Source organism: Pan paniscus, chromosome 15 (assembly GCF_029289425.2).
Source record: "Pan paniscus chromosome 15, NHGRI_mPanPan1-v2.0_pri, whole genome shotgun sequence".
NCBI lineage: Eukaryota > Metazoa > Chordata > Mammalia > Primates > Hominidae > Pan > Pan paniscus.
The window spans coordinates 107,414,622-107,558,800 of record NC_073264.2 but is presented as its reverse complement, the minus strand read 5'-3'; the positions used below and the strand labels follow the sequence as shown (position 1 = coordinate 107,558,800).

Below are 144,179 nucleotides of genomic sequence, written 5' to 3'. Positions count from 1 at the left end.
CCCTCACTTTGCTTCTGAAAGTGGTGTGATTATAGGGAAGATCCGCTGCATCTGTCCTGAATTGATTCTTTAGTTGTAAAACAAGAAGCCAATAATTAACTGCCTGACTGTTTTGTGCAGTGAGTTAGTTAAAAGTTTCTGATAAGATTCCTTCCAATATAATTCAAGAGCAGTATTTTCTGCTGATGTTCCTTTCAGTTTCCCTATTGAAGATCAGAAGACACTGTGGAAAAGATGTAGTAAAAAGGCAGTTTTAACTCTTCATGATTGGAGTGGATATCACACAGGAATCACTTTCAGTATTTTGTAACACATGCATGCAATAGGACAAAGATGATCTCTGGGGGTAAACTCTATAAACGTATGGGCCTTTTAGCTACCAAGTCATAGGGTAATAACTGATGGACCCTGAGGAGTGAACCATGATTCCATAGTGCTAAGTGGGAGAACCCTTGGCCAAGGGAGTTTACATTTTATTAAAATTGATAATTTTTATGTAGCGATGCCATTTTTTAAACATTCCCAGAAGATTGTGAGTGGGATTGACTCTGTCTTCTATGAACAATGACAGTGCCCTCCATGGTTAGATAATATTTTAAACTAGATTGAGCTAGAGTGGTTGCTGTATTGAATCACTATATTTTTTTAGTTTCATGTTAGCTTTTTGTGTGTTAGCATTTGCTTTAAAATGATATTAATCAGCCCTCTAGTAGGTAGAAATTCATCTGAGGGTTTCTTCCCTTGTTGTCCATCTCAACAGGATTTCCAGAAGACGTAAGAACCCTCTCTGTTTCTAAAAATATTCCCAGGCTGGGCACTGTGGCTCATGCCTGTAAACTCAGCACTTTGGGAGGCCGAGGTGGGCAGATCACTTGAGGTTAGGAGTTTGAGACCAGCCTGGTCGGTATGGTGAAACCTCATCTCTACTAAAAATACAAAAATTCGCCGGGCATGGTGGTGTACACTCGTAATCCCAGCTACTTGAGAGGCTGAGGGGGGAGGATTGCTTGAACCCGGGAGGCGGGGGTTGCAGTGAGCCGAGATTGTGCCACTGCACTTCAGCCTGGGTGACACAGCGAGACTCCGTCTCAAACAAAACGACACAAAAAATTCCAAAGTTGTGCACCCTCTAAAAGCATATGTACTTAATTCTCATTTTTAATTTATTAAACAGCTCTAATAAGTTCAACGATTCCTGCCTTCTCAGTTGATTTCATAACACATAGAAGGATATATCCTAAATGAAAGTTTGTGTTCTTAATACAAATTACTGGTTAATAACCTTTACTTTTATTATTGAGGTATTATCCATCAATGTTAATCAATGCTCTCAGTGGGACTCATCTAAAGAATATACAAAATGTTTTCCTGATCATGACATAAAATAGATGTGAACACATTCTTAGCATTCAGCCATGTCTCCTGTCTATCATGTTATAAACCACATGCTAACTTTGATTTTATTGGGACTTGTTCTTATTTCAAACTAGTTATTTTTTATCTTCATGCAGCTAGATTATTATGTGTGGCTATTTATTCCGAGAGTGATAAAGACAACATTAACAATTTTCACTGCAGGCATGTCTAGGCAATTCCCTGTGCACAATGACCCTGGGGCGTTGGAGATTCTATGGGGACTCTTCCCTACCTGCCTAGGAGAGTTCTCTGCCTTCTCCCTCTAGCATTTTCCTCTTTGAAGAAGTACATCTAACTGTCATTAGAATAGAGACAAAGACAAGTCTTACCTGCTTCCAGCTGACGGGGGATGCTGTTTGGGAAGATCTCTCTTGGAGGCCTGTCTAAGGGACCCCAGGAAAAGGGAGCCATTATCCCAGGCTTCAGTTGCATGAGCATTTGGAGTTTGATGGTCTGAAAATGAGAAAAGACAAATCGGTTTATTAGAAGACATGTATGAAAACCTAACAAGGTGGTCAAGGTGATAAGGACAGTTTGAAAAAAATTCCAAGGCTGCTGACATGCCCAGATAACTGCGGCTGTAGTTATGCCTGCTAAGATTTGGGTGCATAGGGCTTGGCTTTTGATAGCTCCCTGGGATTTATTTTCGCAAACAAAGAAACCTCCAGGTTAGGAGCACCCTCTTCATTCCCATCACCTGGCATGATTTAAAGGATAACTGCTTAGAATTAAAATATTGATACAGATCTTTTATATTCTCCATCGCTTTTTGTTTCTTCTGGGCTGTAGCCAGAGATCATTGATTGGCGTTCAGGAATAAGCAGAGTTAGTCTAAAATGCAGGCAAATACTTAAACAACTGATGAGATTAGAATTTAAAGATAAGTGTATGATATGTTTTGAAATATAATGTTTCTCTTTCCAGTTTTGGTTTTTGTCAGCAGCAAATAATGATGAGACTGAGTTGTTTGCAAAATAAACTTTAGTCTTAAACTTGGCCTGATTATTTGCATAAAGTACAGCAAGAATATTCATAATAATTCTGTAGGAAAAGCCTGCAAACACCAGGAGTTTCACAGTCTAACACTATGAGCACGTGCATCCTCAACCAACTCACTGAATATTTCCAAGCCAGCCTGTTCCGATCTTAAATGCCATCCAGTGGTATCTGCCCAGGTACACTAATACATGGGTCCTGCTTCTCTCTGCAGCCTCCTCTCTCCTCAGATTTCAGGTTTTGTTTATTGTTTGTTTTCTCTCTGATATCAACATAGATATGTTGAAGGTTTTCTTTTTTTATTTGTAGTTGTTCAGGTTTGTTGTTACGGAGGTCAGAATAAGATCATAGTTTACACATTTTTACATTCCCATACCGAGTAGCTGCTTTTCTCTATCAGATCCATTAACTGAGAGAACAATCAGATTTTGTTACAGGTGAATGGTTAAATACTTTGGCATATATTTATGTACTGGAATCTAATGCAGCCTGAAATCAAGTCATGCCTCACTCATTAAAAAAACATGGCTAAATTCTCAAAGAATTGTGCTGAGTGAAAGAAACTAAGGAATGAAGAGTATATTTTACATGATACATTTGTAGAAATTTTAGAAGATGCCACTATTATAAATTAACATGGAGAAGATTTAAATGTTTCTGAGAATATGCTATTGGGAGTAATGGGGTTGTGAGTTAAATTTCAGAGGAGTAAGAGAAAGATTTAGGGATTAATTTATTCAAAAGCTGACTGAAGTGCGAGTGAATGGTTGCAAACATAGGTCTACATTTTTCAAATCATTCACCATAAATTTGAATTATTTATTAATTACACTCGAATAAAGCAATAACAAAGAAACTGATGAGATAATATTTGACTGAATTGCAGCAACAAATAGATCTATATTAACACAAGGAATATAACTGACTTCCAAAAACATACACATGAACCATGGTTGACTCTGCGTATTTAGGTAAATCACAGAAAGTTGTCATAACAAATGGGGAATCCTGCAGACTTCACTAGGCATGGTCCACGCTGCCCTGGAGTTATCTCAGGGGAGCTGCCTCCTCCAGTGGTTAGAGCACAGGCCCAGGTAATGGGACTAATTGTTTTTAGATGTGTTATCTTAGACACTGCACAACTGCTGTGTTCTCTATGTAAATTATCTCCTGTAAAATATAACATTGAAGCCTGCATTAAATATATTGTGTATATATGTAAGAATAAAATAAAGTTATGAGAGCTAAGTGTTAATCAAGGCACAATCATATAATATATAACTATATTTTCCTGAATGATGCAATTATTACCAATCTCCCCCAGGACACTTCATCTGCCCTGAGCCCAGCCTCTCCTCAGATGTCCCACCCCAGAGCTTGCTATATAGTGGGGGACATGCAAATAGGGCCCTCCCTCTACTGATGAAAACCAGCCCAGCCCTGACCCTGCAGCTCTGGGAGAGGAGCCCAGCACTGGAAGTCGGAGGTGTTTCCATTCGGTGATCAGCACTGAACACAGAGGACTCACCATGGAGTTTGGGCTGAGCTGGGTTTTCCTTGTTGCTCTTTTAAGAGGTGATTCATGGAGAAATAGAGAGATTGAGTGTGAGTGAACATGAGTGAGAAAAACTGGATTTGTATGGCAGTTTCTGATAACGGTGTCCTTCTGTTTGCAGGTGTCCAGTGTCAGGTGCAGCTGCTGGAGTCTGGGGGAGGCGTGGTCCAGCCTGGGAGGTCCCTGAGACTCTCCTGTGCAGCCTCTGGATTCACCTTCAGTAACTATGGCATGAACTGGGTCCGCCAGGCTCCAGGCAAGGGGCTGGAGTGGGTGGCAGTTATATCGTATGATGGAAGTAATAAACACTATGCAGACTCCGTGAGGGGCCGATTCACCATCTCCAGAGACAATTCCAAGAACACGCTGTATCTTCAAATGAACAGGCTGAGAGCTGAGGACACGGCTGTGTATTACTGTGCGAGAGACACAGTGAGGGGAAGTCAGTGACAGCCCAGACACAAACCTCCCTGCAGGAACGCTGGGGGGGAATCAGCTGCAGGGGGCGCTCAGGAGCCACTGGTCAGAGTCAGCCCCGGAGGCAGGTGCAGATGGAGGCTGTTTCCTGTCAGGATGTGGGACTTTGTCTTCTTCTGACGGTTCCCCAGGGAACCTCTTAAATTTAGAAAACTATTCCTAACAATGTCTTTTCTATGCATATAAGGACCTTTTCTCCCTGGCACAAAATGCAGATTGACGCTGACACGGATGAAAATTCCTCAACCATGGTCACAACCATCAGAGTCCAGAGTAACCTCAGGGCTTCCCGGTGAGTCTTCTCCAATCAGAACCAGGACAGGGACCTCAGTGAGATTCCCTGACTGGAACAGTCTTTACGGGTCCTGGTCACAGACAATAGAGAGGCTGAACCAGGGTCAGCGTCATGTAGAACCTCACAGATTTCACGTCTGATCCTCCTCCGGACACGAAAGTATGCAAATCAGTATCAGGAACGATCTGGTGCTTCTTTTGTTCCTAATCCATTAACTTTCTTTTTTCGTCGTTTTTCTCCTTTTTCCATTTGTTTTTCCTGCTTTTTGCAAAAGGAAGATGTTTTCCCTGTGAGATGTAGGGGATGACAATTTTGGGGGATGGCTGGAACATCCAATATCCTCAGGGCCGACCATCAGTAAGTGCAGGTTGGAAGTCTCAGAAAGAGCTGAAGCTGCTTAATCACCGTGGAGTTTTACCTTCTCCAGTTCTGCTCTGATGGAAACAGGGCAAGCAGGTTATCAATGATAATCTACCTAACATAGAGTCAACCGATTCCAGTTTCAATAACGTCTGTTAAAAATTCACACCACCACATGGATTAGTGTTTTGTCAAATCAATACACAGTATTGTCCAGCTAAGTAGACACAAAGACGGACCGTTGCCCATGGAGACAAACATTAACCTGAGTTGTAGGTTCTTACAGTGTTAAAGGTGTAAAACTGATTATTAAAAATGAGGCTATTTTTCTTTTTGCTGTTGAGTTGTAGAAGTTTCTTTTACATTTGGACATTAAAACTTTTTTAGATATATGGCATATTATCCAATTCTGTAAGTTGTAGTTACTTTGTTGCTTTGCAGAATCTTTTTCATAGTCTATTCCCACTTGTTCAATTCTGCTTTTTTTGTAGGTGATTTGAATGTAATATCCTGAAAAAGATGCTAATTTTTTGAGGGTTGGGAGTTTTACAATTACAGGTATTTCAGTTAGATATTTGAGGCATTTGGAGTGAATTTTTGTGTTTATTCTAACCTAAAATTCTTAATTCTTTTCATGGGAAAATCCGGTTTTCATACCACCCTCTTTGGAAGACACTACAATGTAGCCATGTCATATTGATGGTTCTCATGCTAAAAATCAGCTCGTCATCAATATGTGGGTTTATGTCTAAGCTCTGTGTAGGTATTTATGCCAGAACTTTCTATGTTTTTAACAAATGTTGAGGCCTGGAAGTGAAATGCCTAAAGCTTTCTTCTTGCCTTGTTACAGATATTGGACCAAAATATTCTAACCTTTTACTATTGAGTGTAATAATAGCTGTGGCCTTTCTTAACAGCTTTTATTATGTTCAAGTTGTTCTCTTGTCTTCCTACTTTGTTCATAGTTTTTATAATGAAACTGTTTTTTTCAAATTCTTTTTCTGTGTCTGATGAAATGTTACTGAGATATTTTTTCTTTAGTTTTTTAATGTGGTGTACCAAACTGATTGATTTGAGAATGTTGAATCAAGTATGCATCTCAGGAAGAAATTTGATTTGGTCATGGTGTACGGTCTTCTAAAAAGCTTTGGAGCTTAGTTTACTATTGTTGGGGATTAATTCATGTCTACTAATGATATTGGTCTGTAGTTTTCTTTTATTGTGGTGCCTTTGTCTATTACTGGTAATACTATCATGGTAGCCTCATAGAAAGAGTTTAGAAGGTATATGGCAGACTACCTTTAAAATAGATGTTATCAGTGGAGAAATGGTGATAGTTTTTCTTCACTTTTCTGTTGGGAAGAATTTTATGTTGTTTAAAAGATATTCAGAATGACTTAACCTGGTTTATGAGCTTTCCTTCTATTCCTTTCTTCCATTCTTTTTGAAGAACTGCTTACCTTTCCTATTTATTTTTAAGTTTGTTTTTAGACTTATGCAATCCATTTTTCGGTGAAACTTGGTGGAATTTTTTCTAATAAATTAGAAAAAATAAGTCATTTAATTGACTATTTTATTCAGGTTGATTTGTTTAATATTTGCTAAAGGCCAGTTCTTTAAGCTATGACACGTAATAAATCCCAAATGGCAGTACCTCATTGTTTACTTAGGTTTTGTACTTATATTTTTCAGAGGAAGAACCACTACTGTAAATTGTAAATAGCCAAGACATAATTGTATTGTATGCAAATCTGTGACTGTTTACAGTGTCATCTCTGAGAAACATAAAGTTTATTTACTATATATATATAAAGAGTTTGGAAGGTTGACTCCTCACCAATTTTTGAAAGAGTTACAGAAGGGCTGGCATTTCTTCTTTAAATGTTAAGGTTCATTTTATGATGTAACATATAACCTATCATGGAGAATGTTCAATGTGTGCTTGAGAAGGATGTATATTACGTGACTCTTCATTGGAAGGTTCTGTAAATATCATTCAGATAAATTTGTTCAATAGTGTTGTTCAAGTTCAGAGGCACATTAAGAATTTTCTTTCTGGATTAGCTAAACATTATGGTCATGAGGTATTAAGGTCTTCTGTTATTTTTGTGTTGTTTTCTATTTCTTTATATCTCTTACAGTTTGCTTAATGCAGTTATATTTGTATTTGTACACATGTGTAAAACCAAAAATCATAATTGCTAAATGAGTTTTATGGCACAGTCACATTATAAGTAATATTTTTCCAAATGCTACCATTGCCACTAAAGTCCTCCTGGAGTCTGACATCTGCTCTGGGCACTGCCTTCTTCTCAGGCGTCCCACATTGCAGCTTGCTATAGAGGAGGAGGGAGGGCCCCTCTCCTGGTGAAAACAAGCCCAGAGCTGACCCTGCAGCTCTGGGAGAAGAGCCACAGCCCTGGGATTCCCAGGGGTTTCCATTTGGTAATCAGGACTGAACACAGAGAACTCACTATGGGGTGTGAATTAAGCTGAATTTTTCTTGTTGGTATTTTAAAAGGTGACTCATAGGGAACTAGAGTGAGTGAGAGTGAGTGGATATGAGTGAGAGAAACAGTGGATATGTTTGGCAGTTTCTGACCAGGATTTGTGTGTATTTTCAGGTGTTCAGTGTGAGGTGGAGCTGATAGAGCCCGTAGAGGACCTGAGACAACCTGGGAAGTTCTTGAGACTCTCCTGTGTAGCCTCTAGATTCGCCTTCAGTAGCTTCTGAATGAGCCGAGTTCACCAGTCTCCAGGCAAGGGGCTGGAGTGAGTAATAGATAGAAAAGATGATGGAAGTCAGATACACCATGCAGACTCTGTGAAGGGCAGATTCTCCATCTCCAAAGACAATGCTAAGAACTCTCTGTATCTGCAAATGAACAGTCAGAGAACTGAGGACATGGCTGTGTATGGCTGTACATAAGGTCCCAAGTGAGGAAACATCGGTGTGAGTCCAGACACAAAATTTCCTGCAAAAAGAAGAAAGGAGTCTGGGCCAAAGGAGACACTCAGCACTCACAAAACAGGTGCAGCCCCAAGGCAGGTGCAGATGGAGGGAGGGTAAGGGCTGCTTTCCTTCAGGATCTGTGGTTTCCTCTGCTTCTAATATTTCCCCTCTGAGCCTCTGTACATTTATGTTTTGTGCCCACCATGAGGTCCCTAGATTAGAAAACTAATTTAAAAGAGGAAATATTCTCATATGTCCCAAAAACAGATGTAAGTTTTGGAGGCATAAAAATGCATAGGAGCCGGGTGAGTCTGTAGACACTGCCACCCCACAATGCCAGACCCACAACTAGTGCTGGAGAAGGGTGGGAGTTTGATGGAGCTTCCCTGATGACCCCGTGGTCCAAGCTAAGTCCAGCAAGGCCATTGGTGCCTCGCTGAGCACAGTTGTCCATCAGGGATCTCCCATGTGTCCCAGCAGCAGCCATGCCTCAATCTCTCCACTGTGCACAGCCATTGTCTGGGAGGAGCTCCCAGGATGGGTGTCTTTGGCACACACAGGTGATGGGTGTTAGAGTGCAGTGCAGCAGCTGGCTGCCTGGTCTATTGGGCTCCTGGATATTGGAGGGATTGGAGGTGCATTCTCAGGGCCAGCACGCTTTGTCAATTTTTATATAAAAACCATGTGATTTAATTCATTTTCTCAGATGACATAGATAATTAATAACACAATCTGCAAACAATTGTAATTTTCAACTTTACCCCAAATTTGTTGTTTCTTAATTCTGTGCAGGATCCAGACATGGTACTGCCCTTCTCATGAGAAATTGTTCGATCGAAACTGAAACCAGTTGTTTCTCCTATTCTTTGGTTTCTTCCACGTGCAGAGATCTTGATTAGAGCAAGTTTGGTACTTTCCACACACTCACCCTCACCTCCCCAGATAAAGAGCAGAAGTTCTCCTTAGACTGAGTCTGAGGGAGGAGCTGTTCCTGTACCACTCAGGGCCTGCGGAGACCCCCCAGGTGCAGCTTCACTGAGTCAGGTGTTTCACTCCCTGTGATTGCTGCTCAGGTCTAATTGTGGCTCGGAATTAGGACAGTCTTCAGGTTATCACAGGTCAATCCTATTGTAAAAATCATCGTTATCGCACACCGTGGTAATAATTCAATGTTCATTTTTCTAAACAGCAGTTTCTCGTTTTTATTTGGTTGCAAGTTTGAGGAAAGGAGCATGTGATAATACTTTTTATTCTAACCTCAAAATCTACTGAATTGTTCTAGGAGACTCACAAATTGGACAGGAGTGAGCTCTTTATGCTCATAAAAAATGCATGTATTTGGGATTTTCACCGTGTTGTCCAGAACCTGTTAACATCGACAACTGTGTTTCGCAGTGCACTTCTGGCTTGAGATCCTCACAGACCCTCTCCCTCACCTGCACTGTCTCTGGATTCCCCATCATAACCAGTGTTTCCTGCTAGAATTGTATCTGCTTGCCCCTGGAAGGTGGACAGGAGTGGATCAGGTGCATGGGTTGTGAAGGGAGCACAAATTACAACGCACTTCTCAAGAGTCCATATCCACATCCAAGAAACAGTTCTTACAGCTGAGCTCTGTGCCCAGTGAACACACAACTACGCATTTTGAAGCAAAAACACAATGAGGGGCCTTCATTGTGAGCCTAGACACAACCCTCCCTGCAGGGGTGAATAGGAACAGCAGGGGGCATTCGGGGCAGTATGGGGGCTTAGGATGATTGTTGGGGGTCAAGATGAGCAGGATCAAGACTTAGCATCAGGGCAAGTACAACAGGGCAGAAAAGGGGCTGTAGATGTGGGTTGTTCTCACCATCATATTTCACCACCAGACACCCTCCACTGCATCTCTTCTAATGTGTCTGAGTGTTGATAAGATTAGAAAATGGCATTTATGTAAATAGTAATGTATACCCACATGGAGGTGCATCCAGTTGTCTTCCCCATCTTATGTGGACCTTGTCCATCAAGCGCTAAGTCCCTGTATTTACTTGAGTACCTCACACATTATGGTCAAAACAGGTAGGGTCTCTTTTTATCATGGTCTCTCCTCCTCCCTTCTCTCTCTGTCACACAAAAACACATGAACTGACACACACACAGAGCTTCCCAACTTTAATTATCTGATGTATTGAAGCAAATTGATTAGTGTGCAGCTTTTCTGCTTTGCCTGCTATTCATGTTATGTAAAAATAAGAACCATGTGTTTCTCAGCTTGTTACTTCTCTAAGCTAAGTAGCATCTTTGTTTATTATACCCAGAGACCAAAAGCGATCCAACTGTTATTCAGCAGCTTAACTGGTGAACAAATTGTGGAAAATTCATTTACTGGAATAATACCCACTGTTACAATTAAGTACTGCTGGATGCACTCCACACCGTGCTTAAAATAACAAGTACCTGAATAAGTAAAATAAGTCAAACAAACAAAAGTGCATACATGCGATTCCACTTCTATAATTTCTATAAAGTAAAAATGAACTTAAAGTTACATAAAAAGATCTGTAGTTGACTGGGGACATGGTACAAGAAGAGATGGTATAGAAAGGAGAACCGACAGGAGAGCAAAAGGAAATTTCTAGGATAATTGATTTTTTCTCTGTTAGTAAAAGTGAGGATTATGTCACTATTTGTAAAATTGTACACTTTATGTAAAGATTCTTATTTGCTAATTTCACCTCATTAAAATATTGCAAATTTTAAAATGTCTAATTTGGTAGAAAAGGTAGTAGAGAGAGATGAATAAAATACATAAAAATCAGAGAGTCCTGAATACACACATGAATGGACCATGGGTCTCACTGTACTTTGAGGGAGACACTAGAATACAAAAACATAATGACAGGATTTCAGTACATGAAAGGAGCTTCCCAGACCCCAGGAGGCATGTCCAACTGCATCCTGGAGTTAACTCAGGGAGCAGGCCTGCCCTTTGGAAGGAGCCGTGACACCAAGCTCCCAGCATCCATTGTAGCCGACACCATGCCAATGCCAAGAGATCTCCACTAAAATTTTCTGTGGATGTTGAGTCTGATTATGCCACACACTCACACCAAGTGAGTATGGTAAGGATAGTTACCTGCATCCTTAAGGTGTCTGCTGAGAGCAGGGCAGGTCTCTCATTAAGGTCCAAAGTGGTTTGATAGGGCAGGGAAGGAGACTGGCTCAGGGTTGTTATCATGGTTTGGTGGGGAGCGGGGGAGAGCATCCTACTTGCAGGAAGGGTTTTGTGGGGTTTCAAGGTCAAATTGGCATCAAATGAGGGAGCTCCTGTGATTTCTAACTAGATTTACCTTGTATGCTTAAAAAAAGAGATGATGGAGGAAAGAGCCTGAAGTTCTCAGCAGTCAGGCCTAAACACAGAGTCTGATGACTTACTCTAAATAGCAAGTATACAAATGATGAGTAAGAAAAGAGACAAGACTCCAATATGGGTGGACAACAGCCAGGTCTGCAGAAAATGAGAAGACTGTTTATAAGCAAAGAATAATGAGTAGGAGGAGGACATGGAGGAGGATTCTGGTCCAATGTCTTGTGTGGAAGCTTTTCATGATTTGAGATCATCAGCTTATTCTGAAGGTCTTAGGTCACCTGTCTTCTTCAAAATATCAGAAGTGCCTGATGATATGTGAAGATGCGCAGTTTAACTTCCTCTATTTGAGTAGCTTTACAATTGTGTAAAATTCTTAATTAATTAATTTTTTTTTGAGACGGAGTCTCACTCTCTTGTGCAGGTTGGACTGCAGTGGTGTGATCATAACAGAGCTCACGGTGATTTTAAATTCCTGTCTCATAGAATCCTCCCACCTCAACCTCCTGACTAGCAAGTAGCTAGGTTTCCAGGGCCCTTCATCTACACTTGGCCGGTTCTTTTCATTCTTTTTTTTTTTTTTTTCTTTTTTTTAGGTGGAGTTTCCCTCTTCTTGCCCAAACCAGAGTGCAATGGCGCCATCTCAGCTCACTGCAATCTCCCCCTCCCAGGTTCAGGTGATTCTCCTACCTCAGCCTCCAGAGTAGCTGGGATCACAGGCATGTGACACCATGCCCCGCTAATTTTGTATTTTTGGTAGAGATGACGTTTCTCCATGTTGGTCAGGCTGGTCTCAAACTCCCTACCTCAGGTGATCCTTCCACCTCAGCCTCCCAAAGTGCTGGAATTACAGGCGTGAGGCACCACACCTGGCCTCTTCATTTTTATTCATATATTCCTTCAGCAGCCACTATGTCTTCCCACTGATTTCTTCAGTTTCTGCCTTTTCCTTTTGAATAAGGCTGTTACTCCTGAGGGAAGATGGGAGGTGGGCCTGGACAGGGACTTGGTGCATTCCTCTCTCCCCTCCCAGTTCTTATTGGTTTCTCCAGTGTCTGTAGAACAGTGGTTTTGGTGGCTTTACCTCTGCAGATAATTTCTCCTGCAATGTAGTGCTGATGGGGAGGTGTGTCTGGATGCACTTCAGCTGTAGTTGCTGTTTTGCTTTCCCTGACAGAACCATCCCAAGGGGTAGAGGCTGGAGCATTTTGTGATGTATCCCCAGTACTGAAGAAAAAGGCTTCAATAGCAGGAGGAATCTCTCAACTGTATACACTTTGAGAATTTAAACAATAACTTCTCTATCACACTCAAATTGAAACCACCCAATGAATACGTCTACTTTAATCGTGTGCTAACTTAAATGGCATTTGGCAGCCTCTGTCCCAGAAAAGATTATCATCTGCTCCTGTTTATTTCCCTGCAAGTCTTTATGTCTGTTCAGATTTCAGATATATTGTTTGTCCTATAACATCAAAAATTTGATGTATATATGCTAATTTGCAGATCAGTAAGTTTAGTATTTGTTATAAGAATAGTAACATATTTTTATGGGGTGCTTACATCTCTAAGCTGAGAAGCACCTCTATGTGTAATACTAAGCAACTAGAAATGGTACAAATATCAAGAAGATACATAGATAAACAGTAATGGCATGCTAATTTATGGTAATAACATCCATCATTAGAATCAATACATTGTTGATGCTCAACATGTTTGCATCATAAGTAGTTATGTGCGACAAGCCACACAAATAAAACACATACTATGTAATTCCTGTATAATAAATTCTTGAAACTCAAAACTAAGGTATTAAATGTGAAGGACTGACTCAGAATATGGTGGGGAAGAAAATATTTGGGAAGGAGGAATTGTAGAGGAACACAAGGAAACTTTTAAGTGTAATTTGTTTATTCATTATTTGGATGGCTTTTGGGGATGCACAGGTGAGCACGAGTGGAATAACATTTTGTTTTGTTTGTTTGTTTGTTTGTTTTTTCTGAAGAGATGTGGTCCTACTCTGCAACCCAGGCTGGAGTGTAGTGGTGGGATCATAGTTCAATGTAGCCTCGAACTTCTGGTCTCCAACAATACTCCTGCATCTGCCATGTAAGTAGCTGGAACTACCGTTGTGTGCCAGCAGGCTTGGCTTGAGTACTTATTAAACCACACACTTTTTGCAATATTTAATGTATAGTAATAATGTCTCAATAAGACTATTACAAATCAATGAATGAATAATTTGTTCAGTACAGATTTATGGAAAAATAGACACTAACATGATGAATGTCTGACATTTATGAAAATACAACTGCATGAAATGTGCTTCTCTTTACATTCATTAGGTAAACACAATAGTGCATACACATCACACCGTGCTTTCATTACAGGAAGAAAGATCTGAAAATGTCACTGGGGTGAACCACATTGTGCTGGGCTTGGTTCAGGGAGCAGTGAGGCCCAGTGTTGTGACCTTCAACCACAGAATCCTAAAAAATAATAAAAGAGGCTGCCCCAAAGTCCCCATCAGCTCCTGGACTCGCCATGTGTCTGGGCCGTATCAGTGCATCCGGAGCCCCCTGGTGGCTGTAGTGATTCCTCGCTTGCTGTGCTGAGGTCTCCCTGTAGATTATGTTGGGTTTTCTGAGGCCGTTTTGCTATTTAAGACCCACTCCCTGGGACAGAGCGATTCCCTCTCAACCTGATGGAGGTTCTGAACTACAAATAACGTTAAGTGAATCCTGGTGTGTCTGAACTCACGTGATTGTTACATTAAGCTGCTGTTGCAATCTGTTTCCTCACCTGGGAAAAGAGGAGCCAGGACATAGTGAGTTGAGGCCCCAGGAAGAGAACTGAATTCTCAGAGGGCACAGCCAGCATCCTCCTCCCAGGGAGAGCCTAAAAGACTGGGGCCTCCCTCATCCCTTTTCACCTGTCCATACAGAGGCACCACCCACATGCAAATCTCTTAGGCACCCACAGGAAACCATCACACATTTCCTTAAATTCAGGGTCCAGCTCACATGGGAAATGCTTTCTGAGAGTCCTGGACCTCCTGTGCAAGAACATGAAACACCTGTGGTTCTTCCTCCTGCTGGTGGCAGCTCCCAGATGTGAGTGTCTCAAGGCTGCAGACATGGAGATATGGGAGGTGCCTCTGATCCCAGGGCTCACTGTGGGTCTCTCTGTTCACAGGGGTCCTGTCCCAGGTGCAGCTGCAGGAGTCGGGCCCAGGACTGGTGAAGCCTTCACAGACCCTGTCCCTCACCTGCGCTGTCTCTGGTGGCTCCATCAGCAGTAGTGGTTACTACTGGAGCTGGATCCGGCAGCCCCCAGGGAAGGGACTGGAGTGGATTGGGTATATCTATTACAGTGGGAGCACCAACTACAACCCATCCCTCAAGAGTCGAGTCACCATCTCAGTAGACACGTCCAAGAACCAGTTCTCCCTGAAGCTGAGCTCTGTGACCGCCGCGGACACGGCCGTGTATTACTGTGCGAGAGGCACGGTGAGGGGAGGTGAGTGTGAGCCCAGACAAAAACCTCCCTGCAGGGAGGCGGAGGAGCGGGCGCAGGTGCTGCTCAAGACCAGCAGGGGGCGCGCGGGGCCCACAGAGCCCGAGGCCGGGTCAGGAGCAGGTGCCGGGAGGGCGGGGCTTCCTCATCAGCTCAGTGGTCTCCCTCCTCGCCAGGACCTCAGCTGTCCCCAGGGCTCCTCTTTCTTTATTATCTGTGGTTCTGCTTCCTCACATCCTTGCTGCAGGATTTAACAGTCACTGGCACCCTTTTTTCAACAAATTCCCACAAGGCCCATTTTACCTTCTTGACAAGCAAAATATTCTAAGGCTTCTCACTATCCCTTGATTGGCGTCATTGGCTGCATCGTGTCTTTCTCTTAAATTCATGTGATGAAACCCCAATCCCAGTGGCTCTGTATTGGACAGAGGAATTTTAAGAGGACAAATAAGTTAACTGTGGCCATAAATATGGGACCCTAATCCAGTAGGACTCTTGTCCTTATGAGAAGTGGAAGACATCAGAGGCCTCTCTCTCCACATGCACACAGAGGAGAGGCCATGTGGGGACGCGCTGCATGAGAAGGTGGCCCTTTGCAAGCCTGGAAGAGGCCTCTCAAAAAACTTACCCTTTCTGCACCCAGATCTTGGACGTCAAGACTCCAGAACAATAAGAAAATTAATATTTGTTATGTGAAATAGCCTAGTCTGTGGTATCTTCTCATGGAAAGCCAAGTAGATTCAGAGATTCAATTGTGTTAGCTCCGTCTCCTGCATGGAGAAGCAGCCCACCGAGGCTGGACACATCTCTCAAATTATTTTCATAAAGAAAAATAGATCCAAGATGAAAACCCCACCACATTTCTGCTGAGCCATTCACTTAGCAGCAGTCTCTGAGATCAGCCCTGGGGGTATGTTCTAGGTCGTGTATCTCACTTTCCACTATGAGAATGCATGTAGATAATGAGAACCAGCCAGATGGAGTCCTGATCCCTGCCTGCCTTCTGCTTCCCCCCAAGTGACCCACGGTCACAGAAAACCACTCCAGCATCACCCCTGTGTCTTCTACTCTCTAAAATCCCACTAAAGCTGACCCTAAACTAGGAGCTATTTGGGGCTGGACTCATTCTGTTCTTAGTCTTCCATAAGGTCCAGGTGCCGAGTAGAGCCTCAGTAAAGAGTGAGCTTCAATTCCCCTAACCCACATCATTCCCTTACATCCTTGTCATGCACCTGTCCTCTGCAGGCACCCAGGGCAGGTTACAGAGGAATTGCCTGAAGCTGGTCTCAGGTGCCCTGCTGAGACCACGGGTCATGCACACGTATGATTTCAGGCCATGCAGGCTCTACTGCAGGACAGACCTGTGTCCTGTGGAGCACAGACACCTGGTGACCCAGGGCCTCCTCTAATAACTCACACATCTCATGTCAGTGTATATCCAGGTGGCCCCTCAGTGCAGCACACTAGGGTGATTACCCTCGCAGGTGGCTTTTTCAGGCAGTGGACAGAAAATGGGATGGGCACGCTCGTCATTCCCATCATCAGTGATATCCAAGTGAATTTTAAATAAATGAAACAAAACTAACAACAAAGGAGAAGGATATGTACCTGTATCTGGGAGGTACACTGGGTCCCAGAACTGTACTAGGAGTGGGTGTGAAAGGCCCTTTTGGGTGGGAAGCCCTCCAGCATGAGTGAAAGCTGAAGGAATGATCACTGTAGGTGGAGGCTGATGGGGAAGCTGGCAGGGTACATTTCCTGAAGCTGTTCCCGGGTGCGTGATGGTTCGATGGCCCAGGTACATGAAGAGGAGGGCTGGACTCATGTAGGATCAAGGAAACTATCCCATGGGAATGGAAGAAAAGAAAATGGAGATGGACACCCCTGGAGACAGCTTATTAGCTTTGGTGGAGGAACGATGGGAATTTATTCCAATGACCCCAGCATTTTCAGCTAAATATGAGTTGCATTAACAGACAGAATTATGAAGGGAAGGGAGAAGGAGTTTATAGAGGGAAAAAGCAGAACAGAAAAAAAGAACTATGCAAGTCTATCAAACGGCAGATGACAGAGTGAAGCTGATGCAGCTACTTCATTATTCCCGGAACCTACCAGAGACACTTGGCATTCCTGTAAGGCACGTCTAGTGGTGATGCACTTGTCCATTTTTTGCTTTTTGGAGAAACGTTTGAAACATCTTACATTACTGAAGAAAAGCTTTAATTAGTGTAATATTTTTACTTGACAGTTTTATTGGTTTTGTTTTATTTTCAGCAACTTGAATAGAATCGTGCACATCATGATATTTGGGTGAACAACAGGCCACATACATGATAATGATCTCATTAAATTATAATACTGCATTTTCACTGCATTTCTTCCATACTTAGATATGTTCATATATATACATACCTACCATGGTGATTCAACTGGCCACAGTATTCATTACACTTACATGATGTACAGATTTGTTACCTAGGAGCACTATGCTATCCCACACAGCCTGGGTGTAGCAGGGTATTTCATGTAGGTTCACGTAAACACACTCTGTGATCCTCGCACGATGACAAATTGCCTAAGGACACATTGCTCAGATGTATCCCTACTGTTAAGCTACACATCATTGTATCTCATCCCTCTCCATTTTTGGTCTTTGTTAAAATTCTCGTGTTGTTTTTGCATTCTTCTCTGAGCTCACTGAACACATTTATAAGGTTTCCTTTGAATTTTCTGCCAGGTAATCAATATACCTTCTTTTAATTTGTGTCAGTTTCTAGTGCTTTGTTTTGTTACAGAATTTGGACTGCTTTTTTTCTCTTTCATTATTATTATCACTTTGTACATTCTCTGTTGTTTTCTGCTCATTAGAAGGAAAAGCCATGGTAACCACTCTTCACAGAATATGCTCAGGGCAAATGCCATCACCTGTTAGCCCAGTCCATGATAGTGGTGTCTCTTAAAATTTCATACTGGTCCACACTTTTTGTTGTTGTTGTTAGTGTCACTCAGACCTATAGAGGATTTTAAGTTTTCCCCTACTCTAAATGAGGTGGCATCAAAATTCATCCTGCAGGCAGTCTCTGATAAAGTGGAGAAATTGGACAAACTTTTAGCATGTATATGGTTCATAAAAATAATATGAGTTTAAGGTTTTCTCAGCCAGTTGCTACATATTGATATTTTATAATCATTTCTTTGAATGTCTCTGGAGTTTATCTTTTGAAAATTTAGATCAGAATATATACCAGGTTTGAGGCTTCTTGTCTGGCTTAACGATCTCCTATAGGTCAGTGTGTGAAAAGGCACAGAGTCTATCTGAAGAGGAGAACTCAGGGAAGCCCCAAAACAACAGAGGAGACAAAACTGAGGACTTTGAGGAATCTAAAGCTTCTGGGACCTGCAGCCTCCAGACATGCTCAGCACCCTCTTGTTATCCACGGACTAATTTCTTTCTCTGAGTGGTATTTTCTAGGGTTCCCGTCCTCCACTTTGACACTTTGGTATGTCCCTGTGTGTCCATTGTGTTTCAGCCAGGGACACAGAAACAGGAAAACATCATGGCTTTTCTAGAGGGAGCTGACCTGGGTAATCAACAGTTGGAGTAGAAAGTGCCTTTGTCCATGTGTCACAGGCCTAAGGGCCATGGGCAGGAGGTCAGGAAGAGAGGATGACCAGACGGCTGGGGAAACCAGGATGAACAAAGCCACTCTCCTTCCTGGTGAGGAGGGGCATGTGGAAGCCTGGTGTCCCTGTAGGGCTGAACCACACTCACCTGCCCACTGCTACCTGCCAACGAGGTGACCCACAGAGCAGCAGCAGCTCCTGAGTCACTCACAGAGGCTGCCTCCTCCTCCAAACCCTCCAGTGTATGTGCTTCCATGAGTGTGAGCCCCAGCAGATCCCAAAGTTTTCAATGGGTTCATCTAGCTAGTGTCTGTCCTCAGCCCCATCCCCAGGCTCCTGCCCTTGTTGGTGTCCACAGTGTCCCAGCAGCGGTGACAGTGACAGCCAGGGCCTGCACTTTCCAGAGCAGCAAGTTTGGAAGAATCAAGTCCCAGAACCAGCCTGGATTTGGGGCAAACACACAAATTTCACTCTGAGGGGAAGTGCTGGAAAGTAGCCTTGAGTCTTCCTCAGCTCACCTGTGGCTGATCCTCTGCATCCCATCAGCGACACATGAGCCCTCCCCAACCCCAGCGTGGAGCTGTTTCAGTCGCAGCAGGATGGGAATGTGTCTTCTTTCTGGGGACTTTTTAAGCACAGCTCTTATGTTCCTGAGATTTGAGGTTTATAAAGGTGTGCCAGTCACCCACAGAGTGGACCTGCACAAGTAAGACAAGAACAGGATCCCCAGGAGAGGCACCTCATATGAGAAGGGACAGGCAGGTCCCATCACAGACACTGGTCCTCAGAAACCCTGACCAGCTACTCACCTTCCCAGGTCCCCTGTGTCTGATCAGTTCCTGTGTTTGCTCCTGAAAAGATCCCCATCAAGGGTCCCCAGGTCCTGCCCCCTTCCTTGATGTGCCTCTGGGAGTGGGGCTGGCTGGGCTGTGGGTCTGCTGTGACTTTCCCCACAGGTCAGCGGCTCAGTGCAGGCTGCGCCAACTCGGTGGAGCTGGGCTGTGGCTGACCCTCCCAGGGGGAGCCTGGATGCTTCTCGGGGGCATCTGCAGGATCCCAGGTTCTGGGAGAACAGGGAAGCCACAGTGTGTGCAGGGCCCCATCTCCAGGTGTAAAGTGTTTGTTGTCACTCTGTTGACAAGGGCATATCCCCAGGCCTAGGGGCACTGTGGGTGCACAACCAATGTGGTAGACACAGGGAGTAAGGCACAGTTCCCTCCCATTACTGTGGGGAATCTAGGCACTGTGTGTGTGTGTGTGTGTGTGTGTGTGTGTGTGTGTGTGTATTAGGAGTTTTGCAGTGGCCTCTGAGACCCATGATTTTGTAGGTTTAGAAATTATCTGATGAGATGTTCATCCACAGGAACCGACAAGAGATTAGGTGTTCTCCCAAAGCCCCTGGGAGCTCCTGCACTCACTGTGAGTGTGGACTGATCCAGTGCTTCCGGAGCTCGACGGAAGGGGCTCCCTGGTGGTTTCATAGAATCCTTGCTTGGGGTGTTTCTGCAGAGTTCACTGGCTTTCCTATGGCCAATTTACTATTGTAAGAGATGGTGTCAGCAGTACATGGTGTCACGTGTCACTAAAGGAGCATTCTGAGCCAGGACACAGCATCTTCATACTGGGGGGAGGGAAATGCTTTGGGAGCCCGGACAGGAGCCTCTCTGCAGTGCAAGGGCTGGGCTGCAGGGGGCGCTCAAGGCCCACCCATCACAGGCTCCACCCCCAGAGCAGGTGCACAGGAGGCTGGGGAGGGATTCCTCTCAAGATCTGTGTCATTCTTCTAAAAAAAATCTAAAATGAGTATTTGACAAAGAGTGCTGAACATTCTATAAATATCCTATTCAATTGTGAGCATTTATCAAATTTGATGTTGTAATGAGAACCACTTTTATACTAGATATTTCTAACCCTGCTAGATATCTTAATAGTATGCAGCTGGAGGTTAAGCAAGCTTTTCTTTTATATAAATAAGTGCAACTTTGGAGAAACACACTCATCCCCCGAATAAGACATTCATGTATTAAAGCCTAGAAGTACTTTAAATTACCTCTGAGCCATTCAAGTGTGTGTTCACAGTGAAGTCCTGTTCTAGGGAAAATTGTTCTCCAGGGGGAGAAGCTTTGTCAACATAGAGCTTAGGGATGTATCAGGAGGCATATGACCTCTAAGGTGATTATAGCTTGAACCCTTAGCATCCTCCTGTTGGTAATCCATGTGTCACTCTCCAATCTTTCTCATGCAGTATCAGGTATGAAATAGGATCGCTCATGAATATGCAAATAACTGAGGTAAATATAGATATCTTTGTGCCTTGAGAGCATCATCCAACAACCACGACTCTCCTCAGAAGAAGCCCCTAGACCACAGCACCTCAACATGTACTGGACCTGGAGGATCCTCTTCTTGGTGGCAGCAGCAACAGGTAAGGGACCTCCCAGTCACCGGGCTGAGAGAGAAACCAGGCCAGTCAAGTGAGACTTCACGCACTCCTGTCTCCTCTCCACAGGTGTCCACTCACAGGTGCAGCTGGTGCAGTCTGGGCCTGAGGTGAAGAAGCCTGGAGCCTCATTGAAGGTTTCCTGCAAGGCTTCTGGATACACCTTCACAAGCTATGCTATCAGCTGGGTATGACAGGCCCATGGACAAGGGCTTGAGGAAATGGGATGGATCAACACCAACACTAGGAACCTAACGTATGCCCAGGGCTTCACAGGACGGTTTGTCTTCTCCATGGACACCTCCGTCAGCATGGCATATCTTCATATCAGCAGCCTAAAGGCTGAGGACACGTGCAAGAGGCACAGTGTGGAAACCCACATCCTGAGAGAACCAGAAATCCTGAGGGAGGAGGCAGCTGTGCTGAGCTGAGGCAGTGACAGGGACAACGTGGCTGCACCCTTTGTTGACATAGGGTTATACACATACATACATATGCACCCAACACTGGAGCACCCAGGTATACCAAGCAAATACAATTAGAGATAAACAGAGAGATAGACCCAATACCATAATAGCTGGAGACTTTAACACCCCACTCTCAGCATTGGACAGATCTTCCAGACAGAAAATTAACAATGAAATCTTAGACTAAATCTGCATGACAGACCAAGTGGACATAATGGATATTGATGGAACACTTCATCCAATGGCTGCAGAGTACACAATCTTTTCCTAAGCATATGGATCATTCTCAGGGATAGACCACATAGTAGACCAGAAAATTTGTCATTTTTAATTAAAAAGATATCATGTACCTTCTCTGATAGTAATGAAAGAAAACTAAAATAATAAGAGGAATTTTGAAAACACATGGAAATTAAACAGTATCCTCCTTAATTAAACAATGTGCTTCCAAACTGAACTATATGCTCTAAAATGGGTTAATAAAGAAACAAGAAAATTTTAAAATTTATTGAAAGAAATGATAATGAAAACACAGCGTATGAACACCTATGAAATACAGTGAACATAGTACTAAGAGGAAAGTTCACAGCTATAAGCATTTATGTTAAAAAAGCAGACAATCATAACATAAACATCTTAGGAATATCTCTCAAAAAAAACTAGAAAAGCAAGAGCAAATCAAATCCAAACATAGTAAAATAAAAAAGTTAAGATCAGAACGTTAATAAATAAAATTGAAATAAATAAAACAATACCAAAGATCGATCAAATGAAAAGTTGTTTTTTAAAAAGATAAAAGACATCTATAAACCTTTAACCAGACCAAGAAAAAAAACAAAGAAGACCAAAGTAAATAAAATCAGAAAGAAAACTGGAAATATTACAACCAATAGTGCAGAAAATCAAAGGATCATTAGAGGCTACCAGGAGCAACTAAATGCCAATAAATCGAAATATCTGGAAGAAAAGGATAAATTTAGAGACACATACAACCTACCAAGATTGAGCCAGGAAGAAATTGAACAGATCAGTAACAAGTAGTGAGAGTGAAGCCATAATAAAAGGTCTCCCAGCAAAGAAAAAACCCGGGACTTGATGACTTCATCACTCAATTATGACAAATATTTAAAGAAGAGATAATACCTAATCTCACTCAAAATATTCCAAAAATAGATAAAAAGTAGATAAGGAAGGGAAGAATTCTTCCAAACTTACTGTACAAGGCCAATGTTACCCTTATATGAAAACCAGATAAAGACATACCAAAAAAAAAAGAAAACTACAGTTCAATATCACTAATGAATATGGATGCAAAACTCCTCAAGGAATTCTTAGCAAACCAAATTCAATAACATATCAAAAGAGCGTTCATCAAGACCAAGTGTGGCTTATCCCAGAGATGCAAGGATGGTTCAACCTATGCAAATCAATCAATGTGACACATCGTATCAACAGAATGAAGGGCAGAAGACGTAAGATCAGGCCTTACCTTGTTCTCCTCACTCAAAGTCTACCATTAGTTCTTTGGTCCTCTTGGCCAGTCCTGCTGTACTTGGTCTCCCGTGATTCTGTTCCCAGGTCCTGAAACACTGGGCTTCTGCACATCTGGAGTCTCTCTCTTTGAACATGGAGACCCTGTATCCTCAGAGAGGGATGATGCCTCATTGTGGCTCCCATGCCCCATGCAAACAATTCTTCCAACACAGTCATGATTTTTCCTGTTGGAAATTGAAAGGGGATGTGGGAATTGATGTGTGTGTGTGTGTGTGTGTCCTCAGGCCTGTTGGGCCTGTTGAGAACACAGCAGGGCTCTATGTATAACAGGAAAGCAATGTTTTCTCTATACCATCTATTTTCTTATAAAGTGTTCATAGGTAATCAAAAGGAAATGAATCACAGTTTATAAGATTTTGTGGACTGGACTGATGTTGTCACTCAAGGCTACTATGGGGGCTCCAGGAAAAGAAATCTAGAAAAGGGTAAGACTGTGAGCAAAGAAGCAAAACCTGGGAAGCAACAGGGAGAGGGTGAGCAGGGGTGACTCAACTGGGGAGGGATAACACCACTTACCACAGAGGGTGAAAACTCTGTGCTCAGCAAAGAGGAGAACTTACTCAGCATTTCTCCTAATCCTCCCTCCAGAAGCACGACTGCCAGGAAAGTTCACAATGTATCATCTCCAGCTGGGAACCCAAAAGAAACAGGAGATTTTAGGGCGTAGATCCTGGGCACAAGGTGTTTCCCTGGTTCCTACCCCTTCCCTCTCTGTCCAGCAAAACTGCTTGTTTCTATCATTTGCCTTCCTGTCCTTGGGGTAAGAATGGATGCTTTGACACTCAGCAGAGGGATGCTCTTTCAGAGGAGGAATGAGTTTGTGTTATCTGATGTCTGAGCAGGACACTCACCTCTGGGAAGAGGCTCCAAGACAGAAGGTCGCCATGGTTCCTGCCCCTTATATGTGAGGGGCTCTTGACACATGCACACTTTTCCTCAAACTCTGTTTATACCCCAGCAACAATGCTGGGTGTTGTCAGCCTCTCTCCTCCCCAGATACTGCTCTATCATCAGCTTGAGCACAGTTTCCCCATGAAAGGCATTATTCTCTCTCTCAAGAAGATCAACTTTTTACATGTCTTTGATGGATGACAGTTTTTCTGTGTGAGAATCTAGAAATAAGAAATGAGGTAATGGGGACAAGTGAGCTCTCTGTGTGTGACTCACCAGGAAGTCCACTGTTATTCCAGGTGTCCTGTCCCAGGTGCAGCTGCAGGAGTCAGGTCCAGGACCCATGAGGCCCTCAGACACTGCCCTCTGCCTGTGCTGTGTCTGGATTCTTTTTTTACCATGGATATTATTTGAGATGAATCCACCATCCCGTGGGCAACAGGCTGGAATGGCTGGGGCACAGTTACTAGAGTGGATCATCAAGGAATACACATCATGCACCCTCCACCCAGGTCCATGTCCCCATCAACAGTGACTCAACCAAGAGCCAGTTCTCTGTGAAGCTCAGCTCCATGACCACCTAGGACACGGCTGAGTATTACTGTGAAAGACTCAGTGAGGAGGTGTCCTTATGAGCCCTCACGCAAACCTGTCAGGGCACTTAGGACCTCCAGGAAGACTCAAGACCACCAAGGGGACTCACGACCACCAGGGAAGGGCAGGTTGCAGTAAGCACAGGGCCAGCCCCAGAGCAGGTGCAGGTGGAGATGAGAGGCTGGTTTACCGCCAGGGTCTGGGGCTGCTTCTCCATTTAGATGTTTCCTTCAGAGACCCTCCCTTATTTCATGATGCTCTGCTTAGCTGTAAGTCTCTGAAATACCACAGTTTTATTGTACCAGGAGGAAACCTTCTCTCAGGTGCTAAATGTAGAACAATCTCTCTGCCAGTGGTTGCCAGGGTCACAGCCCTGTGGAAGCTGAAGGGTACCTGGTAAGTCTTCTCCAGTCACATTCAGGACAGGAACCTTAGTGGGGTTCCCTGAGGAGAACAGTCTTTAGGAATTCTAACCTCAGCCAAGAGAGAGGCTGGGCCAGGGTCAGTGTCAGGTAGAACCTCACAGGATTTACGTCTGACCCTTCTCCTGACACTAAAGCATGCAAATCAGTATCAGCACTGATCTGGGGCCCCTTTTGCTCCTAGCCCATTCTATTTCTTGTTAGTTGTATTTGTTGTTAATTTTCCTTTTGCTGTTCCTGATCCCTGTAAAGTGGAGATGTGGTTCCTGCTGTAAAAATTCCAGGGCTCAAGCCCTTTCCCTGCAGCTCAGGTGGGGCTCAGGTTGTGGCTCCTGCAACCACGTGGGAGAGGCTGATGGGACTATCTTCTCTCCCGTTGCTCAGAACCCTCCAGTGTGTTGTGTGGAGACTCACCTGGGAATGCAAGTGGCCAATAGTTGTGAAAGGTATGAGCTTGTTTGGTCAAAATGGAATGTGGATGTGGAATTTATCCTGTGTTGTGCAAACTAACACAGGTTCACCTTCCTCACCTGTAGTGTTAGAAAGAGTGTGAAATTTGTAAGAATCAAAACAGAGCCACTTGTGTTAACACCCTGACAAATGGACCTAGGAATGACCATGAAGGAGGGTTCTTAGGCCCATATTCCTGATAACAAAAACTATCATAAATAGACTCTGCTTAGCCACCATCTTGGATAGAAGCCCACCACAACCTTATTAAAAATTACATTTGCAAGAACATCAGCTCAGAAACTGGCTGTTCAACCTTACACTGATGCCACCATTGATATTGATTCTACAACTATATGATAATTATCTCAAAACAACTTTTGTAACCCACCTCATTTTCACTTCATAAACCTATGGATTGACATGTTGGAGTTACTGCTGCATTTGTAGATAACGATAAATAATAAGGCCTTTTAACAATGTTTGAAGCTGCTATTCTCTGATGTCTCTTCTAAAATAAAGAATTTCCAAGTGGATGACAATGAAAAAATTGTTAGAAATATTTGGTGGTAAGGCATCTTTAACATCCTGTTGAATGTTTCTGCACAGCACATCAATCCCTTAAAATACTTTGCTATATCTGCATTTAATGAATCAGAGTCTAATATTGAGGTGCAATTGAAAATACCTGGGCCTTTGATGAATCAGCTCATAGGGTGATAATGTCTGGGTCCTTGAGAAAGCAGACCCTGTGTTGTAAGTTTTAGTAGAAGTACCTTTTGCAAAGAAAGTTCATGTGTTTCTGAACATTATGCTACTTTTAACTTAAGAATGCAATATATGATTTATTTTTACTTCAAACTGGGTATATACCCAGTAATGGGATGGCTGGGTCAAATGGTATTTCTAGTTGTAGATCCTTGAGGAATCAGCACACTGTCTTCCACAATGGTTGAACTAATTTTCACTCCCACCAACAGTATAAAAACGTTCCTATTTCTCCACATCCTCTCTAGCAGCTGTTGTTTCCTGACTTGTTAATGATCGCCATTCTAACTGGCATGAGATGGTATCTCATCGTGGTTTTGATTTGCATTTCTCTAATGACCAGTGATGCTGAGCATTTTTTCATTTGTCTGTTGGCTGCATAAATATCTTGTTTTGAGAAGTGTCTGTTCATATCCTTTGCCCACTTTCTGATGGGGCTGTTTGTTTTTTCCTTGTAAATTTGTTTAAGTTCTTTGTAGATTCTGGATATTAGCCCTTTGTCAGATGGATAGAATGCAAAAATTTTCTCTGATTCTGTAGGTTGCCTGTTCACTCTGCTGATAGTTTCTTTTGCTGTGCAGAAGCTCCTTAGTTTACTTAGATCCCATTTGTCTATTTTAGATTTTGTTGTGATTCATACTTGGTTAATTTTTAATTGCATTGTTTTCTTCTGATTAGTTGTAAGTATACCTGCATATTGATCAAAAAAGCCATTTAACAAATCAAAAGGAAACATTTAACAAATACATGACTTGGAAGTATTTTCTCCAAGTCTGTTGCTGTCTTTTACTCCCTTGTCAGTGTGTATTGCAGAAAAATATATGTGTGTGTGTGTGTGTGTGTTTACAAATTAAAGAAACAGGTATAATTTCATTTATCCATAGATCATGTCTTTGGCATTACATCTGAAATCTCATCATAAAATATACTAATAGTGATTTTTTTTTCCATGTCTCTAATCTCAGGCCACAATCTACTCATGAGTGTTTAAACATAACCTACTTGATTAGAGGACTATCACCCTAAGATATTTGGAATATTTCTGGAAGGAGATGTGTTCTTTTTCCCATTATTTCTTTATTTAGTCATTTATTAATATCCGTATTGGTTTATGAATGTCTATTTCATACTCTGAAGTAAATCCATGCTATACATTTTATTGTTCAAATCACCACAGCTTTATTATGTGCTGGGAACTCATTTAGTTTGGATGCTGCATCCTTACAGCACACCTCATCCTTTTGTTTTTGAACACTTTCCTGTTTCCGGGTATTACAATACATTCTAAGCCCATTTTCTATATTAACTTTTTCATACATAGAATCAGACATTTTTCTAAAGATTGCTTCTTTCTGATGTTAAAATATAGTATTAAAATAAAATTTGTGATACTGGGTATATGTGTTGTTAATGTGGTATAAGTACTTTTAGGACCTCTCAACCAACTGGCCTAGTAAATGTGCATGTTTATATGAACTCATGTTTAAGGACACATTGAAACTATTTATGTATCTTATCTTCTGTAACTTTATTACATTAAAAATGAGAATACACTGGTCTCCTCACCCAACTGTGTTACCACCATATGGACCTTTCTAGGCTTCCTTGACTGTCCATAATCACCCACTGCAAAGTGAGGAACCCCATCCCACCATATGCCATTGTATTACTTAGCTGCACAATTTCAGGACACATGCATTGCAGCATCAGAAATGTAAAGCTGTACCCTTCTTGGAACCATTTTTATCTACTAGAATAGAGTGCTTATGTGCAGTTTCTTTACACTTTAAACTTATAGAATTTCCTCATTTTCAAAGTTCCTTAGATCAGCAACTTTGTTTTCCACTTTCTTCATGAAGTCATTTCAATTACACTGTATAATTTCTTTATTTGAATTCTGTAAAAGCCAAAACTACAGTCAAGTAAACATAGAGAGGATATTCCAGGAATTTACAGAGTGGGTATCAAATAAGTTAAAAAGGCAATGTTTAAGAAGAGTAAAACTATTTTTAGTGATATGCAATGGTTGAGACATGACACAATTAATTTGTCTAAGCTCATAATTTTGTGATGAAAAATATAAACCTAAATATATACAATTTAAAATGATGTTTAGCAGTACATTATCCCTAGGATCAAATGCAGACTGTATAAAATTATCTAATAACTTATTTGGTGAGGATGCCATGAGACACATGCAACAAAGAATGAACTAATTTTCCTTATTTGCATATAAGATGTTGACATTCACTAAAGATCTTTAATTTTTAAAAAAATCAATTTTCTATGTGACCCAGGTTTTTTCATCCAGACAAGCAAATAACCCACAGGATTATTTTCTTTCCTTGATTGAGAAAGATTTTCCCCAAACTTCAGCTCAGTTCAGGCATATACTGTCCCTAAATGGGCATGTACCCTCAGATGAGTCCACACACCTGTCAACACGTGGAGTCTTCTGTCAGACAAACACACCTTTACTGATGTGGATTCTTCCCTCAGACAAAAACACATGTCCCCACATGGACACTTTCCTCAGACTACCATGTATGTCCTTACATTTACGCTTTCCTCAGAAAACAGACTTTTCCTCATGTGGACTCTTGTCTCAGACAAGCAAACATGTCTCCATGTGAACTCTTCACTCAGATAAGTACACATATGTCCACATTTACTGTTTCCTTACACAGGCACATATATTCAATGTTGAATTGTTTTGTGGCAAAATGATCTCAAGATAATGGTAATTATAAACCCCCTCCCTAATAAAGTGTAGATCTGTATTTTTTTCGTTGTAACCTAACTTTGCCTTATTGTCAAAAACAGTAGTTTGCAGCTCTAAATGCACCAATTAGAGACAGGTGTCCATTTTCTCTGGAAATGTATTTTTATTTTCTTACTGGACGTATTTGTTGATAATGTTGCTACTATGAAGATACCTGAACAGTATCCACATTAGAGAATAAAAAAGAGTAATGGGCAGAATAACCCTGTGCATCCAGACCCAGAAATGCTTTGACCCTGCCCTCCCGAAATGTAGACACAGAGGATGGATGAGCAGTGCTGAGCAGTGCACCCATGACCACAAACATGAAGACATGGAAATGTGTCCCCACTCCTCCTCATGAAAGGCAGCTCATGCCCTCTTCCTTCAGGCCCTGGTATGGAGCCACCCCATGTCTCTGCCCTTCCTTAGTGTCCACACCATGGGGTCTGCACTGATCTGGATTCCCTTCTCATCCCCCTCAATATTAGTGTCCCTTGTGAATCAGGTCCAGCTGTGGTTGTTCTCAGTCTGTTTCCTCTGTATTCACAGAAGTCCTGTGTGATGTTTACTGATGGAGTCAGAAGGAGAAAAATTTAACAGCCCAGCGGTTCACTGAGACTGTCCTGCAAAGCCTCTGGTTTCGGGTTTACTGGATGCAGCATGAGCTTGGTCCAGCACGCTTCACAACAGGAATTGGTGTGGGTAGCAACAGTGAGAGATCATATGGAAGTTCTAAGGGTTACTCTCCATGAGTACAGATAAATCAACATTCCCAAGTGACACCCTTTCAAGTGCAGTCTACCTTACAAGGACCAACCTGAAAGCCAAGGGCAAGGCCGTATATTACAGTGAGGGACACAGGAGAGGGAAGATCTGTGTGAGCCCAGACACAAAAATCTCTGCAGAGAGACAGGAGGGAACTGCGTGGTAGATGCTGCTCAGAACCACCACGGGGTGGTCAGGAAACAAAGGGGTGCTTAGGACCTCTAGGGAGCACTCAGGACGCCAGGGGGTGATCAGAACCACTAGGGGACGCTCAGGACCACCGGTGGGTACTCAGAACCACAAGGGGTGCGCTCAGGACACTAGGTGGCGCTCAAGACAACACTACTGCACTCATGTCACCACGGGGTACTCAGAACCACCAGGGGGCGCTCAGGACAAGAGGGGGTACTCAGAACCAACAGGGGGCGCTCAGGACCACCAATGGGTGCTCAGAACCACAAGGGGGCGCTCAGGACATAGGTGGCGCTAAAGACAACAATTCTGGGCTCAGGTCACCAGAGGTACTCAGAACCACCAGGGGGCGCGCAGAACCACCAGGGGGCGCTCAGAACCACCAGGGGGCGCTCAGGACATGCAGGTTCTCTTAGGAGGCAGCTGCACATCAGTTGCTTCAGAGGCTGTGATTTCCTTTCAGACCCTGGAAATTCCTGACCTGGTCAAGCAAAAGTCTTCCCCAGGATGTCTGATTTTTCCTTTTAATTCCATGATTTCTTTTACCTACAAAACACTAACTTAGAACAGGGATGTAATGCAACTTTTATTGCTGCGTATTTTCTGAGTAATACTAGCAATGATCTCTCGGGACAATTATTAAAATAGGTTATTTATATATTTTAATTATTAAAAAAATACTATTATTAAAATAGTAAAATTTTTAAAATCACACTTGTAATCCCAGCACTTGGGGAGACTGAGGCAGACAGATTACTTGAGCTCAGGAGTTTTAGAACAGCCTGGCAACATGGTGAGATGCTTTCTATACATAAAAGAAAAAATAGCTGAGATTGGTGCAACCAGCTACTTGAAAGGCTGAGGAGGGAGGATTCCTTAAGCCTGGGAGGTTGAGGCTGCAGTGAGCTGTGATTGTGCCTCCGCACACCAGCCTTGGTGACAGAGTGAGACCCTGTCTTAGAAAAAAAATGCATATCCTCAATACAGACTATTTCCATGAATAGAGTTTTGTGTTTTTGTGCTGTAATAGTCAAACAATTATATATGTTTTCTAACTTTAACTCAGCATATGCATGGTGTTTTGTTTCTTTTTCTTTCATCTGCTGTTTGTGGAAAATAAACAGCACTTTAAAGGCTCTGTTTCTCCACTTTGGTTGGCTTCCAGTGTCCTGTTTTTCAGACTGTTTCTCCACCTTCCCTTCTTCTTTGAAAGCCTTTTATCTTCCTCCGTCTCCATGCAGAAAAAGCAAGTCCCTTTACTTTCTGTCTTCCAAGTCTGGTGAATCAGTTCCCTTCTCTTCATAATCACTGAAGCCAACCAAGATTAGAAGTATAACAGTTCTCCTTAGAATATGCTCATCTACCTGCACTCTCTGCCCTCCTCACCCTTTTCTAGGTCCCTCCAGACATCACCCTCATCCCATACCCTCCCTTCCTTAAGTACCACAGAGTGGGCTCTTCACCTCCTGCTGCCCTCTATGTGCTCAGCCCTGGGGCTCACTAGTCCTTTGATTATGAAGTCCAAATCCCCATGTGCTTGCACACTCTCACACCACCCTCTAGGAAGCTGCCATTGTGAATGAGTCTTGAAAAGCATAGGCTGGGTTTAGTTTCATAATGCCGGATGGTCTCTATTATAAAGGCATATTGGCAAATAAAGACTAGAGTTTGTATTGAATATTCATGCCCAAAATTTTTTTTGCAAAACTTTTCAAATAAGGAATTTTTATCCTGCCTAGTTTGAAAACTACAATCTAAAACCAACAAATAATGTAATACAATTTAAAAAGTGATGCTTGCCTTATTAGTTATTCAATTTATTAATAACAGGCCAATATTTAAAATAAATATCATTGCACATTTAAGTGACATATTTGACAAGAATGCCATTTACATACAGTTTTACCAAAACATGTATTGAAGTGTATTTGTTTTTTAAATATTGGAATAGGCAGACATACACATAGGAATACATTATTTTGTACTACAATCTCAAACTGCAAACACAATTTAAATGCCATTAAATAATTAGAATAATATGAAACAAATGGGAATGGTGTTTTGGTGTTTAAATATACATTCACTTTTGCCTGAGCATACTTATGTGTCTTTGCTGGGCTGCTGTGCATGTATGTGTATTTGTATGACCATGAAGCTTTCAGATACATCATTAAATTACAAAAAGTGTTACCATGCACTTCCCTCTTTTAGGGGACAAAATAAATCTTTCAGGGAAATTGCAGGGAAAATGTGTGGTTGGATCTTCCACACAGAGTCCCTACCATGACGTTGCCAAGTGGAGCTACGGAAGGGGGCTACCAACCTCCAGACCCCAGAATGGTAGATCCACAGGCAGCTTGCACCTCGAGTCTGGAAAAGCCACAGGCACCCAACTCCAACCCATGAGAGCAGCCTTATGGGCTGCATTAGGGAAGTCACAAAGGTAGGGCTGCCCAAGGCCTTGGGCACCCACCCTCGTACCAGGTCACAAGACATGGAGTCAATGATTATTTTAGAGCCTTAAGATTGAAGGACTGTCCGACTAGGTTTTGGCCTTCCATGAAAATCTTTACCCAATTTTTGGGCCAATTTCTCTTTTTAGCACAGGACTCCTCACCTAATTTCTGACCCATCATTGTACTTTGGATGTAAATAACTTATTTTTGATTTTCCAGTCTCATAGGTGAAAGGAACTTTTCCTTGAGTCTGAACTTTGGATTTTGAATTAATGCCAAAACAAGTTCAGATTTTCAGGGACTACTGGGGAGGGATTATTGTACATTGCAATGTAAGAAAGACTAAGGGGCAGAATGATGTGGTCTGGATGTGTGTTTTCTCCAAATCTTATGTTGAACTGTGATCCCCAATGTTGGAGGTGAAGTCTGCTGGGAGGCATGGCATTAGGGGTATATCCCTCATGAGTTACTTAGTGTCATCCCCTTGGTGATGAATGAGTTATCAGTTCACATGACAGCTGATTGAAAGAGCCTGGTACCACTCCCTTCTCTTATCTTCCCCCCTATTGTCATGTGACACTCTTGCTCCCCTTCAGCTTCTGCCTTGACTGTAAGCTTTCCACTCAGGAGAAACAGATGTCAGCACCACACTTGCTGTACAGCCTGCACAACTGTGAGACATATAAAACCTATGTCCTTTCTAAATTACCCAGCCTCAGGTATTTCTTTACAATTCAATAATGGACAAACAGAAGAAGTATTTAATTGTGCAGCAAATTAGGGGTGTGGAATCATTAAAATGGAATTAATGCCTGTAGAGGTAAAGACACCAGAGTCTCTCTCTCTCTCTCCTCGAACCCTTCTCTCTCTTTACATACACACACACACACATACACACACACACACACTCCACGTGAAGATGTCATGTGACCAAATAGCAATATGGTGGCTGCTATGAACCAACAGTAGAAGCCTCAAAATAAAACCTATCTTGCCATCATGTTTATCTTTGAATTTCCAGAATTGAGGAACTGAGATAAAATTAATGTTGTGTAAGTTACCAAGTATGATTGTTTTTAATGTTTGAACTGACTAAAGAGAATTTGGGATGAAGAAGTGGGGTTCTGATGTTACAATTATTTCAACACTGTGGAAAGTACCTTGGAATTGGGTTTTGTGTAAAAGTCTGGATAGTTTTGACACGCATAAAGAAATTTATATATTAAGCGTCATTCTGATAGATTAAAATGAGTAGAGTGCTATTGGAAACTGGATAAATGGTGATCTTTGTTATAAAGTGACAAAAAAACTTGTCCAGACTATGTTGTGATATTTAGTAAAAGAGAACTTTGAGCAGCAAAATTGAATATTTAGCTGAGAACACTTCTAAGTAAAATGCTGAAAGTGTAGTTTGGTTTCTCCTGGGCATTTATAATAAGAAATAGATGAATTGATAATGAAATTATAAGGGAGAAAATATCCAAAACTTAAAGGCTTGGAAAATTCTCAATCTATCTGTGTTGCAAAAATCAGAAAGTGTGTTCTGATGAGAACAGTGAGTATGAGGCTGTAATATCCCTTGATAAAGAATTTATGGTATTAAAAGAGAATAAATGCAGGTTTTAAAGAACAAGGATGGAGATGAGACAAAATGGATGAATACTGTCAGATTCTTCAGATTTAAGAGGATGGAGCTACTTGGTTGCAAATGTGCACCATTCTTCCAGAAGAAAGAAAATAAACCTTGAATTTATTTAGAAGTAATCATGACCACTACCTTGGTTTCAACAGACCAGACCATCCGTGCTTAAAACCTTGAGGAAAAGACCTCCTACCACTGCCTGGAACTTAGGAACTCCCAGTGAGCCTTGTGTGTAGGGCTGCATGGGGTCTTTGGGATGGGACCTTAACCCAGCAGTTACCCGTTGGTGCCTCTACCTAAAGCATTGGAATTAATTCTGCTGCTGCAATGAGCCAGGAAAGAAGCAGCTTGGCCCAGAGAAGATTCCACTTGAGCCTTAAGGCCTGTGGTAATTTGTGTTGTTATGCGTTGTACTTGCTGGGGATACATCACCCCTCTTTTCTTTACTATTTTTCTCTTTAGGGGAGAAAATGTCTATTTTATGCCTAACTCACCACTGTATTTTGAAATCAAATAACTTGTCCAGTTCTATGGACTGAATGTGTATGCAACTCCAAAATTAATATTGTGGAACCCTAATCCCCAGTGTGGTGTAATTGGGGTGTGGGCCATTTAAGGGGTGATTAGGTGAAAAGGGTGAAGCCATCATAAATGAGATTAGTGCTCTAATAAAAAGTCATGGGAGAGCTTTTCTCTCTCGCTTCCCTGTCATGAGATGATACGATAAAATTACGGCCATCTGCAAATCAGGAAGGAAACCTTTACATACACATGATTGGCTGTCTTGGGCTCCCCAGCATTCGGCACTGCACAGAATAAATATGTCTTGTTAAAGTCATGCACTTTATGACACTTTGTTAAAGCAGCCCCAATAAAATAAGATATCTGGTTTTACTGGCTCAGAGTTGGAGAGAAATTTGTTTCAGAAATAATTGTACCTCAAATTTTACCCATGTATGGTTTAGTTAATATTTAAATTATGTTTTAAACTTTAGAGTTTAGAGTTGATGATGAAATGAGTTATGAGTTTGGGGACTGTTATAATCAAATGAATGAACTGTGAATGTGTAAATGCCATGCATTTGGGGGATGGTCTTTTCTATTCTGGGTCTTTCATGCCTACGTGTGAATTGTAGGATTGCTTTTCTTATTTCTGTGAAGAAGGCCGTTATTATTTTGATAGATAATTTATCTAATCTGTAAATAACTTTGGGTAGTATGAAAATTTCAATACTATTAATTCTTCCAATCCACAAATGTGGAGTATCTGGGATATATGTCCTATTTATGTGTGTCCATTTCATTTTCTATTACCAATAATTTATAGTTATCCTCTAGAAATCTTTCTCTTATTTGGTAACATTTATTCCTAGGTATATTTTGCAGCTATTGTAATCCATGAAGGAAAGGCTTCATGGATTTCATTCTCAGATGTTTTGCTGTCAACATATAGAAATGCCACCAATTATTGTATGTAGATGGTGAATCTTACAACTTTACTTAATTTGCTTATGAATTCTAATAGTTTTTGAGAAGGCTTTAGTTTTCTTTTTTTAATATAAGATCTTTTTGTCTGCACACAGGAAATCTGACTTCCACAATTCCAAATTTGAGGTCATTTCCTTTTACTGTTAACTAAATACTCTGGCTAGCATTTCAGTACTATTCTGAATAAAAGTGATAAAAATGGGTATTTTTGTCTTCTTCCACTTCTTAGAGGAAAATTTCCCAGTTTTTCCATTCTTCGTGTGATGAAAGCTGTGTTTTTCTCATATATGCACTTTATTTTTTGAGATATCCTTCTTGTATACCTAGTTTTTGATAATTTCTATCAGGAATGAATGTTGAATTTTATTCTGTGATTTTCTAAAATATCTTGACTACACAATAACGCAGTAATATGCAGGTCAATACATCTCAACTGAATTTCACTTAATATCATCCCAACTTCTAATATTTATTTTTTAGTATTAGAGCATGCCTATTTCCATATTATGTTTGCTCACAGGTATTGGTACATATTTTAGCTAATTTGTCATTATTTTACTCTAAGAAATAACTCAAAAAATCATTTTTATTATGAATTGAAAGGTAACATTGGCAAAATTTAGCCCAATCTTAATCTTTCCCAGACTTTGAAACATTATTGAAGACAATGAGAGGGGAAAGTCAGCTTTAGTTGAGCTTCTAAGGGGTAAGTGAGGTAAAGACCCAGGGCTTATTGGCTACGACTTTGAATGTTACTGTCTTCTTTTCCATGAGCCACATCCAGGCCATTTTCTAAATCTAAGAAAACTAATTTTATCTCACTGCTTCTTAGTCTTGTTTCCTGCAGCTGACAACCAAAACTGTCAGCGATAGAGCCCAGTGTAAATCACCAGCCTTTAATTATTGCAGAACTATGATTTTACAACAACATTGTGAGTTACATAATGATCCTACTTTATGGCCGTGGTGCAAATGCTTAACTTCCACTAAATCACAGAGCTCAGAATGGCTAGCATGGAGGTGTATATGTATATGTGCATTGTTCTAGAAATTTCCAATTACTGTACATTATTGTTTGCAGTAATTAGGTCAATCTGATCTGACAAAAGTCTCCATGGCCTTATAAGCACAGAGACCACCTCCACGGCAGGTAGAAATCAAGGCTGGGAACAGTCTGCCAGCTGCTCCCCTGGGATTCCTCCAATTACCCTGTTTAAAGCCTCTGCTCACTCATGCGCTGCAAGAGGGATGTCAGAGATGCAGTCTACTCTTCCTAAAGGGCTGACAGGGCATAAAGACAAGATTGATTATCCATGGAATATTCCTACAGGAATGCACCTATGTGCAGACACACTAATAAGCTGTGTGTCTTGCAGTGTGTAAATGGCTGAGATGCCATTTACACTTCTGTACACAATACATTTTTAAATGTTTTGTTGATGTATTCTCTATCATTTAAAAAAATCATCACTTTCCCCCTAAACAAAGAGGATTTTTATCAGAACACTTATGAGAAGCCCCTTGCTCTCCCAGATTCCCACCCTCATTTCTCCTGAAGGAAGAAAGAAAACCATCTCTATTGATTTCCACTCTCATCCTCTAGGACTAAAACCAGAAAGCTGCATGCTCCCTGGGTGAGCCTTAGAGAAGACCCTGTCTGTAGGAGCAGGAATCTCAGAGCCTTGGCTGAGAGGCATGGTCCTGAAATGAGATGGAGTCCCCCATGGAGATCCCACGTGGACGCCCACACCTGAGGGCTCACTGCCCCTCACCACAGATGCACTCCCCTACTGAGTCCTGAGACCTGAGTGCACCCCATAGAGTAGGACTCAGATGAGGGGATGCAAATCTCCACCAGCTCCACCCTCCTCTGGGTTCAAAAGCCGAGCATGGGGCCTCGCTCAGTGACTCCTGTGCCCCACCATGGACACGCTTTGCTACACACTCCTGCTGCTGACCACCCCTTCCTGTGAGTGCTGTGGTCAGGGACTTCCTCAGAAGTGAAACATCAGTTCTCTCCTTTGTGGGCTTCATCTTCTTATGTCTTCTCCACAGGGGTCTTGTCCCAGGTCACCTTGAAGGAGTCTGGTCCTGTGCTGGTAAAACCCACAGAGACCCTCACGCTGACCTGCACCATCTCTGGGTTCTCACTCAGCAATGCTGGAATGGGTGTGAGCTGGATCCGTCAGCCCCCAGGGAAGGCCCTGGAGTGGCTTGCACACATTTTTTGGAATGACGAAAAATCCTACAGCACATCTCTGAAGAGCAGGCTCACCATCTCCAAGGACACCTCCAAAAGCCAGGTGGTCCTTACCATGACCAACATGGACCCTGTGGACACAGCCACATATTACTGCACAAGGAGAGCACAGAGACACAGCCCAGGATGTCTCCTGTACAAGAACCTAGCTGCATCTCAGTGGTGCTCCCTCCCTACCTCTGCAGAACAGGAAAATGTGACTGAGATGCCATTTCCTACCAGGGCTTGTGTTTCCTATACCAACCAGACTCAGAGCCCTGTCTGTTTTCCTATTCTGTACTATTAAATGGCATGTTCCCTGTTAGTGATTCATGCAAGCAGAGGCTGTATCCTGTTTGACAAAGATTGAGCATGAAAGATTCCCGTTACCTGGGCCACATGCATCACTGATATGTGGCCACTTATTTCTTGAGCTCATATCCTTCCAAGGGGCTGAATACAAATATCTATAACATAGGGCATCTTAAACTGCAGGAAATAATGTTGGAGAAGAATGTGGAGATAAAAAAGCAGGATGATTAATTAAAATCCAGATCCCATCTTTTTTTGCAGAGAAAAATTTACACTAATAAAGTAATTTTATGAAACAACAAGAAAGATGGAATGTGTCCTCATCATGGAGTGTCTCACTTGCAGTGCACAAATAAATTTCTAAAAATTTTATAGGGAAGGTGTGATAGATGAGGCTGATTTCCACACAGGGAGTGATTAAATACCCAGGTAAGTATAAAATCCAACACTTGGAAAGGAGAATGCCTCAGCTTGACACCAGAAACCCAGCTCAGTAAGTCTGAGGAGCAATGTGGAAAAGAAATGAAAAATTTGACAACACTTTTCTTATGAAATCCCTAGCTCATGTTTGAACATGAAAACAGAATTGTCCACAATTTTAGGAAAGCCATCGCATGACAACAAACCACTACAATGATAGGAGCATCACTGAGTCAACGGAGTTCAAACGGTGAGCAGATCAGTACTGAGGCCCCAGGAGAATCAAGGCTCTTGGGTACGTTTTACAGAACCCAGAACCGAGCCACATAATCTATGGCCAAGTGATCTTTGACAAAGTTAACAAAAATTAACCAAAGTATACACCAGGGAAAGGACACCCCATTCAATAAAGGGTGCTGGGGAAATTGGATAGCTATATGCACACGAATGAAACTGGACCCCCACTCTCAACATGTAAATAATTAACACAAAATAGATTAAAGGTTTAAATGTAAGACCTCAAATTGTAAACATATTCAAATAAAACACCAGGACAACTCTTCTGGAGATTGGACTAGGTAAATAATTTACAACTAAGAACTCAAAAACACAAGCCAAAAACAAATAGACGAAAAGCAAACAATAGACAAATGGGACTTAATGAATCTAACAAGTTTCTTCACAGCAACAGAGTGAACAGACAAAGTGCAGAATGATAGAAAATATTTGCCCACTGTGCATCTGACAGAGTACTAATATGCAGAATTAACAAGAAACTCAAACAACAACAACAAAAGAAAACAAGAACCAAATAACCCCATTAAAATGAGCAAAGAACATGAGTAGACATTTTTGCAAATAACACACAAAAATGGACAGTAGATATACAAAAAATGCTCAGCATTACTAATAATCAGGGAAATGCAAATCAAAACTGTAGTGAGATATACCATTCACAATGGCTATTATTAAAAAGTCAAAAATAACAGATGTTGGAGAGGATGAAATGTAAAGGGAACTCTTAGACACTGTTGATGAGAATGTGGACGAGTACGACCTCTATAGAAAACAGTATGGATTCAGTATGCTATTGACTATGCATTTGTCATAAACAGCTCTTATTATTTTGAGATACATTCCATCAATACATAGTTTAATGAGAGTTTTTAGTATTAAGGGGTGTTGAATTTTATTGAAGGCCTTTGCTGCATCTATTGAGATAATCATGTGGTTTTTTTTCCATTGGTTCTGTTTATGTGATGGATTATGTTTATTGATTTGCATATGTTGAACCAGCCTTGCATCCCAGGTATAAAGCCAACTTGATCATGGTGGATTTGAAAACCAGCACAAGACAAGGATGTCCTGTCTCACCACTCCCATTCAACATAGTATTGGAAGTTCTGGCCAGGGAAATCAGGCAAGAGAAATAAATAAAGGGTATTCAAATAGAAAAAGAGGAAGTCAAACTGTCTCTGTTTGCAGATGGCATGATTATATATTTAGAAAACCCCATCATCTCAGCCCCAAATCTCCTTAAGCTGATAAGCAACTTCAGCAAAGTCTAAGGATACAAAATCAATGTGGAAAAATCACAAACATTCCTATACACCAATAATAGAAAAACAGAGAGCCAAATCATGAGTGAACTCTCATTCACAATTGCTACAAAGAGAATAAAATACCTAGGAATACAACTTACAAAGGATGTGAAGGACCTCTTCAGGAGAACTGCAAACCACTGCCCAAGGAAATAAGAGAGGGCACAAACAAATGGAAAAACATTCCATGTTCATGGATAGGAAGAATCAATATCATGAAAATGGCCATACTGCGCAAAGTAAATTATAGATTCAATGCTATCCCCATCAAGCTACCCTTGACTTTCTTCACAGAATTAGAAAAAAACTACTTTAAATTTCATATGGAACAAAAAAAGAGCCCGTATAGCCTAGACAATCCTAAGGAAAAAGAACAAAGCTGGAGGCATCACGCTACCTGACTTCAAACTATACTACAAGGCTACAGTAACCAAAACAGCATGGTACTGGTACCAAAACAGAGATACAGACCAATGGAACACAACAGAGGTCCCAGAAATAATGCCACACATCTACACCCATCTGATCTTTGAAAAACTTGACAGAAACAAGCAATGGGGAAAATGATCCCCTATTTAATAAACGGTGTTGGGAAAACTAGCTAGCCATATTCAGAAAACCGAAACTGGATCCCTTCCTTACACCTTATACAAAAATTAACTCATGATGGATTAAAGACTTAAACGTGAGACCTAAAACCATAAAAACCCAAGAAGAAAACCCAGGTAATACCATTCAGTACATAGGCATGGGCAAGGACTTCATGACTAAAACACCAAAAGCAATGGCAACAAAAGTCAAAATTGACAAATGGGATCTAAGTAAACTAAAGAGCTTCTGCACAGCAAAAGAAACTATCATCAGAGTGAATGGGCAGCCTACAGAATGGGAGAAATTGTTTGCAATCTGTCCATCTGACAAAGGGCCAATATCTAGAATCTGCAAGGAACTTAAACAAACTTACAATAAAAAAAAAAAACCCCATCAAAAATTGGGGGAAGGTTATGAACAGACACTTCTCAAAAGAAGACATTTATTCAGCCAACAAACATAAAATAAAGTTCATCATCATTGGTCATTCGAGAAATGCAAATCAAAACCACAAAGAGATATCATCTCACACCAGTTAGAATGGCAATGATTAAAAAGTCAGGAAACAAAAGCTGCTGGAGAGGATGTAGAGAAATAGCAATGTTTTTACACTGTGGTTGGTAGTGTAAATTACTTCAACCATTGTGGAAGACAGTGTGGTGATTCTTCAAGGATCTAGAACTAGAAATACCATTTGTCCCAGCCATCCCATTACTGGGTATATACCCAAAGGATTATAAATCATTCTGCTATAAAGACACATGCACACATATTTTTATGGCAGCACTGTTGACAATAGCAAAGACTTGGAACCAACCCAAATGCCCATCAATGATAGACTGGATAAAGAAAATGTGGCACATATACACCATGGAATACTATGCAGCCATAAAAAGGATGAGTTCATGTGCTTTGCATGGACATGGGTGAAGCTGGAAACCATCATTCTCAGCAAACTATCACAAGAACATAAAACCAAACACTGCATGTTCTCACTCATAAGTGGGAGTTGAACAATGAGAACACAAGGACACAGGGAGGGGAACAAACATCACACAACAGAGTCTGTCGGGGAGTGGGGGGCTGGAGGGGATAGCATTAGGAGAAATACCTATTGTAGATGACGGGTTGGTGGGTGCAGCAAACCACTATGGCCTGTGTATACCTATGTGACAAACCTGCACATTCTGCACATGTATCCCAGAACTTAAAGTATAGTTAAAAAAAAAAGAGAGAGAGAGAGAGAGGAAACAGTATGGAGACTTTCCAAAAAGTGAGAAACAGTACTGGTCTTTATTCTACCAATCCCACTACTGGGTAACTACCCAAAGAGAAAGAAATCATATTTCAAGAAGATACCCACACTTCTATGTTTACCATAAATCTATTCTCAATAGCACATATGACAACCTGAGTGTCCACCAACAGATGATTTTATAAAAGAATATAGCATATATGCACAATTTAATACTAGTCAGCCACAATAAGGAATGAAACTGTGTCTTTTGCAGCAAGATGCCTAGAACTGGGGGACATTATAATTAGTGAACTAACTCACAAACAGAAAGCCACATATCACACATTATTACTTATAAGTGGGAGGAAAACTGTGTACACAAGGATATGGAGAGAGGGATTATGGACATTGGAGACTTAGCAGAATGGGAGGGTAGGAGTTGGGAGCATGATGAAAAATCACCTAATGGGTACAATGTACGTTACTTGGGTGTTGGGTACACTAAAGCCAATACCACTGTGTAATATTTCCATGTAACACTGTTGCACCCATAGCCCTTAAATTTATACAAATAAAGATAAAAACAATTACAATTTAAAATATAAAATTATTAATAGTTGACCAAATATCTTGAAAATTAAAGTTTAAATCATGATCAATAAATGAAATTAATATCAGTTGAACTTCATTTAACTTAAAATCCTTTTGTACTCAAGTGATTTTAAGAAAATGAATGTCAAGTTTTAGATGAGGAGATTTGCAAATCATATCACCACCTATGTAATTATAGTAAGAACCCTCAAAACTCAACAGTGAATAAAAGAAGAGGCAACCCATGGATAAAATAGGCAAAGGTTTGTGCAGGCATTTCATTAAAGAAGATGTACAGATTACACATAGGCATATAAACAGGATCTCAACAGGATTTTTCATCACAGAAATTCAAATCAAGACCACAATAAGATACCCAAACACCCTTTTTAGAATGGCTGAAATTAAGAAGAAAGATGGATCATACCAATGCTGGTGAGCATACCAGGTTTCTAGAGTCTAAAACATTGCTAATGGGAATGCAAAATGAAACAGCTACACAGGAAAATATTTCTTAGTTTCTTGTAAAATTATATATGCCCTTAACACATTACCTAAAAATCCCCCTCCTGTAATACAGTAATACATGGCCGTGTATTACTGTGAAAGAGGCATAGTGAGAAAACCCACATCTTGAAACCCTGAGGGAGAAGGCAGCTATGCTGTGGCTGAGGAGATTACAGGGATTATTTGATTAAAGACTTTTTTAGAAAGTGAGGTTAAGTCAGCCGGGCGTGGTGGTTCACACCTGTAATCCCATCACTTTGGGAGGCCGAGGTGGGTGGATCACGAAGTCAGGAATTTGAGACCAGTCTGGCCAACATGGTTAAACTCCATCTCTACTAAAAGTGCAAAAAATTAGCCGGGTGTGGCGGTGTACACCTGTAATCCCAGGTACTCTGGGCGCTGAGACAGGAGAATCTCATGAATCGGGGAGGCTGAGGTTGCAGTGAGCCGAAATCGACCCACTGCACCCCAGTTTGGGTGACAGTGCAAGACTCCGTCTCAAAAAAACAACAACAACAACAAAAAGAAAGTGAGGTTAAGTCATTGAAAAATAGGAAAATATAAATGTGTATGCACTCTAATTATTTGGGAAATTTTCCATACAACTTGTATTCTGTAAACAAAATTCAGGGAGTGGAAAACAAATCAAATTAATAAAACTGATATAAGAATTCCTCTGAAGATATTAGTGTGAGCACTAACACACACTTTTGAATGGGTGTTGTAAATATTTTGGAACACAGCTGTTAGATCACATTTTAATTCTACATTTATGTAAATTACATAAAATATCAAAATTTTTTAATGTCTGCATTTTGTGCAGTTATAATTTTGGTTTCATGCCAGCAATGCATGATAGATTCCGTTCTTCCACATCCTCGTTGCCATTTGGCACTATAAGCATTGTGTATTTTAACCATTCTAATCTATTGGTAGTGATAGCTCATTGTTGTTTAAATGCACATGTCTCTAAAATTTTATATTTAATTATTTTATATAATTGTGATGAAGTGTTTGTTATGGTATTTGGCTCATTTTTGATAGCATTGTTTATTTTTGATCAGTTGTAAGTTTCTTTACATACCCATTATATAAGTCACTTAAAAAAGTACTTAGCTGGTCATGAACCCCAGGATGAGATGCAGACTGTATAGAAATCTCTAGCAATGTTACTCAGTGTGGGCAGGGATGGCATGAGATACGGGGAATAAAGAATAAAGTAACTTTCTCCATTTGGATATAAGATGTGTCCATTCACTAGAGAGTTTTCTTTCAGCAGGTTCCCATGTGAGCCAGTTTCCTTCCTGACAAGGAAATCACCCAGAGGATTCTCATAATCTCTTAAGTGAGAAAAGTTTTCCTCAAACTCCAGCTCAGTCTAGCTCACGCTGTCTCTAAATGGGCAATTACTTTCAGACATGTACACACATCTGTCCCAACGTGGACTCCTCCCTCAGACAAGCACACACATTGCAATGTGGACTCTCCCCTCAGAAAACCACACATGCCCCAGAATGACTCCTTCTTCACATAAGCATATATGCCTGATGCTGAACTGCTGTGTAGCAAAATTAGCTCAGAATACAAGCACTTATGGACTCTAGCCATAACAATGTGTAGATCTGCATTTTATTTTAAATTCTAAATGAACATTTTGCCTTCTTGTTAAGAACAGTGGTTTACAGCTCTACATGTAGAGACTACACAGGCAGATATATGTTTCCTCTGGGAAAAGTTTATTTTCATGTATTTACTGGGTTATTTTGTTGATAAACATTCATCTATAAAGACACCTGAAAAGTGCCCTCATTAGAGAAAAAGAAAGTGTAGTTTGCAGATTAACTCTGAGCATCCAATCCCAGGAACCCTTTGATCTGCCCTCCCTGAAATCCACAGGCGGAGGGGGGATGATCGCTGCTGAGTAGCAAACACCTGTCCACAGGGAGGGAGACATGGAAATGTGGTCACTCCCACACTCAAGAGGAGCAGCTCATCCCATCCCTAGTGGTCCTGGTGAGGAGCCACCCCACACCTGTGCCTTCCTCAGTATCCACACCATGGGGTCTGTGCTGATCTGGGCTTCCCTTCTCATCACTCTCAATATTAGTGTCCTTGCGGATCAGGCTCAGCTGTGGCTGCTCCAGATGAAGCTGTTCTCAGTCTGTTCCCTCTGTGTTTGCAGAAGTCCTGTGTAAAGTTCACTGGGGGAGACAGGAAATAATGGTACAGCTGGGGGCTATCTGAGTCTCTCCTGCAAAGACTCTGGATTCACCTTCACTGATTGCAGCATAAGCTTGGTCCAGCAGGCTCCAGGACCAGGGTTGATGTGGGCAGCAACGGGGAGAAATTGAAAAGGAAGCTCTCAGTGGTGCCCTCCATGAATACAAAGAATCTTCACAGTCCCCAGGACACCCTTATGTGCATGGTCTCACTGATATCTTTACTTCCTTTATCATTTTTGTTATGTAAATCACAATGAATAGTGCATTCCTCATCTATTATACATTTGTTAAGTCTTTTTTGGTGTCTTTAAAAAAACTGATAACTTTATAGTATGTAATATCCTTGTTAAGTCCTGAAAGTGTTTTTTGATGTCTACCTTGTCTTAAATTTATACAGCTACTATAGCTTTTCTTGGTTCATGTTTTTATCGTCCATGTTTTCTCATATTTATCTTTTCTATTTGTGAATATGTAGAGAAACTTTCTTGTACATAGCTAATAGTTGTGTATTGCTTTTTTATGTTGGCGGTCCTTAAATATTCTCATTTTTTATGATACTTTAAGTTTTAGGGTACATGTGCACAACATGCAGGCTTAAACAAACAACCCCATCAAAAAGTGGGCGAAGGATATGAACAGACACTTCTCAAAAGAAGACATTTATGCAGCCAAAAAACACATGAAAAAATGCTCATCATCACTGGCCATCAGAGAAATGCAAATCAAAACCACAATGAGATATCATCTCACAACAGTTAGAATGACGATCATTAAAAAGTCAGGAAACAACAGGTGCTGGAGAGGATGTGGAGAAATAGGAACACTTTTACACTGTTGGTGGGACTGTAAACTAGTTCAACCATTGTGGAAGTCAGTGTGGCGATTCCTCAGGTATCTAGAACTAGAAATACCATTTGACCCAGCCATCCCATTACTGGGTATATACCCAAAGGATTATAAATCATGCTGCTATAAAGACACATGCACACGTATGTTTATAGCAGCACTATTCACAATAGCAAAGACTTGGAACCAACCTAAATGTCCAGCAACGATAGACTGGATTAAGAAAATTTGGCACATATACACCATGGAATACTATGCAGCTATAAAAAATGATGAGTTCCTGTCCTTTGTAGGGACATGGATGAAACTACCTATTGCTTTTTAAAATAAACTATAATAAATTCTATTTTTTTTTTTGAGAAGGAGTCTCGCTCTGTCGCCCAGGCTGGAGTGCAGTGGTGCAATCAGGGCTCACTGCAAGATCTGCCTCCTGGGTTTATGCCATTCTGCTGCCTCAGCCTCCCGAGTAGCTGGGACTGCAGGCACCCACCACCACGCCTGGCTAATTTTTTGTATTTTTAGTAGAGATGGGGTTTCACCGTGTTAGCAAGGATGCTCTCAATCTCCTGACCTTGTGATCCACCTGCCTCAGCCTCCCAAAGTGCTGGGATTACAGGCATGAGCAATAAATTCTATTTTTAAACCAACACTATTTTTTTCCGTTAATTTTTGTTTAAATTAACATTTTATAATGATGCTTATTTCTCTATTAACACGGTATTTAATTACCTTTTTATAAATATTGTATAGTTACCATAAGATTTACAATAAAAATTGTATGTAATTAGATTCTAATGTAAATCCTGTGATGGCCTTGATATGAAGAACAGAGATAGCGTAACTGTGTGCTTTGAATTCCTCCTTCTCACCACTCTTTCTTGTTTATTCTGTTTGCACTTACATATGCTGTAAAATAGAATATGTTATTTTTTATTACTTTATACAGTTATATCTTATAGCAATTACAAATGTTAAAAACTACAATTCATCTAGATTTTTCCATTTTTACAATCTTTATTTCTTTGTAGAGATTTCTATTTTGAGTGCATATCACATGGCTACTCGCAGAGAATCTTTGTAAAATGTGCCCTGAAACATGAATGTGCTGACAACACATATTCGCCAGATCTTTTTTTCTGACAGAATTTTATTTGCCATTCACCTTTAATGAAATTTTAATGCATGTAGAATTTCAGTTTGCATTTCACCTGTAATTTATTTTCTTGTAATTATTATTAGTTTTTCCTGGAGATGATCACACATTACATTCTGCTGGGCCTTTATTAACCATGTTTCTGCGAACCTAGTCAGGCTTGGGTTTCAAGTGTATGGTTGCCATGGCTATCAGAGTTGAAATCAGCTTCTCCTGTTCACAAAAACTTCAGGTTCCTCTGGTGATACCTGCGTTTGTGTCCCTGTTTGGCTTTGGATCTTCACATTTCATTCTCCCCAGAGAAAGGCTGTCTCTTTCAGCTGTGGCAGGTGCATCCTGCTGACACATTTACTTAGTGACTGTTTGTGGGATGAAGGGGCTTGGACACAGGGGCATGTTTTCCAACCTTCTGGCTGAGCCTCCTTCTTAGCTATGGGTGGTGAGACTGGCTCTGATGCATGATCCAAGCATTCCTGTTCCTTCCCTTCCCCAGTGTCACGGTGTCTCTTCCCAGTCATGCTGTTTTTTCGTCAGTGTCCTCAGCTTCTGACCCACTGTCCTTACCCCACAGATTCTGGATTTCATTCCTCAGGAAACAGACGGGAGGTGATTCTGGGTAGAGTTTCCCTGATGTCCTCTGTTTCCTTGTGTTCTAGTTGATTCTACCAGTGCCCACAGGACACAAGATTTAATAAATGTCTCCTGCATATAGTGAAGGGGGATTCAGCATTGAACAGAGCTACTGTTCTTCCTCCCCAGTCAACACCACAGGACAGCAGGTGGGTGAGTTGTCTGGGGATTTCCCCAGTTCTGTAGGAAAAGCCTGCAAGTGCCAGGAGTTTCACACTCTCACACCATTAGCACACACATCTTCAAGCAACTCATGAAACATTTCCAGGTTAGCTTTTTCCTATCTTCAATACCATGCTATGAGTGGCACCTGCCCCAGGTACTCTAATAAACGCACCCTAGTTCTCTCTGCAGGCCTCTATTTTCTCAGATTTCAGGGATTTTTTTTCTCTGTGACATCAACTCAGATATGGTGAGGGGTTTATTTTTTGTAGTTCTTCATGTTCTTTGTGAACGAGGTCAGAATATCATTTTCTCAATTTTTACATTCTAATGCTTAGTATCTGATTTCTAAATAAAATTCAGAAACTGAGACAACAAATGAAGTATGCATTATTTGGTGCATTGTTAAACAATTTGAGAAATATTCATGTACTGAGATACAATGAACCATTGAAATCAAGGCATGCCTCATTCCCATAAGAACATGAGGACATTATCAAATAATTTTGCGGAGTGAAGGAAACTAAAGAATTCACCGTCAATTTCATGTGATTTCATTTGTACAAATTGTAGAAGATGCAGTATTCTAAGTTAACATAGAGAAGATCTGAATTTTTCTGAAAATAGGGTGGGGAGAGTAACAATGTGGTGAAATAAAATTACAGACAAGTGAGATAAAATATTAGAGGTTAACTTAATTGCTAAAACATGATTGAAGTGCTGATTCAATGACTGCACACATATATCAACATTTTCCAAATGCTGCACTATCAATTTGATTTCATTATTGATTGACTTTTTTAAATAAAGCAGTAACAAAAATGAATATATTGGCTGAGAAAGAGCAAGAAATGGATAAATACCAACACTTGAATAATCAAGGACTCCTGAAAATACACACATGTGAACACTGATTGTAGATTTCAGGTAAACACTAGAAAAGGCAAAATTACACAAAGTTGTTATGACAGGAGGGACATCCTGAAAACCTCTCTAGACATGTCCCACACCGCCCCGGAGCTGTCTCAGGGGAGCAGTCTCCTCCAGTGTTTAGAGGCACAGGCACGGATAATAGGGCTAACTCTGGCCAGATGTGTGATATTGGACACATCGCACAACTGCTTTGTTCTGTATGTAATTTATCTTCTCTAAAAATGTAGCATTGACACTTGCAATAAATGTATTAAGCAAATATGTAAAAGTTAAAAAAGCTGATGTCTGCTAAATGATTACCAAGGCACAATCACATAATCTGAAGTTATATTTTCCAGAGAGATAGGATTACCTCCAGTGTTTTCCAGGACACTCTCATCCGCTCTCAGCACTGCCTTCTCCTCAGCCATCCCACCCCTGAGCTTGCTGTATAGCAGGAGACATGCAGATAGGGCCCACTCTCTGCTGATAAAAACCAGGCCAGCCCAAACCCTGCAGCTCTGGGAGAGGAGCCCAGCCCCCGAATTCCCAGGTGTTTTCATCTGGTGATCAGCACCGAACACAGAGGACTCACCATGGAGTTTGTGCTGAGCTGGGTTTTCCTTGCTGCTATTTTAAAAGGTGATCTATAGAGAACTAGAGATATTGAGTATGAATGGATATGAGTGAGAAACAGTGGATATGTGTGGCAGTTTCTGACCGGGGTGTCTCTGTGTTTGCAGGTATCCAGTGTGAGATGCAGCTGGTGGAGTCTGGGGGAGGCTTGGCAAAGCCTGGGCAGTCCCCGAGACTCTCCTGTGCAGCCTCTCGATTCACCTTCAGTAGCTACTACATGAACTGTGTCCGCCAGGCTCCAGGGAATAGGCTGGAGTTGGTTGGACAAGTTAATCTTAATGGGGGTAGCACATAACTCATAGACTCCGGGAAGGGCCGATTCACTACCTCCAGAGATAACGCCAAGAACACTCTTCATCTGCAAATGAACAGCCTGAAAACCGAGGACATGGCCCTGTATTAGTGTACCAGAGACACAGTGAGGGGAGGTCAGTGTGAGCCCAGACACAAACCTCCCCGAAGAGCCATGCGGGTGGTTTCCTTTCTCAGCTGCAGGAGGCGGGCTCATTTTTGCAGGACTCTGGAGTCTTATTAGGTTGTGATATTTTACTATGGTTATTTATTATGAACTTTTTAATTGGGAATTGTGTTTTATTAATTTTTAATTTATATGTAAGGTTATTTTTTAAAAATACATACCGTCAAGAAATAATTCTTCCTAATAATTTGCACTTGTTCTTTTAGAGTTTTGTTAACATCCGTTTATATCAGCTACTACATAGCTATAGGGACATTAATTTACATCTATAGACATGTGTAAATACACAAACTTATACGTGTAGTCTTTAATATTTAATATAATAAAATTATAATATATAACAATTATAAAATATGTCCTAAAGAATGGAACATACAAATTATAGTAATCCATAATTCCTTTCAATCATTGCCTATAGTTTACATAAATTGATGTCTATTTGTAACCTTAAACATAGTGTATTGGTCATTTTTCAAACAGCCAAGAATAAATTTCAAATGTCCTTGTAACACACACAAAAATAAAAATTTGAGGATTTGAGGTGAGATATATGTCAATCAGCTCGATTCAATTATTCCGTATTGCATTCATAAATCATAACATAGCTTTATTCACTATAAATACATACAACCAAAATTTCTCAATTTTCAATGAAATTTTAATTATACATATTTTATGTGTCCTAGGTCATGAATGTTTTTCTCCCTGTCCGGATGTGATTAGATTGTCCTGACAGAAAAATTCAGCCTCCTGCCTCCTGAAGGCTTCAGGAAGCAGCCCCTAGATGGGGAGAAGCAGGCAACCCGTGTGTGTCCACAGGACCCGGAGCCTCTCTCTCCTTGGATTAGGCCCCCTCCTCAGGATTACAGGGCTCTTCAGTTTTCTCAACATGCTGTTATACCAGAGAAGCACAAAACACTTCATTTCATTATACTTTGCTTCAATTTTTCAAAACAACACAAAGGTAATAATTTTAACAATAAACATATTACAACCTACTATACATGAGACCCTTCCTGTGCTTCGAGGTTTCTTCTCAGGACTTTGTATGTATTACATATTTTCAATTTTTTTCTGAGATGGAATGTTGACGTCTCCTTATTACAGATTATTCTTTTAATTTGTCTCTTAGAATGATTTTTTCCAGAGCTCCTGCCCGCCCGCGCCTGGCGGAATGGAGCGGCGCCAGGGCTGAGCCAGGTGCGCAGGGGCCGCCGCACGTGCCGCGCGGGGAGCGGATGCCCAGCGGGCGGAGAGCCAGCGCCAGAGGCCGGGTCGGAGCGGCCGCCGGAGCAGCGTCAGAGATGGGAGAACAGCCCATCTTCACCCCCCACGAGCGCGGGTCTTCCAGATTGACCCCAACACCAAGAAGAACTGGATGCCTGCGAGCAACAGGCGGTCACCGTTTCCTACTTCTATGATGTCACAAGGAACATCTATGGGATCGTCAGTGTGGACGGAGCCAAGGTGACCATAAACAGCACAATCACACCGAATATGACCTTCACCAACACGTCACAGACGTCTGGGCAGTGGGCCGACAGCAGAGCCAACACGGTGTTTGGTTTGGGGTTTTCCTCTGAGCAGCAGCTGACCAAGTTTGCAGAGAAATTCCAGGAGGTGGAAGAAGCGGCCAAGACAGCCAAAGACAAGATCCAGGAGAACATGGAGCCCTCGAGTAATAATCCCGAGAATCCGGGCATGGAGCCCCATCTTCTACTCCGGCATCCAGTGTCAACAGGATGGACGATGGAAAGGCCTCTCAGACCGCTGCAGCCGACACGCACCTGCAGTCTGGGAACCACAAGCTGAAGGCGGCCTCGACGCGGAGCTGCCCACGGGAAGAGGTGGGAGATGGAGCTGCAGACCTGGCGGGAGAGCGACTTCCGGCTGCCCACGGCGCTGCAGGAGTCGGTGGCCAGTGCGGAGCAGAGGAAGAGGCCGTGAGTCAGAGTGCGACTGTGTCTCTGAGAAGATGGAGGCGGCAGAGAGAGGATCAAAACCTGGAAGATAAAGTGCGTTCCCTAAAGATAGGCCCTGAGGAGAGCAAATCCCGACAGCGCCACCTGGAGGCGCTTCCTGGAGGCGCTGGACCGGAAGATCCCCAACCTGCATAACTTCCGCCCAGGCCTCCCAGGCTGGGCGCCAACGACTAGGGCTGGCCGAGGCCCGGGATCCCCACCGTGAGTCCCAGGCATGCGTGCGAGACCAGATGGCGCTAGGACGTTCCCTGTGTGCGTTGCTTCTGTAAATGCAGGCGCCGTGTGTCGTGTTTCCAAACCAGTTGTGCCGTCCACTCGCTCCTTTCCAGAATAGAAATTTCCTCTCGCTTCTCTGGCCTTGTGAGGGTGGGACAACTGGAAGATTCTGACTGAGGAATCCAGAACTAGGTCTACCTTCAACATTTAAGCAGTCGGGCCAGGGATGTTTATATCTTTCATAAGGGTTGTTGGAACCATATGAACTGAAAAAAAGCATTTTCTCATCCAAATATTGATATTCTTTACACCAGGCCATCGGGCTCCTTTTATCCAATAGCATTCAGAGTATTTGAAGGTCCTCCAGGTGCCAGCCTTGGGGGCACAGGGAGAACAACATTCCTCTCCGAAAACATCGGGAAGCTTTAAAATAACTGTTTAGTGGAGACTTACCCAGAGATGGAAAACAGGTTTCTGGTGAGTACATTTTCTGGCTTGGGAATCACCTGCATCCCCGATCCTGCCCCGTGCCCCCCAGTTTGTATGGTTGTGACAATGTTCCATTTCTTGGTTTTAATTTCTGAGCAGTTGACTGTGGTGTGGGAACAGCACACAGTGAGGGTGCCTAGCACAATGCCTGGCGCAAAGTAGGTGCTTAATAAATATTTGTTCAATTAAAAAAAAGAGGGAGGCTGAGGCAGGAGAATCGCTTGAACCTGGGAGGCGGAGGTTGTGGTGAGCCGAGATGGCGCCACTTCACTCCAGCCTGGCAACAGAGCAAGACTCCGTTTCAAAAAAATAAAATAAATAAATAAAATACAAAATATTTTTTCCAAGCCCCACTCAAAACCATGGTATTTTTAGAGGTATAATAGTTGGACCAACATTGAAAATACATTCCATTTAGTTCATGGGCGTGCAAATATCCTTTTTTCTTTAAAAATTGTTCTCAGTTGTAATATTACAAAAAATATTGGTAATTTATACCAATGACACAGGTTAAAATGTTGTATAACTAATTTAATGACATTTGATTGGAAAAAATACATGTTCCACATGTCTTGACAATTTTTTCCTTCTCTATGAAGTATATACTCATTAATAAGTTTCAGATGTTACAGTTATCTTTTTGATTTCTGGGATTTAATTTTAGTAGGTATACTTGAATGCATTTTATTAATTCCTATAATGATGTTGATATTTCATGTAGGATTTTAATACTAATTTTACTGTTTACTGGATTTTAAACTATTCTACATGTTTTATTTATATAAGAAAAAAATTACACATGAGAAAAAATGCATAGATCTGAAATGTATCACTAGAGAGTTTCTGTCAAATGTGAATACCTTTGTTCCCAACACCTAAGGTAGCCTGAAGAGCAAGTCCTTTCCCCCGCAACATGCGTCTTTCTCTGTGCTTGCGGTCAACTCCTGCATGGGGAAATGTTTTGATTTCTGACACTATAGATCCATTTTTTTTTTCTGTTTTGAACTTTATATAAATGCAATCAAACATTGTAGACCTTAATTTGGTAATGGGCTACCTTGCTATTTTTTGAGGTTATTTCCTGCTATTTACGGTATTAAATTAGATCAACATATTATCATTTATTCAAGCAATGGACTGACTCTGATATGAAACCTCAAAGTTTTCACATATATATGGAGAGAGAGAGAGAGAGAGAGAGAGATGAGGGAGAGAGGTTTTATATCTGAGTCAGTCTGTTAAATAAGTAAATGGCAATATTTTAATTTATTTTCCTGTAAATTGACTTTAAATTTGTTTCCAGTTTATAAATATTATAAACAAAGCTGTTACAAATGTCTTAGTGTAAGTTTTCCTATGTTGTTTTCTTTTTATTAAGAAAATACGAAGTATGCATTTCTTTATTATAAGTTTAAATTTTTTCAGTTTTATTGAGGTATAATTGAAATGTTTTAATAATGTATAGGTTTAAGGTGCCCCACTTGATGTTTTGATGTTGTATTAGTCCATTCTCACAGTGCTATAAAAAATGCCTGAGACTGAGGGATTTGAGAAAAAAAATATGTTTAATTGGCTCACGGTTCTGCAGGCTGTACAGGAAGTGTAGTGGCTTCTCCTTCTGAGGAGACTCAGGAAAGTTAGGATCATGGCAGAAGACAAAGGGGAGCAGGTGCGTCACATGGCCAGAGCAGGAGCCACAGGAAGCAGGAAGCAGGGAAGGTCTACACAGTTAGGCAACTAGGTCTTATGAGAACTCACACACTGTCATGAGAACAGCACCAGGAGTTTGTTCTAAACCATTCATGAAAGACCCACCCCATGTCCCAGTCATCTCCCACCAGGTCCCACCTTCACAATTGAGGATTATAATACAACATGAGATTTGGGCCAGGACACAGATCCAAACCACATCAGATACACATTGTGAAATGCTCATCATGGCCAAGGTAATTTGTGTATCCATTTTCTCATGGAGCTACCATTTTATTTTTTTTAATGTACTACATGTGTGTGTATATGTGTGTGTCTGATGAGAAACCTACGATCTACCCGTTTAGCAAAAATCACATTTACAATACAGTATTAAATACAAGAACATTGCAGTACATTAGATCTGCAGAACTCATTCACCCTGCACAACTGAAACTCTGTACCCTTTGACAAACATCATCTGATTTCCCTCTCCTCACAGGCCTGGGACCCACTATTCTACTCTCTGCTTTCAAGAGCTTGAATATTTTAGATCCCACATGTAAATGAGATCATTAAGTCTTTCTGCATCTGGCTTATTCCACTAAGCATCATGTCCTCTAGCCCCATCCCTGTTGTTGCAAATGTCAGAATTTCCTTCTTTTCAAAGCCTAATAAAATTCAGTTTTATGTATACACATTTTCTTTATACACTCATCAATCTGTGGTCATTAAATTATTTTACAAATCTACACTATTATAAATAATCTTGCAGTGAACATGTGTTTGACATAATAATTTTATTTCTTTTGAATATATGACAAGAAGTGGGATCACCAGAGCATATGATAGCTTTATTTTTCAATATAATGAATAACCAAACCTACCACACCATGCTTTTGAAGTCTTAGTCATATTTTATTTGCCTAGGCCAATGTCCCGAAAAATTTCTCCTACATTTTCTTCAGTTTGTACATTTAAATATTGAATCCATGTTCAATTAATTTTTGTCTATGGTGAAAAACTAGAAGTCTAGTTTTATTCTTCTATGTGTGGCTGTCCAAGTTTTTCAGCACCACTTACTGAATAGAGGGTTGTTTCTCCATTGCATATTTTTGTCAGTTTTGTCAAAGAACAGGTGGTTGTAGAAACTTGTCTTTATTTCTTGGCTGTCTATTCTTTTACATTATTATTATTGTTATTGTTTTTAGTAGCAGTACCGTGCTATCTTTCTTACTGTATCTGTGTAGTATAATTTGAAAGCAGGGAATGTGGTGCTTTCAGCTTTGGTCTTTTTCCTTAGGATTGCTTTTGCTATTCAGGCTGTTTTTTGATTCCATATATATTTAAGGATTTTTTTTAAAAACATGTAATCAATTATATTGGTTACTTGATAAAAATTGCATTGAATATGTATCTTGCTTTGGACAGTGTATTAGTCTACTTTGCATTGCTATAAATTAATGCCTGAGGCCAAGTGATTTACAAAGAAAAGAGGCTTATTTGGCTTACAGTTTTGCACGCTGTGTGAGAAGCATGGCACCAGCATCTGCTTCTTGTGAGGGCCTCAGGAAGCTTACGGTCATGGTGGAAGGCAAAGGGGAAGCAGGCGGTGTCCTGTGGTGAGAGGGGGCACAGGAGAGGGGAGGAGGGTCGTTAGACTGTTTTTAACAATCAGATTTCAAATTAGCTAATAAAGAAATAATTCACTAATTACCATGGGGTTGATACCAAGCTGTACCTGAAGGATCTTTCCCCATGCCAAAAACTCCTAGTAGGACCCACCTCAAATATTTTGGATCACATTTCACCATGAGATTTGGAAGGGACAATCATCTAAAGTATATCATTTCACTCTTGTGTCCCCTGGTCTCAAATCCTTCTAAGACTGCAAAATCATCTTTTTTTTTTAATAGTTCCCAAAAGTGTTAACTTGATCAACCTCCAACTGAAAATTACAAAGTCTCGTTGGGGTCTTAAGGCAATTTCCCTCCAGCTGCGTGCTGGCAAAATGTTTTAAAGAGTTATGTACTTCCAAGGTGCAATATTGCCACAGGCATTGGGTAAATATTGTCAATACAAAAGGAATAAATTGGCCAAAGGCCCCACACACACCTAAAGCCTAGCAGGACAGATATTAAATCTTAAAGCTACAAAATAATCTATCTTGACTTTATGTTCTTAGTCAGGGTACACCGGGACAAAGTGGGTCCCAAAATCCTCAGGCATCTCATCCTTATGGCTGGGCACATTCCATGGGGCTAATATCACAGGCCAGAGTCAAGTGCCAGAAGAATTTCCAGGTTGGGAGTACAAGCTGCCTTTGGATCTACCATTCTGGGATCTTGAGGGTTGTGGCTGCATTTCCGTAGCTCCACTATGAAGTGCCCTAGTGGGGACTCTGAACGGGGCTCCAACCCCATATTTCCCCATCTTTGGCACTGCCTTAGTAGAGGTTGTTTGTGGTGGATCCAGTCCTGTAGCAGGCTTCCTCCTGGGCACATAGGGTTTTCTACACATCTTCTGAAATCTAGGTAGAAACTGCCCAGCCTTCTTCACTCTTGCATTCTGCATATCTGCCAGAATCCAGTTATCCCGGCACCATTTACTGAATGCAGTTTTTTTCCACATTGTTTGTTTTTGTCAGCCTTATCAAGTATCAGATGGTTTAGTTGTGCAGCTTTATTTCTGTTTCTATTTTGTTCCATTTGTTCTGCGTATATGCTCTTGTACCAGTACCAAGCTGTTTTGTTACCATGTCATTATGGTGTAGCTTAAAGTTGGGTGTCATGATGCCTCTGGCATCGTTCTTTTGCTTAGCATTGCTTTGGCTATTCAGGGTCTTTTTTGGTTCCATATAAATTTTAGAATAGATTATTTTTTCTAATTCTGTGACGAATGATGCTGATAGTTTTATATAAATAGTATTGACTATGTAAATTGCTTTAGACAGTATGATAACTTTTACAATATTGGTTCTTCTAATCCATGAACATGAAATGTTTTCCCATTTATTTGTGTCATGTATGATTTATTTCTGCTGTGTTTTATATTATCCTTGTAGAGATCTTTCACCTTGTTTGTTACCTGTATTTCCAGGCATTTCATTTGTGTGTGTGTGAATATTGTAAGTGGGTTAGGATTGTGTTCTTGCTTTCACTCTCAGCTTGGACATAGTTGGGTATAGAAATATTAGTGATTCTTGTACATTAAGTTTGTATCCTGAGACTTTACCAAAGTTGTTTATCTATTTTAGAATTATTTTGGCAGAGTCTTTAGAATTTTCTAGGTATAGAATTATATCATCAGTTTGGACAGATACATCCCCTTCTTTTCCCATTTGGATGTTGTATTAGTCCATTTGCAAACTATAAAGAAACACCTGAGACTGCATAATTTATAAAGATTTTTAATTGTCTCATGGTTCTGCAGGCTGTAGAGGAAGCATGGCTGGGGAGGCCTCAGGAACCCAACAATCATGACAGAAAGGGAAGCATCATGTCTTATGTGGCTGGAGCAGGAAGAGAGAGGAGGGAGTTGACACATACTTTGAAACCAGATCTCCTGAGGACTCTATCATGGGAACAGCACAAAAGAGGGTGAAGCATTCCCCAAGATCTAACCATCTCTCACCAGTCCCCACCTCCAACACTGGGAATAACAATTTGACATGAAATTTGGGTGGGGACACAAATACAAACCATATCAGCTCCGTTTTATTTTTTCTGTTGCCTGGTTGCTTTGACTAGGATTTCCAGTAGTATGCTCAATAAGAGTGGTGAGAGAGGGGATCCTTGTCTTATTTCAGTTCTCAAGGGGTTTGAGCTTTTGCTGACTCAGTATAATGTTGACTGTGGTTTTGTCATAGATGGCTGTTATTATTTTGAGGTATTTTTTGATGCCTAGTCTTTTGAGGGTTTTTATTATGAGTGAGTGTTGGATCCTATCAAAAGCTTTCTCAGCGTCTATTGAGATAATCATATGGTTTTTGTTTTATTCTGCTTACATGGAGAATCACAGTTACTGAATTGTGGATGTTGAATGAACCTTGCCTTCCAGGGGTAAAGCCTACTTGATCATGAGGTATCACATTTTAAAGTGCTTCTGGATTCTATTTGCTAGTATTTTGTTGAGAGCTTTTCGGTCTATATTCACCAGGAATATTCATCTGATGTTTTCTTTTTAAATTATGCATCTTCCTGATTTTGTATCCCAAGAACACACAGTGAAGGATGGACAGTCTCCTCAACAAATGATGTAAAAATTGGACATCCATATGCAAAATAAATAAAATTAGACCTTCTCTAACACCATATAAAAAATCAACAAAAAATAAACATAACACGAAACCATAAACTCATAGGGAACATGGAAAAATAATTCATGTCATTTATTCAGAAATGATTTATTTGAAGTTAATCCCAAAAGCAAGCCCAGCAAAAAACTATGTGCAATTATATATCTGACAAGAAGTCCTATCAAAATGTATAAATAATCCATACAACTCAATAGCAAATGTCAAATGACCTCATAAAAAGAGCAAAAACCTGAATAGATTTTTTTCAGAAGACACGTGCATGAAAAACAGAGCATAAAAATGTCCTCAAGATTACTAATTGTTAGAGGAATTCAAATCAAAAGCACAATGACATATCACCTCACACCACTTAAAATGGCTATTATCAGCAAGACAAAAGATAACAAATGTTGGCAAGAATGACCCACAGCCATAAAGAGAGCTTTGATTGGCCAAGAGACTGATTTCAGTAACTTTCTCCTGTGAAGAGACCACTGACCATGGACTTGTCCTGGCCAATTTCTAGAGGCTGTGCACTGTGTGTCTTTCTGCCCCTGCACAAAGCCCTTTTGATATGCAGGACCCAACTGTAATTCATTTACTTCTTAAGTCCTCACCCCAAAGCAAACCTGAAATGCATGTATCATGTGTGTTTGCTTATTAGACATGACAGCCTCCACTCCATGTGAATATCCATAGCTCCTTTTATAGCCTGCTGAGTGTGTACACTTGACCAATCCATTTGCACAAATTCATTTCTCGTCTTTCCCTCTCTTAAAGTGCTTGCTCACAGTCCCTGTGGGAGGCTTTCTTCCCAGCCTGTTAAGATGGCCGTCCTGCAGCTTCAACCCTTTCTGAGAAATAAAGTCTCCTTTCTAAATTTATAAACTGGGTGATTCTTCCGTTGAAAGCACAAGCTGTTGGGAAGAGTTATATGGCAATTCCATAAATGCCTGGAAGACAAGTGTGGATAGGGTAGGGTAAGAACTCCTGGGGGCCACACACCCTACTCTGATGGAATTTCCCTCCAGAAACTTCTGGGTTCTCAAGATGAGAATCCAAACAGATTCCCTCATGGCTCTGTCATCAGGAGAACTATGCTCTGATAAATATGCCCAGAACTTCCTCCAGACAGACCCTACACGGAAAAAATACTTTTCAAGATCTCTATTCCATGTGAGGGGAAGGGACTCTTTTCCATCCCAGACAGCTTCATCTTAGCCTTCCTGAGTCATGAAAAGGGGTATAATTAATAAAACATCTGTTGTCAGATTCAAGAAAATAATCTGTGGATGCTGCAGCCTGAGGGGAGTAGAGGACAGAGGAAAATCAGCTGTACCGCTGGAGACTCCTTGTAAATGGTGCAGCCTAGAGAAAGAATGGCAAGAAATCATTGGAATTCAATTTCCAGAACATATACTGCTCCCCTACCCACCACATCACCTCACCACCAATATGATTGATCTGGATTAAAGAGAAAAGTGTGGAAAGGCACAGACTCCATCTAAGGACTAGAATTTAGGGAAACCAAAGGCAGTGGGAGAGAAAAAGTCAAGGACAGTGAAGGGACTTAAAACCTCTGAGACCAACAGCTTCAAGAACAAGGTCACATCCCCTCCCTCAATGACATTAGATTTACCTCTCATGGGGCATCTGCAGGGTGCGCAGGTGAGAACTGGCAAGGAGAACATGAAGGCACTTTCCAAATCTCCATTAGTACCGAGCTTGCTTTAGCTCTGTTTGGAAAAAGCAAAACAACAACAAACACAACCAGGACTTCCATCAGTGTTGGAAGCGCCTTTCATTGGCAAGACACTAGGAAGGAGGGCAAATTCGAGGCCAGTTACTATGCAAATATGCCACTGTGAGTGTGTGTGGTGGTGAGCTTTGAGACATAGGGTCTGTGCGTAAAGTTATAATCGATATAATCTTCAACCACAGAATCCTAAAACACAGAGCCTTCCCCAAAGTCCCATCAGTTCCTGGACTCGCCATGTGTCTGGACCGTATCAGTGGATCCGGAGCTCCAGGGAAGGGGCTCCCTGATGGCTTTTGTGATTCCTTGCTTGCCGTGCTGAGGTCTCCCTGTAGATTATGTTGGGTTTTCTAAGGCCTATTTTCTATTGTAAGAGGTGGTGGGAGAAGCAATTTCTGTCACTGAAAGAGCCATCTGAGCCAGGGCACAGCCCCTTCCTACTGGGCTTGAGATTCTGGGAGGAAAAGTTCTCTGACAGGAGGAAAAAGTTCCCAGACAGGAACTTCCCTGCAGGGCGGGAGCTGAGCGGCAGGGGGCGCTCAGGGAGCACCCAGCACAGGACCCAGCCCTGGGGCAGGTGCACAGGAGGCTGGGGCAGGGTTTTCTCTCAGGAATTGAATGTTCCTTATTTCAAAGCAATAATGACCTAACATTTAAATAAGAATTTAGCAAGTACTGATGTGCCTGTAAGTATTTTATTGTATACGCAGCCTATACCTAACCCAATAATTTAATGCAAAACGGATTTAAAAGGAGAAATGTCTAGGTCTTTCAAATGTATTTCTAGTTAGGAATTGAGGGGTGGTTTTATTAATTCAATGGGTGTTACTCTCCGGAGACACACTCATCCCAGAAGTTAGACGTGCAGAGGGCAAGGCTCAGGAAAAGTTCAGATTGTCAGTGAGCCATATGAACAGGGAATCACGTTGAGGACCATGTCCTGTGAGATTCTGGGTTTCTGTGAGAGGAGTTCTGTCTTCATGGACTTCTGGGCATGTCAGAGGACAAATATTAAACAAAGTTCAGGGCAGGGAGCTCAGCATCCCACTGTGGTGTGGTCCACATGTCACCTGTCTTCTTCCTCAGGGTGGCGTGGCCTGATCTATGAAAAACCTGCCTCATGAATATGCAAATGCACTGGTGTCTACTGAGGTAAATACAGATCTGTCCTTGCCCAGAGAGCATCACACAGCAGCCACATCCCTCCCCTACGGAAGCCCCCAGAGCACAGCACCTCACCATGGACTGCACCTGGAGTCTCCTCCTCTTGGTGGCAGCAGCTACAGGCAAGAGAATCCTCAGTCCCAGGGCTGATGAGGTGACTGGGTCCAGTTAAGTGGGGTCTCATCCACTCTGTCCTCTCCACAGGCACCCACGCCCAGGTCCAGCTGGTACAGTCCGGGGCTGAGGTGAAGAAGCCTGGGGCCACCGTGAAAATCTCCTGCAAGGCTTCCGGATACACCCTCACCGAATTATCCATGCACTGGGTGCGACAGGCTCCTGGAAAAGGGCTTGAGTGGATGGGAGGTTTTGATCCTGAAGATGGTGAAACAATATACGCACAGAAGTTCCAGGGCAGAGTCACCATGACCGAGGACACGTCTACAGACACAGCCTACATGGAGCTGAGCAGCCTGAGATCTGAGGACACGGCCGTGTATTACTGTGCAACAGACACAGTGTGAAAACCCACATCCTGAGAGTATCAGAAACCCTGAGGAAGGAGGCAGCTGTGCTGGGGCTGAGGAGATGACAGGATTTATGAAGTTTAAATCTGTTTAGAAAATGGGTTAAGTAATTGAGTAAAACAGCAATGGAAAGATGTGTATACTATCATTATGTAGGAAATAGTATTTTCAACTGTCACCCTGTAAGTAACACTCACAGAGTGGGAAAGGCAGCCATCAATCAAGCTGATGCAAACATTCCCATGGAGGCTTTGTGGGAACATACATTTTAAAATTGGATGTATAAATCATTAGAAACAGGATTGCTTGATCTCATGGTAAGACTAAATATAATTTCCAAGAAGTGGCCGAAATTTCTTCCAGAATGTCTTTGCCCTTCCTTTTACATTGAATTTATTTTAAAGGAGTTTTAGGATCGCAGCAAGTTTGAGTAGAAGAAACAGAGTTCCCATGCACTCCTGCCCCCCCACGCTCAGCCTTCTCTGCTATCAACACCCTGCACCAGTGTCATAAATCGGTTACAGAGGATGAATCTCCACAGCCACATTGGTTGTTTCCTTTTCTGGTGGTCCCTAGTATAACAAGCCTCAACTATCTTGAAGCACCCCAGGTTCAAGTGGATTCTTCAAGTGGGTTACTGGGAATGATGCCAGGTAGAGGGAAAGTGGGTGGGGCCATTCCTCTTTGCACTCTTTCCTCAAGGATCCATAAAATGTACATTTACATGGAGCTCCTCTTTCTCCTGGTTTTATATGCCCCTTCCCCAAGGGTAAGGTTTCCCAGTGTTTACAGCAGGGGTCCCCAGTCTCCATGCTGTGGATCCGTTAAGGTGTGCAGTGTGTTAGGAACCGGGCCACACAGCTGGAGATGAGTGAGGGCGAGCCAGCATCCGTTAAGGTGTGCAGTGCGTTAGGAACCGGGCCACACAGCTGAAGATGAGTGGGACGAGCCAGCATCTGTTAGGGTGTGCAGTGCGTTAGGAACCGGGCCACACAGCTGGAGATGAGTGGGGGTGAGCCAGCATCCGTTAGGGTGTGCAGTGCGTTAGGAACCGGACCACACAGCTGAAGATGAGTGGGACGAGCCAGCATCCGTTAGGGTGTGCAGTGCGTTAGGAACCGGGCCACACAGCTGGAGGTGAGTGGGGGCGAGCCAGCATCCGTTAAGGTGTGCAGTGTGTTAGGAACCGGGCCACACAGCTGGAGATGAGTGGGGGTGAGCCAGCATCCGTTAAGGTGTGCAGTGCGTTAGGAACCGGGCCACACAGCTGGAGATGAGTGGGGGCGAGCCAGCATCCGTTAAGGTGTGCAGTGTGTTAGGAACCGGGCCACACAGCTGGAGATGAGTGGGGGTGAGCCAGCATCCGTTAAGGTGTGCAGTGCGTTAGGAACCGGGCCACACAGCTGGAGATGAGTGGGGGTGAGCCAGCATCCGTTAGGGTGTGCAGTGCGTTAGGAACCGGACCACACAGCTGAAGATGAGTGGGACGAGCCAGCATCCGTTAGGGTGTGCAGTGCGTTAGGGACCGGGCCACACAGCTGGAGGTGAGTGGGGGTGAGCCAGCATCCGTTAAGGTGTGCAGTGTGTTAGGAACCAGGCCCCACAGCTGGAGGTGAGTGGGGCGAGCCAGCATCCGTTAAGGTGTGCAGTGTGTTAGGAACCAGGCCACACAGCTGAAAATGAGTGGGGGCGAGCCAGCATCCGTTAAGGTGTGCAGTGCATTAGGAACAGGGCCACACAGCTGGAGGTGATTGGGGGCGAGCCAGCATCCGTTAAGGTGTGCAGTGTGTTAGGAACCGGGCCACACAGCTGGAGGTGAGTGGGGGCGAGCCAGCATCCGTTAGGGTGTGCAGTGTGTTAGGAACCGGGCCACACAGCTGAAGATGAGTGGGGGCGAGCCAGCATCTGTTAAGGTGTGCAGTGCGTTAGGAACAGGGCCACACAGCTGAAGATGAGTGGGGACGAGCCAGCATCCGTTAGGGTGTGCAGTGTGTTAGGAACCGGGCCACACAGCTGGAGATGAGTGGGGGTGAGCCAGCATCCGTTAGGGTGTGCAGTGTGTTAGGAACCGGGCCACACAGCTGAAGATGAGTGGGGGCGAGCCAGCATCCGTTAGGGTGTGCAGTGTGTTAGGAACAGGGCCACACAGCTGGAGATGAGTGGGGGCGAGCCAGCATCCGTTAAGGTGTGCAGTGCGTTAGGAACCGGGCCACACAGCTGGAGGTGAGTGGGGGTGAGCCAGCATCCGTTAGGGTGTGCAGTGTGTTAGGAACCGGGCCACACAGCTGGAGGTGAGTGTGGGCGAGCCAGCATCGCTGCCTGAGCTCTGTCTCCTGTCGGATCAGCTGTGCATTGGATTCTCCTATGAGCCGCATTCTTTTTTTTATATATATACTTTAATTCTAGGGTACATGTGCATAACATACAGGTTTGTTACATAGGTATACATGTACCATGCTGGTTTGCTGCACTCATCGAATTCTATTGTGAACTGTGCATGCAAGGAACCTAGGTTGAGCACTCCCTATGAGAGTCTAATGCCTAATGATTGCAGGGGGAACAGGTTCATCCCAAAACCACCTGCTGCCATCATCCATGGAAAAATTCTCTTCCACCAAACTGTTCCCTGGTGCCAAAAAGGTTGGGGACACTGGTGTAGAGGCAGGTCTGTTCCTCGGAAAGCCAGCAGCTTCTAGTGAATCCCCTAATTAATGTCCTTTAATGACAAGTGGAGACTTTGGTCATGAGGGCCTTCGTGAATAATGCCCTACAGTTGGATTCAGAACATTATAAGCTCTTGGGGGGTGTTTCTGGATAAAGCCCTTTGTGCAGAAAATGCAGACACATCCATGGGATCCATGCAGGAAAAAAGCTTCCTTTACGAAGTGGTTTGGCACGTGGAAGGAGCTCTCAGGGTTGGGCACTGTACCCTTTGCTGGCTGCACTTTAGCCAGAGGGCTGAGCCTGATTGGTCTTGCAGTGGGAGAGCTTTCCTGAGGTCAAAGGTTACAAAAATGCCTGTCATCTTCCAGCTGAGCAAGCCCGTCTGTGTGCTTGTCAGTGTCAAACCCCATGAGGGGTGCACTCTGGAAGATGACAAGATGCACACAAACCTCCTCCCACTGATTATCCACTACCACACACTCAACTGCAACCCGTGCTCCAGAAAGGGACAGGGGCCTGCAGGGATAAACAGAATGGATGTATTTTCTTAACTGGGAAAGACACTGCCAAATGCCACATGTTTCAGGAAGGTTAACTCATAAGTGTTCAGGAAGTGACTGAAGGGCAGTGGCGGGTGAGGTGACGGGACAGCCTCAGGGCTGCACATGAGGAGGGCTCCCTCCCCACAAGCCTTTCCCTCCAGGAGCTGCACCAGGAACTCGTAGAGGATCAGGAAGGATTCTGAGAACATTCTTCTGTGGTGCTGCCTAGAGGGGGAAAATAAATTATAAAAAATAAATCAATTCTAAATAAACTATGACATTTGTTATTAGAAACTATTTCTGGAACCTGTGGGAACCCTGACATAAGCCACCATTCTCTATGAACAAACATATAAACCTCCTTCCATGGGGAAGTCAACGAAGTTGGATCGGTTCTTTCATGGATAATATCCCCCAAACTCCTCTCCATTCCCTGCGTATCCCCGGGTCTCTCAGTGACAAGTTCTCCTCAGTGGAGTGTGGTTGATGTAGTGAGATCTTCAATTTTCCCGTTTTCTGTGTTCTCATGTTCTCCCCTCATCTGAGATTAGGAAACTTGCCTGCATGTAGTACATTACAGTCTAATATCTCTCATGGACAAAACAATGGCCACGCCAACCAACCCTGTGGCTGACAGCAACCACCGGCTGCCACCATCCCCTCCACAGCCTGTGTTGGAACATCACCTGAGAGATTGTATTAGCAACTTTCCTTCGGAATCATATTAAAAACTTTGTGTCCCATTTCACATGATGTCATTTTTCCGTTTCATCTTCACAGAGAAATAGAAGGAGAAGAATACCAAATACACTTCCTATCTCCAGATTATTCAAATATAATTGTCCCTTTATCAACTTCTGATTTCTGGTCTTCACAGAATACTCTACGAATTTTTCTCACTGGTGTTATACCAAAAGTTGTGAAGCGCCAGATACTGGGATTAATTTAACCAACATTATTATTCTAATAGTTCTTAGAATTTAGAATTACAATTATCCTCTTTTCGTATATGGATAAACTAACCTATGCCTTTGAAAATAAGCCCTTACATGAGAGTGAAAAGCCATAGATTTGGAGAATTTCCTTGCAAATCCAATATTTGGAAAAGGGATTTTATCACAAATATACAAATTAACTTACAATTCAACAACAAAACCACAGAATTTAATTTTAAAATGGGCAGAGACCTGAATAGAAACCATATCCAAAAAACAAACATAAAAAGTGATCAACTTGATTTTCATTAGGTGTACTTATGTTTAATATTTAAAAAGTTCTACTAAACTATGAGAATGGGTAAAAATTACAAGGTAGACAATATCAGATGGTGATGAGGAAGTTGAAAAACAGGAACTTTCACCCCTTGCTGGTGGGAATGCCGAAATGGCACATAGAAAACTACAGTTAATAATTTATTGTATATTTCAGAATAGCTACAAGATAAGATTTGGAATGTTCATAACACTAAGAAATAATCAGTGATAGAGATGAAGGATATCCTAGTTATCCAGATTTGATCACTGCACATAAAATGCTTTTATCAAAATATCACTTGTACCACCTAAATATTTTGAAATATTGTGTATCTGTATAAATCAAACATTAAAAAACACCAATGCAGTGGTATCCAGCTAATTGCAGATTCTCATTAGATGGGTTGTTCTACATAATCTGTAAACTAATCAGAATCTGTGGGTTTGTAAAGGACTTTAGAAATCAACTAGGCTGCTTGTTTCTAAAGATAAGTCTCCCTAGTTTAAATATTTTCCTAATGGGTGGCAATTTTGAACATAGAAGAAATAGTAATATTTGTGTCTGGTAAGTTTTCTTCTTCTCGTGTCACGAGAAAAGTTTGCAGGGAGGAATCTGGGACCATCTTTCAAGTCTCAACTTCACTGTGATTACCTCAGTAAGTATTTTCTGATACCCCTGACTAAGATAAGTCTCGTATCTGTCCTAGAAACTAAAAGTAGAATTCTAAGCATCTACCTGATCAGATGGACGCTTCCTCTTCACCAAGGAGTTCCAGAGACACTTTTAAACCTAGCTCAGGCTGTGTTAGAAATAGAGGATCAGAAATGCCTCATTATACCCTCCTCCCTTTGGAATTCAAGCACAGCTAACCAGCATTTTTATGAAAACAGAGCTTAAGGCGCAGAAAACAGATTATTTGTAGCAGTAAGATACCAAATTCTAACCTTACTCGAGAATATCATCACATGACAGAGAGCAGGCATTGAAAGGAATCAAAGGCTTTTACCCTAAAATATATTCCTTTGACATATTTTAAAATAGCCAGGCACAGTTATCTTTTGTGAGAGAGATTTACATTCTGTAGAGAATCTCCTTCCCTTTCCAGGTCTTTTTCTTATACCGAGGAGATTAGCTGAGGGTCTAGCTTCTTTTAAAGGTCTTAGGAGAAAACATTTCCCAGCTATTGCCTCTAAAGGTGGTCACATAAGAGACTTCATCTACATAGTAAGAATCTTGGTCTCCAAAACCTGTTATCTTAACCTAGAAACATTTTTCTACCGGTTTCAGGTCTTTAGAAAAAAGCTTAAATCTTTCAATCAATTGTCAATCAGAAAATATTCGAACTCACTGTAAGTTGTAATCCCCGCCCCACACGGCCTCACTTCTAGCTGTTTTGTCTTTATGGACCAAATCAACATATATCTCACATGTATTGGTTGGTGACTGTCTCTCTAGTACATTAAATTTAAGCTGCCATCAAGCCACTTTGGGCACATGTTCTCAAGATCTTCTGGGGCTGTTCACAGTTCATGGTCCTCACATTCGCCTCAGAATAAATCTCTCTAAATATTTTGCAAGGTTGCTTTTTCATCAGTAGTTCTAACAGAACCTACTCTGTGGTTTTTGTTAAAAGCATTATATTAATATAGTATTAGTAATATTAGTATTAGTTATAACACATGTTGGAAAATTCTTATGAAGTTAGGCATAGACTAACAATGGGATCAAGTGTAAATGTTTCAAAGTATTTAAGCAAGTTATTTCAAAATTTATCTTCTGCAGATACTTCTATCAGATTCATTATATCAGCTAATTACTTGCTTTATGATTTTTGCATTTTATTGTAGATGATCACACCCTATATTTTCTCGGCCTTGATTGTAGAAAACTGTGTGAAACTAGTCAGGGCTACATTTGCAAGTAATCGTCGCAGTGGCTGCCAGAATCAAAGTATGTTTCCTCTGCAGCCACCAGTCACTCAGATTACTCCAATGACACCTTAATTTTGTTTCCTGCTTGGTTTTGGGCCTTAGTCTTGTGCTCTCCAGACAGACTCTGTCTTTCATCTCCCCCAGGTCAGGCCAGAGCCACATGGACCTGATGATTGTCAATGTGGTGGGAAGGGTCGCACTGAACGGGCACTCTCTGTCCTTCTGAGGGAGCCAAACTGCAGGCAGACATGGCAGTCCTGGCTCAGGGTGCGTCCTTCCAAGTATCCCTGCCCCTCCTGCAGGTGTGATGCTGATCCATGCATCTTCCTCCCATTCCTGGGTAGAGGGTCTCCTTGTTCTTTCCCCAATCTTCTCCCAGAAGCCACTACGTCTTCCCACTGATGTCTTCAGCTTCCTCTTTTCTGCCCTTCCCAGCAGATGAGTCTGTTATTCCTGAGGGAAGAGAGAGGAGGTGGGAGATGAGGCTATTATTCCTGAAAGAATGGACAGAGCTTTGGAGCTTTTCTTTCTTCTACCCCAGTTTCTATGAGTTCCTCCAGTGCCTGTAACACAGAGCTGTCAGTGGCTTTGCCCCTGCATGTTAATTCTTTGGTCATGTAGTGGTGGTGAGGGATCTGGGTCTGGATGCATTTCAGCCACAGCTGCTGTTCCACTTCCCCACACAGAACCGTCTCGGGAGGAAGAGGTTGGAGATTTTTGTGATGTGTCCTCAATCCTGGGAGAAAAGTTTTCAATAGCAATAGGAATCTCTCAGTTGTATGTCCGCTGAGGATTTAAACAATAACTTCTTTATTATACTAAATTTTAAACAATCCAATGAATATGTCTAATTTAATTTTGCATTAGCTTATGTGACATTTGCTGGCCTCTCCCCCAGATAAGGTCATATTCTCTTCCTGTTTGTTCCTGCAAGTCACTGAATTTCACAAGATGTAAGGTCTCTTGATTATACTATAACATCAATAATCTGGTGTACTAAAGAAAATGTGCTAATTTGCAGCTTACTAAAATTAGTTGTTTTAGTAAAAATAATATATTTGTTATAGCATGCCTACATCTCCAGGCTGAGTAGAAGTTTTATTTGTAATACTCAGAAACTGCAAATAACACACATATTAAGGAGCTTTCTACATAAATACTATGGGTGAATTCTTTAACTGGAATGCTGTTCCTCATTAGAATCAACACATTCTTTATACACAACCAAATTACTGACTCACAAGTAATTATACTGAGCAAGAAGCCACACAAATGAAATTGAAAATATAAGATTTCACTTTAACAAAATCTTGAAAAATAGATCTGAATTAACAAAGATGAGAGGTTGACTCAGTAGGGTGAGAGGGAAATAATGGGGAGGCAGGAATGAGAGGAACACAGGGAGGCTTTTAACTGTAATCATCGTTATCTCGATTGTTATTTTGGATGCACAGGTGAGCCCACGTGAAATTACGTTTTTTTTCCTTTGGAGACATGGTTTTGCTTTGTCGTCCAGGCTGGAGCTCCGTGGTGAGATCACAGCTCTCTGCAGCCTCAGACACTGGGTCTCCAGCAATCCTCCTCCCTCTGCCCTATGTAGCTGGGACTACAGGTGTGCACCACCATTGCATGGCGTCAGTGCGTATTAAACTGCACACTTTAATTATGCAGTATTTATTATATAGCAATAATGCCTCAATAAGGGTATTACAAATAAGTGGATAGATAATTTGTTAAAGATTGATGGAAAGATAGATACCAACATGAGAAATGTATGACACTCAAGAAAATAAAACTGTAGGAAACTTGCTTTTCTTTATATTTGTTAGGTAATCACAACAGTGTGTACACATCACACCGTGTTCCCATTACAGAGAAAAGGTTCTGCAAACCTCACTAGCTGCGACCCCTGTGTGCTGGGCTTGGTTCAGGGAGAAGTCAGGTGCAGTGGTGAGAAGCACAGGCCCAGATGCCCAGGCTCACTCTGACCAAATGTGTGCACTGGGGACATTGTAAAACCCACCTGTGCTTTTGCTGATAATTTTTCATCTTTAACATGGAAATAATATTGATACTACATACCATGGTTTCTCTGCATATGTAAAAATAAAAGATGATTGATGCTAACTTTAAAAATATGCAGTTTATGTAGATCTATGGTACCTCAATAAAACTGTTTTAAAGCAAAAATTACAAAATTATAAGATTTTTAGGCTTTAAGGTTTAAGTTTATCACAAAACAAACTGACAATAGGAAACCACAATTTCCCAATGCTTTCAATATCACAAATCTCCCCGAGGACATTCTGACATGCTCTGAGCCCCACTATCTCCAAAGGCCTCTCACCCCAGAGCTTACTATATAGTAGGAGATATGCAAATAGAGCCCTCCATCTGCTGATGAAAACCAGCCCAGCCTTGAACCTGCAGCTCTGAGAGAGGAGCCCCAGCCCTGGGATTTTCAGGTGTTTTCATTTGGTGATCAGGACTGAACACAGAGGACTCACCATGGAGTTTGGGCTGAGCTGGCTTTTTCTTGTGGCTATTTTAAAAGGTAATTCATGGAGAAATAGAAAAATTGAATGTGAGTGGGTAAGAGTGAGAGAAACAGTGGATACATGTGGCAGTTTCTGACCAGTGTTTCTTTTTGTTTGCAGGTGTCCAGTGTGAGGTGCAGCTGGTGGAGTCTGGGGGAGGCTTGGTAAAGCCTGGGGGTTCCCTGAGACTCTCGTGTGCAGCCTCTGGATTCACCTTCAGTAACTACTACATGCACTGGTTCCGCCAGGCTCCAGAGAAGGGGCTGGAGTGGGTCTCAACTATTAGTGGTAGTGGTGGTAGCACGTGGTACCCAGACTCTGTCAAGGGCCGATTCACCATCTCCAGAGACAATTCCAAGAACACGCTATATCTGCAAATGAACAGCCTGAGAGCCGAGGACACGGCCGTGTATTACTGTGCGAGAGACACAGTGACGGGAAGTCATTGTGCGCCCAGGTGCAAACCTCCCTGCAGGAACGCTGGGGGGAAAGTCAGCTGCAGGGGGCGCTCAGGAGCCACTGACTAGAGTCATCCCCAGAGGCAGGTGCAGATGGAGGCTATTTCCTGTCAGGATGTGGAACGTCATCTTCCTCTGACAGTTTCTCTAGTGAACCTCTCTAACCTCAGAATTCTGTGCTTACTAATGTCATCTCTACGTATTTTTTAAAAGATCATTTTAATATGAGCACCTATTCTCACATGCACCAAATGCAGATTGACGCTTACAGAGATGAAAAGTTCTCAACCATGGTCACCAGGATGAGAGTCCTGAGGAAGCTCAGGGGTGCCTGGTGACTCTTCTGCAATCAGTCCTGGGACAGAAACCTCAGGGAGATTCCCTGACTAGAACAGTCTTTAGGAATTTTTATCACAACCAACAGAGAGGCTGGGCCAGGGTCAGTGTCATGTAGAAGCTCACAGATTCCACGTCTGACCCCTCTCCTGACCCTAAAGCCAATCAGCATCTGCACTGACCTGGTGCTCCTTTTGCTCCCAATCCATGTTCTTTCTTTGGAGAGTTTCTTCTCCCTTTTTATTTGCTTTTCCTGTTTCCTGAAAAAGAAACAGATGGTCCCCTTGGTCCCCATTCCAGGGCTCAAGGCATTTTCTTGGAGCTCAGGTGGGGCTCAGGCTGTGGCTCCTGCAGCCACGTGGGAGAGGCTGATGGGACTTCCTTCTCTCCTCGTTTTCTCAAGACCCTCCATTGTGTTGTGTGTAGGCTCATCTGGCAATGCAGTTGACCATTAATACTGAAGGGGATAAACTTATTTGATCAAAATGGGATGTGGATGTGGAATTAACCCTGTTCTGTGCACACTGTCAGAGTCATCTTCTTCAGAAGTAGTGTTAGAAAGAGCTTATGAAATTTATCGGCATCAAAATGGATCCACTTGTGTTAAAACCCTAATGAATGAAGCTGGGGAAGGCCATGAAGGAGGGTTCTAACACACATATTCCTATAATAATAAGAACTACCATAAATAGACTCTGCACAACCATAACCTTGCACAGAAGCCACCACAACCTTAAAAGAATGACTTCTCCCAGTGTATCTGCCCAGCAACTGCCTGTTCAACTTTACACCGATGTCCCCCCTGTTATTGATCCTTCTAGCCCAGGACAATTGTCTTAAACAGCTGATGTGACCCTCCTCATTTTTCTTTTATTCTTTATCTTCCTATACCAACCTGAATGCACCCATACATTTCAATTGCAATACAGTTCCTAGAATAAATATTATTATATTTTAGAGTCTCTCTCTCTCTGTTATTCAGGGTTGACAAGCTACAGATGGACATGCCACTTTCTTTTTTTATGACTTTTTTTTTAAATTTTATTATTCTTGTACTTTAAGTTTTAGGGTACCTGTGAACAATGTGCAGGTTTGTTACATATGTATACATGTGCCATGTTGTTGTGCTCCACCCATTAACTCGTCATTTAGCATTAGGTATACCTCCTAATGCTCTCCCTCCCCACTACCCCCACCCCACAACAGTCCCTGGAGTGTGATGTTCCTCTTCCTGTGTCCATGTGTTCTCATTGTTCAATTCCCACCTATGAGTGAGGAAAAAAATGATGAGTTCATGTCCTTTGTAGGGACACGGAAGAAACTGGAAACCATCATTCTATCATTCTCAGCAAACTATCGCAAGGACAAAAGACATGCCACTTTTCTGTGAGATGTGGAGGATGACAGTTTTTGGAGATGTCTGGGAATACCCAGTGTCCAGAAGATCATCCATCAATAAGTGCAGGCTGGAGGTCCCATAGAGACGCAAAGCTGCTGAAACACCATGGAATTTCATTTTCTCCAGTTCTGCTCTGATGGAATCAGGCCCACCTGTTTTGCTTGTCTTAAGTAAATTCACAGCACCACATATATTAGTGTTGCAGTGAATAACTATAAAGTCTATCCTAACCAAGTGTACCATCAAATTTACCATTACCCAGAGGGAAGAATCTTTAACATGAGATCTATGTTCATAATTTTTTTAAGGTGAAAAAGTGATCACTATCCAATCAGGCAAATATGATTTTGCTAATGAGTGGTAGATGTTGCATGTATTTTTGGATGTCAACCCTTTTTCAGATGCATGGCTTGCAATTATATTTTCCCATTCTGTAGGTTGGAATTCTTTCCACACTTTGTAGAATCTTTTTGTTGTGATGTAGTTCCACCTGTTTAATTCTGCTTTTGTTGTCTGTGCCTTTAATGTGAAATATAGGAAATCATTGTTAATATTATTTTCTGTGTGGGTGAAATTTTACAATTGCAGGCCATATGTTTAAATATCTGGCCCATTCAGAGTCATTTTTGTGTTTATTCTAACCCAAAATTCTTAATTCTTTGCATGTGTACATCCAGTTTTTCTAACACATTCATAGGGAGAGACTTGGTTTATCTGTTTTATATTGTGGGTTCTTATGCTGAAAATCAGTTTGCCATTGATACATCAGTTTATTTCTGAGCTCTTTCTACATGTTTATGCCAACTCCATCCTGTTTTTATTATTCTACTTTTGTTATTAGTTTTGAAATCTGGAAGTAAGATGTAAGTTTATTTTTGCCTTTTTACAGATGCTATAGCAAAATATTTTAACCTTTCACCCTTCCATATAAAAGTATGGCTTTAAATAATGACTTTTATTATATACAGGTTATATTCTTGTATTCCTAATTTTTAGAGGTTTTATTATGAGATCTTGAATTTTTTAAATGTTATTTTCTGTGTCTAGTGAGAAGTTAACTGATGCTTTTCCTTTATTCTCTTAATTTACCACATCAGATTTATTGATTTGAAGATATAGATTCATCAGTGCATCTCAAAAATAATTTGGAGCTTGTCATGGAGTACAATCCTTTTAAAGTCTTATAGAACTTAGTTGACTATGAATTGGGAGTAGCTTGTTTATATATACTAAGAACATTTGTCAGAAGTTTGGTTTTCTTCTTTTGCCTTGTCTATTACTGGTAATACAGTGATTGGAGCCTCTTAGAAAGAGTTTAGAAGGTGGAGACCTCACAGATTTTTTAAAAAGTTAGAGAACGGTTGTCATCACTTTTTTAAACGCTGAGAGTCATTTGTTATCTAATATATAACCCATCATGAGGAATATTTCTAGTGTGCTTGGGAAGCATGCATATTACGCTGCTGTTGGTTGGAATGTTCCGTAGATGTCTGTTAGGGCAGTTTGTTCGAGAGTGCTTAAGTCCACAGGTTTCCTAAGAATTTTTCTGTGGATGCTCTATACATTATTGAAGGCGAGGTTTTGAAGTCTCCTAATTTTTTTTGTAGTTTTCTATTTCTCCTTTTATACATCTTAAAGTTTCATAAATGTAGTTATATTTCTAGTTTTTCAAATATGTAAAAGAGAAATAAAAATATTTGCTTAGTAATTTTAATGAGAAAATCACATAACAAGAAATTATATTTTCCAAATGCTGCCATCAACACTAAACTCCTCCAGGACTCTCACATCTGCCCTGGGCTCTGCTCTCTCCTCAGGCATCCCACCTCAGCATTTGCTGCAGAGGAGGGGACGTGAAAATAGGGCCCTCCCTTTCCTGATGGAAACCATCGCAGCCCTGAGCCTACAGCTCTGGGAGAAGAGCCCCAGTCCAGCATTACCAGGAGTTTTGATTTGACAATCAGCTCTGAACACACATGGCTCACCATAGAGTTAGGGCTGAGCTGGGTTTTCTTGTTGCTATTTTAAAAGGCAAATAATGGAGAACTAGAGATATTAAGCATGAGTGGATGTGAGTGAAAATACAGTGATTATGTGTGGCAGGTTCGGACCAAAATGTCCCTATGTTTGTAGGTGTCCAGTGTGATGTGCAGGTGGTGGGGTCTCGGGGAGAGGCAAGAGGCAGAAAAGTGCGTAGGAGGCCGGGTGAGGCTGTAGACACTGTCAGCTCACTATGCCGATCTCACAACAGTGCTGGAGAAGGTGGGCGTCTGATGGAGCTTCCTAACAACGCTGTTGTCCAAGCTAATTCCATCAAGGCTGCTGGTTCCTCCTGGAGCATAGCTGTCCATCAGGAATCCCCCATGTGCCCAGCAGCAGCCACGCGTTAGCATCTTCACTGTGCACAGTCATTGTTTGGGAGGAGCTCCAGGATATGTCTCTTTGTCAAAAACTGGGTGATGATGTCAGAGATCTGTGCCGGGTGCCTGGTCCAGGTGCTCTCTGATGTTGGAAGTATAGGAGGTGCGTTCTCAGGGTGGGAACACCTTTTATGGAAATGTACAGAAGAAAACATGATTTTCCTTGGTTCTCTCAGATGACATGGAGAAGCAAGCGCGCAGCCTGCAAACAATTGTAATTTCCTGCTTTACCCCAAGTTCATGATTTCTTATAAACTTTGATTTCTGTCCAAGTACAGAGATATTGATTAGAGTGAGTTTGGTTCTTTCCACACACTAACCCTCACCTCCCCCAGATAGAGCACATTGTCCTCACTCTGAGTCCGAGGGAGGAGCTTTTCCTGTACAACTCAGGGCCTGCAGAGACCCCCGTGGGCAGCTTTGCAGAGTCAGATCTTCCCTCATGTGAGGCGACCTCCACTGCCCGTGATTGCTGCTCAGGTCTAATTGTGGATTCAGGATTAGGACACCCTTTGGGCTATCACAGGTCAATCTTATTCTGAAAATCACCGTAATTATAGATAGAGGTAATAATCCAGTACCCATTCTTCTGTCAGCAGTTTGTCTTTCTTATTTGGTTGAAAGTTTGAAGAAAAAATGTGACCATATATTCATCTAATTCTAACCTCTGAATCTGCTATTTGCTCTCGGGGACCTACAAATTGCAAAACAGTGAGTTCTTCATTTTCATCAAAATGTGCATATTTGTGAATTTCAACATGTTGTTCAGAACCTGTGCATGCCGACAACAGTGATTCTTGGTGCACTCCTGGCCTGGTGAAGTCCTCACAGATCCTCCCCCTGGCCTGTGCCATCTCTACTTCTCCATTACAAGCAGTGCTTCCTGCTGGAGCTGGATCTGTCAGCCCCCCAGGGAAGGGACTGGAGCGAATCAGGTGCACAGGTCGTGAGGGAGTGCACAGTCCAACCCACTCCTCAAGAGTCCAGTCACCATCTCCAGATCCACATCCAAAAAACAGTTTCTCCTACAGCTGAGCTACCTGAACAACGAGTACACAACCATGATTTTTATACAAAAGACACAGCGAGGGGAAGTCATTGTGCACTCAGAACACTCTATAAATTTTCCTCCTTAGTGTTATACCAAAACTGGTGTATATTTCAGATACTGAAATATTTACAACGTACATTATTATGCTAAGAATTCTAAGTTAGAAGTTAGAATGATAATTGTCTTTTTTTTCTTTTTTTCTTTTTTTTTTTTTTTTTGATACTGAGTCTCACTGTTGTTGCCTGGGCTGGAGTTCAATGATGCAATCTCGGCTCACTGCAACCTCTGCATCCCAGGTTGCAGCAATTCTCCTGCCTCAACCCCCCAAGTAGTTGAGATTACAGGCGCCTGCCACAATGCCTGGCTAATTTCTGTATTTTTAATGGAGACGGGGTTTCACCATGTTGGCCTGGCTGGTCTCAAACTCCTGACCTCAGGTGATCCAACCGCCTCAGCCTCCCAAAGTGCTGGAATTACAGGCAGGAGCCACTGCACCTAGCCAATTATCCTCTTTTCATAGATGGATAAACTAACCTAGGCCTTTGAAAATAAACCCTTATCTGAGAGTGAAAAGATAAGCCATAGATTTGGAGAGTTTGATTGCAAATCAAATATTTGGAAAAGGACTTTTATTACAAATATACGAATTACCTTACAATTGAACAACAAAACCACACAATTTAATTTTAAAATGGGCAAAGACCTGAATAGAAAGTGCATCTAACAATAAGTATAAAAAGTGACCAACTGGATTTTCATTAGGTAAATGTATGTTTAATATTGAAAAAATCCTAGTAACCTAATAGAATGGGCAAAATACACAATATTGACAATACCAAATGTTGACGAGGAAGTTGAAAAACAGGAATTTTCACCCATTGCTCCTGAGAATGCTGAATTGGCACATAGACAACTACAGTTAATAATTTATTGTATATTTCAAATTAGCTAGAAGATAACATTTAGAATGTTCTTACCACAAAGAAATAGTCAACGATTGAGATGAAGTTTGTCCCAGTTATCCAGATATGCACATAATATTCTTTTTTTCAAAAGATCACATGTACCACATAAAGGTTTTGAACTATTATGCATCTATTTAAATTACACGTTAAAAAACACCAGTGGAGGGGAATCCGGCTAATTGCAGATTCCCATTGGATGGGACGTTCTGTATAATCTGTAAACTAATCAGAATCTGTGTTTTTCTAAAGGACATTAGGAATCGTTATACTAGTTTCTAAAGATAAGCCTTGCAAGTTTAATTATTTTCCTAATGGGTGGTGATTTTGAACATTGAAGAAATGTTAATATTTGTTTCTGGTTAAGTTTTCTTCTAGTCTCAGGAGAAAAGGTTTGCAGGGAGGAATCTGAGACTATCTTTCAAGTCTCAACTTCAATGTGATTATCTCAGTAAATATTTTCTGATACCCCCGAGTAGGGTAAGTCTCATATATGTCCAATAAACTAAAAGTAGAATTTTAAGCGCCCAAGCTGACTGAATGGAACCTTCCTCTTCACCAAGGAGTTCCAGAGACTTGAAAACCTAGTTCAGGCCACGTTAGAAACAGATCAGAAATGCCTCATTATACCCTCCTCACTTTGGAATTCAAGCACAACTGACCAGCATTTTCATGAAAACAGAGAACTCAAGGCTCAGAAAACAGATTCCGTGTAGGAGTAAGATACCAAATTCTAACCTGACTCAAGAATAGTATCACGTGACAGAAAGCAGGCCTTGAAAGGAATCAAAGGCTTTTACCCTAAAATATATTTCTTTGACATATTTTTAAATCGTCCTGCACAGTTATCTTTTGTGAGAGAGATTTACATTCTGTAGAGAATCTCCTTCCCTTTCTAGGTCTTTCGTTATACTGAGGAGATTAGCTGGCAGTCTAGCATCCTTAAAGGTCTTAGTAGAAAAACATTTGCCATCTATTGCCTCTAAGCGTGGCCACATAAGAGACTTCATCTGCATAATATGAATTTTGTTCTCCAAAACCTGTTATCTTAACCCAGACACTTTTTTCTACTGATTTCTGGTCTTTAGATAAAAACTTAAGTCTTTCAATGAATTGCCAATTGCAGAATCATTTAATTCACCTGTAAACAGTAATTATCTCCCCACACTGCCTCACTTCTAGCGGTTTTGTCTTTATGAAACAAATCAACATATATCTCACATGTATCAATTGATGTTATTAAATTTAACCTGCAATCAAACCACTTCGGGCACATGTTATCAGGATCCTCTGGGGCTGCGTCACAGGGCATGGACCCCACATTTGGCTCAGAATAAATCTCTCTAAGTATTTTCCAAAGTTGGCTTTTTATCGATAGAACCTACTCTGTGGTCTCTGTTACATTCAAAAGCATGATAGTAATAAAGTATTAGTTATTAAAAATAAGCACATGTTGGCAATTTCTTATGAAGTTACACATAGACTAACTATGGGATCAAGTGTAAATTTTCAAAGTATTTATGCAGTTATTTCAAAATTTATGTTCCACAGATACTTCTATCAGATCCTTTATATTAGATAATTATTTGTTTTATGATTTTTTTTGTAGATGATCATGCTGTATCTTTTCTAGGCCTTTATTGTAGAAAATTGTGTGAAACCAGTCAGGGCAACATTTGAAATTCATTGTCACAGTGGCTGCCTGAATTGCAGTGGGTTTCCTCTGCAGCCACCAGACACCCAGATTCCTCCAGTGACACCTTAATTTTGTTTCCTGCTTGGCATTGGGCCTTAAATTGTGCTTTCCAGAGAGACTCTGTCTTTCACCGCCCCCCCTCCCCACAGCCCGGGTCATGTCAGAGCCACAAGGAGCTGGTAATTGTCAATGTGGTGGGAAGGTTTGCACTGAACAGCACTCTCTGTCCTTCTGAGGGAGCCACACTCCAGGCAGACATCAGAGTCCTGGCTCAGGACGTGTCCTTGCAAGTATCCCTGCCCCTCCTGCAGGTGTGATGCTGATCCATGCATCTTCCTCCCATTCCTGGGTAGAGGGTCTCCTTGTTTTTTCCCAGATCTTCTTCCAGCAGCCACTATGTCTTCCCACTGATGTCTTCAGCTTCCTCTTTTCTGCCCTTCCCAGCAGGATGAGGCTGTTGTTCCTGAGGGAAAAGAGAGTAGGTGGGAGATGAGGCTGTTATTCCTGAGAGAATGGACAGAGCTTTGGAGCTTTTCTTTCTTCTCTCCCAGTTTCTATGAGTTCCTCCAGTGCCTGTAACACAGAGGTGTTAGTGGCTTTGCCCCTGCATGTTAATTCTTTGGTCATGTAGTGGTGGTGAGGGAGCTGGGTCTGGATGCATTTCAGCCACAGCTGCTGTTCCACTTCCCCACACAGAACCGTCTCGGGAGGAAGAGGGTGGAGATTTTTGTGATGTGTCCTCAATCCTGGCAGAAAAGGTTTCAATAGCAATAGGAGTCTCTCAGTTTAAGTCTTGTGAGAATTTAAAAAATAACTTCTTTATTATACTCAATTTTAAGCAATCGGGTAAATATATCTAATTTAATCTTGCATTAACTTATATGACATTTGCTGGCCTCTGCCTCAGATAAGATTATATTCTCTTCCTGTTTATCCTTACAAGTCACTGATTTTCACAAGAGGTAAGGTCTCTCATTTGCCCTATACATCAATAAACTCATGTATTAAATAAAATGTGCTAATTTGTAGCTCAGTAAGGCTAGTTGTTGTAAAAATAATACTTTTTTATTGGATGACTACATCTCCAGGTGGAGTAGAAGATACATTTCTAATACTCAGAAACTGGAAATAACACAAATGTTAAGGAGATTTATAAATAAATGATAGGGGTGTACTCATTAACTGGAATACTGTTCCTCATTAGAATCAACACCTTTATACACAATCAAATTACTGACTCACAAGTAATTATTCTGAGGAAGAAGCCACCCAAATGAAATAGAAACTAAAATATTTCACTTTAACAAAATCTTGAAAAATAGATCTAAAGTAACAAAGATGAGAGGTTGACTCAGTATAGTGAGAGAGAAATGACGGGAGGCAGGAATGAGAGGAACACAGGGAAGCAGGGAAGCTTTTAACTGTAATCATCATTATCTTGATTGTTATTTTGGATGCACAGGTAAGCACATGTGAAATTACATTTTTTTTTCCTTTGGAGACATGGTTTTGATTTGTCGTCCAGGCTGGAGCTCCGCGGTGAGATCATAGCTCTCTGCAGCCTCAGACCCTGGATCTCCAATACTCCTCCCTCTGCCCTATGTAGCTGGGACTACAGTTGTGCACCACCATGCTCGGCTTCAGTGCTTATTAAACTGCACACTTTAATTATGCAATATTTATTATATAGCAATAATGCCTCAATAAGGTTATTGCAAATAAGTGAATATATAATTGTTAGATAAAGACTGATGGAAAGATAGACACCAACATGAGAAATGTATGACACTCAAGAAAATAAAACTGTAGGAAACGTGCTGTTCTTTACAATTGTTAGGTAATCACAAAAGAGCATACACATCACACCATGTTCCCATTACAGAGAAAAGGTTCTGTAAACCTCACTAGGTGCAACCCCTGTGTGCTGGGCTTGGTTCAGGGAGAAGTCAGGTCCAGTGGTGAGAAGCACAGGCCCAGATGCCCAGGTCACTCTGACCAAATGTGAGCTCTGGGGACACTGTACAACCCATCTGTGCTTCTGCTGGTAATTTCTCATTTGTAACATGGAAATAACATTGATACTACATACCATGGTTTCTCTGCATGTGTAAAAATAAAAGATTATTGGTGCGAACTTCAAAAATATGCAGTTTATGTAGATCTATTGTACCTCAATAAAACTTTTAAAATAAAAATTACAAAATTATAAGATTTATAGGTTTTAAGGGTTTACCACAGAACAAACTTACAATAAGTAACCACAATTCCCAAATGCTATCAATATCACAAATCTCCCCCAGGATGCTCTCACATGCTCTGAGCCCCATACTCTCCAAAGGCCTCTCACCCCAGAGCTTACTATATAGTAGGAGATATGCAAATAGAGCCCTCCCTCTGCTGATGAAAACCAGCCCAGCCCTGACCCTGCAGCTCTGGGAGAGGAGCCCCAGCCCTGGGATTTTCAGGAGTTTTCATTTGGTGATCAGGACTGAACACAGAGGACTCACCATGGAGCCATGGCTGAGCTGGGTGTTTCTTGCTGTTATTTTCAAAGGTAATACATTAAGACATTGAGAAATATTGAAATTGAGTGTGAGTGGATAAGAGTGAGAGAAACAGTGGATTTGTGTGGCAGTTTCTGACCAGGGTTTCTTTTTGTTTGCAGGTGTCCAGTGTGAGGTGCAGCTGGTGGAGTCTGGGGGAGGCTTGGTAAAGCCTGGGGGATCCCTGAGACTCTCCTGTGCAGCCTCTGGATTCACCTTCAGTAGCTATAGCATGAACTGGGTCCGCCAGGCTCCAGGGAAGGGGCTGGAGTGGGTCGCATATATTAGTAGTCCTAGTGGTAGTAGCACATACTACGCAGACTCTGTGAAGGGCCGGTTCACCATCTCCAGAGACAATTCCAAGAACACGCTATATCTGCAAATGAACAGCCTGAGAGCCGAGGACACGGCCGTGTATTACTGTGCGAGAGACACAGTGACGGGAAGTCATTGTGCGCCCAGGTGCAAACCTCCCTGCAGGAACGCTGGGGGGAAAGTCAGCTGCAGGGGGCGCTCAGGAGCCACTGACTAGAGTCATCCCCAGAGGCAGGTGCAGATGGAGGCTATTTCCTGTCAGGATGTGGAACGTCATCTTCCTCTGACAGTTTCTCTAGTGAACCTCTCTAACCTCAGAATTCTGTGCTTACTAATGTCATCTCTACGTATTTTTTAAAAGATCATTTTAATATGAGCACCTATTCTCACATGCACCAAATGCAGATTGACGCTTACAGAGATGAAAAGTTCTCAACCATGGTCACCAGGATGAGAGTCCTGAGGAAACTCAGGGGTGCCTGGTGACTCTTCTGCAATCAGTCCTGGGACAGAAACCTCAGGGAGATTCCCTGACTAGAACAGTCTTTAGGAATTTTTATCACAACCAACAGAGAGGCTGGGCCAGGGTCAGTGTCATGTAGAAGCTCACAGATTCCACGTCTGACGCCTCTCCTGACCCTAAAGCCAATCAGCATCTGCACTGACCTGGTGCTCCTTTTGCTCCCAATCCATGTTCTTTCTTTGGAGAGTTTCTTCTCCCTTTTTATTTGCTTTTCCTGTTTCCTGAAAAAGAAACAGATGGTCCCCTTGGTCCCCATTCCAGGGCTCAAGGCATTTTCTTGGAGCTCAGGTGGGGCTCAGGCTGTGGCTCCTGCAGCCACGTGGGAGAGGCTGATGGGATTTCCTTCTCTCCCCATTTTCTCAGGACCCTCCACTGTGCTGTGTGTAGGCTCATCTGGCAATGCAGTTGACCATTAATACTGAAGGGTATAAACTTATTTGATCAAAATGGGATGTGGATGTGGAATTAACCCTGTTCTGTGCACACTGTCAGAGTCATCTTCTTCAGAAGTAGTGTTAGAAAGAGCTTATGAAATTTATCGGCATCAAAATGGATCCACTTGTGTTAAAACCCTAATGAATGAAGCTGGGGAAGGCCATGAAGGAGGGTTCTAACACACATATTCCTATAATAATAAGAACTACCATAAATAGACTCTGCACAACCATAACCTTGCACAGAAGCCACCACAACCTTAAAAGAATGACTTCTCCCAGTGTATCTGCCCAGCAACTGCCTGTTCAACTTTACACCGATGTCCCCCCTGTTATTGATCCTTCTAGCCCAGGACAATTGTCTTAAACAGCTGATGTGACCCTCCTCATTTTTCTTTTATTCTTTATCTTCCTATACCAACCTGAATGCACCCATACATTTCAATTGCAATACAGTTCCTAGAATAAATATTATTATATTTTAGAGTCTCTCTCTCTCTGTTATTCAGGGTTGACAAGCTACAGATGGACATGCCACTTTCTTTTTTTATGACTTTTTTTTTAAATTTTATTATTCTTGTACTTTAAGTTTTAGGGTACCTGTGAACAATGTGCAGGTTTGTTACATATGTATACATGTGCCATGTTGTTGTGCTCCACCCATTAACTCGTCATTTAGCATTAGGTATACCTCCTAATGCTCTCCCTCCCCACTACCCCCACCCCACAACAGTCCCTGGAGTGTGATGTTCCTCTTCCTGTGTCCATGTGTTCTCATTGTTCAATTCCCACCTATGAGTGAGGAAAAAAATGATGAGTTCATGTCCTTTGTAGGGACACGGAAGAAACTGGAAACCATCATTCTATCATTCTCAGCAAACTATCGCAAGGACAAAAGACATGCCACTTTTCTGTGAGATGTGGAGGATGACAGTTTTTGGAGATGTCTGGGAATACCCAGTGTCCAGAAGATCATCCATCAATAAGTGCAGGCTGGAGGTCCCATAGAGACGCAAAGCTGCTGAAACACCATGGAATTTCATTTTCTCCAGTTCTGCTCTGATGGAATCAGGCCCACCTGTTTTGCTTGTCTTAAGTAAATTCACAGCACCACATATATTAGTGTTGCAGTGAATAACTATAAAGTCTATCCTAACCAAGTGTACCATCAAATTTACCATTACCCAGAGGGAAGAATCTTTAACATGAGATCTATGTTCATAATTTTTTTAAGGTGAAAAAGTGATCACTATCCAATCAGGCAAATATGATTTTGCTAATGAGTGGTAGATGTTGCATGTATTTTTGGATGTCAACCCTTTTTCAGATGCATGGCTTGCAATTATATTTTCCCATTCTGTAGGTTGGAATTCTTTCCACACTTTGTAGAATCTTTTTGTTGTGATGTAGTTCCACCTGTTTAATTCTGCTTTTGTTGTCTGTGCCTTTAATGTGAAATATAGGAAATCATTGTTAATATTATTTTCTGTGTGGGTGAAATTTTACAATTGCAGGCCATATGTTTAAATATCTGGCCCATTCAGAGTCATTTTTGTGTTTATTCTAACCCAAAATTCTTAATTCTTTGCATGTGTACATCCAGTTTTTCTAACACATTCATAGGGAGAGACTTGGTTTATCTGTTTTATATTGTGGGTTCTTATGCTGAAAATCAGTTTGCCATTGATACATCAGTTTATTTCTGAGCTCTTTCTACATGTTTATGCCAACTCCATCCTGTTTTTATTATTCTACTTTTGTTATTAGTTTTGAAATCTGGAAGTAAGATGTAAGTTTATTTTTGCCTTTTTACAGATGCTATAGCAAAATATTTTAACCTTTCACCCTTCCATATAAAAGTATGGCTTTAAATAATGACTTTTATTATATACAGGTTATATTCTTGTATTCCTAATTTTTAGAGGTTTTATTATGAGATCTTGAATTTTTTAAATGTTATTTTCTGTGTCTAGTGAGAAGTTAACTGATGCTTTTCCTTTATTCTCTTAATTTACCACATCAGATTTATTGATTTGAAGATATAGATTCATCAGTGCATCTCAAAAATAATTTGGAGCTTGTCATGGAGTACAATCCTTTTAAAGTCTTATAGAACTTAGTTGACTATGAATTGGGAGTAGCTTGTTTATATATACTAAGAACATTTGTCAGAAGTTTGGTTTTCTTCTTTTGCCTTGTCTATTACTGGTAATACAGTGATTGGAGCCTCTTAGAAAGAGTTTAGAAGGTGGAGACCTCACAGATTTTTTAAAAAGTTAGAGAACGGTTGTCATCACTTTTTTAAACGCTGAGAGTCATTTGTTATCTAATATATAACCCATCATGAGGAATATTTCTAGTGTGCTTGGGAAGCATGCATATTACGCTGCTGTTGGTTGGAATGTTCCGTAGATGTCTGTTAGGGCAGTTTGTTCGAGAGTGCTTAAGTCCACAGGTTTCCTAAGAATTTTTCTGTGGATGCTCTATACATTATTGAAGGCGAGGTTTTGAAGTCTCCTAATTTTTTTTGTAGTTTTCTATTTCTCCTTTTATACATCTTAAAGTTTCATAAATGTAGTTATATTTCTAGTTTTTCAAATATGTAAAAGAGAAATAAAAATATTTGCTTAGTAATTTTAATGAGAAAATCACATAACAAGAAATTATATTTTCCAAATGCTGCCATCAACACTAAACTCCTCCAGGACTCTCACATCTGCCCTGGGCTCTGCTCTCTCCTCAGGCATCCCACCTCAGCATTTGCTGCAGAGGAGGGGACGTGAAAATAGGGCCCTCCCTTTCCTGATGGAAACCATCGCAGCCCTGAGCCTACAGCTCTGGGAGAAGAGCCCCAGTCCAGCATTACCAGGAGTTTTGATTTGACAATCAGCTCTGAACACACATGGCTCACCATAGAGTTAGGGCTGAGCTGGGTTTTCTTGTTGCTATTTTAAAAGGCAAATAATGGAGAACTAGAGATATTAAGCATGAGTGGATGTGAGTGAAAATACAGTGATTATGTGTGGCAGGTTCAGACCAAAATGTCCCTATGTTTGTAGGTGTCCAGTGTGATGTGCAGGTGGTGGGGTCTCGGGGAGAGGCAAGAGGCAGAAAAGTGCGTAGGAGGCCGGGTGAGGCTGTAGACACTGTCAGCTCACTATGCCGATCTCACAACAGTGCTGGAGAAGGTGGGCGTCTGATGGAGCTTCCTAACAACGCTGTTGTCCAAGCTAATTCCATCAAGGCTGCTGGTTCCTCCTGGAGCATAGCTGTCCATCAGGAATCCCCCATGTGCCCAGCAGCAGCCACGCGTTAGCATCTTCACTGTGCACAGTCATTGTTTGGGAGGAGCTCCAGGATATGTCTCTTTGTCAAAAACTGGGTGATGATGTCAGAGATCTGTGCCGGGTGCCTGGTCCAGGTGCTCTCTGATGTTGGAAGTATAGGAGGTGCGTTCTCAGGGTGGGAACACCTTTTATGGAAATGTACAGAAGAAAACATGATTTTCCTTGGTTCTCTCAGATGACATGGAGAAGCAAGCGCGCAGCCTGCAAACAATTGTAATTTCCTGCTTTACCCCAAGTTCATGATTTCTTATAAACTTTGATTTCTGTCCAAGTACAGAGATATTGATTAGAGTGAGTTTGGTTCTTTCCACACACTAACCCTCACCTCCCCCAGATAGAGCACATTGTCCTCACTCTGAGTCCGAGGGAGGAGCTTTTCCTGTACAACTCAGGGCCTGCAGAGACCCCCGTGGGCAGCTTTGCAGAGTCAGATCTTCCCTCATGTGAGGCGACCTCCACTGCCCGTGATTGCTGCTCAGGTCTAATTGTGGATTCAGGATTAGGACACCCTTTGGGCTATCACAGGTCAATCTTATTCTGAAAATCACCGTAATTATAGATAGAGGTAATAATCCAGTACCCATTCTTCTGTCAGCAGTTTGTCTTTCTTATTTGGTTGAAAGTTTGAAGAAAAAATGTGACCATATATTCATCTAATTCTAACCTCTGAATCTGCTATTTGCTCTCGGGGACCTACAAATTGCAAAACAGTGAGTTCTTCATTTTCATCAAAATGTGCATATTTGTGAATTTCAACATGTTGTTCAGAACCTGTGCATGCCGACAACAGTGATTCTTGGTGCACTCCTGGCCTGGTGAAGTCCTCACAGATCCTCCCCCTGGCCTGTGCCATCTCTACTTCTCCATTACAAGCAGTGCTTCCTGCTGGAGCTGGATCTGTCAGCCCCCCAGGGAAGGGACTGGAGTGAATCAGGTGCACAGGTCGTGAGGGAGTGCACAGTCCAACCCACTCCTCAAGAGTCCAGTCACCATCTCCAGATCCACATCCAAAAAACAGTTTCTCCTACAGCTGAGCTACCTGAACAACGAGTACACAACCATGATTTTTATACAAAAGACACAGCGAGGGGAAGTCATTGTGCACTCAGAACACTCTATAAATTTTCCTCCTTAGTGTTATACCAAAACTGGTGTATATTTCAGATACTGAAATATTTACAACGTACATTATTATGCTAAGAATTCTAAGTTAGAAGTTAGAATGATAATTGTCTTTTTTTTCTTTTTTTCTTTTTTTTTTTTTTTTTGATACTGAGTCTCACTGTTGTTGCCTGGGCTGGAGTTCAATGATGCAATCTCGGCTCACTGCAACCTCTGCATCCCAGGTTGCAGCAATTCTCCTGCCTCAACCCCCCAAGTAGTTGAGATTACAGGCGCCTGCCACAATGCCTGGCTAATTTCTGTATTTTTAATGGAGACGGGGTTTCACCATGTTGGCCTGGCTGGTCTCAAACTCCTGACCTCAGGTGATCCAACCGCCTCAGCCTCCCAAAGTGCTGGAATTACAGGCAGGAGCCACTGCACCTAGCCAATTATCCTCTTTTCATAGATGGATAAACTAACCTAGGCCTTTGAAAATAAACCCTTATCTGAGAGTGAAAAGATAAGCCATAGATTTGGAGAGTTTGATTGCAAATCAAATATTTGGAAAAGGACTTTTATTACAAATATACGAATTACCTTACAATTGAACAACAAAACCACACAATTTAATTTTAAAATGGGCAAAGACCTGAATAGAAAGTGCATCTAACAATAAGTATAAAAAGTGACCAACTGGATTTTCATTAGGTAAATGTATGTTTAATATTGAAAAAATCCTAGTAACCTAATAGAATGGGCAAAATACACAATATTGACAATACCAAATGTTGACGAGGAAGTTGAAAAACAGGAATTTTCACCCATTGCTCCTGAGAATGCTGAATTGGCACATAGACAACTACAGTTAATAATTTATTGTATATTTCAAATTAGCTAGAAGATAACATTTAGAATGTTCTTACCACAAAGAAATAGTCAACGATTGAGATGAAGTTTGTCCCAGTTATCCAGATATGCACATAATATTCTTTTTTTCAAAAGATCACATGTACCACATAAAGGTTTTGAACTATTATGCATCTATTTAAATTACACGTTAAAAAACACCAATGGAGGGGAATCCGGCTAATTGCAGATTCCCATTGGATGGGACGTTCTGTATAATCTGTAAACTAATCAGAATCTGTGTTTTTCTAAAGGACATTAGGAATCGTTATACTAGTTTCTAAAGATAAGCCTTGCAAGTTTAATTATTTTCCTAATGGGTGGTGATTTTGAACATTGAAGAAATGTTAATATTTGTTTCTGGTTAAGTTTTCTTCTAGTCTCAGGAGAAAAGGTTTGCAGGGAGGAATCTGAGACTATCTTTCAGGTCTCAACTTCAATGTGATTATCTCAGTAAATATTTTCTGATACCCCCGAGTAGGGTAAGTCTCATATATGTCCAATAAACTAAAAGTAGAATTTTAAGCGCCCAAGCTGACTGAATGGAACCTTCCTCTTCACCAAGGAGTTCCAGAGACTTGAAAACCTAGTTCAGGCCACGTTAGAAACAGATCAGAAATGCCTCATTATACCCTCCTCACTTTGGAATTCAAGCACAACTGACCAGCATTTTCATGAAAACAGAGAACTCAAGGCTCAGAAAACAGATTCCGTGTAGGAGTAAGATACCAAATTCTAACCTGACTCAAGAATAGTATCACGTGACAGAAAGCAGGCCTTGAAAGGAATCAAAGGCTTTTACCCTAAAATATATTTCTTTGACATATTTTTAAATCGTCCTGCACAGTTATCTTTTGTGAGAGAGATTTACATTCTGTAGAGAATCTCCTTCCCTTTCTAGGTCTTTCGTTATACTGAGGAGATTAGCTGGCAGTCTAGCATCCTTAAAGGTCTTAGTAGAAAAACATTTGCCATCTATTGCCTCTAAGCGTGGCCACATAAGAGACTTCATCTGCATAATATGAATTTTGTTCTCCAAAACCTGTTATCTTAACCCAGACACTTTTTTCTACTGATTTCTGGTCTTTAGATAAAAACTTAAGTCTTTCAATGAATTGCCAATTGCAGAATCATTTAATTCACCTGTAAACAGTAATTATCTCCCCACACTGCCTCACTTCTAGCGGTTTTGTCTTTATGAAACAAATCAACATATATCTCACATGTATCAATTGATGTTATTAAATTTAACCTGCAATCAAACCACTTCGGGCACATGTTATCAGGATCCTCTGGGGCTGCGTCACAGGGCATGGACCCCACATTTGGCTCAGAATAAATCTCTCTAAGTATTTTCCAAAGTTGGCTTTTTATCGATAGAACCTACTCTGTGGTCTCTGTTACATTCAAAAGCATGATAGTAATAAAGTATTAGTTATTAAAAATAAGCACATGTTGGCAATTTCTTATGAAGTTACACATAGACTAACTATGGGATCAAGTGTAAATTTTCAAAGTATTTATGCAGTTATTTCAAAATTTATGTTCCACAGATACTTCTATCAGATCCTTTATATTAGATAATTATTTGTTTTATGATTTTTTTTGTAGATGATCATGCTGTATCTTTTCTAGGCCTTTATTGTAGAAAATTGTGTGAAACCAGTCAGGGCAACATTTGAAATTCATTGTCACAGTGGCTGCCTGAATTGCAGTGGGTTTCCTCTGCAGCCACCAGACACCCAGATTCCTCCAGTGACACCTTAATTTTGTTTCCTGCTTGGCATTGGGCCTTAAATTGTGCTTTCCAGAGAGACTCTGTCTTTCACCGCCCCCCCTCCCCACAGCCCGGGTCATGTCAGAGCCACAAGGAGCTGGTAATTGTCAATGTGGTGGGAAGGTTTGCACTGAACAGCACTCTCTGTCCTTCTGAGGGAGCCACACTCCAGGCAGACATCAGAGTCCTGGCTCAGGACGTGTCCTTGCAAGTATCCCTGCCCCTCCTGCAGGTGTGATGCTGATCCATGCATCTTCCTCCCATTCCTGGGTAGAGGGTCTCCTTGTTTTTTCCCAGATCTTCTTCCAGCAGCCACTATGTCTTCCCACTGATGTCTTCAGCTTCCTCTTTTCTGCCCTTCCCAGCAGGATGAGGCTGTTGTTCCTGAGGGAAAAGAGAGTAGGTGGGAGATGAGGCTGTTATTCCTGAGAGAATGGACAGAGCTTTGGAGCTTTTCTTTCTTCTCTCCCAGTTTCTATGAGTTCCTCCAGTGCCTGTAACACAGAGGTGTTAGTGGCTTTGCCCCTGCATGTTAATTCTTTGGTCATGTAGTGGTGGTGAGGGAGCTGGGTCTGGATGCATTTCAGCCACAGCTGCTGTTCCACTTCCCCACACAGAACCGTCTCGGGAGGAAGAGGGTGGAGATTTTTGTGATGTGTCCTCAATCCTGGCAGAAAAGGTTTCAATAGCAATAGGAGTCTCTCAGTTTAAGTCTTGTGAGAATTTAAAAAATAACTTCTTTATTATACTCAATTTTAAGCAATCGGGTAAATATATCTAATTTAATCTTGCATTAACTTATATGACATTTGCTGGCCTCTGCCTCAGATAAGATTATATTCTCTTCCTGTTTATCCTTACAAGTCACTGATTTTCACAAGAGGTAAGGTCTCTCATTTGCCCTATACATCAATAAACTCATGTATTAAATAAAATGTGCTAATTTGTAGCTCAGTAAGGCTAGTTGTTGTAAAAATAATACTTTTTTATTGGATGACTACATCTCCAGGTGGAGTAGAAGATACATTTCTAATACTCAGAAACTGGAAATAACACAAATGTTAAGGAGATTTATAAATAAATGATAGGGGTGTACTCATTAACTGGAATACTGTTCCTCATTAGAATCAACACCTTTATACACAATCAAATTACTGACTCACAAGTAATTATTCTGAGGAAGAAGCCACCCAAATGAAATAGAAACTAAAATATTTCACTTTAACAAAATCTTGAAAAATAGATCTAAAGTAACAAAGATGAGAGGTTGACTCAGTATAGTGAGAGAGAAATGACGGGAGGCAGGAATGAGAGGAACACAGGGAAGCAGGGAAGCTTTTAACTGTAATCATCATTATCTTGATTGTTATTTTGGATGCACAGGTAAGCACATGTGAAATTACATTTTTTTTCCTTTGGAGACATGGTTTTGATTTGTCATCCAGGCTGGAGCTCCGCGGTGAGATCATAGCTCTCTGCAGCCTCAGACCCTGGATCTCCAATACTCCTCCCTCTGCCCTATGTAGCTGGGACTACAGTTGTGCACCACCATGCTCGGCTTCAGTGCTTATTAAACTGCACACTTTAATTATGCAATATTTATTATATAGCAATAATGCCTCAATAAGGTTATTGCAAATAAGTGAATATATAATTGTTAGATAAAGACTGATGGAAAGATAGACACCAACATGAGAGAAGTATGACACTCAAGAAAATAAAACTGTAGGAAACGTGCTGTTCTTTACAATTGTTAGGTAATCACAAAAGAGCATACACATCACACCATGTTCCCATTACAGAGAAAAGGTTCTGTAAACCTCACTAGGTGCAACCCCTGTGTGCTGGGCTTGGTTCAGGGAGAAGTCAGGTCCAGTGGTGAGAAGCACAGGCCCAGATGCCCAGGTCACTCTGACCAAATGTGAGCTCTGGGGACACTGTACAACCCATCTGTGCTTCTGCTGGTAATTTCTCATTTGTAACATGGAAATAACATTGATACTACATACCATGGTTTCTCTGCATGTGTAAAAATAAAAGATTATTGGTGCGAACTTCAAAAATATGCAGTTTATGTAGATCTATTGTACCTCAATAAAACTTTTAAAATAAAAATTACAAAATTATAAGATTTATAGGTTTTAAGGGTTTACCACAGAACAAACTTACAATAAGTAACCACAATTCCCAAATGCTATCAATATCACAAATCTCCCCCAGGATGCTCTCACATGCTCTGAGCCCCATACTCTCCAAAGGCCTCTCACCCCAGAGCTTACTATATAGTAGGAGATATGCAAATAGAGCCCTCCCTCTGCTGATGAAAACCAGCCCAGCCCTGACCCTGCAGCTCTGGGAGAGGAGCCCCAGCCCTGGGATTTTCAGGAGTTTTCATTTGGTGATCAGGACTGAACACAGAGGACTCACCATGGAGCCATGGCTGAGCTGGGTGTTTCTTGCTGTTATTTTCAAAGGTAATACATTAAGACATTGAGAAATATTGAAATTGAGTGTGAGTGGATAAGAGTGAGAGAAACAGTGGATTTGTGTGGCAGTTTCTGACCAGGGTTTCTTTTTGTTTGCAGGTGTCCAGTGTGAGGTGCAGCTGGTGGAGTCTGGGGGAGGCTTGGTAAAGCCTGGGGGATCCCTGAGACTCTCCTGTGCAGCCTCTGGATTCACCTTCAGTAGCTATAGCATGAACTGGGTCCGCCAGGCTCCAGGGAAGGGGCTGGAGTGGGTCGCATATATTAGTAGTCCTAGTGGTAGTAGCACATACTACGCAGACTCTGTGAAGGGCCGGTTCACCATCTCCAGAGACAATTCCAAGAACACGCTATATCTGCAAATGAACAGCCTGAGAGCCGAGGACACGGCCGTGTATTACTGTGCGAGAGACACAGTGACGGGAAGTCATTGTGCGCCCAGGTGCAAACCTCCCTGCAGGAACGCTGGGGGGAAAGTCAGCTGCAGGGGGCGCTCAGGAGCCACTGACTAGAGTCATCCCCAGAGGCAGGTGCAGATGGAGGCTATTTCCTGTCAGGATGTGGAACGTCATCTTCCTCCGACAGTTTCTCTAGTGAACCTCTCTAACCTCAGAATTCTGTGCTTACTAATGTCATCTCTACGTATTTTTTAAAAGATCATTTTAATATGAGCACCTATTCTCACATGCACCAAATGCAGATTGACGCTTACAGAGATGAAAAGTTCTCAACCATGGTCACCAGGATGAGAGTCCTGAGGAAACTCAGGGGTGCCTGGTGACTCTTCTGCAATCAGTCCTGGGACAGAAACCTCAGGGAGATTCCCTGACTAGAACAGTCTTTAGGAATTTTTATCACAACCAACAGAGAGGCTGGGCCAGGGTCAGTGTCATGTAGAAGCTCACAGATTCCACGTCTGACCCCTCTCCTGACCCTAAAGCCAATCAGCATCTGCACTGACCTGGTGCTCCTTTTGCTCCCAATCCATGTTCTTTCTTTGGAGAGTTTCTTCTCCCTTTTTATTTGCTTTTCCTGTTTCCTGAAAAAGAAACAGATGGTCCCCTTGGTCCCCATTCCAGGGCTCAAGGCATTTTCTTGGAGCTCAGGTGGGGCTCAGGCTGTGGCTCCTGCAGCCACGTGGGAGAGGCTGATGGGATTTCCTTCTCTCCCCATTTTCTCAGGACCCTCCACTGTGCTGTGTGTAGGCTCATCTGGCAATGCAGTTGACCATTAATACTGAAGGGGATAAACTTATTTGATCAAAATGGGATGTGGATGTGGAATTAACCCTGTTCTGTGCACACTGTCAGAGTCATCTTCTTCAGAAGTAGTGTTAGAAAGAGCTTATGAAATTTATCGGCATCAAAATGGATCCACTTGTGTTAAAACCCTAATGAATGAAGCTGGGGAAGGCCATGAAGGAGGGTTCTAACACACATATTCCTATAATAATAAGAACTACCATAAATAGACTCTGCACAACCATAACCTTGCACAGAAGCCACCACAACCTTAAAAGAATGACTTCTCCCAGTGTATCTGCCCAGCAACTGCCTGTTCAACTTTACACCGATGTCCCCCCTGTTATTGATCCTTCTAGCCCAGGACAATTGTCTTAAACAGCTGATGTGACCCTCCTCATTTTTCTTTTATTCTTTATCTTCCTATACCAACCTGAATGCACCCATACATTTCAATTGCAATACAGTTCCTAGAATAAATATTATTATATTTTAGAGTCTCTCTCTCTCTGTTATTCAGGGTTGACAAGCTACAGATGGACATGCCACTTTCTTTTTTTATGACTTTTTTTTTAAATTTTATTATTCTTGTACTTTAAGTTTTAGGGTACCTGTGAACAATGTGCAGGTTTGTTACATATGTATACATGTGCCATGTTGTTGTGCTCCACCCATTAACTCGTCATTTAGCGTTAGGTATACCTCCTAATGCTCTCCCTCCCCACTACCCCCACCCTACAACAGTCCCTGGAGTGTGATGTTCCTCTTCCTGTGTCCATGTGTTCTCATTGTTCAATTCCCACCTATGAGTGAGGAAAAAAATGATGAGTTCATGTCCTTTGTAGGGACACGGAAGAAACTGGAAACCATCATTCTATCATTCTCAGCAAACTATCGCAAGGACAAAAGACATGCCACTTTTCTGTGAGATGTGGAGGATGACAGTTTTTGGAGATGTCTGGGAATACCCAGTGTCCAGAAGATCATCCATCAATAAGTGCAGGCTGGAGGTCCCAGAGAGATGCAAAGCTGCTGAAACACCATGGAATTTCATTTTCTCCAGTTCTGCTCTGATGGAATCAGGCCCACCTGTTTTGCTTGTCTTAAGTAAATTCACAGCACCACATATATTAGTGTTGCAGTGAATAACTATAAAGTCTATCCTAACCAAGTGTACCATCAAATTTACCATTACTCAGAGGGAAGAATCTTTAACATGAGATCTATGTTCATAATTTTTTTAAGGTGAAAAAGTGATCACTATCCAATCAGGCAAATATGATTTTGCTAATGAGTGGTAGATGTTGCATGTATTTTTGGATGTCAACCCTTTTTCAGATGCATGGCTTGCAATTATATTTTCCCATTCTGTAGGTTGGAATTCTTTCCACACTTTGTAGAATCTTTTTGTTGTGATGTAGTTCCACCTGTTTAATTCTGCTTTTGCTGTCTGTGCCTTTAATGTGAAATATAGGAAATCATTGTTAATATTATTTTCTGTGTGGGTGAAATTTTACAATTGCAGGCCATATGTTTAAATATCTGGCCCATTCAGAGTCATTTTTGTGTTTATTCTAACCCAAAATTCTTAACTCTTTGCATGTGTACATCCAGTTTTTCTAACAAATTCATAGGGAGAGACTTGGTTTATCTGTTTTATATTGTGGGTTCTTATGCTGAAAATCAGTTTGCCATTGATACATCAGTTTATTTCTGAGCTCTTTCTACATGTTTATGCCAACTCCATCCTGTTTTTATTATTCTACTTTTGTTATTAGTTTTGAAATCTGGAAGTAAGATGTAAGTTTATTTTTGCCTTTTTACAGATGCTATAGCAAAATATTTTAACCTTTCACCCTTCCATATAAAAGTATGGCTTTAAATAATGACTTTTATTATATACAGGTTATATTCTCGTATTCCTAATTTTTAGAGGTTTTATTATGAGATCTTGAATTTTTTAAATGTTATTTTCTGTGTCTGGTGAGAAGTTAACTGATGCTTTTCCTTTATTCTCTTAATTTACCACATCAGATTTATTGACTTGAAGATATTGATTCATCAGTGCATCTCAAAAATAATTTGGAGCTTGTCATGGAGTACAATCCTTTTAAAGTCTTATAGAACTTAGTTGACTATGAATTGGGAGTAGCTTGTTTATATATACTAAGAACATTTGTCAGAAGTTTGGTTTTCTTCTTTTGCCTTGTCTATTACTGGTAATACAGTGATTGGAGCCTCTTAGAAAGAGTTTAGAAGGTGGGGACCTCACGGATTTTTTAAAAAGTTAGAGAACGGTTGTCATCACTTTTTTAAACGCTGAGAGTCATTTGTTATCTAATATATAACCCATCATGAGGAATATCTCTAGTGTGCTTGGGAAGCATGCATATTACGCTGCTGTTGGCTGGAATGTTCCGTAGATGTCTGTTAGGGCAGTTTGTTCGAGAGTGCTTAAGTCCACGGGCTTCCTAAGAATTTTTCTGTGGATGCTCTATACATTATTGAAGGCGAGGTTTTGAAGTCTCCTAATTTTTTTTGTAGTTTTCTATTTCTCCTTTTATACATCTTAAAGTTTCATAAATGTAGTTATATTTCTAGTTTTTCAAATATGTAAAAGAGAAATAAAAATATTTGCTTAGTAATTTTAATGAGAAAATCACATAACAAGAAATTATATTTTCCAAATGCTGCCATCAACACTAAACTCCTCCAGGACTCTCACATCTGCCCTGGGCTCTGCTCTCTCCTCAGGCATCCCACCTCAGCATTTGCTGCAGAGGAGGGGACGTGAAAATAGGGCCCTCCCTTTCCTGATGGAAACCATCGCAGCCCTGAGCCTACAGCTCTGGGAGAAGAGCCCCAGTCCAGCATTACCAGGAGTTTTGATTTGACAATCAGCTCTGAACACACATGGCTCACCATAGAGTTAGGGCTGAGCTGGGTTTTCTTGTTGCTATTTTAAAAGGCAAATAATGGAGAACTAGAGATATTAAGCATGAGTGGATGTGAGTGAAAATACAGTGATTATGTGTGGCAGGTTCAGACCAAAATGTCCCTATGTTTGTAGGTGTCTAGTGTGAGGTGCAGGTGGTGGAGTGTAGGGGAGAGACAAGAGGCAGAAAAGTGTGCAGGAGGACGGGTGAGGCTGTAGACACTGTCAGCCCACTATGCCAATCCCACCACAAGTGCTGGAGAAGGTGGGAGTCTGATGAAGCTTACTAACAACCTGTGGTCCAAGCTAATTCCATCAAGGCTGCTGGTTCCTCCTGGAGCATAGCTGTCCATCGGGAATCTCCCATGTGCCCAGCAGCAGCCACGCGTTAGCATCTTCACTGTGCACAGTCATTGTTTGGGAGGAGCTCCAGGATGTGTCTCTTTGTCAAAAACTGGGTGATGATGTCAGAGAGCTGTGCCAGGTGCCTGGTCCAGGTGCTCCCTGACATTGGAGGTATAGGAGGTGCGTTCTCAGGGTGGGAACACTTTTTATGGAAATGTACATAAGAAATCACGATTTTCCTTGGTTCTCTTAGATGACATGGAGAAGCAAGCATGCACCCTGCAAACAATTGTAATTTCCTGCTTTACCCCAAGTTCATGATTTCTTGTAAACCTTGGTTTCTGTCCAAGTACAGAGATTTGATTAGAGTGAGTTTGGTTCTTTCCACACACTAACCCTCACCTCCCCCAGATAGAGCACATTGTCCTCACTCTGAGTCTGAGGGAGGAGCTTTTCCTGTACAACTCAGGGCCTGCAGAGACCCCCGTGGGCAGCTTTGCAGAGTCAGATCTTCCCTCATGTGAGGCGACCTCCACTGCCCGTGATTGCTGCTCAGGTCTAATTGTGGATTCAGGATTAGGACACCCTTTGGGCTATCACAGGTCAATCTTATTCTGAAAATCACCGTAATTATAGATAGAGGTAATAATCCAGTACCCATTCTTCTGTCAGCAGTTTGTCTTTCTTATTTGGTTGAAAGTTTGAAGAAAAAATGTGACCATATATTCATCTAATTCTAACCTCTGAATCTGCTATTTGCTCTCGGGGACCTACAAATTGCAAAACAGTGAGTTCTTCATTTTCATCAAAATGTGCATATTTCTGAATTTCAACATGTTGTTCAGAACCTGTGCATGCCGACAACTGTGATTCTCGGTGCACTCCTGGCCTGGTGAAGTCCTCACAGATCCTCCCCCTGGCCTGTGCCATCTCTACTTCTCCATTACAAGCAGTGCTTCCTGCTGGAGCTGGATCTGTCAGCCCCCCAGGGAAGGGACTGGAGCGACTCAGGTGCAAAGATCATGAGGGAGTGCACAATCCAACCCACTCCTCAAGAGTCCAGTCACCATCTCCAGATCCACATCCAAAAAACAGTTTCTTCTACAGCTGAGCTACCTGAACAAAGAGTACACAACCATGATTTTTATACAAAAGACACAGCGAGGGGAAGCCATTATGCGCTCAGAACACTCTACAAATTTTCCTCCCTAGTGTTATACCAAAACTGGTATATATTTCAGATACTGAAATATTTACAACCTACGTTATTATGCTAACAATTCTAAGTTAGAAGTTAGAATGATAATTGTCTTTTTTTTTCCTTTTTTTTTTTTTTTTTTTTGATACTGAGTCTCACTGTTGTTGCCTGGGCTGGAGTTCAATGGTGCAATCTCGGCTCACTGCAACCTCTGCATCCAGGTTGCAGCAATTCTCCTGCCTCAACCCCCCAAGTAGTTGAGATTACAGGTGCCTGCCACGATGCCCGGCTAATTTCTGTATTTTTAATAGAGACGGGGTTTCACCATGTTGGCCTGGCTGGTCTCAAACTCCTGACCTCAGGTGATCCAACCGCCTCAGCCTCCCAAAGTGCTGGAATTACAGGCAGGAGCCACTGCACCTGGCCAATTATCCTCTTTTCATAGATGGATAAACTAACCTAGGCCTTTGAAAATAAACCCTTATCTGAGAGTGATAAGATAAGCCATAGATTTGGAGAGTTTGCTTGCAAATCAAATATTTGGAAAAGGACTTTTATTACAAATATACAAATTACCTTACAATTGAACAATAACAAAACCACACAATTGAATTTTAAAATGGGCAAAGACCTGAATAGAAAGTGCATCTAACAATAAATATAAAAAGTGACCAACTGGATTTTCATTAGGTAAATGAATGTTTAATATTGAAAAAATCCTAGTAACCTAATAGAATGGGTAAAATACACAATATAGACAATACCAAATGTTGACGAGGAAGTTGAAAAACAGGAATTTTCACCCATTGCTCCTGAGAATGCTGAATTGGCACATAGACAACTAGAGTTAATAATTTATTGTATATTTCAAATTAGCTAGAAGATAACATTTAGAATGTTCTTACCACAAAGAAATAGTCAATGATTGAGATGAAGGTTGAAGGTTGTCCCAGTTATCCAGATATGCACATAATTTTCTTTTTTTCAAAATATCACATGTACCACATAAAGGACATTAGAAATCGTTATACTAGTTTCTAAAGATAAGCCTTGCAAGTTTAATTATTTTCCTAATGGGTGGCGATTTTGAACATTGAAGAAATGTTAATATTTGTTTCTGGTTAAGTTTTCTTCTTCTAGTCTCAGGAGAAAAGGTTTGCAGGGAGGAATCTGAGACTATCTTTCAAGTCTCAACTTCAATGTGATTATCTCAGTAAATATTTTCTGATACCCCTGAGTAGGGTAAGTCTCATATATGTCCAATAAACTAAAAGTAGAATTTTAAGCGCCCAAGCTGACTGAATGGAACCTTCCTCTTCACCAAGGAGTTCCAGAGACTTGAAAACCTAGTTCAGGCCACGTTAGAAACAGATCAGAAATGCCTCATTATACCCTCCTCACTTTGGAATTCAAGCACAACTGACCAGCATTTTCATGAAAACAGAGAACTCAAGGCTCAGAAAACAGATTCCGTGTAGGAGTAAGATACCAAATTCTAACCTGACTCAAGAATAGTATCACGTGACAGAAAGCAGGCCTTGAAAGGAATCAAAGGCTTTTACCCTAAAATATATTTCTTTGACATATTTTTAAATCGTCCTGCACAGTTATCTTTTGTGAGAGAGATTTACATTCTGTAGAGAATCTCCTTCCCTTTCTAGGTCTTTCGTTATACTGAGGAGATTAGCTGGCAGTCTAGCATCCTTAAAGGTCTTAGTAGAAAAACATTTGCCATCTATTGCCTCTAAGCGTGGCCACATAAGAGACTTCATCTGCATAATATGAATTTTGTTCTCCAAAACCTGTTATCTTAACCCAGACACTTTTTTCTACTGATTTCTGGTCTTTAGATAAAAACTTAAGTCTTTCAATGAATTGCCAATTGCAGAATCATTTAATTCACCTGTAAACAGTAATTATCTCCCCACACTGCCTCACTTCTAGCGGTTTTGTCTTTATGAAACAAATCAACATATATCTCACATGTATCAATTGATGTTATTAAATTTAACCTGCAATCAAACCACTTCGGGCACATGTTATCAGGATCCTCTGGGGCTGCGTCACAGGGCATGGACCCCACATTTGGCTCAGAATAAATCTCTCTAAGTATTTTCCAAAGTTGGCTTTTTATCGATAGAACCTACTCTGTGGTCTCTGTTACATTCAAAAGCATGATAGTAATAAAGTATTAGTTATTAAAAATAAGCACATGTTGGCAATTTCTTATGAAGTTACACATAGACTAACTATGGGATCAAGTGTAAATTTTCAAAGTATTTATGCAGTTATTTCAAAATTTATGTTCCACAGATACTTCTATCAGATCCTTTATATTAGATAATTATTTGTTTTATGATTTTTTTTGTAGATGATCATGCTGTATCTTTTCTAGGCCTTTATTGTAGAAAATTGTGTGAAACCAGTCAGGGCAACATTTGAAATTCATTGTCACAGTGGCTGCCTGAATTGCAGTGGGTTTCCTCTGCAGCCACCAGACACCCAGATTCCTCCAGTGACACCTTAATTTTGTTTCCTGCTTGGCATTGGGCCTTAAATTGTGCTTTCCAGAGAGACTCTGTCTTTCACCGCCCCCCCTCCCCACAGCCCGGGTCATGTCAGAGCCACAAGGAGCTGGTAATTGTCAATGTGGTGGGAAGGTTTGCACTGAACAGCACTCTCTGTCCTTCTGAGGGAGCCACACTCCAGGCAGACATCAGAGTCCTGGCTCAGGACGTGTCCTTGCAAGTATCCCTGCCCCTCCTGCAGGTGTGATGCTGATCCATGCATCTTCCTCCCATTCCTGGGTAGAGGGTCTCCTTGTTTTTTCCCAGATCTTCTTCCAGCAGCCACTATGTCTTCCCACTGATGTCTTCAGCTTCCTCTTTTCTGCCCTTCCCAGCAGGATGAGACTGTTGTTCCTGAGGGAAAAGAGAGTAGGTGGGAGATGAGGCTGTTATTCCTGAGAGAATGGACAGAGCTTTGGAGCTTTTCTTTCTTCCACCCCAGTTTCTACAAGTTCCTCCAGTGCCTGTAACACAGAGGTGTTAGTGGCTTTGCCCCTGCATGTTAATTCTTTGGTCATGTAGTGGTGGTGAGGGAGCTGGGTCTGGATGCATTTCAGCCACAGCTGCTGTTCCGTTTCCCACACAGAACCATCTCGGGAGGAAGAGGGTGGAGATTTTTGTGATGTGTCCTCAATCCTGGCAGAAAAGGTTTCAATAGCCATAGGAGTCTCTCAGTTGTAAGTCTTGTGAGAATTTAAAAAATAACTTCTTTATTATACTCAATTTTAAGCAATCGGGTAAATATATCTAATGTAATCTTGCATTAACTTATATGACATTTGCTGGCCTGTACCTCAGATAAGATTATATTCTCTTCCTGTTTATCCTTACAAGTCACTGATTTGATTTTCACAAGAGCTAAGGTCTCTCGTTTGCCCTATGCATCAGTAAACTCATGTATTAAATAAAATGTGCTAATTTGTAGCTCAGTAAGGCTAGTTGTTGTAAAAATAATACTTTTTTATTGGATGCCTACATCTCCAGGTGGAGTAGAAGATACATTTGTAATACTCAGAAACTGGAAATAACACAAATGTTAAGGAGATTTATAAATAAATGATGGGGGTGTACTCATTAACTGGAATACTGTTCCTCATTAGAATCAACACCTTTATACACAATCAAATTACTGACTCACAAGTAATTATTCTGAGGAAGAAGCCACACAAATGAAATAGAAACTAAAAGATTTCACTTTAACAAAATCTTGACAAATAGATCTGAATTAACAAAGATGAGAGGTTGACTGAGTATAGTGAGAGAGGAATGACGGGAGGCAGGAATGAGAGGAACACAGGGAAGCTTTTAACTGTAATCATCATTATCTTGATTGTTATTTTGGATACACAGTTGAGCACATGTGAAATTACATTTTTTTTTTCCTTTGGAGACATGGTCTTGCTTTGTCATCCAGGCTGGAGCTCAGTGGTGAGATCACAGCTCTCTGCTGCCTCAGACCCTGGATCTCCAATACTCCTCCCTCTGCCCTATGTAGCTGGGACTACAGTTGTGCACCACCATGCTCAGCTTCAGTGTGTATTCAACTGCACACTTTAATTATGCAGTATTTATTATATAGCAATAATGCCTCAATAAGGGTATTGCAAATAAGTGAATATATCATTTGTTAGATAAAGACTGATGGAAAGATAGACACCAACATGAGAGAAGTATGACACTCAAGAAAATAAAACTAGGAAACGTGCTGTTCTTTACAATTGTTAGGTAATCACAAAAGAGCATACACGTCACACCATGTTCCCATTACAGAGAAAAGGTTCTGTAAACCTCACTAGGTGCAACCCCTGTGTGCTGGGCTTGGTTCAGGGAGAAGTCAGGTCCAGTGGTGAGAAGCACAGGCCCAGATGCCCAGGTCACTCTGACCAAATGTGAGCTCTGGGGACATTGTACAACCCATCTGTGCTTCTGCTGGTAATTTCTCATTTGTAACATGGAAATAACATTGATACTACATACCATGGTTTCTCTGCATGTGTAAAAATAAAAGATGATTGGTGCGAACTTCAAAAATATGCAGTTTATGTAGATCTATTGTACCTCAATAAAACTTTTAAAATAAAAATTACAAAATTATAAGATTTATAGATTTTAAGGGTTTACCACAGAACAAACTTACAATAAGGAACCACAATTCCCAAATGCTGTCAATATCACAAATCTCCCCCAGGACGCTCTCACATGCTCTGAGCCCCACACTCTCCAAAGGCCTCTCACCCCAGAGCTTACTATATAGTAGGAGATATGCAATTAGAGCCCTCCCTCTGCTGATGAAAACCAGCCCAGCCCTGACCCTGCAGCTCTGGGAGAGGAGCCCCAGCCGTGGGATTTTCAGGAGTTTTCATTTGGTGATCAGGACTGAACACAGAGGACTCACCATGGAGCCATGGCTGAGCTGGGTGTTTCTTGCTGTTATTTTCAAAGGTAATACATTAAGACATTGAGAAATATTGAAATTGAGTGTGAGCGGATAAGAGTGAGAGAAACAGTGGATTTGTGTGGCAGTTTCTGACCAGGGTTTCTTTTTGTTTGCAGGTGTCCAGTGTGAGGTGCAGCTGGTGGAGTCTGGGGGAGGCTTGGTAAAGCCTGGGGAATCCCTGAGACTCTCCTGTGCAGCCTCTGGATTCACCTTCAGTAGCTATAGCATGAACTGGGTCCGCCAGGCTCCAGGGAAGGGGCTGGAGTGGGTAGGTTTCATTAGAACCAAAGCTAAAGGTGGGACAACAGATTACGCCGCGTCTGTGAAAGGCAGATTCACTATCTCAAGAGATGATTCCAAAAGCATTGCCTATCTGCAAATGAACAGCCTGAAAACCGAGGACACAGCCGTGTATTACTGTACTAGAGACACAGTGAGGGGAGGTCAGTGTGAGCCCAGACACAAACCTCCCTGCAGGGGCGCGCAGGGCCACCAGGGGGCGCTCGGGACCCACTGAGGGCGGGACAGGAGCAGGTGCCGGGAGAGGTTTCCTTTCTCCTCAGCTGGAAAAGTCAGGTTTGTGTTTGCCGGACTCTGGAGCTTTCTAGGCTGTGACGTTTTATTACTTGTGTTTATTATGAATTTATTGTCGTTAGTATTTAAATTTTAGTAATTTAAAAATTATATATATATATGTTTACACTTTAATGAAATAAACATTCCTATTTGCACCGATTCTTCCAGAGTTTTATTGACATTTGTTGACATCAGCAGCTACGAAGCTATAGGGACATAAATTTATAACCGTAAAAAGATGTACAGGCCAGGCGCGGTGGCTCACGCATGTAATCCCAGCACCTTGGAAGCCCTAGGTGGGCTGATCACTTGAGGCCAGGAGTTCGAGACCAGCCTGGGCAAAATAGTGAAACTCCATCTCTACTAAAAATGCAAAAATCAGCTGTGCGTATTGGCGTGTGCCTTTAATCCCAGCTACTAGGTAGGCTGAAGCAGGAGAATCACTTGAACACGGAAGGCAGAGATTGCAGTGAGCTAAATGACGCCACTGCACTCCAGCCTGGGTGACAGAGCTGGACAGATCGAATCTTGATTCGATCTCAAAACAAAAACAAAAACAAAAACAAAAAGAAAACAAAGAAAGAAAAAATATATAAATACAAAGACATATGCATATATGTGTAGGAATTCATAATAAACATTACAATAAAGTAATTCTAAAAATATGTCCTAAAGAATCAAACTTAATGATGAGCTAAATGTAAATTATTTGAGTATTTCACAATTGATTTTGGTTATTTTTAATTGTTTACATCAATTGATTTATATTTGTTCATTTAACTACTGTTAAATAATGGTTATTTCAAATGTGGTTGTCACAATAAATAATAAGAATTTGAATTGATAAATGATAATTATCTTAATCATTTCTTAATTATCTTAGTTATCCCATATGGTATTCGCAAATCATAACATTGCTTCTTACCTTGTAAATATAAACAACCATAATTTGTGAATTTAAAATAAAATTTTTTATTTTAATTTTTTAAAATTTATCCCAGATCATTATCTTTTTCTTCAGTTCCAGCTCTCATTTGATGGTCTCAAGGGCCCATCTGCACCCCTGTCTCCTGAAGGCTTCTGGGAGTGGCTGTGGGACAGGCAGAAGCAGGAGCCCGTGTGAGTCCACATGACCTGGAGCCTCCCTCTCCTTGGGTTAGGCCATCTCCTCGGGATCACAGGGCTCTTCATTATCCTCACCCCGCTGTTGTACCAAACAAGCAACATCACACTTCAATTCATCACGCTTTGCTTTAATTTTCTAAATCATCGTGAAGGTGATAATGTTAACAGTAAATGTATCACTAACAAATAGGATAAGCCCTTTTCCATGGGACAGGGTTTCTTACAAGGACTTGACATGTATTATGTATTTTCCATTTCTTTATAGATGAGATACTAATATCTCCATATTGGAGACAATTCCTTTAAGTCATTTCTTAAAATTAATTTTTCCTAGGACTCCAAACAAATCCATGATATAGTTGAAAATTTCAGGTGTAAGAGCTGGGCCAACATTGAGACTATATTAACATTTATAACATGTGCTTGCAAATATTGTTATTTTTCTGTCGGCTGTCCCCAGTTATGGTTTGACACAAAATGTTAGTAATTTATCCTAATAAAACAGTTTACAATATTATATCAATAGTTTATTAACTTTGTATAACTAATAATATAAAATGTTCAACATATTTTAGCCATATTTTACTTATTTGTGAAATGTGTGTTTATTAATGTTTCATTTTAAGATGTCACCTTTATCTTTTTTATTTCTGGGATTTTATTCTAGTAGATATAACTAAATGTCTTTAAATAATTATTGTAATAATCACATTTACATTTTCTATTTGAATTTTCATATGCATGTTATTAAGATTTTAATTTCAATAAAAATATTTTCCTCCAATTGTCTATTTTCTGTTTTTATGAGATAACATATACAAAAATGCATAGCTCTTCAATGTACAGTTTGAGGGTTTCTGGCAAATGTGCACGTTTGTCTCCAGCACCTAAGTTAGGGTGAGGAGCAGGTCCATCTCCACAAGTGTCCTCTCAGTGTTTCCAGTCAGCTCTTACATAAGGATTTTTTTTAAATTTCAACTTTTAATTTAGATACAGAGGGGACGTGTGTGGACTTGTCACACGGGATTATTGAGTGATGCTGAGGTTTGGAATCCAGATTCCATCACCCCCTCCCTCCACTCTCCAGCAGTCCACGGTGTCTATTGTTCTTCTATTTATGTCCATGTGTGCTCAATGCTGAGCTCCCACATAGGAGAATATGTGGTATTCGGTTTTCTGTTCCTGCATTTATTTGTTTATGATTAAGACCAACAGCTCCATTAATTTTGCGGCAAGGGAAATGATTTCATTCTTTTTCATGGCTGTGTAGTATTACATAGTGTAGATGTACCACATTTTGTATATTCAGTCTACCAGTGATGTGCATCTGGGTTAAACTACGTCTTTGCCACTGTGACTAGCACAGCCATGAATATGCATGTGTAGGTGTCTCTTTGGTAGAATTATTTATTTACTTTTTAGTGTATACCCTGTAGTGGAATTGCTGGGTAAAATGATATCTCTGTTTTAAGTTCTTTGAGAAATCTCCAGTCTGCTTTCCAAAGTGGCAAGACTAATTTATATTCTCATCAACAGTGTATAAGTGTTCTCTTTTCTCCAAAGTCCCACAAGCATCCTTTGTTTTTCGACTTTTTTGTGATACCATTCTGAGTGGTGTGTTGCTGCTCACCTACAATCATCTCATATTTGATAAGGCTGATGAAAAGAAGCAATGAGGAAAGGACTCCCTGTTCAATAAATGATACTGGGACAACTGGCTAGCCATATGATGAAGATTGAAGCTGACCCTGTACTTTCAACATATATAAAATTAACTCAAAATTGATTAAAGCCTTAAATGTAGGATCTCAAACCATAAAACTCCTTGAAGACACCCTTGAAAACACTCTTATCGACACCAGTTTTGACAAAAAATTTTTGGCTAAGTATCCAAGGCCAGTTGCAACAAAAAGAAAAATAGACAAGTGGGACCTAATTAGTTAAGGAGTTTCTGCACAGTAAGACAAACAAACATAACTATCAGCAGTGTAAGCAGACAATCTACAGAATGTGAGAAGATATTCACAAGCATTGCATCCCACAAAGCCCTAGTATCCAGAGTCTGTAGATAACTCAAAGAAATCAAAAAGAACCAAAAAAAAAAAAAACCCTTTAAAAATTGGCTGATATGGTTTGCTGTGTCCCCACCCAAATTTCAACTTGAATTGTATCTCCCAGAATTCCCATGTGTTGTGAGAGGGACCCAGGGGGAGGTAATTGAATCATAGGGGCTGGTATTTCCCGTGCTATTCTCTTGATAGTGAATAAGTCTCATGAGATCTCATGGGCTTATCAGGGATTTCCGGTTTTGCTTCTTCCTCATTTTCTCTTGCCACCCGCCAGGTAAGGAGTGCCTTTTTCCTCCCACCATGTTTCTGAGGCCTCCCAAGCCATGTGGAATGTAAGTCCAATTAAACTTCTTTTTCTTCCCAGTTTTGGATATGTCTCTATCAGCAGTTTCAAAACGGACTAATACATAGGCAAACGACACACACACTTCTCAAAAGAATACATGCAAGTGCCCAGCAAATATATTGTAAAAATGTTTAACATCACTAATCATCAGAGAAATGCAAGTAGAAAAATGTTCTGATTTCTGTCACTATAGGAGGTCCCTTTTTCTTGTTTAGAACTTCATATACATGGAATAAAATATTATAGATCATTTTTGTAAGGGGCAACTTTTACTATTTGTGAGGTTCATTCATGTAATAGCATTTATCAAGGTTTTGTCATCATATGTATAAATATGTATGTACTCATACACATATAGATATTTCATATCTAAATCAATTACATTAATAAATGACAGATTATTAAATAAATAAATCTGTTTATTAAGTAAATAAGTGACAATATGTATATCTATTTTCCTGTTGATGGGATTTAAATTTGTTTCCAAAATAAACATCATAAACAAAACTATTATAAGTATCTTTGTACAAGTTCTTCTGTTTATATTCACACATTTTATTGATAAAATATGTAGATATATAAGTATGCATTATAACTTTTCAGCTTTATGGAGCTATCACTGACAAATAAAATTGTATATATTTAGGGTACACCACTTGATGTATTGATGTACCTGGGGAGATGCTCATCATGATCAAGGTAATCTACATGCCTGTCCTCTCAGAGAGTTATCATTTTATGTCTTTAATTTACTGTGTGTGTGTGACAAAAACACCTAATATCTACTCTTCTGGCAAAAGATACCTTTATAATACAATATTCATTAGTGTAGTCACATTGCTTTACGTTTGATCTCCAGAACTATTTCAACCTGTGTTTTAGTCCATTCTCACCCTAATGTAAGGAACTACCTGAGACTGGGAAATTTACGAAGAAAAGTGGTTTAGTTGACTCGCGGTTCTGCAGGCTTAACAGGAAGCATTATTGGGAGGCATCAGGAAACTTACAGACATCATGGAAAGTGAAGGGGAAGCAAGGACCTTCTTCACATGCTGGCAGGGGAGAGAGAGAGAAAGAGCAAGGCGAGATGAGCCACACTTTTAAACCATGAGATCTTGTGAGATCTTGCAAGAATCACAAAGGGGAAGGTTGCCCCCATTATTCAATCTCTCCCCATCAGACCCCTCCTACAACACTTGGGGATTAAAATTTAACATGAGATTTGGGTGAAAATGCAGAGACAAACCATATCATTCCACCCCTGGTCCATGACAAATCTCATGTCCTTCTCACATTGCAAAATATATTTATCCCTTCTCAACGGTCTCCCAATCTTAACTCATTTCAGCATAATCATAAAAATCTATAGTCTAAAGTCTCCTCTGACAAGGTCAGTTTCTTCCCGCTATAAATCTGTAAAATTAAAAACAAGTTAGTTATTTCCAAGATACAATGGGGATGCACGTACTGGGTAAATGCTCCCAATCCAAATAGGAGAAATTGGCCACAGAAAATGGATTACAGGTCCCATGCAAGTCCAAACACCAGCAGGGCAGTCATTAAATGTTAAAGCTCCAAAGTAATTTTTCTTTTACCCCATGTCTCACATGCAGGACACACTGATACAAGAGATGGTCTCCCAAGGCCTTGGGAAGCTCCACCCTTGTGGCTCTGTAGGGTCCAGCGCCCATGGCTGCTTTCATAAGCTGGCATTGAGTTCCTGTGGCTTTTCTAGGCACACCGTGCAAGCTGTTGGTGGTTCTACCATTCTGGGGTCTGGAGGACAGTGGTCCTCTTCTCACAGATCCACTAGACAGCGCCTCAATGGGGACTCTGTGTGGGGGATCCAACATCACATTTTCCTTCTACACTGGCCTAGTAGAGGTACTCCATTAGGGCTCAGCCCCTTCATCAGACTTCTGCCTGAATATCCAGGCATTTTCGTATATCATCTGAAATCTAGGAGGAGGTTCCCAAACCTCAGCTCTTGCCTTATATGCACCAGCAGACTCAACACCATGTGGAAGCAACCAAAGCTTAGGGCTTGCACCCTCTGAAGCAATGGTCTGAGCTGGACCTTGGTCCCTTCTAGCTATGGCTGGCACGAGACAGACAGGAGTGTAAGGTGCCATGTCTCAAGGCTGTACAGAGCAGTCAAGTACTGGGCCTGGACCATGAAATCATCTTTCTCTCCTGGGCTTCTGGGCCTGTGATGGGAGGGGCTGCCACAAAGATCTCTGAAATGCCCTGGGAACATTTTTCCCATTGGGCTCCTCATTACTTATTCAAATTTCTGCAGCCAGCTTGAATTTCTCCCCAGGACATGGGTTCTTGTTGTCTACCAGATGGTCAGGCTGCAATTTTTTTCCAACCTTTTATGCTCTGCTTCCCTTTTAAATATGAGTTTCAATTTCAGACCATCTTTTCATGAATGCATATGACTTATGTTTTCAGAAACAGCCAGGGAAAATCTTGAATGCTTTGCTGGTTAGAAATTTATTCTGCCAGATACCTTAAATCATCTCTCCCTAGTTCAACATAGCACAGATCTCTAGGGCAGGGGCAAAATGCCACTAGTCTTTTTGCTAAAGCATGGCAAGTGTGAGCTTCACTCCAGTTCGCAAGAAGTTCTTCATCTTCATCTGAGACCACCTCAGCCTGGACTTTATTGTCCATATCACTATCAGCACTTTGGTCAAAACCATTCAGTAAGCCTCTAGGAAATTTCAAACTTTTCCACGACTTCCTGTCTTCTTGTGAGCCCTCTAGGCTTTCCCAACATCTGTCCATTACAAAGTCACTTCCCCATTTTCAGGTATCGTAATAGCAGTACCGCACTCCTGGTGCAAATTTTCTATATTAGTCCATTTTCCCACTGCTATAAAGAACTACTTGAGACTGTAATTTATGAAGAAAAGACGGTTAGTTGGCTTACAGTTCTGCAGGCTAAACAGGAAGTGTTACTGGGAGGCATCAGGACACACAACCATGGCAGAAGGTGAAGGGGAAGCAAGAACATTCTTCACATGGTGGCAGGAGAAAGACAGCAAGTGAGCGGGGAGGTGCCACACTTTTAAACCATCAGATCTCTTGAGAATTTTATCATGAGAACAGCAAAGAGGAAGATCACCTCATGATTCAATCACTTTATATTAGGCCCTTCCTTCAACATGTAGGGATTACAATTTGACATGAGATTTGCGTGGGAACACGGGGTCAAACCACATCAACCTGCATAACCGAAATTTTTACCCTTTGACCCACATCGCCCAATATTTTCCTCCTCCCAGGCCCTGGGAGCTACTATCCTACTCTGCTTCCAAGAGCTGGAATATTTTACATTCTACATATAAATGAGATCATGCAGCATTTGTCTTTCTGTGTCTGGCTTATTCTAATTAGCATAATGTTCTCTATGATGCTGAAAATGTAAGAATTTCCTTCTTTTAAAGGCTGAATAATATTCAATTTTATGTATGTATACGCCACATTTTATCTGTTCATTCATAAATGGACATTGACTTATTTTCCATATCTAGGCTATTATGAATAACCTCACAATGAACATATTTGATACACTCAGTTCATTTTCTCTAGATGTACACTTAGAAGTGGGTATACCCTATGTTCAATTCATTCAGTAATCTTAATGTTGTTTTTATAATGGCTGTACTAATTTACGTTTTCTTCCAAACCATACATGGATACCTTTGTACCAAATTTTCAGGTCTACGTTTAAGTCTTAAATCCATTTTTCATTGATTTCTGTGTATTTTGTGAGGGAAGGTCCTTTTTTTTTTTTTTTTTTTTTTCCTTAGAGTTAGAATCTCGTTCTGTCACCCAGGCAGGAGTGCAATGGCATGATCTCGGGGCACTGCAACCTCTGCCTCCCGGGTTCAAGCGATTCTTCTGCCTCAGGCTCCCAAGTAGCTGGGACTACAGGTGTGCATCAGCACGCCTGGCTAATTTTTGTATTTTTAGTAGAGACAGGGTTTCACCATATTAGCCAGCTGGTCTCAAACTCTTGACCTCGTGATCCACCTGCCTCAGACTCCCAAAGTGTTGGGATTACAGGTGTGAGCCATCACGCCCAACCAGTCCATTTAATTTCTTCTACATATGGATACCCAGTTTTCACACCACTTGTTGAAGAGACTGTCCTTTGTCTATTGTGTGTTCTTGGCAACTTGTCAAAGATCAGTTTATTGAGAAGAAGTGGGTTGATTACCAGGTGTCTATAATGTTCCATTAGAGTATATGTCTGTTTAAATGTCAGCATTATACTGTTTTGATTTATATAGATTTGATTTTGAAATTATAGAATATGACATATTCAGCTTTGTTATACTTTCCCCAAAATTACTTTGGCTATTGGAAGGCTTTTGTATTTGTATATAAATTGGAGCATTTTAAAAATATTTTTGTAAAAACATGCCACGGAGATTATTTATTTACTTTATTGGCAAATAATAGATATACCTAATTTATGGGAGCATGCAATATATTGATACATTTACAAATATGTGAAGATCAGATCAGGATTGGTATATCTATCATGTTAAACAGGTATATTTTCTTTATGCTAGGCACATTGGAATGACTCTCTTCTAGTTATTTTAACGTGTACATTAGATTATTTTTAACTATAGTCACCTTACTGATCTATCAGACATTTAGGTTTTATTTCTCCTATATAACTATGTATCTGAATTCAGTAATCAACCTCTTTATCCCCTTCTTTCTTGTATCCACCCAGGCTTCTGGTAACCAACAATCTACTCTCCGTCTTCAGGAAATCCAATTTTTTAGTTTTGACATAAAAGTAAGAAGATGCCATATTTGTCTTTCTTTACTTGGCTTATTTAACTTAACATAACGGCTTCCAGTTCCATTCATATTGTTGCAAATGACAAGATATCGTATTTTATGGCTGAATAATATTCTATTGCATACAAAGATTACATTTTCTCTATCCATTTGTCCACCTGCAGACACTGAGGTGCTTTCATATCTGGGCTATTGTGAATAGAGCTGCAAAGAACATGGAGTGCACATGCCTTTATGAGGTGGTGATTTTATCTTCTTCAGAACATACCCAGAAGAGGATTTGCCACGTCATCAGGTATTTCTATTTTTAATTTATTTTGGAGTCTTCATATTACTTTGTACAATAGTGGAAATGCAATAGGAATAACCATTATAAAAAGCAGTTTCAGTTTTGAGGTATGATCCAAAAACAAATAATGTTTGACCATGATTCTCACTGGGAGTCTCTAATGAGCCTGGTGGAAATGCAGGAAGTTTTCTAACCTTGTTAAGAAAATTATGACTTTGCACATTTTTCTTTTTAAGGCTGGTAATTGGCGTGATTCCAGATGCATACTGTTGGCGGGTTTCAGAATGATACAGAAAATCATTATGAGAAGGCAAGAAAAAGAATGATAGAGAGAGAGAGAGAGAGGGAGAGAGAGAGAGAGTCAGGCCAACAATGAGAAAAAATAAATTTCACAAGAGGAGAAAGTGCTGGATATCAGTGTTGGGTTTTGGTCATAGACACATCTGTACTGAGTGAGAAACTATGAAGTCAAGGGAGGAGTCTAGAACTTGTTCAAGTGAAGCATCAGCATATTCTCTGAGGCACATATTGTCACCCCATCATAAGGGTGATGAATTTTTGAATGCCATGAAATATGAGTTCACAGTAAGTAATCATGTTTCCATGAAATTCAGTTAAAATGCCAAGGGTGTGTTCAGATCACTCATGCACAAATACACAAAATTTGCCTTTGCATTTATAGCTATCTAGAGAAAAAGTGCATTGAGATGTCAGCAGGTTACAGAGATCTGTTTAAGTTTGGGATCCCATGAGAGAGTGCCTCTTAGCGAAGGTTGGTCTATTAATTCAGTAAGTAAAAATTCTCTCTGTGGGAGTAGCTTCCAATTGTGTGGAAATTTCAGTTCCTTACTGAGTTTTTAAAAAATATCTCAGGGACTGACTCCATGGAGTTTTACTGCTGTATTGATAAAAATTATCATCAAAGACTAAAGGTAGATAAAACCACAAAGATGGGGAGAAACCAGAGCAGAAAAGCTGAAAATTCTAAAAATCAGAGCACCTCTTCTCCTCCAAAGGAACGCAGCTCCTCGCCAGCAACAGAACAAAGTTGAACAGAGAATGACTTTGACAAATTGAGAGAAGAAGGCTTCAGACAATTGGTAATAACAAACTACTCTGAGCTAAAGGAGGATGTTCAAACCCATTGCAAAGAAGCTAACAACCTTGAAAAAAGATTAGACAAATAGCTAACTAAAAGAAACAGCATAGAGAAGACCTTAAATAACCTGATGGAGCTTAAAACCATGGCACGAGAAATACATGATGCATGAACAAGCTTCAGTAGATGATTCGATCAACTGGAAGAAAGGTTATCAGTGATTGAAGATCAAATGAATGAAATGAAGTGAGAAGAGAAGTTTAGAGAAAAAAGAGTAAAAACAAATGAACAAAGCCTCCAAGAAATATGGGACTATGTGAAAAGACCAAATCTATGTCTGATTTGTGCACCTGAAAGTGACAGGGAGAATGGAACCAAGTTGGAAAACACTCTGCAGGATATTATCCAGGAGAACTTCCCCAACCTAGCAAGGCAGGCCAACATTCAAATTCAAGAAATACAGAGAACACCACAAAGATACTCCTCAAGAAGAGCAACTCCAAGACACATAATTGTCAGACTCACCAAAGTTGAAATGAAGGAAAAAATGTTAAGTGCAGCCAGACAGAAAGGTCGGGTTACCCACAAAGGGAAGCCCATCAGACTAAAAGTGAATCTCTCAGCAGAAACTCTACAAACCAGAAGAGAGTGGGGGTCAATATTCAACATTCTTAAAGAAAAGAGTTTTCAAACCAGAATTTCATATCCAGCCAAACTAAGCTTCATAAGTGAAGGAGAAATAAAATCCTTTACAGACAAACAAATGCTGATAGATTTTGTCACCACCAGGCCTGCCTTACAAGAGCTCCTGAAGGAAGCACTAAACATGGAAAGGAACAGCCAGTACCAGCCACTGCAAAAACATGCCAAATTGTAAAGACCATCAATGCTAGGAAGAAACTGCATCAACTAACGAGCAAAATAACCAACTAACATCATAATGACAGGGTCAAATTCACACATAACAATATTAACCTTAAATGTAAATGGGCTAAATGCTCCAATTAAAAGACACAGACTGGCAAATTGGATAAAGAGTCAAGACCCATCAGTGTGCTGTATTCAGGAGACCCATTTCACATGCAGAGACACACATAGGCTCAAAATAAAGGGATGGAGGAAGATCTACCAAGCAAATGGAAAACAAACAAACAAAAAAAGCAGGGGTTGCAATCCCAGTCTCTGATAAAACAGACTTTAAACCAACAAATATCAGAAGAAACAAAGAAGGCCATTACATAATGGTAAAGGGATCAATTCAACAAGAAGAGCTAACTATTTTAAATATACATGCACCCAATACAGGAGCACCCAGATTCATAAAGCAAGTCCTTAGAGACCTACAAAGAGACTTAGACTCCCACACAATAATAATGGGAGACTTTAACACCCCACTGTCAACATTAGACAGATCAACGAGACAGAAAGTTAAAAAGGATATCCAGGAATTGAACTCAGCTCTGCACCAAGAGGACCTAATAGACATCTACAGAACTCTCCACCCCAAATCAACAGAATATACATTCTTCCAAACACCACATTGCACTTATTCCAAAATTGACCACATAGTTGGAAGTAAAACACTCCTCAGCAAATGTAAAAGAACACAAATTATAACAAACTGTCTCTCAGACCACAGTGCAATCAAACTAGAACTCAGGATTAAGAAACTCACTCAAAACTGCTCAACTACATGGAAACTGAACAATCTGCTCCTGAACGACTACTGGGTACATAATGAAATGAAGGCAGAAATAAAGATGTTCTTTGAAACCAATGAGAACAAAGACACAACATACCAGAATCTCTGGGACATATTTAAAGCAATGTGTAAAGGGAAATATATAGGACTAAATGCCCACAAGAGAAAGCAGGAAATATCTAAAATTGACACTAACATCACAATTAAAAGAGCTAGAGAAGCAAGTGCAAACACATTCAAAAGCTAGCAGAACGCAAGGAATTACTAAGATCAGAGCAGAACTGAAGGAGATAGAGACACAAAAAAACCTTCAAAAAAATCAATGAATCCAGGAGCTGGTCTTTGGAAAAGATCAACAAAATTGATAGACCACTAGCAAGACTAATAAAGAAGAAAGAGAGAAGAATCAAATAGATGCAATAAAAAATGATAAAGGGGATATCACCACCGATCCCACAGAAATACAAACTACCATCACAGAATACTATAAACACCTCTACGCAAATAAACTAGAAAATCTAGAAGAAATGGATAAGTTCCTGGACACATACACCCTCCTAAGACCAAATCAGGAAGAAGTTGAATCCCTGAATAGACCAATAACAGGCTCTGAAATTGAGACGATAATTAATAGCCTACCAACCAAAAAAAGTCCAGGACCAGACGGATTCACAGCCAAACTCTACCAGAGGTACAAAGAGGAGCTGGTACCATTCCTTTTGAAAGCATTCCAATCAACAGAAAAAGAGGGAATCCTCCCTAACTCATTTCATGAGGCCAGCCTCATCCTGATACCAAAGCCTGGCAGAGACACAATAACAAAAAAAGAGAATTTTAGACCAATATCCCTGATGAATATCGATGCAAAAATCCTCAATAAAATACTGGCAAACCAAATCCAGCAGCACATCAAAAAGCTTATCCACCACAATCAAGTTTGTTTCATCTCTGGGATGCAAGGCTGATTCAACATATGCAAATCAATAATAGTAATCCATCATATAAACAGAACCAAAGATCACAATCCCATGATTATCTCAATAGATGCAGAAAAGGCCTTCGACAAAATTCAACAGCCCTTCATGCTACACACTCTCAATAAACTGGGTATTGATGGGACTTATCTCAAAATAATGAGAGCTTTTTATGACAAACCCACAGCCAATGTCATGCTGAATGGGCAAAAACTGGAAACATTCCCTTTGAAAACTGGCACAAGAGAGGCAAGCTCTCTCTCACCACTCCTATTCAACATAGTGTTGGAAGTATGGCCAGGGAAATCAGGCAGGAGAAAGAAATAAAGGGTATTCAATTAGGAAAAGAGGAAGGCAAATTGTCCGTGTTTGCAGATGACAAGGTTGTATATTTAGAAAACCCCATAGTGTCAGCCCAAAATCTCCTTAAGCTGATAAGCAACTTTAGCAAAGTCTCAGCATACAAAATCAGTATGCAAAAATCACAGACATTCCTATACACCAATAACAGACAGAGAGTCAAATCATGAGTGAACTCCCATTCACAATTGCTTCAAAGGGAATAAAATACCTAGGAATCCAACTTACAAGGGTTGTGAAGGACCTCTTCAAGGAGAACTACAAACCACTGCTTAATGAAATAAAAGAGGATACAAACAAATGGAAGAACATTCCATGCTCATGGATAGGAAAACTCAATATCATGAAAATGGCCATACTGCCCAAGGGAATTTATAGATTCACTGCCATCCCCATCAAGCTACCAATGACTTTTCTTCACAGAATTGTAAAAAACTACTTTAAAGTTCATATGGAACCAAAAAAGAGACCACATTGCCAAGACAATGCTAAGCCAAAAGAACAAAGCTGGAGGCATCACGCTACCTCACTTCAAACTATACTACAAGGCTACAGTAATCAAAACAGCATGGTACTGGTACCACAACAGAGATATAGATCAATGGAGCAGAACAGAGGACTCAGAAATAATACCACACATCTACAACCATCTGATCTTTGACAAACCTGACAAAACAAGAAATGGGGAAAGGATTCCCTATTTAATAAATGGTACTGGGAAAACTGGCTAGCCATATGTAGAAAGCTTAAACTGGATCGCTTCCTTACACCTTATACAAAAATTAATTCAAGATGGATTAAAGACTTAAATGTTAGATCTAAAACCATAAAAAACCTAGAAGAAAACCTAGGCAACACCATTCAGGACATAGGCATGGGCAAGGACTTCATGACTAAAACACCAAAAGCAATGGCAACAAAAGCCAAAATGGAGAAATGGGATCTAGTTAAACTAAAGAGCTTCTGCACAGCAAAAGAAACTACCATCAGAGTGAACAGGCAGCCTACAGAATGGGAGAAAATTTTTACAATCTACCCATCTGACAAAGGGTTAATATCCAGAATCTACAAAAAACTTAAACAAATTTACAAGAAAAAATCAAACAACCCCATCAAAAAGTGGGTGAAAGATATGAACAGACACTTCTCAAAAGAAGACATTTATGCAGCCAACAGACACATGTAAAAATGCTCATCATCACTGACCATCAGAGAAATGCGAATCAAAACCACAATGAGATACCATCTCACACCAGTTAGAATGGTGATCATTAAAAAGTCAGGAAACAACAGGTGCTGGAGAGGATGTGGAGAAATAGGAACACTTTTACACTGTTGGTGGGACTGTAAACTAGTTCAACCATTGTGGAAGACAGTATGGCGATTCCTCAAGGATCTAGAACAAGAAATAACATTTGACCCAGCCATCTCACTACTGGGTATATACCCAAAGGATTATAAATCATGCTGCTATAAAGACACATGCACACATATGTTTATTGTGGCACTATTCACAATAGCAAAGACTTGGAACCAACCCAAATGTCCATCAATGATAGACTGGATTAAGAAAATGTGGCACATATACACCATGGAATACTATGCAGCCATAAAAAAGGATGAGTTCATGTCCTTTGTAGGGACATGGATGAAGCTGGAAACCATCATTCTGAGCAAACTATCACAAGGACAGAAAACCAAACACTGCATGTTCTCACTCATAAGTGGGAACTGAACAATGAAAACACTTGGACACAGGATGGGGAACATCACACACTGGGTCCTGTCGTGGGGTGGGGGTAGTGGGGAGGGATAGCATTAGGAGATATGCCTAATGTAAATGAGTAGTTAATGGGTGCAGCCCACCAACATGGCACATGTATACATATGTAAAAATCCTGCACGTTGTGCACATGTACCCTAGAACTTAAAAGTATAATAAAAAGATTATTTAATACGATTCCTTCCAGTGTTTCAAGAAAACTTTTTCTCCAAAATTTTTTCCAGTGTATAAATTTTTCTGGCTGAATATTATAAGAGGCTGTTGCTAAAAAGACATACTAGAATGGCAGCTTTAATCTGTTCATGATAGGAGTGAGCATAATACATGAATCTCTTTGAGTGTTCTGCCTCATCCAAATGCAGTGTGGCAAAGGCTAGTATTGGAGATAAAACCTCTAAATGAATTTTTTCCAGCTACCAAGTCATAGGACAATAACAGATACGTCCTTGAGGTAGAGGACCATAATGCCACAGTGTTAGTAGCAGTACATTTGTCCAAAGGAGTTCCAGGGTTTATTAAAATTATGATAATTTTAATGTAAGAATACCATTCTTTTAAACTTATGTGGAAGATTGTAGGAGGTTTTCACAATGTCGTCCTTTACTATCAGCCATGCCTCACATAATCACTTTATAATACTTTCATGGGTGTGCTTCACTCAGTTCATGCAAACCCTGGCAGTTTACAGGCTAAAAACACAAAATACAGAAGCTTTTAATCAACTGAAAGAGCTGTAGCCTTTTCTCAAGGAATTATTTCAAGACACGGAGAACACAGATGGATGATAAATAAAATATATTCACATCCCCTTAAGGGTAGAAATTGAGGAAAATTTACCCAAAGGTGTCCAAAGGGCCCTGTAACTTGGTTTCTGTCTAAGTCCCAGTGTTAGGGTACTTCCAGGATTTTGTGGCTAGCTCGTCACTCCTCATCAAGAATTAACCTCTGCTGTTTCCTCAAAGTGTTTATTTAATCTGATAACCAGTTTGTCTATAAATTATAGAGTTGAAATGCAACAAATTTCATTTGAAATAATCTGGCACAAATTATCTAAGCAAAGTTGATAATGATGTTTTTTCATTCATTTGTATTTAAGATCATCAGCTAAGCGTTGATATTTTTGATAACACCCATGTCTCTCTCAGCAGTTTTGTCTTCTGAGGATATGATCTGGCATGGCAGTTCTCTTAGCTTCAGTGTTACCTCTTTTTGCGTTGACTTCCACCTTTATATTTGCCCGGAATCTGGGATATAGGAGTGCCTCTAAGAGTCCCCTAACTTGCCCATTTTGGTGAGTGTTCTGGAACCTATGAGATGCTCTTTTGTTTACAAAGCACCCCAAAGCCATGTACTGTGCCAAAAGGTGTTTATTTCCTAGTTTGACAAATTAGAAAGTTCTAATAAATACAATCACTTCTGCCATCTGGGCTGATTTTATATCAGAGAGAGGACTGTGTTCTAAAGGAAATCTTACATTAGTAAGCGCAATTTTAGTCATTAACCTAGAGTTGTACTATTGAGGTGCGAGTCATAAGAAATAATATTAGGTCGAGGTTCTCAGTGGGAGTGTCTAAATCTCTTGTGTGTACAGGGTCTCCTCTATTAACATGAAGCATTTTTGAGCACAGTCAGTTTCCAGCCATGCTTCTCCCTGTCTCACCATCACCACAAACTAACTACGACCCCACCTGGAACCTAGGTTAATTTCCAAATAAGTCATTCTTTAATCTTTGTGCCTCTAGATTATTATGTGAGTCAATTTCAGTAGAAACTTAAAAAGAACATTTGAACGGACTAAACAACACAGAAAATCACTAATAAAATGCAAAGCCTAGATGTGAGAGGCTCCAGGCCTGGATAATGGAACAGTTCATGTATGCAGGTAATTTCTTTTCCCAATTCAACACTGATACACACAGCATATCAGCTTCATGCCCCATTTTACTCCTATTATGTAGAGATATGGCAATGACATTCTCAAGGTCCACACACACATATGAAAATTGGTAGGACTAGGGGAGGAGATGAGTCTGCACTTCTCCTCTGAAGGACCAGGAAAGCCTGGACAGACCATCTCCCCGGCCTCCATGACTGCACCTCCTGCCCACATGGACACTCATCCCTGATAGGATAAGAGGATTCCATTGATGAGGCTGAGTATTTTGTGATATAAGTTACTAGAGAGTGACATTGAGGTTTCAAAAACTAATATTTATAACCTAAATTTAATTTCCTCCAAATTGTTACCTCTTTCTTCAGTGAAAAATTGCTTGCTGTGATTGAGATTCGGGTAGATTCCAAATGTTCACAACTGAGCTTCCAAGAGCGTATTGGGAGCAAAAACTGAATGAGGGTAGAGAAACCCATCATCACTGTATTCAACACTAAATTCAAGTGGACTCAGCACTGCCTTTGATCACTGCTGCTTCTCTGCAGGGTTCAGGTTTCTACTTCTCACAATTCCGACACAGACTCTCTCTCTCCCAAATGTTTGGCCTCCACTTGCTATAAGGTCACACTCTGTTCTTAGTTTGTTCTCTGAACCATTTTATGAGGGTGGTGATGAGCCATTTAATGGAAATTTTATATCATCTCAGCATGAATCCCATGGGCGATCATGAATCATTCTTCTGGTTATAGTAATTGATTTTTCTTGGTGTGTTCATTACCAGTAATATTCAAAGTCATTTCATTTAAATCTTTGATGCTTCATTTTTTGTTGCTATGACATTCTTTCTTCTATTGAATCTTCCCACTAGCATTATAACATGATCTAGAATCCAGGCTCAGTTGTCATCAATAATAACCACATATGTCAAAAGCTATGTCTTCTTTCCACAGGAGACATATTTTTCTCTTTTCAGGGGATGAACACACACTGCTGAGTGACCCCCACTCACAAGTACATATGCACAATTATGAGATTTTTATTTATTTGACTAATAAGATGTATCATTCTCCCTTAAAATTCTTCAACCCCCAGAAGCCCGTGACAAACTCTTCTGCATCTGTTCATACCATAAACTCAGAAAACAAACCACATGGTGAGTAAAAGCTCACATGGTTCTGGATATGGGGTCCATCTCTTCCCCTCCAATGTCCTGCAGCACCTCAGACCACCTGTCCTGGTTCTATCAAGGAAGTTTACCTCCAGCACAGTAAAGAAAACAATTGAAGGAGGAGAGAACCTGCAGATGATAGACAATATTCAAAACTATTCATATGACAAGGGATTACTATCAAGCACATAAACTCAACTGAACTGCAAATAACAATATGATTAATAACGGGCGAATAACATGGATAAACGTCTCTCAGAGGAAGACATGCAAAGGATAGATAGATAGATCGATAGGGATATATACATACATAAATTGCTAGAAATAACTAATATCAGGAAAATGCAAATTCACAATGAGCTATCTTTTCCTTAATCTTTGCTGGAAAGTCTGTTAGCAGAAAGACAACATAAGGAAAACAAAAGCTGGCCAGGCTGCATGGAAATGAACACTTTTATAGACCACTTGTGGAAATGTAAATTAGTACAGCCATCATGGGAAAAAAAAGACAACTACCATATAAATCAGCAATGCAACTGCTGAGTGTGTGTGTGTGTATATATATATATATATATATATTTATATTTAAAAGAAAAAACTAATATTGAAGAGATACCTGTCGACCCATGTTTATTGCAGCCCTAAACACAATTATGATATGAAATTAATGTATGTGTCCATCAACACGTGAATGGGTAAATAAAACGGGGTATATTTACACAATGGAATATTATTCAGCCTTAAAAATGAAATTCCGCTGTTTGAAACAACATGGATGAAACTGGGAACCGTTGTGTTGAGTGAAACAAGCCAGACACAGAAAAAAAAAATACCTCATTTTCTCAATGTTATGTAGAAGTTTAAGAAAGTTCATCTTCTAGAAGGAAATAGTAGAGTAGTGGTTATGAAATATCAGAAATGGGTGGAGACTGAGAGATAAGAAGTGGTTTGTTAACAAATGCACAATTACAGGTAGACAGGTGGGATACGCTCTAGTGCCCTACAGTGCAGAAGGGTGACTACAGTTAACAATATATTGTACACTTTATGTTTACAACTAGCCAGAAGAGAGAATTTTGTATGCTACCAAGCAAAGAAATGTTAATGTCTGAGCTGATGAATTAGCTCATTGTTCTGATTTGGTCAAACCACATTGCACAGATGTATTGAAATATCACACTGTACCCCATAAATATAAACAATCATTATCTGCCAACTTAAAAAATCCTTTAATTAAAAAAGATTTTATTTGCATACATTACAAATGATTCAACACAGAGCCAGGAAAATATAACATTTTTATTTGAAATAGTTAAATTCCTAACAAAATAGTTACATTCTTTTGCACCAAACTGTGTATTTGATCATGGTAAGTATAGACAGACTTATGCAAAGAATAATATATTTTAAATTTAGACTTCTACTTAATACTATAAATAAAAATAATTTTAAAACAGCTAAGTAAAAGGAATAAAGTTGAGGAAATGTGTGTGTGGTGTGTGATGTGTGAGCTTTTTCTTGTAACCACACTGTCCATGGTGGATGTGTGGTGTGTGTGTCTGTGTCTGTTTGTGTTTCCTCTGCCAGGGGTTCTCTGTGATTCTAGGATCTGTAGTTCAGTGTGTTTCAAAAAATTGGGAACATTCTTAGCCATTACTTTTTCAAATACTTTCTCTTTATCTGCAATTTCTCCTTTTCAGAATTAAAATATACATATACTACACTTTTTGATATTAATGTTTAGTTTCTTCAGTCTCTGTTCCTTTGCAATTTACATTGTGAATTTTCTAGAGACAATTTAAGTGCATGGTTTCATTTAAAAGCTGAGCCAGCTCTACTGAGGGGTGTTCCCAAAGTTTGCTCAATGTTTATACTGCATTGCTTTTGGTTTCTTATGCACTTCCATTTGATTCTTTCTTAATATTTATATCTCTCAGTTCCCTATCTAGTCCTGCATTATGTCCACAGTTTCTTGAAGAGATTCTCACATATGAATTACAGTTACTTTACATATCTTGTTTAATCAGATATTTCTAATGTCTGTATCATTTACAAATCTCATTCTGAACATTTGTTTATTGTGACTTTAGTATTTCTCATTAATATAGGTAATAATTGTTGTTGATAACCAGACATGTTGGGTCAGACAGTTGATATTATCTTATTATTTCATTTTATCCATTTTCTGCCTGTATTTGACCACACTTTATCTTTGCCAGGCCTTTAATGTGGAAATGTCTGAATCTTCTCAGAGCTTCATTTGACATTTACTTTTGCAGTGGACGTCAGAGTTGAAGTCTGTTCTTCTGTGCCCGCCAGAGACTTCAGATCCTCCAGTGATACCTTGTTTTTCTTTCCTGCTTGGCTTTGTCTCTTCACCTGTTCCCTCCTCCAGAGAATCTCCTTCAGTTCCTTCAGGGGAGTTAAGATGTTATATTCAACTGACAATTGTAAAATTGTCATAGAATAAAGGGATATTTAGAATAAAGGAGTATTTTCTGACCTTTCATGGGTCCATATTGTGATCCTGAGTCTGGGTGTGACCTTTCCAGTGTTTCTGAACTTCCTCCAGATGAGATGTTGGTCTGTGTGTTCTTGCTCTTTTCCCTGCTGTGGAGTCCTCTTGTTTTCCCCAGTTGTTCCCTCCCACAGCTCCAATGTTCTCTTTTGGTGTTATCATCTTCCAGATTTGCTGACCTGACCCATAGATTAAGGCTCTGATTCAGTATGAAAGGGGGAGGTACTTCTCAATGGAACTTAGGTAAAGACCTCTTTTTCCATCTCAGTTTCTAAGGGATGGTCCCAGTGCCCCTAAGATCCTGGTTTTGGTGGCTTGCCCCTGCAGAGTAATTTCTTAGTTCTGCAATGGGGATAAAGGAGGTGAGCCTGAATGCATTTCAGAGTGTGGGTTCTTTTTCTCTCACAGACACATTGGCACGGAAAGATTTTTGTGACTCTGCCCATTATTGGGAAAAGTGATTCAATAGGATAGGAAAGCTCTTCAGTATGTGGTCCCTGAGAAATTCATACAACACCTTTACCAAACTTGACTTCAAGCAATCCAATATATATGTGTGTGTTTTTCTCTTGTAGTAGCCTACATTTTATATGCCAGACTCTGCCCAGTTCAGCTCATATCCTGGCCTTGTTACTGCCTACAAGAACTTGCCTCTCCCTGCATTTCAGATTTGATGTTTTTCTTAAAACTTCAAGTATTTAAAGTATTTTTAAAACTTTGCAAAATCCCATTTTCTCTGTTTACCTGATATTGTTGATGTTGTTATTGTAAAAGTAAGTAGAATATATTCCTCATCTATGTACGTTTCAAAACTGAGTTGCAGATGTTTTTGGTAAGACCCAGAGTCATAAAAGAGTGCAAATACTGTTAAGCTGCTTAATAGAAAAACAAATGATGGTAAATGTGTTCACTGGAATACTACCCATGATTTATAATAAATAAATGCCTGACACACAGAACAACATAAAATATCTAAGTATTTATACTGAGTAAAATATGCCAAATGAATAAGAATATATACTATGTCATTTCATTTTTATAAATGCTGATGAATAAAAAATGCATCTGAAGTAAAATAATGAGTATCAGTAGTTGCTGGGGGAAATGGTAGAAGGGAAGGGGAGAGGAGGAGGAATACAGCAGAATAAGAGGAAGTGTTGAGAAGAATTCATTTGTCCCCTTTCTTGATAATGATGACAGTCACATCACGTTTATTAATTGTACATTTTAAATATGTGAAGTTTATTATCTTTCAATTAAGCCACATAAAATATATTACAAGCAAATGGAAATTTAGACAAGCACGGAGTAATAGAAAGATACAAACATATGTTAAATGTCAGAAGTATCTGAAAATTAGTGTGTCTGGACCCTAGTTCTCTCCATATTTTCAGGTGAGTGCTGGAGGGTAGCAACATCACCCATGCTCTTATTACAGAAGTGGCTTCTGAAAACCACACCGGGCACATCCAGGTTTGTCCTGGAGTTGGTTTAGGGGGATGTCAGAGCCAGTGACGAGGAGCAAAGGGCCAGATACCAGCGTTCACTCATCGTAGACATGAGCTCCGAGACGCATACAGAGCCCCCCCCATGTGTGGGTTTACTTCCACTTCTGTAAATGGAGAAAATATTGACTCCCACAGAACATAATTTACACAAATATTTACAGATGAAATAGGGTGATCAGGGCAAAGTGTTTATCACAGCACAATTTCATAAGACAGCATATTTTCCAAATACCATCGTCAGCAAACATCTGCAGGGCACCGTCTTATTATCTGGGTACAGCCTATTCCTCCAGCGTCCCACCCTAGAGCTTGTTATATAGTAGGAGACATGCAAATAGGGCCCTCCCTCTACTGATGAAAACCAACCGAACCCTGACCCTGCAGATCTCAGAGAGGAGCCTTAGCCCTGGACTCCAAGGCATTTCCACTTGGTGATCAGCACTGAACACAGAGGACTCACCATGGAATTGGGGCTCCGCTGGGTTTTCCTTGTTGCTATTTTAGAAGGTGAATCATGGAAAAGTAGAGAGATTGAGTGTGTGTGCATATGAGTGAGAGAAACGGTGGATATGTGTGACAGTTTCTGACCAGGATGTCTCTTTGTTTGCAGGTGTCCAGTGTGAGGTGCAGCTGGTGGAGTCTGGGGGAGCCTTGGTCAAGCCTGGAGGGTCCCTGAGACTCTCCTGTGCAGCCTCTGGATTCACCTTCAGTAGCTATGGCATGCACTGGGTCCGCCAGGCTCCAGGGAAGGGACTGGAGTGGGTTTCATACATTAGTTATGATAGTAGTTACATATACTACGCGGACTCAGTGAAGGGCCGATTCACCATCTCCAGAGACAACGCCAAGAACTCACTATATCTGCAAATGAACAGCCTGAGAGCCGAGGACACGGCTGTTTATTACTGTGCGACTGACACAGTGAGGGCAAGTCAGTGTGAGCCCAGACACAAACCTCCCTACAGGGGTCCCCGAGACCACCAGGGGGCGCCAGGACACTGTGCACGGGGCTGTCTCCAGGGCAGGTGCAGGTGCTGCTGAGGGCTGTGGCTTCCTGTCATGGTCTGGGGCTGCCTCATTGTCAAATTTCCCCAGGAACTTCTCCAGATTTACAATTCTGTACTGACATTTCATGTCTCTAAATGTAAAACTTTTTTGTCCTTTTTGTTTCTTTGTTTTTGTAACAGGAGGACACACCCTCACCTCCACAGAAGCCACAGTGTCACTTTGCGGGCAGATGATCCTTCTGTGGTCAGCAGGATGAAAGTTCCGAGGAATCTCAGGGGAACCCGAAGAGTGTTTGCCAGTTAGACTCAGGGCAGCGACCTCCACGGGAATCTCTGATTAGAACAGGCTTTGAGTTCTGATAGGAGCCAAGAGAGACGCTCACCCAGGGTCAGGGTCCTTAAAGCCTGATGGTTTTCACAGCAGTCCCCCCTCGTCTTGTAAAACTGTGTACATATGACTCAGACTGATTCACTTGACCCCCTTTCTGCTAATCCATTTTCCTTCTCTGCATACTTGATTCTCACAATTCCCTTTCTTCTCTTCCCTGAAAACTGAGGATGTGTTTTCTGTAGTCTAAATTCCAGGGCTCGGGTCTGCAGGACCTGGGTAGGCTACGGGGACTTTCTCCCTCACCATTGCCTGGACTCTCCTGTTGTTGTCTGTGAACGGAGACGTTTGGAAGATGAAGTGGACATTAGTCATGAAGGGAATAATACTAGTTTTCTCCAATGGGATACTGATGTAGAGCTGATCTTGTGCTTCTCACACTGTTACAGAGTTTGGACTCTCACCTGTGACTTTGAGGAGAGCTGAGGATGGACACTCCATTGTGCTGTGAGCTCTGGGTAACAATAGTAGGGCCTGGCTAGGCAGCCTAAGGTCAATACTGCTGGCCTTCAGGAAAGACAGGCTGGAATTCCTGGGAAGACCTGCATCTGCCGTCCACCATGGAGTCCCATCGTCTTCTATTATGCCCTGATTGAATCAGCCCCACCTAGGTTATCTAGAACACTCTTCGTGACTTACAAAAAATAATGGGAGGCTCTACTAACACCTGTGTTATGCCATGGGAGCAACACCTAGGCTAGTGTGTGATTGAGTAGATGAGACTGTGGTCTAGTCAAGGTGACAGGTAAAATTGATTGTTGCCATTATAATATTTTATCATATATTTGGCAATATAGTCGTGCTCATATTATAAATACTTTTGCTACATTGTTGTTATGTCAGAAGCTTTTGAATAAGAACAGCTTCATCTTGAATAGGAGCTAGGAAAAATAAGACTGAGACCTGCTGGGCTACGTTCCCAGTAAGCTAAGGCGTTCTTAGTCACAGGATGAGATAGGAGGTCTGCACAGGATCCAGGTCATAAAGACCTTGCTGATGAAGGTTACAGTAAAGAAGCTGGCCACAGCCCACCAAAACCAAGACAGTCACGAAAGTGACCACTCTTCATCCTCACTGCTCATTATATGCTTATTGTATTGCCTTAACATGCTAAAAGACACTCCCCCTAGTGCATGACGGTTTACACATGTCATGGTAACATCAGGAAGTTTCCCTGCATGGTCTAAAAAGGAGGAGAGGAGCCCTTATCTTCAGGAATTGCCTAGAGTACTCATGAATAATCCATCCGTTGTAAGAAGTACATTCATCCCTTTGAGAGAAAATGCACAGGGGGTGGAATGAGGCTGGGAAGCTGATGGCACATGGTGGAAGCCTGTCCCTGAGTGAAGGAGAGAGGGAAGCTGGATTGGGTGGAAGGTCCCTATATTTCTGTGCTGTGCAAGGAAGGTGCAAAATATAATTGAGTTTTGTGCAAGTCAGTGCTGCCTCTCAGGGGATCCCCATGACTCCCAGAAATAATGGCTCTGCTTAGGAATCACTGTGGAGTCAGTCCTTTCATTAGAGTAGACCACAGGACATGGGCTTCAGCACACGCCATGCCACAGATGTCAGAAAGCAGCTGCTGGGAAACTGACCCACCTGCATTTTGCTGCCTGTAGGAAAAGGCAGGGAGGTGCATCCTCAGGGACAACACACTGTTTTGGATTTTTATAGAGAACACCTGCTTTTACTGTGTTTTCTTGGAAAATACATGAACAAATGTGAGCCTGCAAACAATTGTAATTTTCACAGTTATTTTAATTGCATTCATTTGTAATTCTGCATGATATGCTGACACAGAGTTGCATTTTTCATAGATATTGTTCAATGAATAAAGAACATGCATTTTCCACTTTCACTGGTTTTTCTCCGTGTGCAGAGACCTTGAGTAGAGCCTGTCTGGCCCTTATCCACACTATCTCTTGTGTCCCCGGGAAAAAGCAGAGATTTGCCTGACTGCAGAATCTGGGGTAGGAGTCTGCTCAGCTCACAGCCTGCAGAGAAGCCCAGTGAAGTTTTATGGAGTCAGAGAGCTTTCCCATGTGGGAAACCTCTAGCTTACCCATGGCCAGAGATTACTGGTCAGCTGTAATTGAGAGTTTAACAATTAGAGCACTCAGAAGCCTATCTCATCGCAGCTTCATTATGTAACTTACCACCATTAGACTGCGGTAATAACTCAATCTTGATTTTTCTGACCCCATTTTCTCATCTTATTCATTTGTAAATTGGGTTATAGAAAATGTTATGTTTTAGACTCTGATTCAAATCTCAGAAGTTTATGAACTCATCAGGAATAATACAAAATGTGTCTAGTTTTGGGGAAATGTAAATGAATGTCCATGCAGTGTGTGTGTTTGTTGTGTGGGGATATGTCAGTCACACCGCAATGAACATGATTTCTGAATTATATCATCAAACTACAATTAGATTTGCTGAAAATTGCCTGCAGTAATGTCTGTGATGCTGAACCCGTCACCTTGTTGTGAGGATGCTCAGTGCACAGGCGAGGTCGCACAGGAGACATCCAAGGAGCAGCCCCCAGGCTTGGCAGAATTCCTGGCCAGGAGCCAGACATAGGACTGGGTGTCTCAAAAGCAGATTCCCCAACCCCGTCCCTTTATTTGGACTGCATGGGCATCATGAGGACCAGCAGGAGATGCTCAGAACTCACTCAAGGCAGAGCACCATTTAGGAGCAGGTGCAGCGAGGAAACAGCCAGAGAACCTCTGACTAGCATCTTGGGTTGTTTTCTTTTGCTTAAGAGCATCCAAGCCTAAGTATATCACCCACTATATGTATATATATAAGTAGACTATCCACTATATATAGAGAGAGATAGATATAATCTGTATATATATACAGATTATATCTATCTATATACATTATATATACAGATTATATATATATAATCTGTATATATAAGAAAGTTATGAGTTACAGATTATATATATATATATAATCTGTAACTCATAACTTTCTTGTTCCAGAGCAAAATGAGGTAAATATGACTCTGCCATTAACTCCTTGAACCTGGGTCATTTTTTCTGAGAATGCCGTCATCTACAGCATGATGGTTCTCATGTCAAAATCAACACGCATAGTTAGTCACCATGAAGACTGTTTTATCTCATGGTAAAAATGTTTATTTAATTAAAAAATTACATTTCATACGAAAGGGTCTGTATTATTTCTTTCTCACACTGCTGTAAAGACATCACCTGAGACCGGGTAATTCATAAAGGAAAGGGGTTTAATGGACTCACAGTTCTGCATGGCTGGGGAGCCTCAGGAAACTTACAATTATGGTGGAAGGTGAAGGGGAAGCAAGTCCCTTCTTCACAAGGCAGCAAGATGGAGACAGAGAGAGAGAGAGAGAGAAGGAGAAGCAGGATAAAGAGCCGGAAACTTATCAGACAACCCAATCTCCTGAGAACTCTATCAGGAGAACAGCATGGAGGAAACCACTCCCACAATCTAATCACCTCTCACCAGACCCCTCGCCTGACACTTGGGGTTTACAATTCAATATTAGCTTTGGGTGAAAACACAGAGCCAAACCATGTCAGAATTTCTAGGTGAGAATTGGTCAATTCATAAGTTATTAGTGAAGTATCAGAAAAATAAATAGCACCAGTGTTGTTGTTATCCAGTTAATTTATAAACCATGTCAATATCCATTTTATGAGAGGTGTAGGAAAAGTGTGAGATGGATAGATAGATAGATAGATAGATATAGATAGATAGATAGATAGATCTACCAAATACAATATATATAACTATATTATATATATTACTATGTATATAATATATAGTAAGTGATATATGGTATATATATATGACATTAATTCTACCAAATACTTCACATATGTATGTGCATATATATATAATATTAGGTATGATATATATATGAAATATCAGGAGATATATATATATTTTTTATAATGTCTCCTGGGATTTAGTGTTGAATTTTTTAATATCTACACGTATTCCAGGATAAATGTTGGTGGACATCATAAAATATATTCTAATTTTTATGTGCAAGATGATCACTTTCAAACAAGGTTTAGCTACAGAAACCAGATGTATCTTTCTACCAGAAATTACTGGAAAGCACAGAGAAATTTCTTAATCACAATTTTAAGATGCTTGACACCACTCAACAAAGACAGTGATTACTAAGAGAGAGAGGAAATAAGCATAAGGAGCCCTCTGGTGAATGCAGGCTCAGATACTTCCTCAAAGGTGTTGCCAGGCTACAGTGCTGGAGTGGAAACCATGTGGATTTAGCATTAATAAAATGGAGCTGGAAACCCACGTAGGCCAAGAAGTGTGGATACCACAGGATAGCAAGTGGATTGCAGAAAACTGTCAGAGAGTGAACCCCATAGATGGCAGGAGGAACACCCAGACTTGACAGAGTGCAGATCAGTGTGTGGGAAGCAGCGAAAGTTGTACGTGAGAACACACCCTGCTACAGGAAGCTCTCCCTAAAATCCAAAGCCATGGTAAATATATGAATATACACTTACAAACTTTAAAACATACAGAAAGGCACCATAATAAAGTCAAATAAAGGAAAGGTGGGTTGGCTACATTAAAATATAAAAAGTGTATTTCTGAGCAAATAATAATACTTATGAGGGGAACAATTTTATTCTACCATGGCAAATGATTTCAGAGAACAACATTCGAAATGCTTATGGCCCTAATGAGGAAGCTTCAGAAAAGTACATGAATAGAGTTATTACCAGAGTGGTAGTACCAGAGCCCTCAGCTTTCTGATGAAAACTGATTACCATTATGAAAGCTAAGTATTATAAGCTTATTATTATTAATACTAATTATTATTAATTATAATATTATATAATTATTATAATATTATTATGAAAGCTTATTATTATGAAACTGATACTCTAGAGCCCTAAGCTAAGTGTTATTACCAGAGTCCTCAGCTTTCCGATGAAACAACAACGTCTGATAAAAATTGTAATAACCCAAACATATAAATTCAATTCAAATTATTCTAAGGATGCACAGTAAATAGAAATCATTGATTGATAAAATCTGCTGCTATAGACTGAATGTTTATTTCCCCCCTCAGGCATATGTTGGAATTCTAACCCCAATGTGATGGTGTTACGAGGTGGGGTCGTTGGTAAGTGAATGGGTCACCTTTGGAAGATGACTAGGCCCCATCCACCCTCATGAATGGAATCAGTGCCCTTGTTAGAGACTCCAGAAAGCTCCCTCTCCTCTTCCACCAGGTGAGGGAAAAGTAGAAAGATGGTCAACTATGAAGGAGAAAGTAGGTTCTCACCAGATACCAGTTTTAAAGCATGTTGGCCTTGCACTTGCTGACCTTCAGAATTGTGACAAATACATTTATGTTTGATCTGAACCACCCAGACTATTCTCCTACAGCAGCTAAAACATCAAGTCTCAGCTAGGGCAGTGAGGGCCCACAATACTTGAGAGATGAGCATCACCCTCTCCTTTCCAGCTCAGGATGACAGAAGCTTGATCTCGGGCTGAACTGACAAGCAGAGAGTCCTTCCTCTCCCCCAGATCGCAGTTGAGGCCGTGGTGTCAGATCTCTGTGGTTGAGAGTGAATTCCAGTCTGTGATTTCATGGATGCCTGTCTTCATCTAGTTCCACTTATGAGACAGAGATTCCATGCTATGTGTTATAGGCCAAGAATAGAGGAACCCCAATTATTCCCACCCAGCTCACCTGTAGGGCAGAGGATCTGGAGAGCTTTCTGGGTGAGGCACAAAGAGACTGTATGAGTCCACCCCTCACATACAGTTTCCTGTACTTAAAGCAGAGGTGTCCCTCTGACACAGATGAACCCTTTCTTCCGCACCAAGGCAGAGGCGGTTATATTTTTACAGTGGCAGACAGAGGGCATAAAAACAGAAATGCAGAGCTCTCTCTAATGGATGTGACTTTATTTGCAGTAAAAGGACAATAATTTCAACCCTAGGTTTTTTCTAAAATATTATAAATATTTATGGTAAGTTATTAATAGAAAGCTGGTGGCTTCATGAGAGCAACACATTAAACAGGAATCCACTCATTTCAGCAGACAGAAGGAGAAAAACCATAATTTAGGAATAATGAGCCGGGCACTGTGGCACTGCCTGTGCTTCCATCCACTTGGGAGTCTGATGTGAGAATAACACTTGAGCCCAGGATTTCAAGGCCAACCTGAAAACGTAGCTAGACCCCATTTAGTAAAATAAATAACATTTTGGGGTCAGGACAAAGTTCAAAAACTGCCCCTGAAATGAAGCCCAAATTTAATTGTGTAACACTGTGGATTAATGGATGACACAACAGTGTCACCATGCCTGCTGTGAGTGCAGTGTAACACTTGGATGACATACGAAGAGATACAGACACCCAAACAGAGACATCAGACAGTGAAGCTGGCAAAGGCTGCACTGCAGAGCGTCAGGCTTTTTATGGAAACCGTGTGTACATCTGGAACTGCACCTGGGAATGACGACATCAACCCTTTAATAGTGTCGGGGAAAGAGACGTCACTGAAATAGACAAACTAAGGGACTTAAGAAATAAATAGAGCCATTGTTTTTACCAATACACCAGAGCATTTTGGGTGATCACTATTCAGAGTTTCTGAATTGTGTTACCTAACTGTCATTCAGAAAATAATTATGAGATACACAAAGAAAAAAATAATGTCACGAATGTACAGGAAAATTTCCAGAAAACACAAACTGTCTTTGAGTTGGTACAGATTTTGGACTTAACAAATGGAGACTTCAAAACAATTATTATAAAAATGCACAAATCACAAAGGAATACTATCCTAGAAAAGTTAAGGAAGGTATGATGACAGTATCTCACCAAAAAGCTAATATCAATAATGAGAGAAGGTTTTTGAAAGAAAGTTATAGACACTCTAAAGTTAAAAATACAGTAATTCAAAACTATATGTCAGAGGTGATAAGCAGTATATTTGAATCTAAAAAGAAAAAAAAAGCACACTTAGATATATATTAGTAGATATGCTATATTCAAAGAATAGTGAAAATTGCAATAAAATGAAATAAGCATAACATAAAAGGTGGACCCTGCTAGATGAATCAACATACGCTTAGTGTGAATACCAGCATGAGAAGAGAGAAAGAAATATGTCACAGAAATATGTCATAATATAATGACAGATAATTCCATGATTTTTATGATAAATACTAATATACACATTGAAGTATGAATAGCTCAACAAACTCAAGGTAAAATAAGTTATAAGAGATCCTCAACAAAACACATTATAATAAAACATTTTACAGAAAAACTACTGAGAAAATCTTGAAGGCAGTGAGAGAAAAACAACTTCTCATATACAAGATGATTCTATCAACAGCTGATTCCTCATCAATAACAGCAAATGCTAAAAGGCAGCAGGATGACATATTTTTCCCTTTGTATCCCATTTTATCCTCAAAGGCCACCTGCATGCAAAGTAGAACAGTCTTACAAGAAAATCACAGCCCTAGTGTTCTTCTCTCAAGGAGCCCGGCTATGGACCTAATGGTGCCCTCCCCAAAGTCATAAGTATAATTCCCAACCTGCAATGTTACAGTATTTGGAAATGAGACTTTCGAAAGTGATAGAGTTTGAATATTTGTCCTCTCCCAAGGTCATGTTGAAATGTAATCACCAATGCTGGAGGTGGGACCTGGTGGGAGGTATTGGATAATAGAGGCAGATCCCTCAAGAATGGCCTATGCAATCCATGTGGTGATGAGTGAATTTTCTGTCAGTTCGCATGAAGTCTGGTTGTTTAGAAAAGTCTGGAGCCTCCTCCATCTCTTCTCTTGCCCTTTCTTGGCCCCATCTCTTCTCTTGCCCCTTCGCTTGTCATGTAATGCACCTGTGTGCCTGCTGCCTCTTTGCCTTCCGCAATGGTTATAAACTTTCTGAGGCCCTCACAAAGCCGATGCTGGCACCACACTTATTGTAAAGCCTAGCAAATGGAGAGCCAAAATGAAACCTGTTTTATTTATAAATTTTCCAGCCTCAGGTACTCTTTCCTAGCAATGCAAGCACACAGTAACACAGAAAATTGGTATCAAGAAGTGGAGCATTGCTATAAAAAATATGTGAAAATATGGACGCAGCTTTGGAACAGGATAACCGTCAGGGATTTGGAGGGTTTGGAGGGCTCAGAAAAAGTCAGGAAGATAAAGAACAGTTGGGAAAGTTTTAGAGACTGGTTAAATGGTTTGACCAAAATGATGAAATAAATATGGACAGTGAAGTCAAGGCAGAGAATGCCTCAAATGTAAATGAGAAAGTTATAGGGAAGTGAAGTAAAGATCGCCTGTCAAGCAAATCACTTGACTGCGTTATGTTCATGTCCTGGGGATCTGCGCAAGTTTGAACTTACGAGTGATGACTTAGGGTATCTGACAGAAAAAAAATTGTCAGTAGCAAAGCATTCAAGATGGAGTCTGTCTGCTTCTAACAGTCTAAAATCAGGTGCAGAAGTGAATAAATGACTTAAAGTTGGAACTTCTATTTAAAAGAGAAGTGGAACATGGAAGTTTAGAAAATGTACAGCCTGGTTCTCTGGTAAAGAAATAATCCAGTTACACTGTGAAGCAACCGCTGGCTAGAAAGATTAGCTTGACTAAAAAGGAGCTGACTGTGGTAATCCGAAACAATAGGAAAATAGCCTTGAAGTCAATTCAGAAATCTTTGAGGCCAATTCTCTCATTACAGGCTTAGGTATAGGAGCAGAGAATGTTTTTGGGGGTGAGACCAGCCAGTGCTCAAAGGTACAGCTCGGTTCACCACGTCTGATGGTGCAAGCTGTGATCCTTGGTGGCTTTCATGTGGCATAAAGCCTGGGTCTGCACAGTATGCAAGAGTCAACATGGCTTGGTGGCTGGCCTCTAGATTTCAGGGGATGTGTGAGAAAGGCTAGGTGCCAGAAATGAGCCTACCTCAGGGTCAGAGTACACACAGAGTAATTTTTCCAGGGCAATGCTGAGGTGAAATGAAGAGTTAAATCCCCCAAAAGAGATCCCCACGAGAACACTGTGTAGTGGAGCTGTGGAGAGAAGGTCACTGGCCCTCTAGAACCCAGAATGGAAGATCCAATAGCAGCTTGTGCCCCAAGCCTAGAAACGCTGAAGGCACTCAACTCTAAATTGTGACAGCAGCCGTGTTGGCTGCACTGAGAAAAGTCACATAAGCGGTTTTGCTCTCAGACTTGCGAGCCCATAATTGCACCGGCTGCAAGATGTGGAGTCACTGGTCACTTTGGAGGCTTAAGATCGAGCGCCTGTCCTGCTAGGTTTTAGGCTTGCATAGAGCCTGTTACTCATTCATTTGGCAAGTTCCTCTCTTTTAAAATGGAGATGTTTACCCAATGTCCGCACCAACATTGTACCTTTGAAGTAAATAAGTTCTTTCTAATTTTACAGGCTCACAGATGGAAGAAATGTGGGCATGAATCTCAGACAAGACTTTGGACTTTAATGGTGAAACAAGTTCAGATTTAAGGGGTAGATTTCGAGGGGTGGGTATTGGGAAGAAAATGATTCCATTTTGCAGTTGAGAAAGATATAAGATTTTGGGTGATAAGAGTTATGTGGCTTCTATGTATGTCCATTCAAAATCTCATGTTTGACTGTTATCCCCAATGTTGGTTGGGGTTTTGCATTACGGGGGCGGATTCCTCATGAGTGGCTTAGCGCCATCCACTTGGTGATGAGTGAGTTCTCACATAGTTAGATCACTCAGGATCTGATTGTTTAAGGGAGACTTGGATCTCCCCCTTTCCTTCTTGCCCCTGCTCACCATGTGACACTCCTGCTTCCCCTGTGCCTTTTACCAGAAATATAAGGTTTTTGAAGCCCTCACCAGAAGCAGATAGCAGAACCACACTTCCTGTACAGCCTTCAAAACACTCAGCCAAATTAGAATTTATTTTTTATAAATTTCTCATCCCCAGGAATACCTTTATAGCAATTAAGGAATTTCCATGAGAAAGAAAGTACTGAGTTTTAAAGGAGATGATGAGGGTGAAACATCAGAATGAAATTACTGACCTCATAAGTAAAGACACCAGACAGTCTCTCTCTCTCTCTCTCTCTTTATTTCTCTCTCTCTCTATCTCTCTCTCTCTCTCTCACACACACACACACACACACATGCCCTACAATGAAAAGATCATATGATCAAGTAACAATATGATGGCTGCTCTGAGCCAAAAGTAGAAGCCTCAAACTAAAACTATCTTGTCAGCATCTTGATCTTGGAGTTCACAGCACTGATAAATGAAGTAAAATTAATGTTGCATGAGTCACCAAATATGATAGTTTGTAATGGCAGCTTAAACTGATGAAAGAAAATTTGGGGTTAAGAACTGGAATTCTGACGTTACAATTATTTGAACATTGTGAAAGTAGCTTGGAATTGGGTAATGTGTAACAGGATGGGTACCTTTGACATACATGAACAAATTTGCATATTGAGGGTCATGCTGATAGACAGAAATGAGTGGTTTTGGAAAATGGAGCAATAGTCATCCTTATCATAAAGTTTTTTTAAAAAAACTTGGCTGGGCAGTGATATAATATTTAGTGAAAGAGAAGTTGTGAGTAGTGAGAAATTGTGAGTAGCTGAGAATAGTTCTAAGTAAAGTGTTGAAGATATTTTGCTTGATTCCTCCTGAGTGCTTAAAATAAGTGAGGTAGATAAATTAAAATCAGAAAAAAATAAAAGAAAAAAATACAAAAGCTGAGGGCTTAGAAAATTCTCAACCTATCCATATGGCAAAAATCAGAAACTGTATTCTACAAAGAACACTGAGTATATGGCTCAAATATCACTCAGTAAGAAGCTTAAGATACTCTATGAAAAGAAACATGTCAGGTTTTAATGAATGAGAATTGACCTGAGACAAATTTGATGAAAACTGTTAGATTTTTCAGATGTAAGAGCCTGGAATAATAGAGCTACTTGGCTGCAAATGTACACGATTCTTCTGGAAGGGAGAAAAATAAGCTTTAAATTTATTTAGAAACCATCAGACCACTGCCTTTATTTCAACAGACCAGAAAGCCTGTTTCTAAAATGTTGAGGAAGAAACCACCCAACAGAGGCTTGGGTTGGGAGCACCCAGCAAGCCCTGTGTGTAGGGCTGCATAAGGCCTTTGACGTGGGAGCTGGGCCTAGCCGTGCCTCAGGAGCAGTGCCTCTGCCTGTAGCCTTGGAGCTGATTCTGCTGCCCCAATAAGCTGAGAAGGAAAAAGAATGTTTCAGAGAAGATTACAGTAGAGGCTTAAAGCGTATGGCAATTTGTTTTCCTATGCATTGTATTTGCTGGAGACAAACCACCCATTTTACCCCCTATTTTTTTCTTTGGCAATGAAGCTTTCTATTCTATGCCTAATTCAACAGGACACAGCGGAGGTCGTATCCAGTTTGACAAGATTCAGCACGAAAGGTTCCTATCACCTGTGCCGGATGCATCACTGATATGCGGCCACCAGTTTCTTAGGTTCATATCACTTTAAGGGACCAAATACAAACATCAATAGCATATGTCATTCTTAAACTGCAGAAATGGTGTCGAAGAAGAATGTGGAGATAAGAGAGCAGGAGGAATTGTGAAAATCCAGATAACATCTTCTCTTCTAGAGTGGAAGGTACACTAGTAATTTTATGAAACAATAAAATAGATGAAATGTGTCGTCATCATGGATTGTCTCACAGTGGCAGTGCACAAATAAATTTCTAAAAATTCCATAAGGTAGGTGTGATGGATGAGGCTTATTTCCACACAGGGAGCCCATAAATACCCAGATAAGTAAAAAATCCAACACCTGGAACGAAAAATGCCTCATCTTGACATCACAAACCCATCTCAGTAAGTCCGAGGAGTAATGTGGAAATGAAACGGAAAATTCACAAACACATTTATTGTGAAATTTTTAGCACATGTTTGAACATTAAAACAGAATTGTCCACAATTTTAGGAAAACCACCCCATAACAATGAGTCACTACACTCATAGAAACAACACTGAGTCAACAGAGTTCTAACTGTCAGCAGGTCAGTACTGAGGCCTCAGGAGAATCAAGGCTCTAGGGTACATTTTACAGAACCCAGAATTGAGCCACACAATCTATAGCCAAATGATCTTTGACAATCTTAACAAAAATTAACAAAAATATACACCAGAAAAAGGACACCCCATTCAATAAATGGTGCCGGGGAAATGGAAATGAACATGCAGAAGAACAAAACTAGACCCCTACCCTCAACATATACATACTCAACACAAAATGAATTAAAGACTTAGATATAGTACCTCAAAATATAAATGTACTCAAATAAAATACCAGGACAACTCTTCTGGGCATTGGCCGAGGTAAAGAATTCATGACTAACACCCCAAAAGCACACCCAAGAGAAAAACCGACAAATGAGACTTAATTAACCTAAAGAGATATTTCACAGCAACAGAGTGAACAGGCAAGTTGCAAAATGACAGAAAATTTTTGCACACCTTGCCCGTGACAAGGAACTAATTTGAAGAAATTACAAGGAATTAAACTATACAACGACAACAGGAAGAAGAATCAAATAACCCTATTAAAATGAGCAAAGGACATGAGTAGACATTTCCAAAGAACACATACAAATGGATAATAAATACGTAAACAATGCTCAACATCACTAACCATCGGGGAAATGCAAATTAAAACTACAATAAGATATTATCTTACAAAAGCCACAGTGACTATTATTAAAAACTCAAAAGTATCAGATGTTGGTGAGGATGGAAGGTAACAGGAACTCATCGACACTGTGGATGAGGATGTGGACGAGGACAGCCTCTATGGAGAATGGTATGGAGTCTTCCCAAAACACTGGAAATAGAACCGCCATTTGATCCAGCAATCCCACTACGGGGTAACTACCCAAAGGAAAATAAATCATTACTTCAAAAAGATATCCATGCTTCTATGTTTACCACAAAATTATTCTTAATAGCACACATGTCAACCTGAGTGTCCACCAACAGATGATTTTATAAAAGAACATAGCACGTATGCACAATTCATTACTAGTCAACCACAATAATAAATGAAACTGTGTCTTTTGCAGCAAGACGCCTAGAACTGGGGACAATATAATTAGTGAACTAACTCATAAACAGAAAGTCACATGTCACACATTATTATTTATAAGTGGGAGGTAACAACGTGTCCACAAGGATATGGAGAGAGAAATGACGGACACCGGAGACTTAGAAGGATGGGAGGTGGAAGGTGGGAGCATGAGGAGACATTACCTAGTGGGCACAATGTACATTATTTGGGTGATAGTACACTAAAAGCCAAGACCACTATGGAATATATCCATGTGCAAAAGTTGCACTCATAGCGCTTAAATTTATACAAATAAATGTACAAACAAAAAAATTAAAAATATAAAATAATTAACAGTTGACCAATGATCTTAAAATTAAAATTTAGACCTGGCATGGCGGCTCACGCTTGTAATCCCAGCACTTTGGGAGGTCAAAGCAGGTGGATCATGAGGTCAGGAGTTTGAGACCAGCCTGGCCAACATGGTGAAACCCCATCTACTAAAAATACAAAAATTAACCAGACGCAGTGGCAGGCACCTGTAAGCCCAGCTACTCGGGAGGCTGAGGCAGGAGAATTGCTTGAACCCAGGAGGCGGAGGTTGCAATGAGCCGAGATCATGCCACTGCACTCTAACCTGGGTGACAGAGCAAGACTGCGTCTCAAATAAAATAAAATAAAATGTAAAAAATGATCAATAAATGAAATTACTATCAGTTGAAACTCATTAAATTTAAAGACGTTTTCTACTCAAGTAACTATAAGAACATGAATGTCAAGTTTTAGACGGGAAACTATTTTCAAATCAGATAACCAAAAATTAAATTGTAATAAGAACTCTCAGGACTCAACTGTGAAAAAAGAAAGAAACAACCCATGGATAAAATAGGCAAAGGTTTGTGCAGACATTTCATCAGATAAGATGTGCAGATCACACATAAGCATATAAACAGGCTCTTAACAAGATTTTCCATTAAAGGAATTCAAATCAAGCCCACAATGAGACACCACTATACACTTTTTAGAATGACTGAAATTAAGAAGAAATACAGGTAATACCAATGCTGATGAGCATACCAAGTTCCTAGTGTCTACGACATTGTTAATGGGAATGCAAAATGAAACAGCTACTCTGGAAAATAATTTTTAGTTTTTTCTACAATCAAACATGCCCTTAACACATGACCTAAATATCCCACTCTTGAATTTTGCTTCAGAGAAATACAATCTTATATTCACACAAAACCTTTATTCAGATATTCAAGATATTGTGTGTGTGTGTGTTAGAAACTAAAAATAACATAAATGTCTCAAAATCTGAATGGGTGAAAAAACTAGGAAGCAACTATAAATTGAATACCATCAGCAATAAAAAATATCAAATGATCGATTCACAAACCATTACAGTTGAACTCCAGGCATTATGCTAAGTGAGAGAAGCCAGTCTCATAGATCAAAGGGACACAGCTGTAAGCACCACGGTCATCCTCAGGTGTCAGTGGTTTGGGCTGGGCTCTCTCTGTCTCTTTGCTGACCAGACCCAGATGTTGAGCTCTGCCACTTGCAGATGGAAAATCCTATTTTCAACCATGCACTCAGGTTTGAATTACTTCACAGACTGACCAAACAAACATGGGCTCCACTGAAGAGTGTCTGGCATTTGTTTCAACCAAAAGAGAACTTTCCCCAGCTCTCCCATGTCCTTGGTTCTCTCCTGCAAGCCAGCAGCCCTGCAGTGTAGCCTGCATCTCCCATGCATCCACCCATCTCCTTCCAAGGGCCTTCCACCACACCCTCTGCCGTTTTTGTTTTTTTTTTTTGACATTTAAAGATATTCTAATTGTTTTATTTAGATATAAGTCACATATAGTAAAATTCTCCTTTTTTAGGTGTACAGATCAAGAATTTTTTTTTTAAATTTTTTATTATATTTTAAGTTTTAGGGTACATGTGCACAATGTGCAGGTTAGTTACATATGTATACATGTGCCATGCTGGTGCGCTGCATCCACTAACTCGTCATCTAGCTTTAGGTATATCTCCCAGTGCTATCCTTCCCCCCTCCCCCCACCCCACCACAGTCCCCAGAGTGTGATATTCCTCTTCCTGTGTCCATGTGTTCTCATTGTTCAATTCCCAACTATGAGTGAGAACATGCGGTGTTTGGTTTTTTGTTCCTGCGATAGTTTACTGAGAATGATGATTTCCAATTTCATCCATGTCTCAAACAAATTTACAAGAAAAAAACAAACAACCCCATCAAAAAGTGGGTGAAGGACATGAACAGACACTTCTCAAAAGAAGACATTTATGCAGCCAACAGACACATGTAAAAATGCTCATCATCACTGACCATCAGAGAAATGCAAATCAAAACCACGATGAGATACCATCTCACACCAGTTAGAATGGTGACCATTAAAAAGTCAGGAAACAACAGGTGCTGGAGAGGATGTGGAGAAATAGGAACACTTTTACACTGTTGGTGGGACTGTAAACTAGTTCAACCATTGTGGAAGTCAGTGTGGCGATTCCTCAGGGATCTAGAACTAGAAATACCATTTGACCCAGCCATCCCATTACTGGGTATGTACCCAAAGGATTATAAATCATGCTGCTATAAAGACACATGCACATGTAAGTTTATTGCGGCATTATTCACAATAGCAAAGACTTGGAACCAACCCAAATGTCCAACAATGATAGACTGGATTAAGAAAATGTGGCACATATACACCATGGAATACTATGCAGCCATAAAAAATGATGAGTTCATGTCCCTCCGCTGTTTTTGAGAGCACTGGCAGGCTTTCAATTTTTCCACATTCTGTTGTTACTGAAGCTAGGATGTTTAGGACTTATTAAGATCATATTTTATGACTGAATTCCATTGCCCCCTCTCTCCTGGGACAGAGCTCCTAAACAAGGTTCTGCAGGGGTAGACAAAGTTGAGCTGTTTTATTCCTCAGCCTAGGAGCTGAGCGCTCAGTGGAGGGTCGGGCAGGAGCTTCCCACCTTCTCAGCACTTCGGTTATGGTGGGGTGGAACCTCTGCCATAGGACAGAGCTAGAAACCAGAGACCCAACGTTCCCAGTGGCACTGGACCCAGGGCAGAACCTCCATCCATGAGTGGGGCTCCTTGGAAGAAGTGAGTCTCTGGCTCTCAGTAGCTCTCGTCCAGCACTGAACTTCAGCATCATGTGCTGTGTGCAGGGTCAGAGGGCCAACGTACTGGCCCCTGGGGAAGAGTTTCCTCTGGTGGGAGTTGGCAGAAGGTGTCCTGTCTTCTTGGCTGCATCTGTCCGCAGTGGAGTTTACATCATGCTGAGCTGGGATGTGGAAGGAAGGAAGAGCATCTTAGATAAAATATGATGACTGGTCTTACTGAGTTTTCTAGATTTTCTTAAATAAATATTTCTTCACTTGCTTTATGCTGTTAGATCCTTTCCAAACCCTGTAATTTTTCAAAATAATTTTCACTGGTCTCATGAGGGCATGGATTCATTGAGCCCCTCATGCTGTCAAAGAGAAATAGAACATTTTTTTCACTTTTTCAAGAACATCCATGGGTTATAAAATAATTAGTTGACATTTCTTCCAACACTTTACAGATACCATCAACTTTCCTCTTGCTTGTGAGGTTTTAACCAGAAGAATGCTGTCATCATCTTTTCTGTTCTTTTGGAAGGAATGCCCCCTCTACTTACCTCCACTTGCCTGCATATATTTCTATTTGTCTTTGCTTTTCAGCAGTTTTAATAAGATTTACCTAAATGTGTGTGGGGGAAGCAGGGGGTATTATTCTGTTGTTCTGTGTTCTCTGAGATGCATGGATTCACAGTTTACTCTGTCTCCATTTTGGGGAACACAGTTAGAAAAAATGTCAGTATGAGCCCAGAAACAAGCTTCCCTGAAGGGG

At 40.8% G+C, this 144,179-nt stretch overlaps 1 protein-coding gene, 3 pseudogenes and 7 gene segments (V, D, J or C); all 11 read left to right on the top strand.

Annotated features, from left to right (window-relative positions):
- Positions 1-3,844: 3,844 nt before the first annotated feature.
- On the top strand, positions 3,845-4,741 carry LOC117975702 (immunoglobulin heavy variable 3-30-like). The segment is given in 2 exon segments: positions 3,845-3,987; positions 4,089-4,741. Coding segments are annotated over 2 exon segments (375 nt in total).
- A 9,687-nt stretch (positions 4,742-14,428) lies between these two features.
- LOC134728933 (uncharacterized) lies at positions 14,429-19,547 on the top strand. Its single transcript, XM_063596152.1, has 4 exons — positions 14,429-14,511; positions 14,594-15,037; positions 16,160-16,302; positions 19,398-19,547. Exons 1-4 carry the CDS (start codon positions 14,466-14,468, stop codon positions 19,545-19,547), a joined length of 783 nt encoding a protein of 260 aa, XP_063452222.1. The 5' UTR covers positions 14,429-14,465.
- A 1,370-nt stretch (positions 19,548-20,917) lies between these two features.
- LOC134729012 (immunoglobulin heavy variable 7-4-1-like) lies at positions 20,918-23,249 on the top strand (annotated as a pseudogene).
- A 14,103-nt stretch (positions 23,250-37,352) lies between these two features.
- LOC129393778 (immunoglobulin heavy variable 2-26-like) lies at positions 37,353-37,977 on the top strand. The segment is given in 2 exon segments: positions 37,353-37,400; positions 37,487-37,977. Coding segments are annotated over 2 exon segments (537 nt in total).
- Positions 37,978-51,272: 13,295 nt separating this feature from the next.
- On the top strand, positions 51,273-51,915 carry LOC129393777 (homer protein homolog 2-like; annotated as a pseudogene).
- Positions 51,916-52,103: 188 nt separating this feature from the next.
- Positions 52,104-62,430, top strand: LOC117975700 (immunoglobulin heavy variable 1-24-like). The segment is given in 4 exon segments: positions 52,104-52,202; positions 52,481-52,643; positions 61,484-61,683; positions 61,766-62,430. Coding segments are annotated over 2 exon segments (363 nt in total).
- Positions 62,431-70,922: 8,492 nt separating this feature from the next.
- LOC129393788 (immunoglobulin heavy variable 3-23-like) lies at positions 70,923-71,540 on the top strand. The segment is given in 2 exon segments: positions 70,923-71,030; positions 71,134-71,540. Coding segments are annotated over 2 exon segments (453 nt in total).
- Positions 71,541-81,781: 10,241 nt separating this feature from the next.
- LOC100971892 (immunoglobulin heavy variable 3-23-like) lies at positions 81,782-82,446 on the top strand. The segment is given in 2 exon segments: positions 81,782-81,889; positions 82,001-82,446. Coding segments are annotated over 2 exon segments (456 nt in total).
- Positions 82,447-92,650: 10,204 nt separating this feature from the next.
- Positions 92,651-95,116, top strand: LOC117975705 (immunoglobulin heavy variable 3-23-like). The segment is given in 2 exon segments: positions 92,651-92,758; positions 92,870-95,116. Coding segments are annotated over 2 exon segments (456 nt in total).
- An 8,269-nt stretch (positions 95,117-103,385) lies between these two features.
- LOC106635512 (immunoglobulin heavy variable 3-49-like) lies at positions 103,386-104,007 on the top strand. The segment is given in 2 exon segments: positions 103,386-103,495; positions 103,607-104,007. Coding segments are annotated over 2 exon segments (447 nt in total).
- A 22,106-nt stretch (positions 104,008-126,113) lies between these two features.
- LOC106635510 (immunoglobulin heavy variable 3-21-like) lies at positions 126,114-126,642 on the top strand (annotated as a pseudogene).
- Positions 126,643-144,179: the final 17,537 nt, after the last annotated feature.

Excerpts from the sequence above, each read along its gene's own strand:
- LOC134728933 (XM_063596152.1), top strand. The coding sequence starts at position 14,466 with ATGAAACACCTGTGGTTCTTCCTCCTGCTGGTGGCAGCTCCCAGAT. Across the intron at positions 14,512-14,593 it reads GCTGGTGGCAGCTCCCAGAT|GGGTCCTGTCCCAGGTGCAG; the intron begins GTGAGTGTCTCA and ends CTCTGTTCACAG. Across the intron at positions 15,038-16,159 it reads CGAGGCCGGGTCAGGAGCAG|GCACCCAGGGCAGGTTACAG; the intron begins GTGCCGGGAGGG and ends TGTCCTCTGCAG.